The sequence below is a fragment of the Miniopterus natalensis genome, chromosome 19 (genome assembly GCF_054644295.1).
Source record: "Miniopterus natalensis isolate mMinNat1 chromosome 19, mMinNat1.hap1, whole genome shotgun sequence".
In the NCBI taxonomy this organism is placed as follows: Eukaryota; Metazoa; Chordata; class Mammalia; order Chiroptera; family Miniopteridae; genus Miniopterus; species Miniopterus natalensis.
The window spans coordinates 15329108-15469875 of NC_142099.1; the positions used below are offsets into that span (position 1 = coordinate 15329108).

The 140768-nt window shown below is 42.8% G+C and overlaps 1 protein-coding gene across 2 annotated transcripts; it reads left to right on the top strand.

The window, feature by feature from the left end:
• The first annotated feature begins 56969 nt into the window (after window positions 1–56969).
• Window positions 56970–121662, top strand: PRRX1 (paired related homeobox 1). 2 transcript variants are annotated; one of them, XM_016221415.2, is made up of 5 exons: window positions 56972–58302; window positions 106202–106377; window positions 111010–111191; window positions 115076–115147; window positions 120568–120656. In XM_016221415.2, the coding sequence occupies exons 1-4, from the start codon at window positions 58062–58064 to the stop codon at window positions 115128–115130; spliced, it is 654 nt and encodes a 217-aa protein (XP_016076901.1). In that variant the 5' UTR covers window positions 56972–58061; the 3' UTR covers window positions 115131–115147; window positions 120568–120656. The 2 variants fall into 2 exon arrangements, with proteins under 2 accessions (XP_016076900.1, XP_016076901.1); XM_016221414.2 differs by lacking the exon at window positions 115076–115147 and having other exon boundaries at window positions 56970–58302; window positions 120568–121662.
• The last annotated feature ends 19106 nt before the right edge of the window (window positions 121663–140768 follow it).

The following is a 140768-nucleotide window of genomic DNA, read 5'->3' on the forward strand; positions in this document are numbered from 1 at the left end:
TTCTAATGGACCACCAGCAACTTGGGGACAAGAATTGAGTTTCCCTCTGCACAAAGGCAAACACAGTAGGCGAAGGGTCGAATGAATCAATGGGAACAAAGGGGTTGGTTGGGTCAATAATCCCAATCAATGGATACTAGAAGGCGAGAAACACAAGGCATTTGTATGGGAAGTACAGTGTTGAAAAAATATCCAGACACCTTCAATTATATGCGACACTTTTCTTTAGGCAGGGAAAGAGTTAAGCAGTTTTGCACTGCGTTCATGGACTTCTGACATGATATAAAACACTACAATTTTGGCTTTTCCATTTTAGCTGACATAGTTTAAGCTGATGAATATTTTGATTTGTGCCAGTCTCCGGGGCAGTTTTAAATGCTATCCCTGCAGGAGTCAAGAAGTTCGGTCATAATCATAACAATATGCTTGTCAGTCAAAAGCACCGGAAGATTGTTTAGGTGCAAAGAAAGCATTTTCCCCTGAAAGGAAACAGGGCAATTGAAATCACCTACTTTTCAAGGCATTGAAGTCAAAACTGTTACCAGCTTTGTGGTGTGAAAATCCAGGTCTCTTTTGGGCACCCCCTTGGTCAGACTCCACTGTGCCCTCAGGCTATGCAGCGAAAAACAAGTTCCAGTCTGAAGTTCAGAAGAAATGAGACCAAAGGGAAAGCAGGGCGACCAAGGTTGATTTCCCCATCATTATATGCAGGTCACCGTTTCAGCAAGGAATGTATAATGAATTCCCTTCCATCTCTGCAGCCCAAGCACCTTGGGAAAGGTTTGCTGTGCCAGCTAAATCAGAGAATGTGTGCAATTAACACAAGACCTGGGCAGAAGAAAGTGCTTTTATTTTATTTTTTTTTCGCAAACAGACCGAGCAAATAATATTTGATAGAATTGACCTAAAGGTTATACCATAGGAACTGTTTTCATTACAGCAGGCAAAATTTAAAAATTCACATAGCATCGGGTTCATTAGTAAAAGGGGAAAAGCCAGAAACCAGTGTGGGAGAAAGGAGAGAAAAAAAGGAGCAGCCTGGAGAAATGGATTTCAAAATTGGAGGCAGCCCAGAATTATTCAGATCTCTGGATATGTGGGTGTCAGGACCTTCTTATTTCAGTGTTAGTGTGACCTTAACAATTCCAGCTGCTCAACAAATTTGCTCAGAGACTTCATCCCGCCAGAGGAAAATTAAAAAACGAATCTGGTATGCCCCTTCTAATTTTATTACATCAATAGCAGCTCTTGGAAGTGAACTGGTTAAGTAAAAAGTTACTATAATAGAAAAGACACCTTTCACCCCCAAAGAATTCCACAGACCCCATGCTGATATCAAAAGAGCCTCCTCATGGGAAAGTGCAATGTGGAAAGCAGAGGGGAACAAAAATCTGTTGGGCGTCCGCTGGGAGCTTCAGACAAATATGAAGCAATGACTTCATGCAGTAGATACATTTCTCACATTCTTCAACCAGTTTTATTGGCTAAATACTCACGTATCTATCCAGTTGTATGAGCACCAAGCCCGCCCAAAGAAGAATCCGAGTGGGTATTAAAACATATACCCAGGGTGGAAATCTAATCAAATGCCAGCCCTTTTGTCCCGCGGTTTACCTACGCTGGTCATTCTAGAAGTCAACCAAAAACATGGTGATGGTTATTCTTATCCTAGTAAGGAAAAGATAACTTTGAAGAGGTAAAAAAAAAATCTTTAGCAATAACAGAGCAGGAGGACATTCAGCCTCCCACAGTCCCTACCTCCTCAGGCTGCACTACAAAGGCTGGTTTTCCAGGCACAGTGTGCCCAGGCCTCCGGCTCTGGCTCTGGCTCCTGATTCTCTCCCATGAGAATCTTCCTTCTCCTTTAAGCCATTTCTAGTCATCGTCTAGCTGGGCCGTGCACACATGTGCCTTTGCCCCCTTATGCTCCGCTCTCCCCGCTTCTTTGTCTAAACTCTGTATCCTTCAGCCTGGATGCCTCCATGCAACACTCAGGGGCCGCTCCAGCCTTCGCCAGGCCTCCCCTCTGGATTCCTCTCAACTGGCACTTCGCCTAGTGGGCCCCGCCCTCCGATATCTCTCATGATTTCATTAGCCCCCGAGGCTGTGCGGAGAGCAAAGTAGAAAGGCTCTGGAATCAGATAAACTTGTCTGGAGATCCAGGCTCTTTCCCTAAGGAGCTGTGATAATTTAACCTCTCTGTCATTTCATTTTTCTCATGCGGAAACTGGAATTATAGTATCTAGCTTACGGAGTTCTTGGGAACATCAAATAAAGTCATATGTACAAAGTGCCTCGTCCCTTACACTGCCAAGTAAGTCAGAGCCTCATCTCATGTGTTCCCTGCTTTATCCTTGGCACTTAGAAGAGTTCTCAGCACAGAGTAGGTGCTCAGTTAATGCTTTTTAAATGAACTAATGAACATTCAGGACACAATAAACATTAGCTCTTTTCTATTTTTTCTGGAATTTTTGCAGGACATGGTGTATGCATATCTCTCTGGTATATACACTGGGAGGAGCTTTGATGAGTGTTTTCTCACAGATCCTTGGTTTCTCAATGGCATATAAAGATCCATTTATCATGACAGTTAACCCCCTTGTCTCTGAACTTCAATGCTTGTCCCTACTGATGAAAGCAGTAGCAGAGGTGAAATAATAATAATAATCTTAGGAAATAAATGAAGGAACTAGAAGAAGGTATTTGAGAAATATTTATCACTTTTTAATCTTTTCTACTTGTCCAGCATGCTGAGAAATACACCATAAAACTCCAAAATAAAGGACAAACCCTCAATTATAAAGGTATGAAGAAGGAAAGAAGGAAGTAAGAGAAGAAGAGAGGCAGGGAGGGAAGATGAGTATGGAAGGAGGGAGGGAGGGAGGGAGGGAGGGAGGGAGGGAGGAAGGGCAAGTGGAAAGAGGGAGGGGAGAAGATAGAGGGAGAGAGTAATAAGAAAAACAGAAGAACAAAAAAAAGCTGTGAACACATTGCTGTTGCCTCGAGGCTGCGTGTCTTCTGTTTGTTCCCAGGCCTCTCCTGATCATTCTGGCTCAGGCTGGGAACAGCCTCAGAGGAGTACTGAAATCCCAAAGGGATAGTGGTATTTAGAGCCCAGAAATTTCATATCAGATACCATGCCAAGCCACCACACATCAGCCTCTTCTCTATGTGTCTATCAGAAGAAGAAATGAGATCTCAGGTCCTAGAAGATTTCTTCTTGATTTTAACCCAAGGACTTCTTGATAATTTTTTTAAAAATCAACTTGGACTGTGATCTCATACACCAGAGAGACAGTTTGGAGCAGCTAAGGCAGGTTTTCCCCTGGCATGATGAAAACCATGCGCACCATTACGGGTTCCTAATGCTCCAATGAGGTGGGTACAAGCTACTTTGAAGAAAAGGAAGCCATTTCCAACCACATTGCTCCTGATTTATGCCTGAGCCGCAGAAGGTCCAGACAGGTTGGAAAAGATTTGGTAACTAGAGAAGTGACAGGGGGTGAGAAAGTACACTTTGTAAAAGACTGCGAACTTGACTCTCACTTTAAATTCTTGCCTTGGGCAACTTGTGCTTTTCAGAGCTTAAATCATGTTAGTAGTTTAAGTCGGATTGAGGGTGAAAGACTACACAACTCTATGAATTAGGACTGGGTTGTTTTGGTAAAAACATTTTCCAAGTTGGCCAAACATAAATCAGTCCTAACAAGGCACCTGTGATTACAAGCAGGTCCAATGCCCTTTACCATACATCCACCCATTCTTATTTCACTTCTATTCGCGCTTTTTTTTCTCCAACCAGAAAAGCAGAAAGCAATGAGGGCTTTTAGAAACATGCTGCATTCAATCCCAAAAGAGAAGAGTCCAGAATGACATAAGCCCAGAGCACAGGACACAGGTGACTGCATGGGTCTTAACAAGGAGGCCAGGGACAGGCAGAAGCTGATGGTGGGCACGGCAAAGCTTCTCATCAGAGAGCAGGGAATGGAAGTCCTAGGTTCAACTGTGCTGCCCAAGAGCTGGCATCAGCTGTCACCTGGCAGCTGGCATTCCACACCTCCACCCCAGGGACCTCCATGACACCACACATGTGCCTCATCTTTCTCCTTCTCTGACTCTTTGACCTGTAAGCTCTGGTTCAGGAGATTCTAGTTGCCCATCGTTTCAGGTGACTCTTGTGAATCCAAGGAAAATCTTCATAATTGTTTTCTTAGGAAACCTTGAGTTTCGACTTTAGCATATTTCTTTATGGCTGCATTATTCTTTATTGCTCTTATGAACAATGGTCTCACCCTCAAATCAGTGCTATATTTCCATCAGCAAGTGCCCTTCTTTAAATCCCATCAGCAACAGAGCGGTAATACTGAAATAAAGACACCAGGGTTATTTTGTCCCTTTGCAGACCTTATAAGCTAACTGGTCAAATAGCTGTGAAACTTTTTGTTCACCAAACCCAGCCCTCTTGGGAAAAAGCTGTATGTGTGACTGTGTCCAGTCTTATCTATTTTTAAAACTTGATTTAAACCATCCAGTCTTATGTTCTCTGCCACTCATAAACATTTTTATCAGTAAAACCTTCTTACTTTTATTGTTTGCCACTCATCACAAGTGACTCACTTTTTCAGTTGACTTATGCTATTTCATATTCCCTACCAACTCCTGCTCAGGTTAGTTACTGAGCTCTGAGCTCTGATGGAAGACAAGCATTCTGCTTAGGAGCACCACGTGATCGAGGCATTGCTGATTGGTTGAAATTTCTCAGGTTCTCCCGGGTCTCGTTACTGTCAGAAAATAGATTATGGCCTCACCTTCAGGAAGTTCTTTGAGTCTGCATTATGTGTTTTATACAGCGCATCAAAGTTTCCACTTATTTTAGTAAATAAATGACAAAGCCCAATTTGTCAGGCTCTTGAGCCGAAATCCTCCACAAATGACTGTTCATTTGAAATGATCACAATTTAAAACCAAGTTTACACAAACAACGTGTTCAAGTTCTGTGTCTTGCAACATGACAACGTTTTGTTGTTACGTCCACTCTAATAAATATGATTAGCCGCGTTTTAAAATAAAGCAGAGAGGATCAGGAAAATCAAGTAACCCATCTAAGGCCGTATAGCTCTGGTGTAGGGGACTTAGAATTTAAACTCATGTCTGTCTGATACTAATGTCCTATTATGTCCTAAATAGATTGTTACATGAATAATAATAATACTTTATAGCCATATAGAACTTCAGAGTTCTCAAGTACCAATTTCATTGAATATTTCTAACAACCAGTTATGATTGACAAAGCAATTAGCATTGTTTCTTATAGCTGAGGAGATGTAGGATCAGGAAGTTAAGTAATTTATTGAGGACCACACTCTCGTGATTCCTACCACAGTGAGAGTGTTTTTCAAGTACACACCACTGCTGGGCACCACCTTTGACTCCCTCCCCGCTTCTCTCTGTGCAGCGTGTCAGCCCCCAGTGGATACAAAGACGGGGATGATCATATTGATGATGAGGAAGGTAATGCCCTACTACAAACACACACAAAAGCTCATATAATTGCTCCCATCTCGTGGTTATACCCACGGTCTCTTTTTGCCTGATTGACCGGGATACACTCTTCAGGATTAAAGAACAGAAGGAAAGAAATTTTTAGGTCTCAAAATCAAGTGCTTCACATGCTGAGAATGTAGCCCGAGAGTAAAGCCTGTTTGGATTTTTCAGAATAGGAGATGGTTTTAAGAGACTTGACTCACTAGAGTGATTGCCTTTGATAAATTTCATTCTTTGCACATACATTCCTTGAGTATCTACCATATGTCGAGTGCTATGATACTGGAGACACATTAAGGAAAATCAGTAAAATTTTATCTCTGGGTTGAATTTTAAAAGTTATATCGACAGGTGAAGAGGGGACGAGAGAGGGGAAAGGTGGGGAATGAACAGGAATGCACAAGATCCATTTGGTACTTTTGTGTACACATCACAATGTACATACAAATGTGTCACAATCGCTCATCTAGAATAAGCAGCACTCATCGATCTACTGACAATAAAATAGATGCCAAACTTTAAATCTTGTCATGTGATAATTCTGCAATTTTATTATTAGTCATTATTTTATTTTAAATGTTAAATAATAGTCACCTCTACTCAAAGAAAGGCTTAGGAGGAAAAGAAAATCTTAAGATTCCAAAATAGGAATTTGATGAGCGTAGCTGGTATGGACTTTTGAGCTATTTTGACTAGCTTATGGGGAATATGTTCATGACTGCAATGACGTTGTGTTGGTCTCCCTGGTGCACAGACACATGCTATACAACTGGGCAGACCCATCTGTTGCTCCTGGATTTAGAAATTGTGACATAGGAAATCTAAGATGTAAAGGAGGAAGTCATTGGTTCTGCCCTTGGTCTTACCTAATTGTATTGTTTGCTCTTTCCTGTAGATACTTTTCCACCAACTTTAATCATTACAATAATTTCTCAAGCATAATTTGAGAGTATCTGGAAGCTTTCATGATAAACAGAGGGCTTACAATAAGGAGCCCAACCCCTAGAACATATCTTTTCAAGGGTCAACCTCTCTATCTCACTTTGCTCAGTTATCGTCTGAGAAGAATTTAGCTTTGAGTGTATAACTTGAACGCTAGTTGGAAATCTTGATGTTATGGCATTGTATGGTCATTTCTAAGAGAAATGGAGTATCTCATGGATTGATTAACGGGTTTAGGATGTAGGAAAACAAATAAAGTAGAGCCAGTCATGGCACATCCCATTAGTCAGTGGCCTCACAGCGGTCACTCTGCCCTACAGAAACACCGCAAGAGCAGACTAAATAGTTACCGCACTGTGGCTAGCTGGTGTAAAATGCTGTTGGTCGCTGTAACTCAATCACTGCATTATAAAAGTTGGCTTTTGTCCAACTTGTATTTCAGAACCTTTAACCTTCCTTCAACCCTCCCCTTTTCCAAATTTCCAAATAATTCTAATACTTTTAAGAGGGACCTCACAAGTTCTTCTGAACAAGTTCTCTCAAACCCCCGTGTCCCACCTACCATACTCTCCCCCCCTCTATTTCCCTTCAGGGGGTTTCCTCCAAAGATTCTTCATCACAGCCACTGCGGCTGGGCTACTTCTACCCACTGGTCACTCAGGGCCACTCCGTCCCACGTAGTCCTGCGGAATTGCTGCTCTGGGGAGTACCGAGACCTCTCCTCCCTCGCCCTCGCAGAGGAATATTTGGGCCCCTCTGCTCTTGGGGTCTTCCCAGAGGACTGTCCAGCATTCCCAGCTCCTCAGAGGGGCTTGGACTTGGACACCCTTTTCTAGGATTCAGACAGCAGCGCATGAGGGCTGCTGAGAAGACTAGTTTCTCAGGAAACTTCATGCTGCTCTCCTACCTCAGCTCAGGCCTCTCGGGAGACAGGGCCCGGCAGGGGCTGCCCGCTGATGCCCTACTTGGGAGGGCAGGTAGAGGGAGGACGATGGAAGCGGGGGGGGGGGGAGGAAGGAAGAGGGAGCAATACAGCGCCGGCCAGTGCTCCGCAGTGACGGCGAAGACACACAGCTGGGGGCACAGCGGGCAGGTCCAGGCCGCCTTCAGAGCCGATGTTTCAGAGCCGGCCGTGGGGGTGAGGGAGAGCAGGGAGTGCACCTGGCCAGCCCCCGCCTATTTCTCCCTGCCCACTGGCTGAAGTTTGCCTCAGGTGTGGGGCTCCCCGCCCTTCTGGACACCATCATCTTGGTGGCTGCATGGCAGACACCACGGCATGTATAGCATGTGTACCAGGCCTGTGCTGTACTGTCTGATCCAAGTTTGAAAGTGGTGCGAGGAGACAGAAACTCTGGGTGTATGAGAGGCTGAGGGGGAGGACTTGGCATTTGCAGAGCAAGGAGCTGCTCACCCCAGCAGGGGAGCCACCAGGGCAGTGGAATTGGCACAGCACGGCCGGCAAGGGGTGAGGGTCCAGAAAGCAAGAGGCCCCGAGGGCATCTTGAGAGATGCTTAGAATATGTCAGGTCATCCCGAGACCTTCTCCTCACACCTCCATCCCACCCTCTCCACAGTCTTGTGAGCATTCAGCGCTACCCCATCCCCCTAATTCTGTAATTCAGCGCAAGACTTGGTTTATTTGGAGGTTTGTGCTACATAAACACAGTCCGTTACATTTTGACAAAGCGTCAGGTGTGAATCAGTCACGAGGCCATTGGTCATCCTTTTTTAGCCAAACCGAAGGGTTAAAGTGAATAGAGTTTTAATTAACTAATATTTCACAGGGACTTGTTACCTACTTTCTTTAAAGGAGAGAAAAACGAAGGACCTGAAACCTTACATTCTCATCAAGATGGCACAGTGAATGATACTGCTTAACACCAACATCCGAGAAAAACTACTTTCGTGTCTTAGACGCCTCAGACTCTTTTAAAGAAAGGCAAAGCGAATGCCCGAATGTACATAAACTAAAATAAAAACCAACACACCCTGAGGGATGGGATCCTCGTGCTCACAAGTGGAATAAAAAGCGGTTTTCGTTCATTTGAGTCTTTCTCGTTTGTTTCATTGTTACGGTTTTCAGCTCTCTGTGGTTGGGGCTCAAGTGACTTTCTTTTCTATTATAGGTTGCTGGCGGGAGGGTAATGATTCGGTTTCATTTTAATGTTTGGAGAAAATGATCTTCCTGTTCCATAGTCAAAGGTAAAAATATGTCCCAGCTAAAGAGGTTGCCAATGCCAGGGCCAGGTTCCTTTTCAGGAATTTCCTCCCTGAACCTGGCCCTTCAGCTTCAGAAATAACAACTGTTTTTCAGTTTTTCTGAAATCAAAATATTTATCAACAAGATCTGGTTTTATGACATCGCATCTCCTTCTCTGGCCTGCTGTGATGGTGGCATCAGACTGGCTGACGCTGAGCAAGAGAAAAGCCAGAAGGAAAGCGGTCTGGGCAAAAGAAGAGGGAAGGAGACAGTAAGCAATATGCCGAGGTTGCCGGCTTGATCCCCGGTCAGGGCATAGACGAGAATCAACCAGTGAATGCTTAAATGAATGGAACAACAAACCGATGTTTCTCTCTCTCTCTCTCCCCCTTCCTCTCTCTCTTTAAAAAGAAAATAGCGAGCAACCACCCCCAACTATTGCTGTGCGCACCGGAATTTCAAAACAGAACATAAGGCCCAGTATTTAAACAGAGAGGAAATGTGCATCAGACCAAACACCCACACTTAGATCTTTCTTAGAATGTAATTCCTTTTGGCAAAAACCCTTGCCCATTACAGAAACAAACTTGTTCCCAATCTATAAGGATAAAACAACAAGCAATACTAATACCCTCTAATGGGACAACAGTGCTGGGAACTGTGCATACTGTGTTTTTGGCTTGATTTAATCTTTGAAAAGGAATTTGGCAAAATAACTAAACGCTTCTGTCTTCCTCCTCTCTGTCTCGTAATGCATCGTAATGTACTGATGTCAGTGGAGTTTGCAGGGGACTTAGGGAGAGCCCCTCAAGTTCATGGACAAGTCGGGCGCAAAGAGCCTGCCGGGAGGATACCTCCTGTCTCGGTCCCTATTTATTAACAGTGAATGCTGACTAATGCTGGAGCTGGGGACGGTGCTGAGGTGAGATGACGTGCTTGTGGGGTGGGGGAGATTACATCATTTCACTATGTGTGTGTTTTCTCCCAACAAGCATGACATCCTTCAGGGGGAGGAAAGCACAACCCAGATCCCAAATGGAACACGGCAGTTTACAACAGGAAAACATTTTCATCTGTGGACTAACCTCCAGGACCATCTAATATTTGTCAGCTCTTCTTTCTCTTTTGAAACTCTCCTTAGACACGAAGGGTTATCATTTAATACAAGAGCAAAGTTGAAGTTTACATTTTTTAAAAAGCCCATTACCTATCAGGCACTCTGCTAGATGCTTTACAAATATTCTTTCTTTATTCTTCATGATACCTTTGCCTCTCTCTGCCATCCTCTGCTAATTTTAATTTAAATGCCACCCTATTACATGATAAGTTGTTTATTTTCCTTTACAGGAACAATTTCAAGTGTGCCTCCCAGTGCTCTGGGAGTTCTTTGTTCCTTCCATTAGCTTAGTTTACAAATGGGGACCTTGGAAACTGAAAGAAGATTCAGTTGCAGAAGGGAAAACTTTCCCCTTCATGATTCTCATCCAACACCACCCCCATACACGCTTGTGCACGTGAGCATGCACACACACACACACACACACACACACACCCCATATCCTCCATCGAGGGGTTAAAGGACCACAGCCTCCTGTTTCATGGGATGGATTAACATGGCTGGGTTGCTGGGATGGAGAAAAGGCTTTCCAAGCTGTAACACACTGGACGTGTTGAGAGTGCATGGTTATGTAACACCATATTTTTTAATACAACTGACAGTCTGTCTTGAGATTTAAGTGTTTTTTGACAGTTTTTATGCACCTGTTAATTCAAAGCTCTTAACATATGCCAGTTAAAAAAAGCCAGGCACTAAAACATCCAGCTTTAGAGGCTAAATATGGCTCAGCTGCAATCCCAGGCGGGCGGGCAGGAGGCAGCAGGAACAATTCCTTCCTTCAGGATGGAAATCAGCTGTAGCCTCCTCTCTGTGACTGAACAAACAGGTCTAGGTGTTTGGGGAGGGGTGGGGGGGTCGGCACACCGTTAGATTTTTAAGGGAACAGTTATCAGAGCTGACTCAGGCCTTCGACAGGGTTGGTTACTCTGTTGTGTTCGGATGGGGAACTTAGGCTTTGGAAAGACCTTTGTGCTCAGCTTGGGTGTGCAGGGCGGCCTGCGAGCATCCTGAGACCTGAGTCGGCCTCGTTGAGCTCTCCGTCTGTGCTGTGCTCCACACCTCTCTCCCCACACCCAGCAAAACTGAGACAAATGCCTGCATTTCTCCAATGCTAACTCCATGGTTTCCAAGGGATAAGACCACACATTTCCCTGTAACACAAAGAGCAATATTTCTGGTGTAAGTAAAGAAATAATTCCCGTCAGCTTTAAACAAGGATGCTTAAGGGGTGTTCACCGTAGCACTAGCCGCGCGCCAAGGACTCAGCCATCTCTCTGAGGCTACGGCGCACCTTGCACTCAAAGCGCTGAAACGACATAGGGTGGAGGGGAAAGAAGCGTTTGCCTTTCTCATCTCTGAGACTGTACCGGGCAAGGAGTGGATTTACTACATTTTAAGCCTCTGGTATATCCCATCCTTGAGGGTACAGAACAATGCTTTCCAATAGAAATATAACACAAGCTGCAAATGACATATGTGTGTAATTGAAAATTTTCTAGTAGCCACATTTTTAAAAAGAAACAGGTCAAAATAATTTTAATAATGTAGTCATTTAGCTCATATCAAAAATATTATCATTTCAACATGTAATCAATTAACAAAGAATTTTTCTTTTTTTTTTTTTTTTTTTATGAAGCCTTTGAAATCCAGTGTATATTTTGCACGTTGAGCACATCTCAATTTGGACTAGGCACGTATCAAGTTCTTTTTTTTTTTAAATCCTCACCTGAAGATGTTTTCATTGATTTGAAAGAGAGAGAGAGAGAAATATCAATGTGAGAAACATCGATCAGTTGCCTCCCATATGCACCCCGATCAGGGATCGAACTCATAACCTTTTGGTGCATAGGATGACACTCCAACCGAGCCACCTGACCAGGGCCACGTATCAAGTTCTTAATAGTCACATGTAGCAAACAGAGTTCTAAAATTCTGGTCATGAAAATGTTCCAACAAAATAGAAAATAACACTTAGTGGACCTGGAGAAGAGTACTCGGAACTGGAGAATGGCCAGGGGACCCCTAAAGAGTAATAACAGCAGCTTCTCTTCTTTACCCCCCGTTACAACACATTTCTTTTCATGCGGTTGTTTAAATGACCCGCTTGGCTTCACAACGATGATCATCAGGTTCAAAGTAAAGAAACGCAGGAAAACAGAACTCTCCAACAGTGGCATGAGTTACCGAGATGGAAAAGTGAATGCCTGTCATCAGAGTGTTGGGCAGCATTACCTGCAGTGACACTCTGGTGAAATTCTGTCCTGTTTGGTCTAATAGCACAAAGCAGGACACCAGTGGTTACGAGGTTGAGATTTAGAGCCAGACAGAACTGGGTTTGAATTTCATTTCCACCATCTGCGTGGTGGGAAACATTTTTACCATTTTGAGCTTCAATTCCCTCATTTGTAAAAGAGGAATAATTACTTGATAAAATTGTGATGTGGAATACATGAAATAATGTATCTATAGCTCTCATCACATCAGGGTGTAAGATTATGATTATTACAGCAGAAGAAAACTGCTAGTGACTATTTGGTACTGAAGGCCGATTAAGAAGCATATTGAGCACTTGACACATTGTCCTTTAACTCCTACAGCTACACTAACCTGTCAGAGGGAGCAAGGCCATCAGCTACTAAAGAGAGAGGACAGCTAGACTTTGGAATGATTTGCAACAAAATGGTTCACTTCAAAAATTGTTTTGTTTTATTTTTAGGGAGAAGAAACTAACCCCTTTTTTTAATCCCCAACCCACGATATTTTTTCCATTGCTTTTCAGAGACAGTGTGTGTGGGAGGGGAGAAACACCAATGTGAGAGAGACATCAATTGGTTGCCTCCTGCACTCGCTCCAACAAGGGCCAGGGATCGAGCCTGCAACCGAGGTATGTGTCCTTAGCCGGAGTCGAACCCAGGGCCCTTGAGTCCGTGGGCTGATGCTCTAACCACTGAGCAAAACTGGCTAGGGCTAACCTTTTTTTTTTTTTTGAGTGTTGAAGATTTTGTTGTTGTTGTTTGTTTCTTTAACATATGGAGCACTTTCTGCTTCTTAACAATCCCTTGAGATGGTGCTCATTTTACGGTGAGGGGACTGAGGATGAGGGAAGTCAAAGTCACATAGTTAATATGAAGTGTAGTTAATATGTGAGTCCAGACCTGTCTGACTTTAAGGTCATGCTATTTCTACTACATGGGAGTGGCCAGATGATGTCCACTGACCCAAAACTTTCAATCAACAATAGAAATGGATAGATATAGTCTTTCCATCAATACTGAAATACCAACATTCTGCCTCCTTGTTCAACTATGGTTAAAATACATGTCCTCCAGCTGCCACCATCTACCCCAGAAACACGGTGACCACTCTACTAACAGTGGGTCCTCGCTGTTGTCCACATCAGACTTCTCAGCGCACCGCTGAAAGATTCACCCCTGTGAGGAGCTCGCTTCTGATATAAAAACTACTGGAAATGAGGGCACATAAGATAGAACATGAATTTCAGGAGACTTCTCTCAGAGACGCAGGAGCTTGCAGGCTACACAGATGTTCTCAGGGCAGTAATGCTGGCCACTCACACACCTTTCCAGGTGTGCCTATTCCTACCCAACGTGCCTAAGGTTGGTGGTGGGGTGGGAATTGAGAGTGGAGTGGCCAGGGGCAAAGCACAGAAAATAGATGCTCGAATGCTGTTCCTTCGGTCATTCATGATCAGTGCCTTTAGAACAAGTCTGTCATGGCAGCAAATGAAAGTCCCTGGCAGCTGTTCTGAGGGTCTTGCCTCATCAAGCCTAGACTTGCAGAGCGAGGTCCGTACAAGAATGTCCACACTGTTGCCCTGGTTTTCAGAGCGCTCAGAATCTCCAGGGCTCTGATCGAGAGACAGCGAGGAATGATCCAGTTCCAACCGCATTTGCATTTCTTATCCAAAAGGTATTCGATTTAGTTTAAACAAACTTCCGTGTTTCCCTTAGGTTTTCTCCTTCCTGGAGAACTGTTTCTACAAATTATGTGTAATTACCCCTCGTGGTCAAAGGTGAGAGTGAAATTAGCATCGCAGTGGGCCATTTTCTCTCTGGGTGTCCCCCCCTCACCACCTCGCAGAGTTCCACGGATGATTGGAGTGTGTTAAGCTTCCGTTTATAAGCAAGAAAGTGCAGCAGAGGCCACGAGAACAGCATGAAAAATTCCTAATCATAGATGAGCATTTCAGACACTCATTAGTGCACAAGCCATCAGCCCAGGGGCTGCTTAGACCAGTCGAGGTAATGCAGAATGAACACTGGCCAGAGGTGCTCCCTGCCTTCTTCCGAAACAAGCCAGTGGTCCTCTGTCTCCCAGTAAGAGGGTGTTAGAAAACTGGTTGAAAAAAAAACAGGAGGCACAGACATTTGGGTTTTAGCCCTCTGTCTGGTTTGAGACAGTAGGAAATCATCTAGTGGTTCAGCACAAGAAAACCTTTTTAAACTGGGTTGAGCTAGAGGAGGCAGAGTTTGTGCAGGGAGATGAGGGTGGTCTCTCCACTATTGTCAAAGAAGGAAAGGAACTCATCTTTTTCAGTAAGAAGAAATCGCAAAATATTCCCCCAGAAATAAAAATGAAAAACTGCGCGCACACACATTTCTGAGCTGGATGCCAAGTCCTGCTCCGAAGCCATGTGCATTTTTCTCTCGTGCATTCGTCTGCCTGACTCCAAACCATTTTTTTTCCTTTCCTCATTTCTCGTCTTGGTTCGGTCTGTTTTTAGTTAGTTGTTTCTTGGCATAGCTTCCATTGGAGCTGAGAGTGCCTATTCTTTCTTCTCCTTCTCCCCCTTCTGCTCTTTTTCTTTCTTTCAAAACTTTTTTTTTTTTTTAAAGTGTTCTTTCTTCTGGGCTCTGCAGTGACTCTGCAAAAAAATTGCCAAGACCCGAGCAGACGGCAGGCGCGTCTCTGGAGCCCACTCTGCCCACCTCCATTGGGCCTCCACGCAGCCTCCAAAGAGCAGGCTGGGGAGGGTCCCAGAGGCGTGCTCGTGAGACCGTGCTGTTCCCGAGACCCGCTCCCTGCGAGAGCCTGCAGCTCCCCAAACCTGCCCTGGGGAGCGGACTTGCTCATCAACGCTGCCACTTTGTGTGGAGGGCAAAATTCTTTCTTCAGAAGAATCCTCCAAGTGGCTTTTAAGAGCTAGTTTTAGAGCGATCCAGAGAGTAGAGGTTCCTATGCTCCATTCCATGGTATTGGACCACTTTTTAAACTGGTTTTGTCACAATATGGTCCAAGTGGTGGAAAAGTTAAAAAGGGAATCACACTATCCACGTAGCCATCTGTAGATCTGAAAGGAAGATGGTTGTTTTTAATCTAAATTTAAGCCGACCAGTTCCGTGTGGAGTAAGTTTTAAAGAGCATCATGAATACTCAGCATATATAGTGAGACACACTGTCAGGTGCATCTTCAGCCATTCTTTTCATGTGGGGAGCTAGAGTGGGTTTAGCTGGTGTTATTATTTCCACCAATGTGTGATCAGACTTTGGAAAGAACTCTTAACATTACAACATACTCGTAAGTGTGCTGCAGATCAGGGATGTAAAAAAAAAGTAAAGCCAATCCCTTTGACAGATTGAGAGTAGCTCAAACTTGAGTTAGCCCGGTAGTCTAGTGGGACAGCAGAAGTAGAACTCTTTGTTCCTGTTTAGACCCTGTCCAAGTTCATGGACATTCTTCTTCTTTGAAAGACTTTCCTGTGAAGCATGAGGCCCACTCTGTCTTCGGGTAGAACTTGAAATAAGTTTTTTCCTTTCTGTCAGGAGTTTTGTGTGGTATTTTTTTCCCCCAGAGCAACACAGAAACACAGCCATTTGTTGATGACGCACATGGGATTTATGAACAAAATCGAAATCTCCATTGGGTAGAGAAGTTTTAAAAACAGTCATGTTAATTTCAGGAAACAAACTTAAAGGAATTAACACACACAAGTGCCAAGGCTGACATGGGAGAAAATCACCTGAGGTATAAGGTGAGAGATGTGAGTTGCAATGACTTGGCTTGACTACCAGCAAGAAAAAATGGTCAGACCTTCCCCTCTTGAAGTATGCAGCCTGGAGAACGTCATTTCAATCACTTCTGCAGTTGCGCTGCTGAGTACTTTTGAAATATCCTGCATCTACAGGTGACAAGGACCCTCAGCAGAGGGGGAACAGAGCCTGTGGCCTGTCTACATGTTGCCAAACACTTGGGTAAAAACAGAAACCATTAGACCAGAGCCTCAATGATTTTTCAGACACTCAGATCTTTGGCATTATAAAGGGAAACAATTTAGTTTTCATTCTGACAGTTGTCAGTGTGTAGCTACAGTCAGTGGCTAGATATGTGTATGTTTTTCCTACCAAAAAAAGGTAAGAAGTTATATATTTGATAGGTAATTCAAGAGAAGTAAATTATACAGAAGATACACAAAACCAACAGCTAAATCACGGTGCCATGGTCGCTATGTGTCCTTATTGTACACGAACACATAAACACACACACATGCAAACCCATACTCAAGCAAGCACCAATTTTTTTTAATCCAGTTAAGCAACATTTCCTACCTTTAGTTGTTTGATGTGGTATTATCTTTTTTTAAATCCTCGCCTGAGGATATGTTTATTGATTTTAGAAAGAGGAAAGGGGAAGGGGAGAGAGAGACCGGGGTGGGGCGTAGAAAGAAACACCAGTCACCCTGATAGGGGACTGAACCCACAACATAGGTATGTGCCCTGACCAGGAATCAAACCCACAGCCTGTTGGTGTATAGGATGATGCTCCAATCAACAGAGCCACCTGGCCAGGGCTGATGTGATATTATCTTGAGCTTACATGTCTATAAGCCAGACAAGTCCTACGAGAATAAAACTTTGCAGAAGTACATGATTTCTCTTTGTAAATCTGCAAACCATTTTTTCCTATTACTTGAAATATTATCACTGTGGTTTCAGTTATGTGCAGAGTATATTTTAAAGGCACTGCTCAAGTTCTGAAGGCTCTGAACCTGTTTTTTTAGTGATCATATGGTTGCCAAAATACGAGATAATTTATGTGCAAGAAAAAAAAATTCCAACTTTAGTTTCAAAAATAGGCCACATTTTTTTAAACAAAAATGGAAATTTTATCCAACAAACATGAGGTTAATAATCTTAAATTAATGGATACCGAATCAAGATGATGAGAATAAATATTTTGTGTTTTGGTAGCATAATATATTTGCCAACAGACTTTTAATTAGGAGATGGAGAAATGAGAGAATGCATTTAAAGTAAAGACTACTTTACAGTTAACTTATTTAAAATGTATTTTTAATGATTTCTAAAATATTTTCTAAAGTAAATGGAAAGGAAAAAGTTTAAGCTCTGATAAAAGCTTCTTTCAAGAGGCACATAGTATACCGCGGACCTTTTCCCTGAGCCTCGCGTTCTCCAGAAATTCCCTGGCTACAAGGCATATTCATAAACCCCAGGCCAGTAGAGACATACTTGTCACACCCAATCCTGCTATCTTCTTAGTTGTTCATTTTACAGGAATAATTCCCCCTCTTTTATCTCTTCAATTTTTAAATGCAACTGCCTCTAGGTGATATATACATGAAATGCCACTCATATCCAAGATATTAAACGTCATGATTGAGGTCACTTTAAGGTTAGAAAGAGTCAGTGCTTTCAAGATGATCTGCACTTGAATTACCCATGCAAAGATACATGTGCTTAAATAAGGTTGGAGTTGTATAAGGTTATAAGTTGTAAATACAGTGTTTGAGAAAACACTTGAAATGGGCACTGAGACACCATATAATTAAATAAAAATGGAAAGCCTTTGAATATGTCCAGATTAGTGGAAATGGATTCACAGATACAGATTTTGCATTTCCATTTTAATAGCAATAAAGTATTTTGTTTAACTACACTCACTTTTAGACTCCACTTAGACAGCATGGCATCTATAGCATTTTGTGCACATGTTTACCATCTAGCTAAAGACAGATTTTAATGAGGCATGGCTGGAAATCCATAAAGGTCTGCATTTCAACACTGGTTCCATTATAGAAAATATTTTCTTTTCTCTACTTCGTTTCTAAAAATATGAAATGTTTGGGGAGTATGGAGGTTAAGAGGGAAGAATTGCTTTGAATAAGTACATACAGATTCTTTCTTTCTCTCTTTCCTGCAAAGGTGAAATTATACAGAAATTGAGACGTAGGCTGCACTGTCACCCCAGAGGTAATGTGGAGGGGCTGTTCGAGTCCCTATCGCTTAGGGACGTTTAGAACATCTTAACCTATGTGCTGGGTCAGATAACGTTTTGAAGATCACTGTTTGTCTATTTGTCAAAACTTCAAAATTTAGAGCTCTGTAATTTTGAACAAGGAAGTTTACGTGCTTGCAGACCAAATATTACAGGAAACACACACACGCAAAAAAAAAAAAAACACACACAAAAAAAACAAAACAAAAAAAAACCGCAAAAAAAGAAACAGAAGAAAAGGGAGAAAGAAAAGAGGCAGAAGATGAGAAGAGTACGCAAACAGGGACTGATAACTTGGGGGAGAGCAAAGAGGGCAAAGTTAAAGTCAGAATGGAAAGGGTCTGATAAAAGAATCAAACGTAACTTAAAAATCCGGACCCAGAGTAAACATCACAAGTATGCCCTTAACAACCTCCAGTCCTGCAGGCTTTTCTGCTGCCACACGAAAGTGTATTTTTCAAGAAAATTGGTTACAGCAGTTACCGTGCCTTCGAATAGCAGGGTGTAGAAATAAGGCAGTATGTCTGGAGGGACTCTCCACAGAGCTGCATTCTCCACCTTTTCAATCCCTGCCGAGTCTCCCGCGCCCAGCCATATGGAATCCATCTCACTCAAGGACATCGACAAGAAGAGGGGCTTGAGGAAACCAGGGCTGCTGCTGGCTGCTTTAACGGCATGCCCCAGGAAAGTTTTATTTCCAATTGATTGGTTACAAATCAGATAAATATCGCTTCTAATGAAAGCAGCTTTGAACTGCTGGAAATGTTATCTATAGGAGTCTGGGGTTTATCAAAAGTCAAATGCAGCTTTAATCACATCAACATGCTAATTACAGGCAAACAATAAAGCTTTAAGGAACGATTGTGTGGGTTTTATTACTATTGACAGTCACCGAGGTATATTTATTTCGGGAGGTAATTGTCAGAAGACTTTCTCCAGAAAGACTTGTTTGTGTAATTAAGTGCGTGTTATGCAAGCTTATCTGCTGATCGGCTCCTGCTAGTTATGTAGCCCCCCAGTGCCTCAGAGCGCAGATGCAATTAAAAAAGAAAGGCGCAGGAAGATGGCTTTTCAGTAGTTCATTTGGGAGGGGTAAAAAAATAATAAAGACCTAATGTGCTCCGAAAAAAACAAATGTACTAGAGTGAGAAAGTAGAACAGTCACTAAAAAAAATAAATAAAGGAATAAAACTATCAAGTTAAGTAGAAAGAAAACTTTTCCTGATCAATGATGGAAGAATAGGAAAAAATCAGAATGGAGCGTGCACATTTTTATTTTGAGTAGAAGCTGGGGGAGCAGGAATTTTCTCTTTTGTAATCAAACTATTATTCAGTGGGAGAACTCCAACCTAAAAATATGTGCGATGAGATTGAGACAAAATAAAAAATAACAGTAAATGGCTACATAGACCCAGCAACACTGGTTTTAGTATTTTAGAGTGGATTTGTTCCGTAATTCCCCAAACTACCTAATTTAAAATGAAAAGTTTGATAACATCATTCCAAACCTATGCATGCTCTTCCAGCCAAATAAGCAACGAGGGCAAATTTGCCACCCTAAGCAATTTTTTTTTTCAGGCTAGGACACCTGAAACATACATATTTTTAAAATTTCCATCTTATTTTTAATGACAAACTGGCTGCATTGTGACTGAACTAGAGAGAAAAAAAATAAACCTTTCAAACTATAAACTATTCTTGTGCCATAAAGAATCATTCAACTCTAAAAGGGGGGAAAAACCCTAATTTAAAAAATATCATTATTATATCAAAAGGTGTTGGACTGGATTTAATTCTTTCCATTCCCAAATATTGGCCTCTGTTCAGTTTCCATATCATTCAAAGCAATTAAAAATGTGGCAAATCCTTGATCAATTTTTTTACTCTTAAACAGGGTCAGTCCTGAAGTTGTTGTCACATTTTAATGGGTTCAGAGTCAGTTTATGCAAGAGACAATCAAATGTTTGCTTTTAAAAGCCCTATAAAAAGTAAGAGCTTTTAACCTTTTGAATGCATTAATAAAATGCTAATGACATCATGGCCAAGGCCACATTTGGAGGTCCCCCAAAACTCCAAATGACTGTTGTGAAAAGGAAACAAAAATTTAATCGAATGATCTGTTATTTTAATGGCCACTTACAAAACAGGAGATTTATTGAGAAGCATAAAGTTTGTTTGCGTGAGTGAAGGCAAAGCTTTTAAGAATTACCTTCTTCTGGGTCGTCTCCCCCTGCCCCAGTTCCTTGCAACATAATACTACCAAATATTTGTGAATTGTGACTCAAGTCTGCAGTCTTATTTCTAACAGAAAATAAAAGAGAGGCTGGAGGGGGGGTGGTGGCGGAAAGTGGTGCCAATTTGTCTGCCCAAACTCTGATTATTGGATGCAGAATTTTTTTCTTCTTCTTTTGGGGAAGGATTTGGTGGGAATGTTTCTTCCTTCAGGGTGAGATATCTGATATCCATCCCGAGACCAATCATAAGGCCAAAGTTTCATGCAAAACTGCACAAGGGGAAAAAAAATTAAGTCGTTGGGTAAAATTCTCATCAAAACTTGCAGCAGATCTCTAGTTTCCGCTCGGCAATAGTGGCTCCTTTTGCCATTTCTGATTGCGAAACATTGATTTTTTTATTTTTTTCCCCCAAAAGTTACTTCTGATAACTTGAGGCTCTTCGATCGCTAGGCCCCTCCCCCCCTTCTCCCTCTCCCCTGAATCCCCGTTCCTCCTTTCTGTCTCTCCTGTCTGGAAGTGCTATCCAGTGACCCCTGGTGCTGATTAAAGTTCCTCAGGTGACCCCTGAATGCATTTTATTACACTGGCTGGTCATAAAACCTGCTCAAACTGCTGGGTTATCCAAACTCCTGCCTCTTCTGCGGAAAGCCCCGCAGTTAGCCCAGCCTCAGGCGGGGGAAATACAAACAAGCAAACGAAGGAAGGGCAGAGGGCTGGAACACAGCCTTCGTCAGAGCCGGGAGCGCGGGCAGAGGGCAGAGGGGAGGGAGCCACTTAGAAGGAAGAGAGGCTCGCACGGGCTCTGGAGAGAGCCAGCCTGATACTCGCGTAGGTGGGATATGGCGATGTGGAAGCATAAGCATAGAAAAAAGGGGGGAAACCCTTTGTTATTTTGCTCTTTTCCTGAAATGATGCCATGGCCCTGAAATCGGTTGCAAGGCATAACTAACACAGGGGGGCACAGGCATCTCTAAAACTGAGATATCCCTTACATGCATCCCAGGGAAAACATGGATTTGGCTTTTGGAAGCAACACACGGTGGCCGGAAGCCTTTGTAAATTTTGTATTTCTACATCTAGGTAAAAATATATATAATTATCCTTACTTACAAGGCTCAGCAGCAACCGAGTTTAGCTGTTTGTTTTCCTGGCTGCCAGGTGCTGAAGGGAGACAAAATCTGTGATATTCACTATCCCCTGTGAATGGGATTTCTGTGGCGATGCTTAGAGGAGAGGCCAGAGAAGTCAGCATTTGAGAGGAGAATGGTGCTACTGCAAACCCAAAATGTCCAAGTCCTCGGCCTCCCCCGCCACTAAAACTGGATGTATACGTGTGTATCAAATCCAGGGTTAGCACTCGGAAATAAGAACTTTTAAATTCCATTCCCACTCACAAAGTCTGAAAATAAATCAGCAGGGTCAGTTCTGGTCCTTGAGCCAGAGAAGGAGGATGTGACCTGCAAATTCGCCAAGAGATGTCCACCCGCTCAGTTCTGTAAGATGCTACCTGTGGCCTCGTGGGCAAGATGAAGATCTGATTCACAGAGTTAGCCCCTGGCGGCTGTCTGCCAACCGCGGTGCGGATCCACGGCGGCAGGGGGACACACCCTCCCCACCTTGTGCTGGTCGGGTCCCCATTTCAGTGGCGCTGAAGCTGGATCAGATCCATACTCTTTGCTGGGAGCCCTTGGCATTCCTAATCTCCAAATTACAGGCTCCCAAGGAGCGAGACAGTTTTCTCCATACCGCCAGGGTCCAGAGAGTCAGTCATAGTCATACTAGCTAGAATCCTTAATAAGGTAAAGCCGAGGGCCCAAGGGAATCAGTAATGACTATTTAATCAGCATCTGATGACTAAAATGTGAGATGTTACTCTTGGACTCATTTCCTTTGTTTCTGTGTTTTCTTTAAACCCTTGGAAAAACTTGCTGCATTATTCTGCCTTTTTTATTTTCAAACAAAGAAATACAAAAGAACCATGGATGCAACTCTACTGTAGAAGAGAAATGGTCCCTTTTGCCTGTTTTTCCCTTTTCATGTAGTCACTAAGCAGAAGTCCAGCACTCTTTCAAAGGCACTCTTAGTGGAAGTTGGTGACTGTGTCAGTCCCTAGAATGAACTGTTGAGCTGTGCTTCATTTATTTCAGTCTTGACCTAATTTAACTCGCTCAGAGATTCTTTATAGGGGATGATAAATCTGATAACTAGTGACATCCAACAAGCATTTTTTAAATTTTTTATGCACAGCTATTTACTATGGTTAGAGCATGGTTTACAGATGAGGGTGCTCAGAAGAAGCAGTGGAGCACATGAAGCCAGAGAAAGCCCATTACACTGGGAGAGCTGGGATTAGCAATTTACAAACATAAACACTTCACTTCTTACTACAACCATATGAAGTACATACAGTTACCCCCAGTTTGTAGATGAAGAAGTCTGGCTCGCAGCAGTTAGGAAATCGCCCAAGTCCGCACAGCTCAAGCGACAAAGTCAGGAATTTAATCCTGGACAATCTGACCCTTTGCACTGCCTTTGGGTTCCAATTCACTCCTTAACCAACGGAGCTTAATCCACTTTGCCAAGTCCCAAGTAGAGCACATAGAAAGAAAAGATCTCAGGCAATAAACAGATTTACATTCCATTATATATCTTATTTTTCTCAATGTGTTAGGAGCAGGATAGATATTAAGCCACAACTCAAAGTTATTTCCCCCACGAGGACTTCCTGGGTAGACTTCCTAGCTTATCCTTCACTTGATAAACTTATTTCTTACCCCCATCCCCGTTCTTGGTGGAATCAAAACTTCTTTTACATTCTAGGTATTTTAGTTGATTACACATAGTATGTCCTCTTAAAGGAAGTGATACATTTTTCTCTAAATAATGGGGAGTTTAATCACTACTTTTTAAAGGCTTGTTCCATGCCTTTAGACAGAGTATTCAACTAAGTACTTTCCTGTTTTCTCGTGTCAGATGTGCCAACACACCAGAGAGGTTGGGGCTCAAGTTGAAGCAGAGAAACAGAGGGTGGATAGGTCAAATGCCATTGTCAGTACCTTGTATTTCTCTCTGTGATTCATTTTGGGTAGTTTCTAATGCTATGTCTTCAAGTTCATTAATCTTTTCCCCTGCAATGTCTAATCTACCATTAATTGTGTCCAGTGTATTTTTTATTTTTGACATTATAGTTTTCATTTTTTTAGAAGTTCAATCTGGTTCTCTTTTGTATCTTCCAGGTCTCTACTTAACGTAGTCAATCTTTCCTATAGCTTCTTGAGCATATAGAATGCAGTTATAATTGTTTTAATGTTCTTGCTTATTAAGTCTGTCTTCTGTGTCATTTGTAATTTGTCTTTGACTTTTTTGATCACATTGGTTGCATGCTTAAAAATTTTTGATTGGATGCCAGACATTGTGAATTTTACTTGTTGGTAGCTAGGGATTTTTTGTTTGCTTGTTTGTTTTTTTGTATTCCTATAAATATTCTTGAGCTATATTTTGGGACATTGTTATATTATTTAGAAACAGTTTGATCCTTTGGGTCTTGCTTTTAAGTTTTGCTAGACTAGAAGATAGCAGTGTTGAGTCAGGGACTAATTTTTCCTTACCTTGAGACAAAATCCTTCTGAGCACCATAATGGAAGCTCCATGCATTATGAGGTTTTCCATTCTGGCTAGTGGGGTTGTTGCCTCTAATCTTTTCAGGTGGTTTCTTCCTCAGTCTTGGGTATTTCATTACATGCATGTGCTGATCAGTACTTAGCTGAATACTCAAGAAGAGTGCTATGCAGATGTCTAGAATTTTCTCTCTGTGCAGCTCTCTTCTCTCTGGTACTCTGCCTACAAAATCTAGCCATGTTGCAGTCCCCAGGCTCCCAGCTCTGTCTCCTCAACTCCAGGAGACTACCATACTCCTAAATTCCCCCTTCTGTGCCCTGACTGGAAATGTTCTCTGGCCTATAAGCTTGAACAACTGTAGGGCTCATCTTGTTTGTCTCCCATCTCTCAAGGATCCTTCATTGCCTTATGCCTGATGTGAAAAACATTTTTCTATGTTTTTTTCCTCTGATTTCTTAGCTGTTTCCATGGGATGGTAATCCATTTTGATGGGGTATAGATGTCTCCATGTCTTGAACAAAGTCCCACAATGGTCTAAGTCACTAGTTTGTTTGGCAATGTAGTTCCTTGAAATCTTGGTAGACATAACACTGAAAAAGTGTAGTCAGCTTCTCATCTATGTGCTCAGCGCCATGTGCTCGGAACCACACCCTAAATCATTTTAAAGCACAGTGTTCAGATCTGCTTTATATCTTTGCTTTCTTATCTCTACACTTGTCTTTCTTAATCATAGCCACCTGGAGGCTTTCAGGCTTCAAGGTGAGAGATCACAATGTGATCACTTTTGCCAACAAGGTTAGATGGGACATTTACCCTTACATTTTCTTTTGTTGTTGTTACTATCTCATATTTTCCGAGATTGATAAACAGGTTTTCCATCCCTGTATGATCCCAGATTTCTCTTTTTTTATGTAATTAAAAAAATTCTAGTTTCATGTTGGCTATTTTTCTGAGTTTATTACTTCCTTATAATATTTTGATAGAAGCAATCAGCAATAGCCAATATTTACTTCTAACTGTTATCTTTTCTAATCTCTTCTGCTATGCATGTGGTCTGGCCTAATGCCCAAGTTACCACAAGTGGTGGTCTCCTCTCTCTCTCTCTCTCAGCCATTGAATAACAGCAATTTCATTCTTTCTTTCCTCTGATGTCAATTTTATCACTGCACATGAATACAAGGCATATAATTTAGGTTTTTAATTTCAGCAATACCTCATTTCTAAATATTAATCTCTGGATTAGGATAATGTAGCTGCCATAAGAGAAAAATGCCCAAATCTTAAAGGCTTAACAAAATAAGTTTCGTTTTCCTCATGCAACATTTAATGTGGATTGGCAGTCTTCCTTGAACTTGTAGCAATGACATCTGGAACATGTCACTTCCAAGCTTTCCAAGGCAGGGAACAGAGCGATGCAGAAGGCATATTATTTCTTAAGTACCTCATTTTACTCATAATCCATTGGCCAGAACTTGTCACATGGCCCCAACCTAACTGCAGAGATAGTTGGAAAATACTGGGAGACACAAGAAAGAAACTGGGAGAAAAAAGGGAGACACAGTGAGGAACTCTGCTGCAGCACGCAAATAATATAGTGTGGTACTATTCACACTTCCCGGGGAGTCACATCCTTCTGCATACAAATGTTTATCTTCATAGATACCTCTATATTCCATTTTATAAAACAATGATAAGATGCCATATGAACTGTACCTATAAAATCAATGTTTATTCTTTTCATATATCACAAGATTCTATTTGCTTCTATTTTATAAGGATTTTTTTGCATCGTTACCTGTAGGTGAGATGGGCCCTTACTTTTCCTCCTTTGCACTATTTTTTGTTAGATTTTACAATGAAAGGCATGCAGGCTTTGAAATTTTAGTTGGAGGAATTTTCCATCTTTTTCTATACCTGGAATAGTAACACCAACATTGGAATTGCCTATGTTTAAATGGTTAGATAAAATTAGTTATGAGTTCATCTGTGTCTAGTACTGTTTTAATGATAAATCTTTAATCATTTGAATCTCTCCTGTGGTAACTGGTCCATTACTGTTTTCCTGTGCTGTCTTTGGTAATTTTATTTTGCGAGGAAATTATTCCTTTTTCACTTCAAATTTGTTGTTAAAAGTTGTATGAAATACTCTTTTATTGTTCTGTTCATCTTTTATGAATGTTTTAAAAGTCCTGGTAATTATCTATTTTTGTTTTATTTCTTTTTTCCTTTAGCAGTTTTGTGAAAAACTTTAATCATCTTACTATTTTTCTTTCTTTCAAAAATCTATTCAGCTTATGTCATTGCAGATTAGACCTTTATTTGATTCACCTCCTTTTGTGCCTCCTTCTTCCAGAGCTGCCATCATTCCCATGTGGACTCCTACTCTACCCTCGGGGTGTGTGTGTGTGTGTGTGTGTGTGTGTGTGTGTGTGTGTGTGTGTGTGTGTGTGTGTGTGTGTGTGTCTTCCATATTTTTTATGGGGACTGTGAAAAACTGCTCTCTATCCCATTATTTCCACGTAGGAAGAACCCGTGTTGCCATAGCTCCTCACTTTTTAAGAGGAGTCATAAATCCAGAATTTTACGCTATATCTTCCCATTTGAAAACATTGAGGACTTATTAAAAAATGGTTTGTAAATACTGCTCCAGGTTACGACCACTGGAGTAGAGGTACTCTGGGGGATAGATGGCCGCTTCTGACTTCTAAGTTCTGTGTCCTGGAGGGAAACTATCCTGCTTTCTCTTAGGCAAGTTCCTTGGAGCAGAGACATCTACTGAGCTTTGCATTCCCCAGGGTTCCAAGCACAGCACAAAGTATACACAGGACAGTCAATATATATTTACGAATGAAGAGACTCACCCTTGGTGCCACTGTCAGACTAAAGAGTCATTGGCCTGGCTTTTGTGAACACAAACCTTCATGCAGTAAAGGAAGCTGCTAATGTGGTGACTGAAATGTGAAAGAGGGGAGGTGTGGTGTCTTCAGAACAAAATTCCCCAAAATTGCTTGTAGTGAGGTCAGTAGAATGTACCATTATGAGTTTTCTACAAGACCAGAATATTTTGTCACAAAGAGTTAGTTAGATTACTGTTTAATGGGGAAGACAGAAAATTTTGTCCCAACCATGTGGATTTGGAGATTTCATAGTCTAACAGCCACTTCAATGCAAAGCCGAGTCTAACAAGGTAGAGCCTGAGAATGAACTCAGAACGATGGCTTTACTTTTTTTTTTCCATTTGTCATGTTTCTCTAAGAGACTTCTGTAGGGAAAGGAAAACAATGAAATCATTGTCCTGTGTTTTACAGTCATGGAGTCTGAATATTATAATGCCGAAGAAGTGCTTGCAATGAGAACTCAGACATGAGATTTCAAAATTTGAGGGAGGAAGGCCAAAAATCCAGGTTTTGAAATGCAAGCCCACTTAATCCTTGATTGGGCTCTGATGGTCTGTTCACCATAGTGCTGCCTGTGTTAACCTGAGCTCTATTCCTAATTACAACCTGCTTTGAGTGTTCCTGGACGACATCAAGATGTGTAGGATTAATAGTACCAGGCACACTGCGTAACAATTGTGGCAAAATACCATGTTTCCTCAAGGGCATGGAGAGTGTAAGTAGCTTCCTGGGTCAAAATATGAATGTCTAGACTTTCAAAGCTGCTGTTATTATTCTGAAAAAAAAAAGCATCATTCTATTGAGTCAACAGACTATCCTGGAGTTGTCACTGAACCCATCTCATTTTACTCTCTAATTTTAAATTTCTTTGTTATTAAGTCTCTCTCTCAAAGAGTTTGAAACATGAGTTTCAAAACAGACTATTATTAACCTCAAAAAAGATCCACTTCTACATGATAGAAACATAGAAAGGATAACAACACCACACATTTATTTATCATATGTCTACTTTCAAAGAAAGGATTTGAGGTGTGCTATTGAGAGTAAATGAAAGAGATTCGATCAGCCCTGTCTGGGAATTTGAGAAACTAAGTGAACCCAAAGAAGGCCAAACGTGGCAATTTTCTCCGGGACTGTCACATTGCCCTACTTCCAAGGTATGTGACACCCAAAGAGTTCACAGCTGCGCTGTCATCACAAGTTTGCATTTGACACTGGTGATATCATAACCATGGAAAATAATTGTTTAAAAATACCACAGCTTGAGCTTTTAGATTACATAAACTGTCATGATGGAGTGAGCCCCATGGAGTTTGATGGAGACTACTTGCATTCAAGGACACACCATTCTTTACTGTATTACAGAATCAGCTGTGTCAGATACTGAGCAAGGCCTTTCACATCTGTTGTGTCGCTCACCCTCTAAGTAATAACCCCACAGACTAAGTACCATTATCCTTACTCCATACATGGGCAACTGAAGGTCTGAAGAGGTGAGATACCCTTCCCAGGATCACACAGCCCGTCAGAGACGGAGTGAGGAAGCTTACCCACGCTACCTGGTTCTGGAGCTCTTTCCATTGCAACTGAATGTCTGGAATTCAGATGAAGTTCCATTTGGCCGGGATTAAGGACCTGCTCTGTGGCCTCTCTCTCAGGAGTCCAATAAAATAAAGGCTAATGAAAACAGATGATTTGCCCCCAAACACAGCAGAACACCCCACAGTAGTAAGGGACAGGAAGTCACTATTGTAATAAAGATCATGACAGGACTGGAAGCTCTCTCCTCAGCCATTCCCTCTCATCGATGTCATGATATCTGATCTGCCCTGAGTGTTCTTTCCTTATGCACTTTTGTAATTAAAATAAAATAAAATAAAATAAAAAAGATTTCTCTGGAAGACAGGAAAGCTTTATACATGAAATAAATTTGCAGAGGCATTCTGTGACTACTGAAATATGCCTTCTTCTGAGAGGAGAGAGCAGGCAGTTGACACATTTTTGGTGTGTGGAGGATGGTGGGGCTGAAAAGAATGGAACTCTAGAAATGAGAGAACACTCTGGTTCATCTCCTGCACAGGTCAAATCTTAGACACAGTAGTTGGGGGTGGGAGGGTAGGGAGAAAATAAGATTCTGGCATATTTTTCTTTGGGTAATGGAGAAGCTTGCAATGAGTGGGTCGCAATTTGCAGCCAAGTTCTTGATTTGAAGGAAGTCAGTCTGAAGGCAGTCATAATTTTTTATTCTATTCTAGTGGTCACTGATGATTTGTATCATTTTAAAGGTCAAACATTGACATCATGGTCTTTTCTGAATTATTTGATTTTGTAATTTTCATAATCCTGTATGTAAAAGGTACACTTTGAAAACTTAGGAGGAGATTTCTCCCCCTCATCCTGGTGAATTTGACCTTTGCACTATCATTAAGTTTGAAGCCTAAGACCAGTACTAGACAATGAATTGTGCAAAACCATGGGAGGGGGGAGGATACTCATTGATTGTCCTGCTCCACTGAATACTGGAAAGTCTAATGTAACTAAACATAGAATGTACCACAGACCATAAGGGTTGAAAGACAAGAGCCAAATTCCACTCACTGCCCAAAGTTGGCAAAACACAAAGTTCCATTTTGAAACAACTTTTTTCAAGGCGTCTGAAAATGTTCTCTGCTTTTCAGGAAGCCCGGTGGAGCCCTGTCGCAACAAGACGAGCCTGTGGACTTGGCAGTCATCTTGAGCCTGGCTCTAGGCCAGCCAGAGTGATCAATATTGCAGTCTGAGAGCACCGATGGGCCCTTTGTCCCAGCACTGACGCGTCTGGGAGATGTGCCAGAAGATTCCCGTGTGCACATATGTGCGTGCACAGGCACAGGATGATCCAGGAAATCTAATCATACGGGAAGATCAAAAGCACAGTGGGGTGTTCCTGTGACCCTGGCACTGGTCAGCAATACTTCAATGTCCACATCCAAATATGAAGGCAGCTTAAAGAGTCTACAGATGGAAGATAAACAGAAACTTGAAAAAATTCTGCAAATTCAGGCAGCTGATTTTTGTCCTGTTGCCCTTTCGCCTACCATGAGCAGTCCCGGTGCGTTGTCAATCAACCCCCTGCACCACTTTGAAGTATGACTCTGTCCCCGAATCCTGCAGAGTGGATGCCAGCCTGGCCTGGTCTCACCTCTTTCCCCCTCCTGCCCTCCAGCGCACTCACAAGTGTTTGGAATACAGATTGGGGATGGAGGGGAATGTGATCCCGGACCCAGGTCCAGACGGCTACTAGAACGTGTCATGTGTCTGGCACTGAACACAACACATTGCCAATTTAAAACCAGCTAAACGACCACAGTTTTCTTGGGAAAGGAAAAAGAAAGACCATGTGGCTGGCGAGAAAACGATGAAAATATATTTTGTGCGCGCGCACACACACACACACACACACACACACACACAAAGATCATTTGTCTGAAAATCAAGGCCACATTTGGGGTTGAAAAAGATATATTTGGTGGATGGCATTAACAGGGGGACCTAATGAGGTACTCTCACTACTGTTGTCCTTCCAAATAAATTTTAAGGACACACTGAGCCAGGGAGGAAATGAATATTCAATTTAGGGCTTTTTCATACATTTCATATCTGCCTCTCCCATCATGTTTGCGATTTTTACAGTCTTTGTTATGAATAGCTTCTCATCACATTTCTATGAGGGAGATCATCATAATTACAACCTTATGTTATGGGAGAGCAGCAAGAAGTGACTTGGCAAAGGTCATGTGGCAATGCGATGTCCTAGACAGGAAGGGAACTGATATATCTGGAAACCATTGTGAGCTGTGCATTCCAGTGAGCCTGGCAGAAAGTGAGGCTCAGGTTGCCCCAGCCAAAGCTTCGGGCTTATTCAGAAACATGAGTGCTTGCTTGATACGCATGTGATGTCACCAAGAAGAAGAAATTAAACTTTAGTAATAACTCGAGCAAAATCTTATTGGAAGCAATTTCCAAAATGATTGTTACTATTGTGAGTGTTAGGAGGAAGACAGGGTAAGGACGGACTGACTTTAATACTGGGACATTCGATTTGGCATTTAAATTGCTGCAAACTCTACTCTTAGCTAACAACCTACCCTTTGCAAAATCGTTATATGAGCTCAGGCTAGGGTGGGATCTCCACGATACTCTCCAGGGGGCTGCTGCCCTGTGTTCTTGTATATTCTCCCATAGTCTGCATGGCTATGGGATGAACCAACACTTATAGTCAGTATTCTTTCAAAAAGTACCTGTTGCCAGGTAAGTAAATCTCCTTATATAGTTTATTTAAAACAAAGAACCCCTGCACTTTCTGTAGAAACTTTGAAATATTTAAAGTGGAGAAACTGAGAATGTTCTGTAGTTAATACTGAAATCTCGGTGTATGGAAGTAAATATTGAAATCATAAGGTACAGGACCAAACCTTTAATGGATAAAGGAAAAGTCCACTGAAGGAGAGTATGACCCAAACTGGACAAAGACGGAGGCATGTCCCTCAGCCAGGTCCGAGCAAGTGGCTTTCCCCGACTGTCCCACAGAGAGGAATTCAATGTTAATATTCCACGTAGTTTGTGTTCCTAATATTTGAAAACAAATTGATTCTTAAATATTTCAAACAGTACATAGAAAATGGTATACTATCATGTTATATTTTACAAACCTTAGCTTCTAGTCATGTTTGCTTTAGATCTAATTGTTGTGAGAAAGAAGACACAGATACATGTAAAAGTCCTCAATGGAACACCACCCACTACCCCAGAATTCAGTTTCCTCTCCTCTCTCCTCAGCAGAGCCTGAAATTGGTGTGTGTCTTTTGTTGTTGTTTTCATACTTTATTATGTATGGATGTATCAAAAATCATTATGTAGTATCATTTACACATTTTAAAACTTGAGCCAAAAGGTATAATGTTGTTCCCATCCACGTCTACTTGTTTTGACCATTCCACATTGTTTTTGGCGTTTATCCAAACTGGTATACGTATCTGGTTTCATCATTCTAGCCACTAAGTTTGGTCTACTCATGTGGGGGCGGGGCTTTCAATAATAGTTTACATTATTATTTTTTGGTTTTATTGTATACTTTATTTTGCATTTCAATGATTATAGTGAGATTGATGACCTTTTCTGTGATTTTCCTATTTATATCTTTTGTCCATATTTCCACTGGGCTGTTTAACCTTTTGAAATTAATTCGTAGGAGTTCTTAGTATAGTCTAGATAGCAATTCTCTGACAGTTATATTCCTTGCTAGTAACTTTCCTCCACTATGCCTCTTTTCAAAATTATTTATATGCTGGTTGCTGTACTTGATCTCATGCCCCATTTTTAGTCTTCACGACAGACCCATCCACCATACACAGTCAATGACCCAAAAGAAATCTTACAGCGATTTCATTTGCTTTCCTATCAATCCCATTCATGTTCAAGTCCAGATATAACTTGCTTCTGATCCTTGGTTTCATTTCCTTTCTTCAGCCCCAGGTCTCATCTTTTATGTGACATTTTAATTTAAAGGTTTTGATATTCTGTGCTCCTTGAAAATGCTGTTCAGCACTCAACCTCTGTCATCTCCATTTTCCTCTCCTTCTGTAGATTTTCTGGATCTTATATAACTCACATAACATGTTCTCGTGACTGCAGTAGGCTAGATCCGTTTTCCAGTTCTAGCATGGAACTTCCTATCACATGTTAAGTTGTTGTCAATCTGATTTGTTTTCTTCAGACATATGCCAATGTCCTGAATCATCTTGTCCATATATTCCTTTGCTTCTTACTATGTTTCCCCACTCTCTGTCCTACTGCCCCATGTAAGAGTGATGAGGTCAAGGATCTTGTCTTTTCACCACAGTATTGTCAGTATTTTTGGAATGAATGAATGAATCTAGATGTTCTTTGGACGACCTTTGAAACTTGGAAACCTAATTCTAGCACAAGTCTTTCTAAGTGAAGTTCATACCATAATATATAGCTAGTGAATCTTAGTTAATCATTTTGTTATTTCATTCTCACAACACACTTAACACATATGGCAGTTTTTAAAACATGGCTGCAAACTCTTTGGTATTTCTCCCATAAAGAGACTCACCTAAGTTGGGGGGGGAGTTGACTGAGAGGCACCCATGAAAGTCACAGGCCAGGGGCACAGGCTCACTAACAGACAGAGCTGATCACCGGACCATAGAACCCTTCCCCTCTCCCCACCTCACCATCAAATCACTTGGGTTCTGGTATTATAACAGGGAATACAACTGAAAGAACTGCATGCCTCAGATTTTATTTAAGAGTTAATCTCTAAGGGAATCCAAAAACAACAGGGGAGGTAAACACAAGGACACCAGAAGAAATCTTAGCCTCTGACACCTAAGCTACAGCAAACAGTAAACACAGCCTAACTCCTAGTAAGATACACATAAAACCTCACACAAGAGGCCTACTTTTACCCTGTACATCATCTCTAGCTGTCAATAAGAAAAATTATACTAAAAAACAAAAAAGACAGTTTGAAGAGACAGAGCAAGCATCACAGTCAGCGTCAGATATGGCTAGGATGTTGAAATTATTAGACTGAAAATTTAAAACAACTATAATTCATATGCTAAGAGCTCTAAAGCAAAAGGTGAGCAACACACAAGAGCAGATGGATGATACCAGCAGGGAGATGGGAATTCTAAGAAAGAATCAAAAGGAAATGCTAGAAATCAAAAACACTGTGCGAGGAATGAAGAATGCCTTTGATGGGCCCTTCAATAGACTGGACACAACCAAGGAAACTGTCTGTGAGCTTGAAGAAATACGAACTTCTAATAGGGAAATGCAAAGAGAAAAAAGAATGAAAAGGACAACAGAATATCCAAGAACCACCGGACAGATACAAAAGGAGCAACATATGACAATGGGGATACCAGAAGGAAGACAGAAAAAGGAACAGAAGAAATAAACAACGCAATGATGATTGAGAATTTCCTAAAGTTTATGATAGACATCAAACATAAATTCAGAAAGCTCAGAGAACTCCAAGCAGGATAAAAACCAAAAATCTACAGCAATGCATATATCAAACTGTAGAAAATCAAAGACTAGGAGAAAATCATGAAAGAAACCAAAGCGGGGGCGGGGGGGAGGGGGGAGACTTACCTACAGAGGAGCAAAGATAGGAATTACTAAGACTTCAGAAGCCATGTGAACAAGAAGAAAGTCGAGGGAAAGTGGATATTTAATGTGTTGAAAGAAAAGATCTACGAATTTAGAATTCTTTATTCAGTGAAATGATCCTTCAAAAGGTTTGCCCCTTTGGGCTCCTCAGACTTTAGTATGTTTGGAATGAGTGTTTCAGTCAAACAAAGACCTTGCCCATTCCATGTAGCTGTGACTCTTCATGTTGTGTGTCCTCAAATATGAGAGTAGAAATAATGATGCTGGTATGAATCAGGTGTACAGGGCAGAGAAACCCATCAGGTGTGTCTCTTGAAGCAGTCCTATAATGGAGCTAAGACAGCACTCGGACTGTACATATGTACATATGAAAGGCTGCTTATAAATTATTAATATAAAAGTTCAGAGCCCTTATTATACACCCAGAACAAACAAGTACTGTGCACCTGCTTCTGTATCCTTATGTAAGAGAAGGAAGAGCTGGGATTCAGTCTGTTTTGTGGTTTCCTAGGCCTCTATCTGCCCCAAAGAAAACAAATACACACACAGCTGTTATAGCACTTGCTTTCTGCTCCAGAAGAGGGTAAGCATGGAATAGGAATCTTGGGTGCCTGCAGACATGGCCTAATAACTAAAAAGTGACAAACACAGCAGGTCTCTCCTGGTTCCCAGTAAGGAGGCTGTAATTCATTATAAAAGCATTTCTGCACCTGCAGCAATGGCTGTTTTAAGCTCATCTGTGCACCAGAGGCTGTCTTTGCATAACTGTGTGAGGACTATGGGCTGGAAGCAGAAAGCCCAATGATGATCCCTAAACCAAAAGAGCAAGGTGTCCAGTCCCACTGGGGTAGAGCCAGTTTTCTAAGGCTTGGTCCCTTAGGGGTCAAGACTGCCTCCAGTTCAGAAGTGGTGAGCAGAGATTGTCAGTGCAGTTTTTAAAAAACAAAATATAAACCAAGATTTGGGATTTCCAGATAGTACCCAATTTAAATCCTTTCAAAGGGCCATGCAGCTGCAATCCAGTATGGTCCTTGGCTAAGGCTGGCCAGTGAATTTAACTTTTCCTTCAACTGTTATTTCTTGTTATAGTTATTGGTGATATTACTCAAGGATCATGAGATCCATGGGTATTATTTTAACAAATCCTATTGATTACAGAGATATGGATTGTCTTTCAAAATTTCCTCTGGAAAGCTCTTGTCTTTTCTTCCTACTATAAATGAAATAATCCTGTGGTGATTTTTAATAGGAATCATTTGGAATAAAATGAAGTTATCAGTTACAAATGCTATGAAGCAATTAAGAGACACTCATTTATTCATTTATCCAACCAGTTCTGATTGATCGCTGAGGGCAACTATGTGTTGTGCTAACTGCTAGGAGTCTAGAAATGAGCAAGGACCAATCCTTGCCCAGTAGGAGCTTACATTCTAGTAGGGGGACATAGTCATGTGAACTCTTAAACCGATAGAATGTGATAGATCCTATGATAAGAGGGTGAACTATGCTCCAGCAGGGCCCAAAGACAGGAGTGGTCAACTCCACCAATCTTTCTAGAGGAAGCAATGCTTGAGCTGAGTTGTGAAACACGATCAGATAGTCACCAGACTCTCCAGAGAAAGCTCCAGACAGGAAACTGAACATAGGAAGGCAGAGATTGAAATAGCTAGCTACATTCAGAGAGCTGAAGCTGGCTGAATTTGAAATAAGGGTATATTCATATATTCATCTATTAAACAAATTCTTTAGAACAGTGAACAAGAAAGACATGCTCAGTCCATGCTTGCTTGGAGACTACAGTGATGGAGGCAGATTTTGTAAGTACTATGTAAATTCATTTATAAGGTAACTACAAATGCTTATAAAGAGAAAAAGTGAAGGCTAAGACATAAACTAGAGAAAGGGAGATGAGGGGGGACAGAATTATTCTTTAAAGGCCAGGAAGTGCTTTTGTGAGAGGAGACTTTGAAACTGACACCTGAAGAATGAGCATCTTAAGTAAAGTACGTGGGATGACAAGTAGATGACAGAGGTCCCGATATGTGAAGAGGAGGGGGGAGGGAAGGTTCATCCAGTGAATGGACATGCCATCACTATATGGAGGTGTTTATCCTTTCTCTCCTAGGCAATAATGTTTAAAGAGACAAATATGATCATGTTTGCATTTTAGGAAATCCACTTTCTTGGCCAAGTAGAGAGGTATTATCCACAAGGTTGGAAACTGCTGGGCTAAGTCAACAGAGGAGGGGGTTGATGCAAGTGCTATTAAGGAAGGAAAACTGACAGGACCTAAACTCTTATAGCTACAGAATGATTTGTTTTTATTTGCTTTATCTGTCTTTTATTTATTGCTTATAATACAAGAAATGCATGCGATCTGGGGAGACATAAACAACCGCCAAACAAAAAATACAACAATATCACTAAAAAATACAACACTTAATGACTATTCAGTATTTTGTGTGCATTCTTCTAGTCGTTTCTACGCAATTACATAGTTTATAAATATGTTTTGCCTTGTTTTCACAAAGCACCTACACTGCAAATATTTCCCAAACTAGTATATGCCAATGACTTCATTACTTTAATAGCTGCATTGTGTTTAATTATATTAATAATTTATTTCATCACTACCCTATTATTTGTGAGGTTTTTCCACATGTCTGCATTATAAAAAATGTTGTTATGGATATTCTGGTATACAGATCATTGTGCTCCTGTCTGATTATGTTTTAGGGAGATAATTCCTCAAAGCTGAATTATTATGTCAAAGAGTACAATTCTTTCAAGTGCTTTTGATACAATTTGCCAGAATATCCTTTTGAAAACTGAATTCTTCTCGTTCCTTTGTTGTTCTAGCTGAACTCTGAAACAACTCTGGCATATTGCAAAGAAAGAAAATGTAAGTTTCAATGGGACACCATTAAATTTACTGCTTAATTTAGGGTTAATTGACATTTTTAACATATTGAGTATTTTTATCTGGGGACAGGCTATGTTTCTCAACATCAAAGCAAGACTCTAATTTCCTTCAATAGTGCTTTGCAGTTTGCCTTTTTGTAAGCCCTACACAGTTTTTTCATTTTATCCTTAGGTATTTGACATTTTATTACCATTATGAATGGTGTATTTTATTTAAACAGTATATATTCTGACTATATTTGAAATATAGGAAAACTGTGGAACTTTTAATAGTTAATTTGCAACTGGCTACATTATTGAACTCATTAGTTCTAAAGGCTTTTTTTTCCCCTGTTGATTTTCTCAGGCTATTCAGGTGGAAAATCATATCATTTTATAACACTTGATAAATTCGCTTTCTCTTTTCCAATATTTTAAGCCATTACATAGTTTTCTTATTTAACTGTGTTGCTGGCATTTCCTGAGCAGTCTTACACAATCTTTGCGATCATAGGCTTGTTTCACTGTTCCAGCCTTTAATGGGAATTTCTGGAGGGTTACATCATGAGGCATGATATTGTTCAATTATTTTAAGCTATGCATCTTACATGTTAAAAAATCACCCTCTAATCCTATTTTTAAAAGTTTGGTTGAGAATAGATCCTGAATTTTATTAAATGCCTCTTCAGTTTCTCTTCTGATGCTCTTTCTTTCATTATTAATGGTAATGTGTATCCTAATATCAAAGCACTCATTTATTCCTGGAACAAGTCCTATTTTGTCATTGGCAGCTTAGTCTTTTAATACATAGTTTAGGTTATTTAGTTAGCATTTTTGTTAGGAAATTGGTGAGTACTTTGATTTTTATGCGGTCTCTATAAGATTTTGGTATCGGGTTCGTGTTGGCTATGCATATATGTAAGGAAGTTGGAAACATTCCCTCTTTCTCTATGTTCTGGAACAATTCAAACAGCCTAGAATTATATGTTCCCTAAATGTCTGGATGAATGCACCCGTAAAATTACTTAGCGCCAGTGTCTTTTGAAAGGACAGTTTTTTAATAAATTTCTTTGAATTTTTTTGTGAATTTTGATCTAGTAAATATTTCTACCTCTTCTAGGATCAATATAGTTTATCTTTATTTTCCTGAAACATTGTCTATTTATTTTCTAGTCATTAACATAGAATTGTTGGATGTATTCTTTTATAATTATTTTACATTTTTCTATCAATAATTATAACTCCTTTTGACTGTTACCTTTTTTCTTAAATAAAGGTAGTTAGTGTTTTATCTTTGTTTTCTATTCTTCAAAGCCACTAACTCCTGGATTTATTCATTAACTCTTTGTTCTAAATTATTAAGTTTCGCTTTTATTTTTGTAGTTCCTTTCTTCTATATTCCTTAGCTATGTGAGATTTTGTTTTCATAGCTTCTTGTAGGCAATTAATTGTCATTCTTGACAAATGTATTTAAATCTATAGATTCATTTTGGATACAGCTTTGGCTGCATCTTCAGGTTGATATGCATATAAAACATTATACATTATTAACATATATAATCTATAGTAGTGCATATATTATATACCTACATCTATAGATCAGGCACACAGAATGTGTTAAGTGTACCTATTATTATTGCTACTTTATTAAATGTTGTATTTATTATTATATTCTTTGCTTTTTCTTCTTTCATGGTGAAAAACAAAACATTAAGTTGAAGTTATCTTTGCTTTTTTCATTCCATGACAACTTTCTTCTTTCCTTCCATAAGGCAACCACTATTATGAATTTGATGTGACTCAATTGATTCTACACTTTTAAATCTTACAAATCTACAAATTCATAAATAATATGCAGTATTGTTTTACATGTTTTTAAAGCACATAAATACTACCATATTGATGTATACTTCTGCATCTTTTATGCACAATGTATTTTCAAAAGCTATGCTAATGGGCCTCTGGGTTGATTGATATATTTATACATATTGATATGGATGGCTCATTTGTTTTTAACCGCTGTGCGGTATTCTATCATGTGACTAAACCGGAGTTCATTTAATCCTTCCCTTTTAAATATTTCCATCCTCTTCATTGTTCAGTCTTTAGGCTTAATTTACTTTTTTAATTGAGATATAATTGACATAGCAATGTATAACCTTTAGGTATACAACATAATGATTTGATACATGTATATATTGTGAAATGATTAACATAATACATAAGTTAATATCCATCACCACACTTAGTTATAATTTTTTTCTTGTGATAAAAACTTTTTTTAAAAAAAAATGTCTTTATTGATTTCAGAGAAAGGAAGGGAGAGGGGGAGAGAGAGAGATAGAAACATCAATGATTAGAGAGTCATTGATTAGAGAGTCATTGATTAGCTGCCTCCTGCATGCCCCCCACTGGGGAAAACCGTGATCTCCTGGATCGTAAGTCGATGCTCAACATCTGAGCCACGCCAGCCGGGCATGGCAAGAACTTTTAAGATTAACTCTCTGAGCAACTTTCAAATATAAAACATAGTATTGTAAACTATAGTCACCAAGCTGTATATTACATCCCCAGATTTATTTATCTTATTGGTGTAATTTACTTTGTGTGTTTATTGTTGGTATCATATCACTAAATTTTTCCTTTAATTACTGTATGATCAATTCTGACTTTTAATGATGAGTTTAATCTGTTTGTAATGTTGTGAGCTCTGATGTACTTGGGTTTGTGTTTTATATTTACCATGCTCCTCTACATTTTCTTGTATTTTGCTTTCTACTGACATTATTGAATTTTCTTAATTCTTTAATTTTTCCAAGTGGTTTTAAAATTATACATTCTATTTATATTAATTAGTGGTTAACCTCAAATTTGTAACATATAAACTTAATTTAACTTAATTTAGCAAACTCTAAAATTAATCATTATCTATATATCCCCCCACTCCCACCAACAATGCATAAGCCTTAGAATGATTTAACTCCACACTCTTATTTTCCATGCCATTATTCTTTAGATTTTTGGTCAAGCTTGATTTTTAATTACACCAGTTTAGGGATTATTTTTATAGTTACTCATAAAAAGAATCACAAACACCAAAAATGAAGAAACCAACTTTAGAGAAAGTCATTGGATCCAGAAAAGAGAAGAAATTTATCCTTAAAAGTTAATAAAGTGGGGTTCTGGTCAAGATGGTGGCATAGGTAAATGTGGTACTCGAATCCTTCCACAACCACATCAAAATTACAACTAAACTACAGAACAAGCATCATTTAGAACCTCCTGAAATCTAGCTCAATGAAAGCCCTAATGATACCACTGTAATGAACCCAGTTATTAATAACTGGAAAGGAGTAAAGGGAAGGCCAAATATTATGGACATGCCATTTGTGCAGCTTTGCCAGGAAGCTGCAGTTTAGACACATGCCCAATAAAGTCTGGGTGAAATAGGGACGGTACTTGCCTGTCAATCACATTAAAAAGAACCAGTCAGAAATTAAGAATACATTAACTGAAATGAAGAATACATTACAGGGAACCAACGGTGGAGTAGATGAAGCCAAGGGTCAAATCAGAGATTTGGAAGATAAGGAAGCAGGAAACATCCAATCAGAACAGCAAAAAGACAAAAGAATCCAAAAAGATGAAGATAGTATAAGGAGCCTCTGGAACAACTTCAAGCACACCAACATTTGCATCACAGGAATGCCAGAAAGAGAAGTGAGAGATCAAGGAATTAAAAAATCTATGTGAAAAATAATGATGGAAATTTTCTCTAACCTGATGAAGAAAATAGACATATAAGTCTAAGAAGCACAGAGTCCCAAACAAGATGAAACTAAAGAGGCCCACGCCAAGACACATCATAATTAAAATGCCAAAGGTTAAAGACAAGAGAGAATCTTAAAAGCAGTAAGATAAAAGCAACTAGTTATCTGCAAGGGAGCTCCCATAAGACTCAGCTGATTTCTCAACAAAAACTTCACAGGCAAGAAGGGATTGGCAAGCAATATTCAAAGTGATGAAAAACAAGGGCCTACAACCAAGATTACCCTACCCAGAAAAGTTATCATTTAGAATCAAAGGAGAGATAAAGAGGTCCCCAGACAAGAAAAAGCTAAAGGAGTTCATCACCACCAAACCAGTATTACAAGAAATGTTAAAGGGTCTGCTTTAAGGAGAAAAAAAAGATTTAAAATATGAATAATAAAATGGCAATAAATACATATCTACTAACAATTACTTTAAAGGCAAATGGATTAAATGCTCCAATCAAAAGACATATGGAGGCTGAATAGACAACAAAACAAGACCCTTATATATGCTGCCTACAAGAGACTAAATTCAGAGTGAAAGACACACACAGACTGAAAGGGATGGAAAAAGATATTTCATAAAAATGGAAACAAACAAAAAGCTGAGGCAGCAATACTTATACCAGACAAAATAGACTGTAAAACAAAGGTTATATAATGAGACAAAGAAGGACCCAGCAATTCCACTTCTCTGTATTTATCTAAAGAAATCCAAAACACTAAATTGAAAAGACATTATACATCCATATGTTCGATGCAGCATTATTTACAATAGCCAAGATATGGAAGCAACCCGAGTGTCAGCCAATAGGTGAATGGATAAAGAAGTGGTGCATATATACAGTAGAATATGACTCAGCCATAAAGAAGAATGAAATCTTGCCATCTGCAACAACATGGATGGACTTAGGGGGTATTGTGCTGAATGAAATAAGTCAGACAGAGGAAGACAAATGCCATATGATTTCACTTATATGTGGAATCTAAAAAATAAAATAGGAGAGGAAACAAGATGGCGGCATAGGTAACAGCTGCACTCGCTGCCTCCCACAACCACATCAAAATTACAACTAAAGTACAGAACCACCATCACTCAGAGCCTCCTGAAATCTGACTGAACAGAAGCCCTACAACCAGGGAACCGAAGAAGCACCGAGACCAGTAGGAGGGGCGGAGACGTGGGCGGATTGGGGCTGAATCCCGGAAACGCGGCAGCGGGCCCACACCCGGTGCCGCGAGTAAACCGGGGAGGGAATCTCGGCGGCGGAGGTTTCCCGGAGGAGGGAAGAGGGAGGGGTCCCAGCCCCACAGCAGGCCCCCAGCCCAGGGCTCCAGGGCCGGGAAGAGGAGTCCCCACAACTCTGGGCTGTGAAACCAGTGGGGACTGTCCCTGAGGGTCACGGAGGCTGCGGGAGCTCCAGCAGCTCCTCCTAAAGGGCCTCGCACGGACTCACTCGGACGCTCCCTCAGAGCCCAGCGCCGGGCAGCAGCTGGCAAGGACCTGGGACACTCGGGGAGGAACTAACCTGCCTGAGATCCGGGCGACAGCTGGAGGGGCGGCTTCCTCCCAGGCAGAAGAGCTGGCAGAGGCCATGGCTCCTTTGGCGAGTCCTCCCCGCACAGCCGGCAGGCAGGCGCCATGTTTGAATCGCCAGCACCTGACCCGAACCTTTGGCCCCGCCCCGTGATCCCGGAGGCCCCGCCCCTCCCCACCTGCAGCTCATCCAGGCCATTTCCAGGGGCTTTTCTGTGCAAGTGGCCTCTCGAGCCTCATGCTTAGGATGTTCCTAAAATCTCTCAAACAAGCAGCAGCTGCCCCATAGTGCTTGATAAGTGGCCCCAGGCCTGGCACTAGCAGCAGCTGCATTGGCTCATAGCTTGGCCTCTCCTGGGCACCTCCAAACCCAGCACAAGAAGCAGCCAACTACGGTTTGCTGTGTAGCTCATGTTGGGTGGCCCTGGGCAAGGCACTGGCAGAGGCTGACTTTGCACCTCCAGGGAGGCCCCAAAGACAGTGCACCTTGTGGTCAAGCTCGACCACGCTGGATTACAACCCTACCACATCCACGAGTGACACACTCAACGGGCACACTTGGTGAACACCAAAGCTCCACTGAAGTAAATCCTGATCCATAGGTGTGTCTCCAGTATAGCAGCTCTCTGGCCATAGTTGCAGCTGGTCCTCACAGCCGATTGGCCTGGGGGTCAATTCCTCCCAGGGACACCAACAGCAACCAAGGCTCAACTACAACAGGACAGTGCACACGGCCCACACAGGGGAGCACCTAGAAGGCCCAGCTCAGTTGACTGGGGAGGCTGAGCCACTGGACCCTACAGGACACCTACTACACAAAGCCACTCTACAAATTCCAGGAGACACAGCAGCTCTACCTACTACATAGAAACAAACACCTGGAAGCAGCCAAAATGTGGAGGCAAAGAAACATGTCACAAAGGAGAGAACAGAAGAAATCTCCAGAAAAGGAACTAAATGAAATAGATCCAAGCAAGCTAACAGATACAGAGTTCAGAATTTTGTTTATAAGGATGCTCAATCACATTAATAAGAGTTTTACGAAAATAGCTCAGAAAATCGATTACATAATAAAGTACCAATTTGAAATGAAGGCTACATGAACTGAAATGAAGAATAACTTACAGGGAATCAACAGTAGAGGACACTGAGAATCAAATCAGCAATTTGGAACATGAGGAAACAAAAAGCACCCAACCAGAAGAGCAAAAAGAAAAAAGAATCCAGACATATGAAGATATTACAAGGAGCCTCTGGGACAACTTCAAGAGGCCCAGCATTTGTATTATTGGGGTTCCAGAGGAGAGGAAAGAGAGCAAGAAATGGAAAACCTATTTGAAAAAATAATGACAGAAAACTTCCCCTACCTGGGGAAAGAAATAGACTTACAAGTCCGGGAAGCACAGAGAGTCCCAAACAAGAGGAACCCAAAGAGGCCCACAGCAAGACACATCATAATTAAAATGCCAAAGGTTAAAGACAAAGAGAGAATCTTAAAAGCAGCAAGAGAAAAGCAGTTAGTTACCTACAAGGGAGCACCCATGCAGCTGTCAGCTGATTTCTCAACAGAACCTTGCAGGCCAGAAGGGAGTGGCAAGAAATATTCAAAGTGATGAAAAACATGGAACTACACCCAAGATTGCTCTACCCAGCAAAGCTATCATTTAGAATTGAAGGTCAGATAAAGAGCTTCTCAGACAAGGAAAAGCTAAAGGAATTCATCACCACCAAACCAGCACTACAGGAAATGTTGAAGGGTCTTCTTTAAGAAGAAGCTAATGGCCCGGCCCAGTGTGGCTCAGTGATTGAGCGTCAACTTGGAATCCAGGCAGTCGGGGTTTGATTCCCAGTCAGGGCACATGCCCGGGTTGCGGGCTAGATCCCCAGTCGGGGGCGTGCAGGAGGCAGCTGATCAATGACTCTCTCATCATTGATGTTTCTATCTCTCCCTCTCCTTTCCTCTCTCTGAAATCAATAAGGATATGTTTTTTTTAAAAAAAGAAGCTAATGAACAAAAGAATCTGACAAACTAAATAGATCCAGAGACACTGACGAATGCAACAGACGATCATATTTCAGAGGAAAGGGGGGGGGAGGGTGTACAACCTATGGACACAGTCAAAAATGGGGTGAAGGCCTAGGGAGGGAGGTGGAGGGAGTCAATTGGGGGGGGAAATGGGACACCTGTAATACTTTCAACAATAAAGGTAAATTTTTAAAAAAATAAAACAAACAAGTAGAACCACTGAGCCATGCCAGCTGGGCTGGAAGTTATTTTTCATGGGTCTTCTTCAGGATCTCCTTTCTGACTCTAGGGATTTCTTTCCCTTGGTTTTGGATTTGCCTACTCACCCTGCCATGTTTCTCAGAAGTCTATATAATTTTATAAATATTTTGTAATTCTAGTTTTAATTATACTGAGGTTCATACATTTTTACAAACTTAAATTTTTTCCATTAGTTGTACTTTATTTTCATACTTTTTAAAGATAAGTTCTAACTTTATTGTCAGAAAAGACCTGTTTTAGTTCTGCTTTCCTTTGGCTTTCTTTTTGGCTTAACCTATAGTAATAAGTGGCACCTGATTGTGATAACCACAACCAGTCCGACTCCTCTTTATTCAACCAATCACAGAAACCAATAGAATATTCTTTGACTGTCCAAGGCTTATTGGTTTTCTGTTAAATAATGTTACACATTCATTAACAAGTTAATTCATTTCTGCCCTGAGATACGGAGGCAACTAAATTCAAAAGATATAAGATCTTGGATCTTATTTGTGGACTTAGACTCCCCCTGCCCAAGTCTACTCTGAAACTTGAAACCCCTCCCTGATATACTCACATGCTATCCCAGAGGAAAGCCAGCGGGGTGGAAACAAGCTGAAAGATTGAGCATCAACATCCTCAAAAATATGAGTTATCTTTGAAAGACCATTCAGTTCTCAGGAATCTGAGATACCATTAATTATTGAATTTAAGCTTTTCTTTTGGACCTGATGGATGAAGGGCTAGGGGAATATGTCAGTTTTGGAAATCAAAGAAAATACGTTTTTTAATTTGAAAAGTATAGTGTTCACTATAAGCTCTGCACACAAATCACTTTCTAAATATCACTTTGTTTATCTCCCCTCTTAGACAGTGAGCATACTGTGCGCAGACCTTTTTTTTTTAAATCCTCAGGGCTAGTGGGCACTCAACACTTGTTGAGTAAGTGAAAGAATGAGCACCTAATGCTTATTGTTTTAAAAGTAGGCCTTTTGCTGGTTGGTATTTGAGATAACGGACTTGAAAATTAAAATGAAAACAGACATCTTGTTGAGAAGTGAAGCTCCGAGTGAGTAATTAAAATCTGCAAATATAGAAAATCAAGCCTAACAAGGGCGATTGTATTGAATTCTATTCAACTTTTACTCAAATATTATTAAAAGCAATGTAAGCAAATAAGAATGCTGGAATCTTCCCTTTGTGTGCTAACTCACTATTTGTACTTTGTATTTGCTCTTCAATAAAGCTCCTTTTGTTCTCATGAGTAATGGGTTCAAGGATTTTATTAGCCTTCTTGCTGCAGCAGGGTTGCTAAAATTCTTCAACCTGTGTAAGTACAGATTCATTTTTCAACTGAGGCTGTTATCTTCAGAAGGAACATATTTCACCAACACAATCCAAGGGCAGAGTCATGACAAGAAGTCTTCCCTAGGTCTAGAAACAGGGGTCTGGCTCCTGGCAGCTGAGGAACATGTTGATGACAATATGCATTCCAATGTGACTTGGGGAAAGATCTTTCACTACAACAAAAAGCTGGCCCCTTTCCAAAAAAGGGGGGGGTGGAAAGGTAAAGACAAAAATTAATCTAAATAAAAGCATCCTCTGATTTATAGGATATCTGAATATACATTTGATAATTCTTTCTTTTCTATAGTTCTGCCAAGAAAAATGGTATGTCTGGACATACAACTTACCTCTTTGCTCCATCCCCAGGAGAAGGAAGCAAAGACAGGGCCCAAAACATTAATGGTGAATCCTATTCTGGGATACGGACACTTGGTGAGATAAATAAAGGGATCAATGTTCTTTTCTTCCTCATGGTATTTCTAGTTTTTTAAATTTCCCCTATAATGCAGGGTGACTCAAGAAGGTCAAGTGAGGGTGAAGCAGAGGCTAAGGGAAGGGAAGCACATTCTTGGGCTAATTTTATACTAAAGTTTACATTTTTAGTTTCGGACCATTGAATTGGCATTTCTTTTTATTGAATCTTTATTGTTGAGAGTGCTACTGATGCCGCCCCCATTTTTTCCGCATTGCCACGCTCTACTTGGTTCCCGCCCCACCCCAGGCCTTTACCACCTATTGTCTGTGTCCTTGGGCAATGCTTATATGCATATAAGTTCTTTGGCTAATTTCTCCCCCCTCACCCCCCCCCACCCCCCACCCCCATTCCCTCTGAGATTTGTCAGTCTGTTCCATGTTTCCATGCCTCTGGTTCTATTTTATTCATCAGTTTATTTAAATCACTGACACATACCAGCACAATATACCATTTAGCAAAGTAGCAAAGAGCACATGCCTGATGGTCAGAGGGAACCAGATTCCAATCATGGCTGGGTGACCTCCCTGGGGAAACTGCTTAACCTTGGTTTACTTATCTGGGATTACTATGAAGATTAAATGAGATAATGGATATAAAACACTTAGCATGGTGTTTGGCACATTATAAATACTAATCAAGTGATAATAATTGTTACTCTTATTACAGTTCCAAGGTTATGTAACTTTGTGAGATCTTCATTTCTTCTTAAAGCTTCAAGTCATTACCTAGTTTCCTTTCATTTCAACCCGCAGGACTCCTTTGAGCATATGGACCATTCTAGTGGTAACGAACTCCCTCAGCTTTTATTTACCTGGGAATGTCTTAATTTCTCCCTCACTTTTGAAGGAAAATTATGCTGGGTATAGGATTCTTGATAGCAGTTTATTCTTCTTTGAGCCAATGAAATATATCAGCCCACTACTTTCTGTCCTGCAAAGTTTCTCATGAAAAAAATCTACTGATAATCTTATTGAGGATTCCTTGTATGTGATGAGTCTCTTCTCTCTTGCTGCTTTCAAGATTCTCTCTATCTTTGGCTTTTGAAAGTTTGAGTATAATGTTGTAGGTCTCTTTGAGCTCATCCTGGAGTTCTTTGACTGTCATGGACATTTACACTCATGTCTTTTATCAAATTTGGGGAGCTTTCTGACATTATTTCTTCAAATAGTCTCTCTGCCTCTTACCCCTTCTCTTCTTCTGGGACTCTACGGTGCAAAAAGGGTCTGCTTGATATAGTCTGCAGGTCACTTAGGGTGTTTGTTTTTCTTCAGTCTTTTTGGTTTCTGTTCCTCACACTTGATCATTTCCATTGACATATGTTCAAATTTGCTGATTCTTTCTTCTGCCTGCTCAAATCTGCCTTTAAGTCCCCCTAGTGCATTTTTCATTTTGATTATTGTACTTTTCAGCTCCAGAGTTTCTTTTTACCTTTTCTATCTCTTTATTGATATTTCCATCTTGTTCACATATTATTTTCTTGACTTTCTCCACATCTTGAGTTCTTTGGGCACCTTCAAGGCAGTTGTTTTAACACCTTTATCTATTTAATTTTTACTCTGAATAGGCCATACTTGCCTGTTTCTTTGGATGCCTTGGGATTTTCTGTTTAAAACTGGACACTTGAATCTAATAATGTGGTGACTGAAAATCAGATTCTCTCCCCTTCCCAGTTATTGTTTTTGTTGTTTTGATTGTTATAGACTATCTCTAGTCCAAGGATCAGCCTGAGGTATAAACTTAGGATCTTCTCAGGTCTTCTCTGAGCCCACCCCTTTCCCTGGGTATACATGGGCACTTTCTAATTATTTCCGTATATGCAGTTGCTTCTGAATGTCCTAGCCTTTAATGGGTCTCCAAAAAAGGGAAAAAAGATTAAAATGAAGGGAGAGGTAGGGTGCTAGCCATTTAAATCCCACTTCAACTTGAGGGGATAGGCTTGCAGCAATGGGGGAAGTGTAACAACAATTCCCACCTCCCTCTTGTTCTGCACCTCTATGATCAGAAACAACAATCAGCAATTAGAAGCCCAGATCCCTGAGAGTAGAAGGTTAGGGTCCTTTTTCCCCACTCTGGCTCCCAGAGCTGTATGTAGCTGCTCCAGAAACATGTGCACAGCTGTGTGCCATAGGGCTGAGTGTGGAGGATGGGTAGCTGCTACTGTGCTAAGAGCTAAATTGACCAAAATTAACCTCAATTTACTGTCCGAGCCTTTCCCTGGAAGTTACAAGCCTTCAATAGACTTCAGAGTTTTAAATTAATTACATTAGACAGAGTCTGCCAGTGCAATTGTTGTCTAGGTAAGGAGACAGTTTCCTGGTGCTTCCTACTCCTTCGTCTTCCCAGAAGCCTCTCTACTTCCCATTATTTTTTCCCTCCATGCTTCAGTCTAGATATTTTCTTCTGATCTGTTTTCAAGATCACTAATCCTCTCCTGAGCTGTGCCAAATATCCAGTTAAAGTCCATGTCTGCTACCTCCAGTATCTGGGCCACCTGTTTCTGTGGTGTATTGCTTTTCTTGGTCTTATTTCTTAATATGTATGGTTTCTTAAAAATCAAGTGCTGGATATTTTGTATGAAAATGATAGTGACCCTGAGTGTTATATTCCTCTGGAGAGGATTCGACCTCTAGAAGGCAACAGAGAGGCAAATCAGTTCAATTTGATCTGGGACTGACCTCAGTCTTAGTAAGGTTCAGTCTACATCTAATTTGCTTGTATTCTTAGGCTGCAGCTTTCTAGATTTCCTACCAGGGCGCCTGCAGTGTTTCTTGTGGATTCTCCTCCTTGCTATGCCACGAACTTCAGTTCTGGTCTTCCTGGCCCTGTCAGGTTGCCAAAATCTCTGACTGCTTTTTATTCACATTTTGTTATTTGTCTTATCCTTTTACCTTGTATGGCTGAATCAGTAGATACCTTGAGGGGGAAAACTGGTGTGAGGGCTGGTCTCATTAGTCCCCTCCTCCCTTCTCCATGAAATCTCAGTAATCCCAAACTCTAATTTGTCTTCCTAAGAGGCCAGACAAATGCATAAAGCTGGGCCAGAGTCTTTATTTCTTAGCAGGTATTCTCTCCTTTTTAGTCTCTTGCTCTCTGCCAAAATGTGGCAGATAACCCAAGAATAACAGGAATGGAAAAAGTCTGATCTGCCTCAAAGGGTGTCCTTCTCTGGAATACAATTTTTCCAGCTCTGGTTGCCTTGGAAGCTCTCTGATATTTGGGCTGAGGAAATACAATATTTCAGATGTTCTAGTTGCTCTTGGAGGAAGCATTTTGGTCTTCTACAAACTACTGCCTCATAGCCAAATGTGAAAATTCTAAACTAACTTTTATTGAGTATTTTCTATTTACCAGGCACCCTGTTAGATCCTTACCTATGTTACCTTACATTTTTCAGCAGTAGTTTGAGATGCTAAGGCTCGTAGAGTGAGGCTCAGAGGGAGTAAGTAATTTGCTCAAAGGTTTTAAAAAGCAGAACCAAGGAATTTACTTCCAAGGCCTCTGAAGACTCCACTTTTTCCATCATGTTAGGCTCAAAGTGGGACATAATAGACCCTCTGGCAATGGTTAAAGGTTAATGGTAAACTCCTACTTTATGTCATTTGGTCCAAAATAACATAAAATTGGATATCTGAGATCCTGTCTAATCATTTTTAATGGAGAAAGTGAGATGCCCAACAATAATGAAAATTAGATGACTACATCTCGCCCTTCAAATTTTAATGAAGACTTCTGATTTCAAGGAGAAGACGCTCAAAAGAAAAAGTTCAGAAAGTGGAAAAGCTAAAGCAGCGAGTGTGGAAAGGAGGTTATTTTTTAAAAGCATGTATATTGAGAAGAAGTGGCTCTGGTGCTTTATATATGGAGCTGGACATTAGGTTCACGACAAACCAAGGTATGTATCGTACAAAAGAGGTGAACAGGGACTTAACCAAGTGTTGAAGTAATAGACGCATGATCGGCAACGTGTTGAAATAATACATTATTTCTGACTTTTAAAAAAATCAGGTTTCTAAATTCCATTATGTAAATTCATCCTTCTTATCTGTGGTGATGAAAAGCGAGAGAAGAAAGGCAGGAAAGCGTGACAACTGGAGGCAATAATAACTGCAACTGCTCTCCTAGACAGCAGAGCCTGGACTCGAAGTGCCTCACATGCACGTCATCTCAGCATCCTCTTGAGACAAGCAAGAAAAAATTGTCCCTGAAACTTGTTACCACTATTTACTATGGAGCAAAACTATGGATCCAGGTGTGAAACATGATGGAAACAGGAAAAAAGAAGGTCATTTATATACCTAGCCTAACTAGCAAGTGTAACTGAACAACAGGAGATGGATGCAGTGCACTCGGTTGTCCCCCTGTGAACTGGTCCTACAGGAAAAGTGGAGGGCTGGGAGAAGAGAAGAGAGACAGCTGTTTAGGAATTTGCACAAGGACTCGAGAGAGGAGGGCAGGTGGAGAAGGTGTCGTGCTTGGCTCCATTTTTGTGAGAGCAGCAAGACAAGGAAGGTCACCCAAAGTGGCCCACCCACCGGGTTTGCTACAAATAAGCGTTAAAGTCAGCCGAAGCACCTTATGGGCTTCGAACTGGCCAACCTACCCAGGCCCAGAGCATTTTGTGCCTGTTCTTAAAATTCCATCCCACTCTGGGTCGGCTCAGAAACAGAGCTCCAGGACCTAAAAGTTGGGGACCTCGAAGAGTCAGCGAGCCAGCCTGCGACCTCGGCTCAGATACCTTATATAGGGCCAAGGCTCCAGTGAGCACACAGGGTCTCATTCTCAGAGTGCAATACAGAAACCCACCAGGCTTGAGCTCCTCCAGCACAGGAATGAATGGTCAGCAGTAGCCCCCCTGGCAGCTCTGGGTGCTGCTGCTAGCCTAGAACATTCGCAGTTTTAAGCTTCTTAGTGGCATGCATATGTTCATCCCTAAAAGATTTTTCAAAAATAGGTAGATAGCAAGTATTTAGTCTCCTATTCTTCTGCGAAGCCCAGAGGAACCTATAACCTGAGCATAAGGGAAGAGCAGAGGAAGGGAATTAACATCTGTTGACTACTGTCTGTGGGAAGGCATTTTACTTTTGTTTCCTTTCTTATTCTGATCCCTCTGAGTCTGCCTGCTGAGCAAAGCTTGAGTTCCTCGGGACAGAGAGTGTATGGCACCCGCACATACAAATGTCCTCTGAGGGCAACCTGACCACTAGATGTTACATGTCATTACATAATATGCACACACTCTAATACCATAGCTACACACTCACATGGAGTGTTGCCTGCTCATTTACTCCACTGTTCCCGAATCTGCAGTTCCAATTCGACAAGCACTTGTTGACTATTTAGTTTCAGGCTATGCCGACTAGATAAAATAGGCAGACCTTAGTGATTACCTAGATGAGCTGGAGGTAGTGTCAGAGAGGGAGGAAGGCGGAGTAATGCCTGGGTTTCCAACCGGGGGGGAAAGGAAGAGCATGGGGAAAACAGGTGAGTTCAGTTTAGGACGAGCTGAGTTCAAAGTTCCTCAATAAATGTGAGTGTCCAGCAAGAAGACAGCTGTCTCCCCCCTCCCTGCCCCCCCCCACCCAGGCCTTACTGTGTGCTAGGCACTATGTTAAATGACTTGCATGCGTTCTCATTTAACTCACAAATGTACATCCTAGGGGCCATGATTAGCCTTTTTGAAAAGATGAGTCAACTGAGGCTCGTGGAAGTAAGTAACTTGTCCAGTTTGCCCAAGGCAATTTAGAGTTTAGACTCATTGACACAGATGGTGGTTAAACCATGAAAACGAATGAGCTCGGCTCACAACAACCCGTTTATTGGAAAGGAGAGTGGGGATGAAGGCCAGAACTCTGGAGAATATCAATATTTAAGGAGCGAGCTGAGGGAAAGGAGTACTCTCCAAAGAATAAGGAGAAGTGGTAAGAGAAACAGAAGGCCAGAAGAAATTTCGAAAGGAGAATGCTCCATGGTGTCAATTACAGCAGAGGTGTTTTAGCAAAATAAGGTCGGAGAGTGTTCATTGCATTTGCCAAAGTGCAGGTCACCGGCTCGAGGGTGGGTGCAAAATTAGTGCCCAGGGGTTTGAAGAGCAGAAGCCCCAGTGAATGTCACTAGGTCCCAGCTGACTTTGGTGGGCCTCCCAGCCTGTTACAGCAAGAATCCATTACCAGCTCACTACTTGGAAATGTGGTTTTAGTCCTATTTCATTTGATTATTGCAAAATAGCATAATAATTCAATAGGGCTATTAGATGGAGATGGGGTGGGTGGCGAGCAGTCACCCATGCATAGGAGGAACTTTCCTAAAATGCCACTTATGATGACAAGAACCACAAGTGGAAGAGCAAAGGATAGTTTCTTTTCAAGTCTGGCATGAAGTGTCCTCAAAAGCATTAAAATAGGGGAACCCTGCACAATCCATCTTGCATTTCACCCTCTCCTCGTTTTGTTATTAATGAATATATACTAGATTGTCAACCATGAGCAGAAAAGCGTTTCTAACCCACAGCATATTACGTGGACTTGGTAGTGTCTTATTTATGCGTCATGGAATCTATGACCTATCACATGTGATAATCATGTCAGCTTATTAACATGTGAGAGTATAACTCCTGGCTTCAACCTCAGAGGGGAAACTGCTTAGGGTGGGGGGCATTCTGCTAGCCAGATGGGGCAGAGTTCTGCCAGCTTCCAGTGCCAGGGAAACCCTGGACAGTAATCAATACCAATCCACCCAAGGACCACCCAAGGACACGTGGCTGGGAACCAACCCCCCTTCCTACCTTGGTCTGATCTCTTGGCAAGTTTCCCTCCTAGTCCCAGCTTTGTTCCCACTTCCTTTAGGAGAAATCCAAAAACAGGAGTTATTTTAAAGAGGGTAAGGGTTGGGCAGCCACTGGCAGATGCTGGAAGGGTCATAAGGAAGAGGGTTCTGGTTAGTGACACCTCCCAGGGCTTCAAAATTTTCATAAGTACTGACTGATAGATTGAAGTGAAAGCAAATGCCAAGGAAAGATCTACACGCGTTCAGAGATTCTGAGTTAGAAATGCTCTCCTTCCATCTCTTCCCAAAAGGAAATCACATGGGGAAGTCACAAAGTAGTGATTAAGGAACTAACTAATCAGGCCACCGTTCTCCGGGGCTTTCTAAGTTCCCAGGACAGGCACGCAGGGACATAAGCTTGTGCCCCAGCCACAGCTTCTCTCCTGGCATCTTTCTGCCAGATGGTCCTTCTCCAATTCTAGAGGTGCTTGGCCCTTCTGGTTCCTGCAACCTGAGCCAGAGAACTTTGGTCCACCAAATTTCCTCCCCCTTCATCCCTCCAGGAGAGGCAGGCTTGGGGACAGACGCGTGGTGCCCTGAGAAGGAGCCTCTGAGTGCCCCAGCTAGAGCGCTGGCTCAGGGGTTGGGAGAGAGCCTTCTCCTGCGCAGCCATCGGGCAGCAGGAGCCCACAGCTTTTGCTGTTTACTGGCTGAAAGCGCCCCCCACCCGGTCTTGAGTCTCCCTGTTCATAGGGTTATCCTGATGGCTTTAAAACTACAATCCAGAACCTCAACACATTACAAATGTTATGTGAAAACGTAATCAGGGTGTGGATTCAATCCGCTAATAATTGTTAATTGAAAAAGAAAGGAAAGGGTGGAAAACACAAATCGATCCTGTAGGGTCTATGCCTGGAGTTTCTGCTTTCTCGGGAACCTTCCCAGCGGCGTGGGCAGGCGCGCGTGCGCGCGCACGCGCGCGCGCGCACACACACACGCACACACACACACACACACACACACACACACACACACACACACACACACACACACACACACACACACACACACACACACACACACACACCCCCCCCCCCCCCCCCCCATGCCTAGCCAACTCCCTGTGGTGATCTCCCGCGAAGGCTGGAGGACTTCGGGGCTGGGTCCCTGCAGCTGAGGCCTACAGGACACCCTGGGAAGGAGACACCTTCTGGAGGGGTTAAGATCCCTGCAAGCCGTTGGCACTCCTGTGGCCTCCCCAGGATTCTCTCAAAAAGAGCTCGGGGACGGCGAGAGGGGCCCTGCCGTCTGCCTGGAGACCCTGTCCCAATGCGGGCTCTTTCCTTTCCCTGGGCACCCTGGGAGTGTGCCCCCAGGTCCCAGCTTCTGGGCTTGGAGAACACCCTGCCCCTCGTCCCCCACAGTCCTCAAAGGCCACAGCCATTCCTGCAAAGGGGCTCCCAGGCTGGACCAGCCCCACACAGTCGCCGGTATTTGAGCTTTCAGTCCAAGAGAAGTTTAGGGAAAATACTGTGCAAAGAAATTTATAATCACTTGTAGACATGGACATATCTGGTCGACAATGATCAAGCAGCCGTGTCTGGTGTTTCTGTTGAAACCGCTGGCATCCTAGGTGGTACTGATAAGATCGGTTGGTGGTGGTGTTATGTGAGTGACAAGTGGATGGTGCTCAGGCTGCGCCCGATTCCTCCCGAGAACGCGGCGCAATCTAAGCGGCGACGTCCGCTTCTGTTTGCACCCGTGCGTCTCCGACCTGAATTCCCTGGCGCTACCTCTCGGTCACCCACCCGGCTGACGGCCCACCCGGGACAAGGCAACTTGCTCCGAATGGCCATCTCCTCCCAACTGGGAAGGTGGCTGGGTGTCCAGGGGAAGCAGCACACCCCGGGTGTCAGAAGCCCCTGGCCCCTTACCCAGACCTTTATCACAGCGGGCAGTGTTCGGGACGCAAAGAAACGTTACAATGCAACTGTGTGGACGGGGGTGGAGGAGGAGAGAGAGACTGGCTAGGGCCTGCTCGGGTTCAAGCCCCGCAGCGCCCGGCGCGCGGAGGGGAGGGAAGAGCGGCCCTTCGGCCTTCCACCCAGGCTCACCCGGCAGGGCGCCCCGCGAAAACCTCTCCGCGCGATTAAGTCGCGTCTCTTGGAGCCGGTGGCACTGACACGTGGGACGCTCGGCTTAGGCTCGGCGGTGGAAATCCCCGCGGAAGCCCCCTCCTCCCCACGCTCCTACGCGGCTCCGGCCCACCGGGTGCGCGTCCACCTCCCACCAGCATCCCGCTCGCCCGGCCCCGCGGCGGCTGACAGATGTTTACTGCTCGGAGCCCCGACCGCTGGGGAGACACAGCGACGGGCGCGGCGCACCGCTCGGCGCTGGCGGGGCTCTGGGCTCCCGGTCGGGGGTGCGAGCGGGCCGGGGGGGAAGGGCGAGGGGATGGAAAGAGGAGGGGGGAGTGGGTGGACTAATGATGAAAAAGTCTCCTCCATCCCGGCTCCTTAATTAAATGCATGGAAAGAACCGAGGCGAGCACATCTGGTTTCAATCTGCAGCCCTTTGATGGCATCAAATGTTCTTTTCCCAGATCAGGGCTGGAAGTTCTGGGCTAACTATGGCCGTTTGGAGCCCAGAAACCATTTACGCACACTAGGAGCCTTCTTTCTCTCCGGTCGAGCCTCTCGGCTGCAGCAGAAAAAGAAAGAAAAAAAGTCTCGTTGATTACGAGTGAGGGTGTGTGTGTGTGTGTGTGTGTGTGTGTGTGTACGTTTAAAGAACATAAAACGCCACAAATAAGCACTTAATATTTTACTTACTCGTCATATAGTAACTCATTTCTAATGAGACTATTAAAGCTGTTACCAAATTCCAGCAGGACATGAAAAAATCGCTCAGCACCTCCCTGTCCTCTGTCAAGTTAGGGCTCAGCAGACAGACGGCAGAGCATTATCCGACGACTTAGGTGGGGGCCTCTCCCCTCCCCGGCCCCCCTCCCCTCCCCTCCCCTCCCCCAAGGCGCGAGGCACGCGGCTGGACTGCGCCGGGCGCTGGAGCCCCGGCCCTGGAGCGCGCTGCCTGCCCCGCATCTGGGCAGCGCGACCCTCTCGGTTTACCGTCCCCGCCTGGGGGAGCGACCTTGGCCGCACCAAAAAGGTTACGAAATTGGCCAGATTGGGGGAGGGGGGGAGAGCGGGGGAGCAATTATGATAGACTCCTAGAATCCTTTCCTCCAGCTAAATAAATATGTAAATTTCCTACCGCCCGGGCAGGGGGCATCCCTAGCTGCGCCGAGAGACTCGGATGGATTCGGCTCCTTCTAGATCGCCCCCAATCTGCCCTAGTCCGCGGAAGAGGCGTGGGAGAGTCCCATTAGGATCGCTCCTGCTATTTTGTTACATTATTTAATAGGCTGTCTCTGCAGAGCCAAACGCAGCCTTCCTATGCTTTGCTCTCTCCCGCGTGCTCTCTTAGCCGCTACTCCACCCCCACCCCCAAAACTGTCGGAACTGCAGGAAACGTTAAAAAAAATTTTTTTTTTTTTTAAGGCAGAGAGAGAGAAGAAAATTTGATTGAGATAGTGGTGGATTTTCTCCAACAAGTTTCCCTGCAGCTGTTATCAAAACATGCAAATGAGATTTTCCAACAGGATCTTAAATCTGGAGGAGCTAACGCCGAGGCAAAATAATCTGCCTGTTTGAAGTGACTGCGGGTTTCAGTTTGCCGGTTCTCCCTGTGATACTATTGCAGGGGAATGATAATTAGACCTTTACTTGAAAAATCCAAAGGGGCTCTCTGCTTTCTCTTCGCTCACTCCCTCCCTCTCTCCCTCCCTCACCCTCTCTCTCTCTCTCTCTCTCTCTCTCTCTCTCTCTCTCTCTCTCTCTCTCTCTCTCTCTCTCTAGCTCAGATGTTGGCAAAGGGGTTTTTCTTAATCAGACTGCTTTTGGGTCCGAGGGAAAGGAGGAAGGAGATTGTGATGGAGAAAGGGGGTCTGTAAATCGTCAGGCACCGCACAAAGGCTTTGCCACGTAATTACAGGCTCCTATTAAGTCGAGATCTGCCCTCCCAGGGGTCTCCAATTTTCTTGTATTCCGCACAAAGCGTCCTCTGCATGCCAGTTTGTGCCTTTTGAAGTGCCAGAGAGCTTCTTGATCCAACTGAGAAGGAAAAGGCGCTGGGCGGCAAGAAGAGGGGGAGCGAGAAGGGAAAGGGGGGAAACCCACCGCCACCACCCTCCTTCGGACTCTCGAAGCCCTACTTTTTTTTTTGTTCCCCTCCTAACGAAAAGTAAAGTGAGAATCCTGCTCTCCAGTACATCTGCAAGACATCACCCTCTCCTCCTGAAACTTTAGTCACTCCTGAGAATCCACAGGAGTGCCGAGAGGGGGAACACGTTTTCTTGAAGATGTTTTAAAGCTGGAACAAGCCTTCTTCTGTTGGTGCTTGAACTCTTGCCTGGGAATAACTTTTTTAACCTTAAAAAAACCCACTTTGATTCTTGTCTCCCACCCCTTCTCTCTCCCGTGTTTGCCTGGCTCCCCCGCCCTGCTGGCCTCCCCTCGCCTCTCTCCCCCTATTATTTTTAGTGTGTGCGTGTGGACGCTTCTGGAGAGGGAGGTGGAAGGAATTTTTTTTTTTTTTTCCTCCTGACTTGAACGTAGGGTGACTTTTTGACTTTATTTTTTGGTGTGGATTATCTCTTTGGATCGCGCCGGACTTGGCCTCAGGAAAGCAACCGAGGCTGTCAGAGGCTGCGGCGGGAGGACGCTGAGCTCCGCACAAGGGGGTCCCCCCGCCCTCTTTCCACGTTTTTTTGCCTTTCTCTCTCCCTCTCTCCTCTCTCCCCACTCCCCCCGCTCTCTTCCCCACTCGGCTCCTCTCCCCCCTCGCGCCCACAGCGTTTGGTGTTGATTCGAGCGGGAAGAGGGGGGTGGGTGGGATCGGAGGGGGAGACCATGACCTCCAGCTACGGGCACGTTCTGGAGCGGCAGCCGGCGCTGGGCGGCCGCTTGGACAGCCCCGGCAACCTCGACACCCTGCAGGCGAAAAAGAACTTCTCGGTCAGTCACCTGCTAGACCTGGAGGAAGCCGGGGACATGGTGGCGGCGCAGGCGGACGAGAGCGTGGGCGAGGCGGGCCGGAGCCTGCTGGAGTCGCCGGGACTCACCAGCGGCAGCGACACCCCGCAGCAGGACAGTGAGTGAGGGGCGCAGCCCCCCCCCCCCCCGGCTGTGTATCCCGGACCAAGGGCGGGGGTCCGGGCTGGGCGGCTGGAGCCCACCCGGGGCCAGGGGGAGAAAGTAGGGGGCGAGGAGAGGCGGTGGCAGTGGCCGGAGGAAGGGCCGGTCACAGACGGGAAGGGCGATGAGAAGAGGGCTCGGCGGAGGGTGTCGCCAGGGGGGACGCTGGAGGGAGACTCCGAGGCCCTGCTGTCGGGGTCAGGCACTCTGCTGCCGCGGGCCGTCGCTGAGGCCGCCTGGGCTGTCCCTCCGTCCGGGGCGGGCACGGCGGCCAGATCTCCCGGCTCGCAGGCGGCAGGGCTGGGAAGGGGTTTTAGAGGGGCGCAAACTCGAGCAGCCCGCCCTGCTTGGGAAGGCAGCGGGTTAAAGACGCTGCGAGCAGAGCCGCAGGGCTTCTCCGGGCGGCGCGGGCCGGTTCGGGGGCAGAAGGGACAGAGGCGGCGAAGGGCGCAGCGCAGGGGGAACGGGACCTGCACGCCTCTGGTGGCGCAGGGCGCGCGGGCTCCGGAGGCCTGGCGTGCGGCGTGGGCTGCGCTGGAGCGCCCGGCCAGCCTCCTGAGCTGCCCTCTGCCCCCTCCACCTGCAAATGGGTTGGAGACCCTGGCAAAGTCAAAGGCCTCAGTGGGGTGAAACCCAGCTCCTGGCCCGCATGATCCCGCACGAGACGCGCAGGGCAAGCGTGGGGTCCAGTGTCCAGCCCGGTGTCACTTTGGAAGAGCTGTCTCTATTGGCACCAAAACCTCCAGAAAACTCCACGCACGGTGTGGCTTCCTCACCCTTCCCGATTGGTAGCGCACCCTCAGGAACTTTTCCTGGCGTTAACCATGCCTTAACACGGGACTCCAGGTGTATGCCCGCGTCCCTGAGTCTGCACCAGACCTGTCACTCAGCTCATCCCAGGTGACATGGGGCTGGATATTTCCTCCTTGAGGTCTACACGAGCCTAAACTTTACTGGAAGTTTAAAAATGAGGCTGATCTCTTTATGGGTCACTATTTGCCGGCTGCTATTTTGTCTTCAAATTTGGAACTTGTGGAACCAGGCATTCTGTGATTTTCAAAAACATAGCCAATGTCAGATGCTCAGAAAATAGACAAAGTAACCAGACCCAGAAACAGCTAGCGGCAAGGCCTGGGCAAAGTGGTGGTGGGAGCCCCGAGAGGCTAAAGCAGGCCGCAGGAAGCCTGCCCTCGCCCTCTTCCTTGGTCCAGGCCTGGGCTCCCCAATGTGTATTTTAGCCAAAATCAAACTGGGACCTATGTACTTGCAGAGGCAGAGGGCGAAGGGAAGTCTGGCCTGGCCTGTCACTAGGGAAAGATGGCCAACTCTGAGGAATGAACACCCGGTGTCCCCAAGTGTTGGCAAGGGCTAGGCACAGAGGCAGGGGCTTCCTTGTCTCAGGTTTTGGTGCTGGGGGCTGCTCTTGCTGCGTGCACCGGCAGCAGAATTAATTGCCTGTGTAGACACTTTTAGCTCCAAGAAAATGCACTGTGAAATATTCTTTTTAAAGATTCTACTAGGGAAAATTTAAACACACGAAGAGTAGGGAGAATAATATTCCGCATGTCCATGTGCCTATCGCCCAGCTTCACCGATTGAAGAGTAGGGAGAATAATATTCCGCATGTCCATGTGCCTATCGCCCAGCTTCACCGATTCTGCACATTCCGCCGTTTCCCCCCACAGCTAATGATCAATCGCAACAGTTACCACTATTCCTAGCCTTGGAGGCTGGACCCACAACAGAAAACAGAGCCCTGAAGAAACTGCTGCGTAGAAGAGCAGGGTGGGGCTGGAGAGACCAGCCCCAAGAGCTAGGGGAGGGCTGGATGAGCAGGCCTAAGACCTGTGGCCACAGCGAGCTCAGGGCCCAGGCCAGCAGCAGCGCCCCAGTGCAGTGTGCTACAGGGCTGAAGGGATGCCGGTTATTCCCCTGTTTTGGTTCCCAGCAGATGCCACAAGAAGGGAGCTCGGATTCCTGGTGGCCTTCTAGTGGTTACAGAGCAAGGCTGGGCCAAGGAAGCTGGCTGGGAAGCACCCCCACGCCCAGGTGGAGGCAGCCCTCAAGGTGGCAGAAAGTGACCCAGGAACAGCTCCTGAGACCCAGGCCTGGCGCTGCTCAGGCTTCGCTGCTGTGCACATGGCATCTGCCAGGGGCATGAGGACATGCAAAAGGCAGAGGGCTTAATTAGGGACAGTGTGTCGTGAGGGAAAGCGATGAGAACAGCAACCTGCCCACTTGATAACTGAGCACACCTCAGAGTTTCAAGGAGTAACCAGGCTTAGTGGGGAGTGGACCCCAAAAAGAAATGGAAGTTCGGAGGCCAGCCAGGGAGAGGACGTTGAGGAAGGATGGTCGACAGTTACAGAAGGAGGTTGCAGAAAGCAGAGCGATGTGATTGGGACAAAATGACCGTCACCTGGGGCTGGGAAAGTAGCTGAGAAAACATACGCACATCACATGTGACAGGCCTGGTTTCCCAGAGATGGCGAGGGGCCTGTTCTAACGAGTAGTTGTTGCTTTTAGAAATAACGTTCCCTCGTCCCCCTTTCCCATCTCTGGAGAATTGGAGGGTCTGGTAAGTTGGGCAATAGCAAGTGTCCAAGAGGACCCTTGCCCTGGGCTCTCGGGCCTCCATCAGGAGTTGCCCAGGAAATTGTGGTAGGCTACCTGGCAGCCAGCACCGGCTGGGCTCCAGTCCGCTGGAGACGGTGAATCAGAGACGAGAGAAGTCTCTAGGCAGAGGACTAGAGCTGGGCTTTGAGCGCGTGGGCTTTGAGCGCGCCAGGAGCAGAGGCCTCACGGAGTCAGGCGCGCCTTGCAGCCTGCTGGGGGTCTACTCCAGAGTGGGAACCAAAGATAATCTCCGGAGAGATGGGGAACCTCTGAGACACCTTTTACTCTTCCAGCTGTGTGGAAACAGCTCCTTCCAAAATTTTCTTTGGGGCTGAAATTAGTAAAACAGACTCCATTTACACTTGCAATTTCAGATCATTAATACTGCAAATTTTCTAATTACTACCTGGGCCAACCTTGGCAAAGAGGAACTAAGTATCCTGTCCAAAGTGAGGTCTTCCGCTGATCTTCCGCACCCCCACCCCCTGAAAGTCTGTTTCCAGGTTGGTTGAGATTCTCTCCACTTGCCTCTCTGTAAAACGACTTTTCTCCACTACCGATTCTCCCAGCCCGTAAATTTCTCAGACTTCTAGGTTCAAATACCTTAAGGGTTTAAAGAAACGGTTCTTTAACACTGTTAGGAATGCAGTGGCTAGTGGAGGAGTGTGGAGTGTGAAGGGGGGGTGGTGTTAGATCGGGGGCAGTCACGGAAAGGAAAGAGGAACAGGTCATAAAACAGGCAGACCTACTCCTAGGAGGACGGTGCATCCCGCTGTCATTTCTTAATCTGAACTTCTGCAAACTCTTTAAAAGAAAAAAAAAAAAAAAAAAGCCTGCCTTCCACGTTCCCAGCCTCTAAATTAGTGAAACCAGATTGTCCTAATAAGACCTTTTGTTGGAAACACATGTAGTCATAAAAAGGTAGACGGAAAGTCAATTAGACACGCGCGCGCACACGTACACACTCACAGGCCGGCGCTAAGTGTGCGCGGGGCCCAGCTGGGGCCCGGCCGGGGCGGATGCAAATGCAGCACAGAGGCCCGGGAAATTGATTTGTCACAAAGGAGAGGTGTAAACGCGGTGCAGAGGAATCGCCCGCCCAACCCCCACCGCCACCCGCCACACACCCAGGGGGCCCCCCTCCGCCAACTATATTTGTCTCGAGATAAACGCCCAGGGGAGCGGGAACCTTCTCCAGGCGCTCCCCAGTCGGAATTCGCATCAGAGTATCAGTTTCCCTGGAGTCTCCGCGTTTGCGACGCCTACGGCGCCAGATATTTTCTTAGGGGGCACCACCCTGGGGCCCTAGAGCGGGTGTGGCACTCTGAATTTGGGCTTTCATTATCTCGGCTCAAGGGGGAGTCAAGAAAATACATCGTTTTAAGGGTAGCTTGGGAAAAAAATTCTCTTTAGAGGAGGTAGTGAAATCCAGGATGGTGGTGGTGGGGTGTCACTGAGTCCCCAAAGTCCAAAGTCAAGTTCAGAAAAGAGGTGGTGAATCCTGTTTATCTTACATGCAAGGGCAGGGGCTGGATGGCCTCTGTCTCTTAATTAATTTTGGAAAACTGACAGTCTGGTGACTCCCACCGCTTTGGAGCCAAGGACCGCGTGGAGCTTGCAGCGTCGGGAAGGTGGGCCTGTAAAGTCCGAGGCCCCGGGCTGCCAAGACACCCTGCTCCAGATCCCCTGACTCTAAGAGACAGTCACTGTCTCCACGTTCGCTTCTCCGCTGAGGGCCTTCCCAAGCCTCTGGAGCGCCTGTCCCGCAGTTCAGGCGTCGCGAAGCCGGCGCTCTGGCCGAGCGACCTCGGCCTTCCCCCGCGCGCTCAGGTCAGAGCGCAGCGGCGTCGGGCGGGCAGCCGCGGGTCACACGGGTCCCTGCCGTTTCTTCATCTTCCCAGGGCCTCACTTTAGATTTTACAACCCGAGTGGATAAATCATCTCCAAACCAACAACATGTCACGCGCCCACTCCACCCCACCCCGCGTGAAAAATCCCCAACAACTTCAGAAACTTATCTTCCTACCCCACTGGCTCAGATCTGAGTTCTGAACGCCGTTCGCCAGCAGCCGCCTCCGGGATGCTTTTTCACATTTAAATGGCATCAGTAGGTTTTCAACCAGGAGGATCCCTAGACCAATTTGATTCATACTTTAAAAGACATTGTTTCTTTTACAATTCCTCCCCTCCTTCAGCAGGGCACCCCACCAAAGCAGACCCCCAGCTCCCGGAAAACCTTCTCCATCGAAGAGGCGCGCGGGGCCCGAGGGTGCCGCGAGGCTGCCAGTCGGCGTGCGCGCCGCGACCCCCGCCTGCCTATGCTGCCGGCGGAACGGTTCGCACAATACAAACTCCCTTTTACCCTTTCAGAGGGATGGAGTCAGCAGAAGCCTTAGGAGGTACAACTTTTAGAAATCGGGGCAGTCCGTTCGTAGAGGAGATAAGGTTTGCGTTTTGCCTATTTTTTTGAAGGGAGAAGAGTGTTTGGGGAAAGAATCTCCCCGGAAGAAAAAGTGAAACGGGGGCTCAGCATCCTCCAAGGCATTCGTAAATTCAACCAACAGGATCCTCGGAGTATTCCGCCGAGCTAGAGATTAGGCATTTATAGGAACTATTTGATAAGGGGACAACTCCTTGAGGCCTCTTGGTGTCCAAATATTTACCTGTGGCGCACGCCGCCCTTCGTTGCAATCACTGGGCGCTCTCTGCGCTCTCGGTTGCGAATTCCGCGTTTTAATTTGATGCGGGGGCCCAGTACCACTCCCATCGTGTAGGTGTCATTTAGCTACCTTTTCAACAATACTAAAAGGATGCATTTGTCAACAACATTATTATTTATCCTCAAGAATTTGGATTCTTGCAAAATCGAATAGTTCGGAGAGCAAGCTAACAACACTCAATTAAAAACCAAGTCTCAAACAGCAATAGTATCAACAAAGGGCTACGGCGTCCCTTTCTCTACACATGCTGTTTCTTATTAAATCAGTCAATACGGAGACACATCGAGGAGACATCTGAGGAGGGACAGTCATCGGTGTTCAGTGTTCGGGGTCAGCGGTTTGTTTTCCATGTGTAGAAGTTTTTGAGTAAGAAGTCTCCACAGTGGTCTTAATCTTAGTCATTTCTTGGTGTCATTTGTCTAATCTAGTGAGGCAGCCCCGAGGAGGTAGCCTTACAGAGAATTATGGGCTATCGATTTTAAGTTTAAGGCTTAAAAAATCACTACGTTTCACTCGTCCTTGAACCACTTTTCTTGATGAAAAAAATACCTGGGAAGCTGATTACAGGGGTGGTGGCCACTCCATGGGGACAGGAGGGGAACCATGGCACAAAGGGTGGTCAGCGAGGGAAATTTTATATAAGAAAATAAAGAAAACATGTCAGAACAAATCAATCACACACACATGTGACTTCTCAGAAGAGTCTGAGGACACCCGGACCCTGAAGGATTCTGTCATTCCCGAAGTTCTCACGTATAGGACATATAGGAATAGGGGTCTGAGTTATGCCCAGAATGCAGCCCTGGGTACAGGGTGTCCCAGCCCCTTTGCTACACCAAGTAGTGAGGGAGCTGTAATTCCTAAGAACTTTGGGGCTTATCTTTACCATCAGTGATTTCCCCAGACAAAGCTCCAAACGGGAAGTAGATTTGAAAAATGTGTATTCATTTGAATCCCCAAGATCCGAGCTATGAGAAAGGACAAGGACAGGTCCTCTGGTTCCTATTTTGTCTGCTTCCATGGAGTTATTTGCAAGGGATTGGAAATTTTCTTAAGGGCTGGCAGCACCGGGAGACTACACAGAAACTCCCAGGCAGGAATAGAGATCTCTGGGGCCTGAACAGCGGGCCTTTTCGAATCTCACCATTTTGGGGAGTGGGATAGGGGAAGGAAGTAAAATAGGGCAAGGGGAAATTAATTCAGTAATTTAGTGAATTTAACTTTTAAAACAGAGCCCACAGTATCTTAGATTTTAATTATCTCCATGTCGGAAGGGAAAAGATGCAAGCATCCCTAGCCCACCTCTGCCCTTGGCCCTTGGCTTCCCAGTTCCAAGGGCACTGGGGCACGGCTCTCTGTGGGTGGGATGTACCCCGAACCTGGCCAGGCACGCCTCTTCTTGCCTTCTCCTGCCTACAGGGGGCGCATTCCTCCCAGGCCGGGCTGGGATGATCCTGCCTTCAAAAACCCTTGGATTCCCCCAGGAAGGAGAATGAGAGGCATGCTGGAAGACCACACTCTACACAAGTAGCAAAAGATGGGAAATATCAATATTGTGCAGACACTCCAGCATAAATAGACGCTACAGAGACGTGGAGATAGCTGGTAGGCGTTGTGCCTTCCTCTTTGAAATGAGGGTGGTCAGGATTCCAGGGTGAGCTGGAAGGGGCAGGAGGGGAGTGGCAACAGACCACCCTTGTTCAGTGGGTGCTAGGGCTGGTGCCTGGGTTCCATGGGGAAGGAGAGGGCTTGTCGCTGAGGAGGTAGGTAGACATTTCTGCACATGAACTCCCAGTGTTTGAAGAAAGTGGGCAGATTTGAGAAATGGAGAGCTGGCAGTATTAGTGAGATGCTGCCCAACTTCCACTGAAGCTCTCACAGCACCAGGAGTCTCAGATGAGGCAGAACACCAGCCCCCTAGAGATGATCCTTGGGATTAGGGTAACCCTCTTTCCCTCAAAGGAAGAAAAATAGGCTGTGCCAAGTTGGGCACCCAAAGCCACTTGCAAACTCCAAATCTGACTCCTGGCCTCCACTGATCCTCCCTTTTGGGGAAAGAGTTTCAAAAGTCCCAAAGGTCATATGGGGGTAAATTCTTAATCCCTGTCTGTAAATCTTGAAATGTTCTACTTCTCTTCTTCCCACTCCTTGACACTGGAGGTCAGCGAAACAAGGCATCCTTGGGAGCAGCAAAGTGGCCAAATGAAAATTCTGTCTTCTTAGTGTAGGTGGTGGTTACTACAGACCTTCCGAGATAATCTGAGTTTGGTGCTCACTAGAAACAGAAGCGGGAGGCCAGGACGGTAAAGGAAATTGCCTTCCCACAAACATTTGTCTGGGAGTAAAAACATTCACCCCTGTCACTTAATTTCTCATCATTAGTCATGTCATTATATTTTAAAGGACCTCACAGTGCTGGAAGGTGGTATAGTTATAAATAAGCATAAAAACAGACCGGCACTCTCCCAGTACTCTAAATATATATGGGGAGGCCAAATCTTTTCAAAGGGGATTCAGATATACAACTTCAAGGCTAAGGGGCCCAAGTCAATCAAAATTGGAGCCAGGATATGCTAACTTTAATCAGCTTGCTATGGGCAAAGGGAAAGGGCTAGCCAGCACTTCAGATATGCAGAGAGAACCACATTTTCTCAAGTTTCCATTGTATTTACCCACATAAATTCATGCTAGTCTGCAAAGAGCTTGGTAGAACTGGCTTGGGTCTGGCAGGTGGTAGGGGACTCAATGTCCTAGCCTCCTGTTCTTGTCTCCTGTCCCCTTCTTTTTTGCATTCTCTGTGCCCCAAATGGCTGTCCAAGGCCTCTGTGTTGCAGAGAAATTGGTGCCTGGAGGCCGCAGAAGTCCTGTAAATACTGTTTTGCAGAGTCCTCAGGAAAGGAGAAGGCTGTTGAGCTCAATGACATGTCATGTACCAGGTCTTTTCACATACTTTTCCTCTCTGATAATTCATTTTATAATAGCCTAGTTAGCGACTTCTTGGGAATTGAATTGAGGTCTGGGGACCCGGTTGCCGTTCTATTTGTTTTCCAGGTAACTCATAAATATATGAAGTGGAAAGTTCCAAAGGAAATAGGTGTTGAATCAAAACCTTTATACCTGGGCGTTGACACATATCACCATTAATCCACACTGGGAGGGGGCTTTAAATAACTATGTACATTGTGACTTTTCTTTCCATTTTTACCAGTGCTCTTTCCCTAAATCCTGGTCTGAATTACAGCAGTCACATACTGCTGGGACAGCAGCCAACCTTTTGTCTGTGTCAGTACGTGCTCAGCTAGGGACAGAACAAGCTCCTATCTTCAGTGGACCCCCTTTCCAATCTAGCCTGAGTTCTAGGCCCCCTCCCCTTTCCACTTCATACCCTTTGCCTCGGAGATCTCCGCACGGCCGCCCATGTCGATAACCATCTCTATGTTGACGACTCCCAGGTTATAGCTTCAAGGTCCCCTTAGAATTGCAGATTCATATACGCAGCTACCTACCTATGCAACATTTCCATTTGAACATTGTAAAAGTGCTTTGACCTCAAAAACAAGAAAACACGCCACTAAATGAGCTCCCTTTCCCCAACCTGACCCACTTACAGCTTTCCCTGTCTTCCTGCACCACCCCATGTGGGCGTAAAACTCAGAATTTCATCCTTGGCCTCGGCCCTTTTTGCCTCTGTCCAATCCATCCCCCGATCCCAAGTTTATTTTCTGAAATCACTTGAATCCATCTCCTTTCTAAACCTCCACGATATCTCACCTGCACTGCTGTACCAGCCTCCTCACTAGCTGGGTCTCCCTGCATCCATGCGCTCCCTCCTCTGCGTGAAGGTAGTGAACAGAGAGGATATTAGGGCCTCAAAGAGTATTTGCTGAATGAATGAATGAAGAATGCCGGCATGTTCTTTTACAAACACACTTTTAAAAATCCATTGCTCTCCCCTTCTTTAGAACTCACAATTGCTTTTCATTCTTTCCTACAACAAGGCCAAATTATTAGTCCTGTTCTTTTGTTTTTTTTAAATCACCTTTTATTGTCTATGTTTCCATCCCTGCCCCAGTAACCTGCCTGTTCACACACACGTGCGAGATCCAGCTCTTTCCCTATTTGCCCTCGTATGCTCCTGAGGCTCCAGTCTCCTCTCTGCTTCTCTGACTTCTGATCTGAAATGTCCTTGCTCCCTGCCCCTTCTGCAAACTTATCCATGAGACCTGTTCCTAATGCACTCCCTCACCTGCTTCATCCCAGACCAAGCAAATCCCTTTCTCAGTGCTTTCTGTAGAAATATCCCCCATGTCGACAGGTACTGCTCAATTGTTTTCTAAATATCTATGGTTATTCATTTATCTTGAGAATTTCTTAAGATTAGAGACTTTTATTGGGGCAGGGGGATGCATATTTATAGTGTGTATAGCACAGCTGCAGTAAGCAAATAAACAGAATTTTTTGGTATCGTCTGGTTGTGCTGTTTTTGCAATTTCCAGCTGCAAGTAATTTTTTGAATATTAGAGTAATACCAAAGTGCAATACTGCTCATTTTAGGAATTGTATTATTTTACATTTTAAAGTTTAAATATGAAAGTTATGATATCTATATCTCAACTGTGGTAGACACAGTTAATAGTTTGGTGCTAAAATGTTTTCTTTTGAATTTTACTAATTTTTGTATTAACATTCTCAATTCCTGATTTTTCTTTAATCATTGGGGGGAATTTTTAATCCCATTTTCAAAGTTTGTGTTTCCCCCAAACTTATTATTAAGAAAATATTCAAACGTGTAATGACATGTTTTTCTCTGTTCCTGGTAGAATGGTGATCAGGTAGGACAGTGACAGATTCCAGGATGCAGAAGTATGTTTTCACGGAGGAAGGAGCACTTATAAAAATCAAAGGCAATGCATTTATCCAGATACGAAAATCTGTAGTGGCCCAGCCCTTAGGTAACACGATAATTATGGAGAAAATATAATTTGTTATTAGTTGAGGTTAAAACATCTGCTTGATGAATGCAAATATTTTCTTTAGGGAAAAGTATTAACAAGTGGTATGAAATCATGTAGAAAGAAAATTTAAATGATGAATCAGATGTATCATAATAATTCATCTTTCTCCTTCTCATGAGAAAGGGGAAGCAGAGAGGGTAATCAGCATTTTTGAGGATTAAAAACCACACTTGCCCAATCAAAGTTCCTGCCGGTCCCCACACCGCCTGTCTCTAAGGGAAGCAAGAACCACCCAGCGAGCTGTTTGCTTATACCCAGATGTGCCGCTCAGTGCTCTAATCCCCAAGTTCGAGGAAAGACCACGGGGCGAATCCTCAACACATTTTAGAAATAAAACGTAATTTAGTTCATTAATCACGAAAACTGAAATCCGCAGTGCTGCTACACACATTTCAAAGGCTGACTCCCTCTGACAAGAGAAAGACAATAATCTCGCTGCGCCTTTGACTGCCCCGACTGTTCTCAGCGCCTCTCGGGGAAGGAGGTTTTCCCTGGTGTGGTCATTTTAACTCAGAATATATGGAGCGCTATTTACATTTATATCTTCTTTTCTGTTTTCTCCACTCCAACATTCTTCTTTCCCAGGGTGGTGAGAGCATCTGTTGTCTGCAATGTTTCAGGGCTGTTGTTTGTTTTGTTTTGTTTTTTTGGTTTGGAGATTCAGGGCTACCTTGAACAGCCAGGAATTTCCAGCAATGTTTGGGTAGGCCTTAAGTACAATCATTTTAGCTGAATTAATACACTCACTGCTGGTTTCTTTAATTCTTTTCCCTGATTTTTTTTTTTTTTTTGGCATAAATTGATGCATTACTTTGTCTTAAAGGATTAATAATAATAGTATGAATGGCAATGTGAGATTAAATATGAAATTGCTTCACAAACTCTAAGAACACCTACTGACGCTATTATGTTTTAAAAGGCCAATTTTAAGAAGCCGGTAGGGATGGCATGATTATTTTCACTTGGCAGATAAGAATACTGTGGCTTGGAGGATTTTATAGAGCTTACCGTTAGGTGACTTTAGTCTTTCTCTCCTGATCCCACTTTAACTTTTTTTATTGTATCCCACTGTCTTTGCTGTCAGCCTAGTTCTTTTAAATGTTAGAGTCCAGTGAAACAATATGGAGTTGAGAAGAGGGAGACCAGCCTGCTGCTTCACAACACATGGCCGTGCTACACAATCTCTTTTAAAGCCTCTAGCTCGTATCCTTGGTTATAAGTGGGCATGTCACTGCTCTGTCTAGCTTCCTCATGGGAATGGAGGAGACCACAAAGATAGTGCATCCGTAGGAATATCTGAGAAATAAAGGACTGAATTTGTGTACGTTTTTCTACCATAAGGAACCAAATAGAGACTTTTCTAAATTATCACATAAAGATTAAAACCCAAGAATACATTTCAATAAATGTATCCCCAGCCCTCAAAAAGCAAGATTCTTTAGTTTAGATTTAAGGGCCTTAGGAGTTTCAAAGCACTTCACTTTCTATTCAGAGAATTCTGTGTGAATTTATGGTTGTGCAATATACAGTAGACCCCCTTATCCACGGTTTCACTTTTTAGTTTCAGTTCTCCGTGGTCAACTGTGGTCCGAAAATGTTCTCATGCATTTTAAATCGTATGCCATTCTGAGCAGCTGGATGAAATCCCACCAGTCCTGCTCTGTGCCCCTGGGACATGAAACATCCCTTTGTCAAGCTCCATACTGTCAATGTTACTACCTGTTAGTCACCTAGCAGCTGTCCCGGTGATCAGATCCACTGCCTTGGTATCACAGTGCTGGTGTTCAAGTCTCCCTTATTATATTTACTAATAGTCCCAAGCACAAGAATAGTGATGCTGGCCACTTGAATGTGCCAACCAGAGCTTGAAAGTGCTTCCTTTACGTGAAAAGGTACGTAGGTGTAGGGAAAACATAGTTTGTATAGGGTTCGCTACTATCCATGGTTTTAGGCATTCACTGAGGGTCTTGGAACGTATCGCCTGTGGAGAAGGGGGGGGGCTATTATATTTGCTGGTTGACTTTAGACAGATCTGTTGTTTGGAATAATTAGATAATATAAACAAAGACTTCAGTACCCTACTTTCCTTCCCATTGAAGGCACTCAGATAGATGCTTCCCCTTTTCCTGCCCCACTGCCGCCACATCTCTGACAAGGATCACTTAGTCCAGGCTCCGATATATATTCAATGTGGTTTCCCAACCGATGTTTAATGCCACTTAATGTTACTAAAATTGAGAATATTCTCATACTCCAAAAGTCACACTCTTACAGCGTGTCACTCACTGAGTGACAGAGTAGATGTCCATTTTTTCATCTATGATTAGAAACTCATGCCTTGTGATTTTTTTTAGTGACACTCATAAGGCCACACATAAGTGCCCAGCAGAGCCAGGAGTCCGGCCCAGAACTTCCTGGCTATGATCATCTTTCAGGTTCCCCTTCCCCTCTTCAGCATGAAAAGTGATGCACATCTTATAAAACTTTGAGATGGCACCAACCTTTTGTATTTCCACTTGCTTCATCCATAACTATGGACTCGACAGTGACTGAAGACAAATGTCCTCCCCCAATTTAGTCACTGAATTTAGTGGAGGATATATGGCCTGTGCTTAGGACATCAGGTGTCAAGACCTCTTATCCCACACCTGACACAGCCAGCAAGTTTCTAGGAGACCAACCCCGTTCACTTTCCTCCATAGTAGAATGTTTCTAACACTGCGCTGTCTCACCACTCTTCTGGGATTTCTGTGTGGTTTGCTTAATTTTTTGTACATGAATAATACTCACCATGTTAACTGTGATTATACATAAAGTTGCTATTGTTTTGCCAACTTAGATTTCCTAGCCAGTTGAGTAAGATAAACATTCTATCCTCAGTCTGACATGTGACCTGCTTTCATATGTATGGCTTTGAAATCTGATAAACCTGGGAGACATACAGACTGCATTTCTATATTGTGAACCATCTGGGGCTCTATTATAATTTTTTTTTTTTTTGCCAAGCAATTAACAGTTAAATCTCCCTGGCATTCTTTGGTCATCAGTCAGCATGCCTAACACTTGTGGTACATGTGAAGGAAATGGATCACCGTGTTTACTGCAGGACTAGTGTGTTCGTGTCTAGAGAAGCAGTTTACCATGTGTCGTATGTGTCAAGAGAGAGTCAGGTCATCTCTTAAACATGGCCAGTGGATATTAGTCAGAGATTAGAGGCACAGCTTTATTGGGAAGATGAGTTCTGATGTATGGGAAAGTGTATGTTTGCTAAAAATGCTGTGTGTATTTTAAAAGATTCTGGAGGGTCTCTACATTGGGGGTGTTGATTACTCTGGGTGACTCTTTAGAGAGCATGGAGTCCTTCCTGATCTAGGAAAGCTTTCCCTTGGTCATTATTGCCTTCACTTCTTCCTATGTTTCTCCCACACGTGGTTCATTTCTGACAACTGTGAAACGTCATAAAAAGAAATAAGCTGATAAAAAGAAATGACAAACAAACTGACTCTTTCTCTGATGTGCTTATAGTCTGATCTTGTATATCTCAAAGTGGGATGCCTAGTTCCCCTGCATCAGAACGAAGTGTCTTAAAATGCAGATTCCAGGGTCCCACCCATAGTGGGTGATTCAGAATCTCCCAACCCACGTGCATTTAAAATATCCCAGATGATGTTTACATCCTGAACAGTTGGGAAACATCCTCACAGACGGCGTGCTCGCGTCGGAACTGGTACCGAGGGATGCATCTCCTCGTGCCCTCCGCTGTACCTCCTGCGCACCATCGTCAGCCCCCCCAAGCATTCTTCTCTCTTCCACCAGAGGCGTAAGGTTGTGGAGACCAGGGCGGAGAGGCACATGTGTGATTGTAAAAATCCTATGACTAATTTCAGGTAATCATTATCTCAGCCCTTATTCTAGAAGAAACGCACGTGCCAAAGGAGGGGCAGTCGTCACACAGGTATGAATATTTGCAGTTGACCTTTAGTTTTAAGTGAGCCTTCAGATGGAAGTATGCCTCATTTAGGAAATTCAAGTTCAGTATTTGGTTGACTTATCTCCTACGTGGTCTGAGAGAGCCAGGTTTTAATCCCCTCCCGTTCAGACACAGACTGGGGGAGGTTGTATTTGGGATCTCAGCCTAACCTTTCCAAGTTGGCCATGTTTAAAGGCACATTTATGCCGTGAGTGGGGTACTAGGCTTGGCGCATGCTAATGCTGCACCGCAAATATCTCCTTTTAAAGTATGTTCCAGGGTTTTTGTCCTAAATAGGGTTTCTATTAAATAACAGACTTTTTTTTTTTCTTTTTTCTTTTTTTAAATGAAGTATATGCAATTCCTAGATTGCTGTCCAAAGAGTGCATGGGACTGGGCTGGGGCTAGCCTGTTAAATGACAGGCGATGTAACCAATTAGAAAGGAGCTCCATTTAAGAAAGAAGGGCTAGTGTGATTTTGGAAAGCCCAAAGGGAAAGAACAAGAAAGGAAGGCCTTCCCAGAGATGAGAGGGGGCCAAGCCTGTGGGAAAATGCTTTCCCGGAGCCACGTCTGCGGCAGAGACCACTGCCGAGCTACAGGCCTCCAGGTCCTTCTGGGATCCTTCTGCGACATGATCTTTGCTCGGGCGGTTTATGACATCACTGGGACCCCCTTGGTGGAATTACAACTGCATAATTCACAGTTAGCTGTTGTTTATTTTGTATTTAATCATTTGTGGAGCACACTGGCAGCGTACCCAGGGGAGCTTTGTGGTTATGCTCCTGCAAATCTTGTTGTTGCAAAATTGAGTACGTCAGAAGTAGTTCACCAAGTGTCATAACATCCCACGTTCAGGCCTTGCAGATGCTGGCCTTGGTGGGGATGGTCCTAAACTTATCCCAGCCGGCTCACCTTTTCAGTGAGTTTTCCTTTTGGGGGAACAGTTACCAAAGACAGTGGGGCTTCCTAGTTTAAATACAGTCTTGAAGTAAGTAAGCATAATGCTTGCATAGAAAGATCATTCCCCATGTGGTGTCGACTTCTATAGCGTAACTGTGAAGCGTGGTTCTGTTCCTGTTAACCCGGAGGAATGTCTAAAACACATCAGATAACAGCGAAGGTTTCTAGGCTAGCAAAGGGAATCGGGATTGGTCTCCATATTTTTTGTTTGGCCCTGACGCTCAGAGATGACCTTACTTATCTAATGCCCTTGGGTCTTTCAATGGGAAAAGGAGCTAAAGAGAGAAATTAAGATGTATCGAGTACCCATCATGATCAGGTACTGTGCTGGGTAATTTCTACTACCTACGTTGTTTAAATTTTCACAAGAATGCTTAGTGCTGGGTACCCTTTCCCCCCATTTACAAATTGGGCTTTGAGATTCAGAGGAGGCTCAGCAACTTGCCTGAAGCCTCAAAGTTAGTACGGACAAAAGCAGAAGTTGTCTTCAGCGCTCGGTTACCCCCTATTCTGTTATCCTCTCATTTACCCTCTGGTGGCTAGAAAACTGGAAGGAGTGATTGAGTTGAATAGTTTTTCTGTGATGTATATTCCGTGGAGCACAGGACTCCTGTGACTGTAGTGTTGGGATTACAAATGAAAAGAATGCAAATAATCCTTCAGAAAATTATACCTTTGCCAAGAAAAGCCCCGATGGCACTGGGTACTCAGCAACAGCTAAGCAGCAAAATCGAGGTTAATTACAGGGCTCGGTGAACTTGAATGGAAGAGTGAGTTGGAAGTAGTCCTGGAGAAGAAACTAGGTGGGCCAGAAAGCTCTCCTGAAGATAGGCAGTTAATTCTGATCATGGCTCTGGCCTTTGGCATGTCACCCAGGCCCCTACTCAATTGTCCTATGAAACTGGAAAAACAACAATATATTTTCGATAAGCCTGTTAAAGGTTAAATCAGAAAGTCTGATTTGGTTGTTCAGAACAGGAAATTCATTTTTCCAAATGCAACGTTATAAGTGGTGATTAGAGTCCCAGGAAGCCTCCAAAAGACAAGGAAACATATGATATAGGTGAACTCTAGTGACAATGGAAGCAGCCAGAGTGTTGAATCCTAGAAGTGGCTCAATAGGAGGACAGGGATGTCTTTTCCTCTTTATTGGTATAGGACCAGTGCAGAGAAAAATTTAGAACTAGATGAAATTAATCTCTGGGCAACCTTCTTCAACACCCCCCCCCCCCCCCCCCTGCCACTAATGTCTGAATCTGGCACTCCTCCCGTGTATTCTCACGTCCCTTTGTGCCATGGTCATGTTGCACGGTTTCTTAAAGATGCCACTGAGGTTTTGGTGCCTTGAGCATCCTACTCAGCCCTCTTCCTAGAGGTCCCAGTGAGGAAGAAAAATACTTGGAACAATAGCTGAATGGAAAACAGTGTACTACTGAATTGTCATCATCTGGGCAAACCCTCAATAAACCTTAGGCACCCCAAGGCCCCATCTTCTGGGATTTGCTGATAAACACAGTTGGAGACTTTGGTTTGGGTCTGCTGTGATCGCAGGACAGACACCCATTCCAGTCCCTTTCTCTCACTCATTCGTTTATAAGTTTGACAAATATGGATTGAATCCCTGCTGTGTGCCAGTGGCCACTCCGGCTTCCTTGAATTCCACAAACTGCTTCTCATAAACCATACATTCTCCTGGGACAGAGAGGCCGTAAACAAGAAAATATACAAGCAACTAAATAAATAATTCAGTTATAAATAATGATGAGTTCCATAAAGGAGATGAAACAGGTTTATCTGAGCAGAGATATGAATGGAAAAGAAGGATATAAGGGTGAAGAGCCTTTCGGGCAGCAGCATGAACAGCAAGTGCAAAGGCCCTGAGGCAGGAACACAGCTGATATGTCCAAGAAAGAAGGTCAGTGTGACTGGAAGATAGCAAGTGACAGCAGTTTGGGAGATGAGGTCAGAGAGATATAGAGGGGCCAGTGAGGAGCTGGGCTTATATACTCAGTGTGACAGCAGGGGATGGGAGCTGCATTGGTAGATGAAAGAGGCCTTGCCTAGAGGACTGGCTGAGGACACTTACTTTTCTTAGCCTCATCTTTTCTGTGTTTCTGTACCCGGGTTTTCTCTCAAACTCACAGTCTTTCCCTGGCCGGGTCCCTGGAAGCAGCTGCTGAAGGACAGGGAGTTGGGTGGATGGAGCAGGGTGTGAGATGGGAGCAATTTTTTCTTGAGTTTGTTATTTGAAGAGATAGAGCCTGTAATTCAGGTACTGCCTATAATTTGCCCAGAAAGGAAGGGTTCTGTTTTAAGTTCTGCAAAAGCGGCCTCTTTGTAATTTAGCAAAACATCGGAAGGCAGCTTTGCTAACGACTACAATTCAGCTCTGTGAAGACTTGGGTAATGGAAAGGCCTTGAGAAGTGATTTGTGTATTTCCTAGTTCTCAGTACCTCCCCGTATGCGTGTCACAGCCAAAGGTCTTCTCTCCAAACAATGAAACAGTCATCATACCTCATGAGTGGAAATCAGAATATTCTACCTACACCGATCACTGGATTGACAAATATTGTGATCAGCATGTGCCAAACATCCTGGGTAACACTAAGAAGCCTCTGCCACAGGCTCTTGCCAAAAGAACCAATCACCGAACTGGTGAGATGACTCCCAACCCTCACATAGCTCACCACCAGTATAATTTTAACATGTCCAATCCTGATATCATTGACACTCCAAACCTGTCATTCAACGGTACCTCAAGCTACCGGGTGGAACCAGCTCAAAACTGAAACAGCAACCCCAACCCCTCCCATCTTTCATTCTGCAGGCCTGCCTCTAGGACATGCTGTCTCACAGGTGCCTGGTCCTTCCCTGTAGCTCCTTACAGATGGAAATTTCTACGACCCCTTCCAGCCTGTAGGAGGAGTTCCTCACCTGTTAGAAACCACTCGTTGGAAAACTATCAGAAGAAACTTTGAAAATATACCTCCTGCTTTTAAAGATTTCAAACCCCAGATTCTTGAAGCTTGCAGCACCACGAGAGTTAATTCCTTACTAGCTCTTCTTTCTCAGTATTCTAACTATTCCAACATTTTTCATGATATTTCAAGAAATTTGGCAAATGATAAGTTCAAGTCAGCATAAACTTATAATTATGCAATTGATTAAGCAGCTCATGCAGAAAACTTCAGTATTCGACAAGAAAAACTAGACTTCATAGAAAATGAATCTTGGAACGAAACGACAGTCCCCTGACTTCCAGACTCCAACTTGGAGACAATCAGCTTATTAATTTCTTAGCACAGGGGATTTAATCAATATTTCTCCCGGGGCTGAAATATTGGCTTTACCATAGGACTTACTTAAAGTTTTATTAGGCTTACCTGTTTTTCTGAGCTTCTACTAATGTCTTCATTAAGAATCAGAAAAACAGAGCAGAGGAAACAGGGTGAGGATAAACCAGTTTACACCAACTGTGGCTGGAACCACCAGCCAGGCACATGTCCCGATGCAGGGGACACAGAGGTGGGTAAGCACCGTCATGGTCAGCTTGGGCTTGGGAAGTCCTGTCACAGGGTGATTCACGTCTGGCCCAGCCATGGACTTGGGCACAGCTCAGCAGCCCTCCGCAGGCTGACTCCCAGCCAGGGGAGCTGTGAAGGTAATCCACGAGACACTTAGAGGGAAGGTAATTTGGGAATTACAGTGATTTGACCCAGATGAGCAAGTTTTAAAAATATTTGTTTTCATAGGTGGAAACTAAAAGAATTTGGAATTTGGAATCAGAGAACCAGAGATTTCCATTCTGTCTCTGTTTCTGCCTATGTGTGCCACTCTGGGCATCTGTCACCTGTCTATAAAGTGGAATGATATTGCCCTGTTGATCTTTTTTTTTTATATATATGATTTTATTGATTTCAGAGAGAGGAAGGGAGAGGGAGAGATAGAAACATCAATGATGAGAGAGTCATTGATCGGCTGCCTCCTGCTCGCCTCCAACTGTGGATCAAGCCCGCAGCCCGGGCATGTGCCCTGACTGGGAATCGAACTACCATCTCCTGGATCCTAGGTTGATGCTCAGCCTCTGAGCCAAGCCAGCCGGGCTGATCTTTTTGTCAATCATGTGGTCTGCAGGGGGCAGAACATGGAAAAACGATGTGTATGCTTTGAGGTCTGATCAACCCGACTATAAAACTCTGTAAGAGGATAATAAAATAGTAGGAATTTTGGAGGGTGGTGTTTTCATACTGAGCAGGAAGCTCATACACGAGGAAGAGCTTCGGGGAAGAGGCCCCATTTGAACGAGACTTGAACTTCTATTTTTACACATCAAATTAGTGTGAGTTAATAACAATATAAACAGTAAGCAAGCAAATGTCAAATGGACGTGTACCTGCCCAATCCACAAGAGCCCTTCCAAGCAGGACGGGGACGCCTGTGAATTTCCTTGGCCAGAGTTGACTTTGCTTCACTGTTACAAGTTAAAAACATGGACCTCCGCCTCCAGGCTGTCAATCTGGCACCTTTCACCAGCATTAAACTCACTTAAAAATGATTTGAAACAACATGACGTAGTTAAAAAAACAACAGAACTGGTTGATTTTTAGTCAAGGGTACAAAATACAAGTTGCTATTTGTGTTCCAGATATATATATATTTATATATGCACATATATATAAGGTCTGGTGAGTGGAGAATGGCAACTTGGAAAAAATGCTGGCTTGGAAGACCAAGAGGGCGAGGCGGGCAGCTCTGTGTTTTATAGCCAGCTTTTTTTCTTTAAAAGAGCCTGTGGTGGGGGCTGGGGAGCAGAAGGGGAAGAAAGAGAAGTGGGGAAGAGAATTTCTCATTCAAACAATCCCATGGTTTTCAGCAAGGTCAAAAGTCTGAGAGTTCTGTGGTGCCTTGGGGAGAGAACTGAGGAAAATGTAACTTTCCAAGGTCAGCAATTTCTGACACTCATTCAAATTTTAGCCTTAGGGAGGTAGCTGTGTGATGAGAACAGAGGAAGAGGTGGCATGGGTAGATGACATTTAACATCGGGAGGGGACTGCGGCGGCAGCAGCTTGCTCAGTCCACTCCAGGGAGACATGTCCAGAACAGTCACCTCTTAATTGCCTGCACATGGAGCTCCCACTTGGTGGATTTTTTTAAAATCTGCACTTGGCACCTCTAACTTGCACACTGGAGAGTCCCCTCACTTCAGTATCAGAGGGACTCCACTGGAAAGTAAGCCCAGGAAAAGCTCCTTAGAAATGTCTCCTGGGTAAATGGAAACAAAGAAACTGTAGGATATTTCCCAAGCACAGATACAGAAAGGCGGCTTTTTGACTACCTTGTGGTCTGGGGAATGGAGCTCACACTGCCTGAATACCTTATAAATGGTTATGGCTTGCTTCTCTCCATTAGGTAGAATAATCAGGAATTGGTTGGGCCCTTCCCCATCCCCACCCCCAATGCAAGCCATGTACCTTTTCTTACTAACAGTAGCTTCTCAGAGTCACAGAGCATTAAACAAAAAGCATGATTTCTATGATAGGGAGAGCCTTTTTTTATTTTTTAAGGTCACCTTGACCATTTAGAATAGTGTAAGGAGCAGTACCAGCACTAAACAGGCAAATTTGAAATGCCCTATGTGAAAGCTGGTTTTAAGTAATGAGAAAATCTGGGCATCGGACATTTCCAGTCTGTGGAAGTCACTTTCAGTGAGCGAGTCCATTGGAGGCACTGGGTGAAACTCCAGACTTCCCTCCCTCATCTCTCAAAGGAAATTTCTTTGGATGCCTAGGGTTGCCCCACAACTTTGGTGAGTTCTTTGCTTTCTTGAGTCTTCTAAGACAACAGTAGAAGAGCTTTGCTGAAACAGGGGCAGGACCCAGGGACCGAGAGCGTGGACTAGGCATAGCCACCCCTTCTCTCGCTTGCTTGTCCTGCGAAAAGCCTCACCTTCCTTCTCTCTAAAATGAGGGTCACAACACTGCCCATCTAGGGTTATGGTGAGCGTTTGATGAGATAATGTATCCAAGGTGGTTGGCACTGGGCCTGGCATGTAGCAAATACCAAATGGAAGTTATTTTATAATAAGTACTTGATCCTTATTTTACAGTTGACCAGACACTGTGGAGTCCTTTCTCACTCACCCATAAAAACTGTGTGGCTATGCCCTTGAAATATTTGTAAACATCTGGAAGCAATTTAGTCTGAGGACACTTTAGGTAACTAAAGGGACTCAGTTTTAAAATGAATATATAGTCTCAGGAGACTCTGGGGTCAAAGAGCAAGTGACCAAATACTTCTACTCAATCCCGAAAGCTTTGTGGTGAGAGAAAAGGGAAAAGAGAGAAAAAGAGAAAGGGTGGGAGAGAAATAGGTTTTGCTTAAAGCTAAAGAATATTTTGTTTGAGAAGCAACATGTTGCTTACTCTGTGGTTTAGAAGTCAAAGCACCTAGGCTCTACATCCATTTATTTGCAGAATGACCTCTAGATCCATTGTGATAACTCTCTAAAAATGAATTATGATTATAATTATTGGTATTAACTTTATTAACCTAGAGATCATTGGAGATAAAACCTAGAACTCCTACTGACTTTGGGCCCAGAGAACAGTGTAAATTAAGAATTAAAGGAAACAATAATACTCAAAGTACAATGTGGGTCAGAAAAATGTACTGTTACCGGGTACTGGTAGATATCTCTGGAACCGGGATATACTTGTGGCAAAATTAAGGTACTTGATTTTTTTTTTTTCTATTTTTCTTAAAAATTGCTTTTATTTAACCGATCCATTTGAAAAAGAAATTGGGTTTTAAAATTTGATCTTCAAGATAATATGAAGTCAGGTATGTTTCAAGGGTTTCCAGCTTTAGCCCTTTAAAATTAATTTCAGAGTCTTTCTCAGGGTCACCCAGGCTTTGGTAATGTATTTGCTAATAAAATTTTATTTTTTAAAAAAATCTGGTACTCTTATTTATTTAGCCAACTTATTTAAAAAACCTCCTACCATTTTCTGACTATGTCGTTTCGTGAAGGAAAGGACAGTAGAACACCACGATAATAAAATGACTGCAATCTCAAATTAAGCAAATGGGTGCATTTAACTTATGAAAACCTCACTGTGTTGTACTTATTTTCCCCCATTTTATATTGGAACCTGAAAACTCTGACTTTGTTGGTAATCTCTGATTGAGGGGTTTTTTGGCCTCCTATAGCTTCACTGTATAATTGGCTGATTTTATCACTGAAACTATTCTGATGATTTTGTGTTGACTCAAGTTCAAGTAAAATCCACATTACTCTTTAGCTTCGCATGTTTTGGTTCTTAGTTCTGTGACAATAAAATTATCCTCGGTGCACATTTCAAACCAGATGAAGAATAATCTGAGCTAAACAAAGTCATCTGAGAGCTTCCCCCTCCCCCAGGAATTACTGATTTGAAGTTGTACTGAATCCATCAGGAGACTTTTCCCCTAATCCATTGGTACCCAAACCTCAGATTCCTCAACTTCTTAGGGGCAGTAATAGCGAACCTTTACTATTTTCTGTTTTTTCAAAAGCCTAATGAATATTTATTGTCTATAGACAAAGAAACTTTAAGATATTTTTATTGGACTGATATTAATCTAGGGTGATTCTAGAGCTCTTGGAACATAGAACGAATTGATTAAAGAGCATAATGAATGCATGAGTGAATGATGCCATCCCTGGCTATCAGAATTTACCTAATGCAAATGACAAAATATAGTTTATTTGGTAGGAAAGGTTTTAAAAAATGGAATCTATGGAGGAAGGCAGTCCATGGAGCTGTAAAGATTGAGAACATTCATTTTGTTTGTTTTGTTTTTTTATGAAGATGTGAGTGGAAATAAGGCTGTGCTTTGAGGAAAGTTTATACATTTCATCTTTATGTTTGTGACCAGAAGTATATACCAAAAAACTTTCAGTGTATGGTCCCAGGGTCCTGATAATTACTAGCTTAAAAAGGTGAGGGGATTAAGAAGTATAAATTGGCAGTTATAAAATAGTCACGGGGATGTACAGTACAGCATAGGGAATGTAGTGGGTATTGTAATAACTATATATGGTGCCAGGTGGGTACTAGATTTATCGGGGTGATCACTTCGTAAGGCATAGAAATGTGTAATCACTGTGTTGTACACCTGAAACTAATATAATGTATGTCAACTGTAATTGAAAAATTTTAAAAATAAAGAAAAAAATCATCTTCATTTCCTAGGTACTTTTCTTGCTTTTGGACGCCAGGTGGCGATATGGGGCGAGGTGTGGGGAGCTTGGGGCACTGAGGTTGGATTTCGTCCTAGCAAAAGAGGAAGCATGTGGAGAGCTGGAGAACAAAGTGATCAGATTGAATACTGTGTGTGTGTGTGTGTGTGTGTGTGTGTGTGTGTGTGAGAGAGAGAGAGAGAGAGAGAGCGAGAGAGAGAGAGAGAGAGAGAGATCCAAAAAGGGGAAGCTGTGGTTACATTGGCTGAGAAAGAGCAGGTTGGCATTCATCACCTGAGTGAAACACCTTTCTCACCTGATTCCAGAAGATATTTTTCACTTGGAAAATTCAGGAGCTACCAGGAGGTATCTAGCTCCTGCAAGCCATTTTTGCTTAGTATTTCATTATATATAAGATCTCCCTCCTCTCATTCCTTCCATTCATTCAACATTTGCAGAGAACCTAGTGTTCTATGCACTGTAATAAGCATAGAAATATGCTAGAAGCAGACATGTGAATCCTAAGTCAGCAACACGTTATGGGTTCCAGAATGGAGTCATGATCAGGGCAAGATAAAGAAGAGTCACAAAGGATGGAGTTGCCACACCAGTGGGAGCCATGAACTTTGAGCTGAACAGTGAATAGATTGGGGAAGGGGAATTATTCTAATAGTCATTTTTGCCACCAAGAACAATTCAACTGTGTGGTGTGGATGAGAAAGGTGGGTTGGGTCTTAGCTTTGATTTATAGTCATATATCCAAAACAATCAGTAGTTACCATTAGTAGCCTAGTGTTTGAATGTGAAAATTCAAGAGAATATACATTTGGGGAAACCTGACTTCCTCACCACTCCTTATATACAAGAATTTGTGTGATAAGAGTAATTATAATGTAAATTGGACTTTAAATATTCAAATGTTTTTATTGGGTCAAGATTAGATATGGGCTACGTGGATCATGTTCCCAAGAGGTCCTGAAAGTGTGATCCTGGAAAGAGTATGAATAAAATACAATTTTAGAAACTATTTGGAGAGATGGAAATGTAAGAGCCTAGGGGGAGAGTAGAAGCTTGGCTGGATGCAGGCACTGCCATCAGCATCAGAACAAGGGACTACATGAGTTGATCAGAGGTTGTCCATTAGAAAAGGCTTGGTTTCAGGGAGAAGATCCTGATGGTTTTGTTTAGGCAGAGTCTAAAGAAGATAATGTGATGAAAAGGTGCTTGCTTGCCCTGGCCGACATGGCTTAGTTGGTTTGGTGTCATCCTGTGCACCAAAGGGTTGCTGGTTCGATTCATGGTCAGGACACATGCCCGGATGCAGGCAGATCCCCAGTAGGGGGCCTGCAGGGGGCAGCTGATCGATGTTACACTCCCACATTGATGTTTCTCTCCCCCCTCCCCCTTCCTCTCTCTCTAAAAATCAATAAAAGTGTGTGTTTTTTAAAGAAGAAAAGGTGCTTGCTTGATAAAATTTGGGGATGGATGATAGAATTAATTTGGGTGTTCAGGTGACTGGAGAGAGTAGGGTAAGATGTATTTTGTTGGGTACTGTTTTTTAGTACCAATCACAGATCTGGAAAGTCATTGCTAAGAGTATCTTTTGAATGTATAAATGAAATAAAGCAGATGGGTTGGGTGCCAGCCAGAAAGCAAAACTTGGGTTAAAATGTTTATTAGCCAACCTAGGAGTGAATATAAAGTAATGTCTTTTAGAAGCTGCTGATGGATTTAATCAGGCCAAACTCACATAAGTCATGAGAACCAACTAGTTTTTACAGAGTTGCTCCTCAAGTGGATTCTGGCATTATTGAGAAGAAATTAACTTCCTTCCTCCCTTCCTCCCTTCTTCCATCCCTCCTTCCATCTCTCCTTTTCTCCTTTCCTTCTTTTGCATGCATCTGTTTTTACTTCAGGAACATTGAATTATGGTGTTTTCCTCTGTTCCCTTCTTTCCCTTTCCTTTCTCCCCCTTCCTCCTTCCCCCTTCCCCCCTTTTTCCTTCCCTACTTTTGTGTGAGTGACAGTCAGATTTGTCTTGGTTGTAGAATCATGATTTTCTCAAGATACCAACTATTGAGTATTGAAATGGGTGCAAAAGAGAACCTTCATGGAACAAACTAACTCTTTCTCTCCCCTCCCCCCCCACACACATGTACACCTACCGATCTTGCATTTTTCCGTATCTGGGGCTATTGGAATTTTTATATCATCAAAAAAAGGCTTACTTTCTGCAGAAAGCCCTTGACCCCAAGGCACCATGGAAAATTTTAGGAGCTGGCCTAATCCCATATATATTCCAGGCAAATTTTGACAGCCTCATTGCTTTCATCATTAAGCAATCCTGGAACTTTTCCTGAATAGCCAGGCGTATTAACACCGGCATCTTGATTCAGCTCCAACCCAACCTTCAATTTACCTCACTCTGGCAAGTCACTGCATTCTCTTCCCCCTCCTTCTGTGACCTGAGCCGTGCCGGGACACCGCTGTGTGCTGTTAATATTTGTAGCATTCTCAGGAGACAGAAGCTATAGAAAAGCCAAATACCATGGTTTTGTTATTATTACTAATCACAGGGCCTTACCTCAAAGGAATAAAGGTGAGAAGAGATGAATTAGCATTGATAAATGACTTGCAAATTGGAATATGCAGCAGAAAGGTTCTAAATATTACTAAAAAGAGTGGAGACAGCATGCAAATGTGATTAAGGAGGTGGGGTTAGAGGGCACATGCTGGAATATGGGTGCACCTAGGGTCAGTGTGAACGAATTCTGCGATGATGTTATTTCCTGAGCATACTGATCTCAGAGGCCGGATTTCAGGAAACAGGATATTCAGTGCAGCAGAACTGCCTTCCCTATGAAGGGGACCAAGAAAGAGCAACCGTGGACTTGCTTGCTGGGCTGCAATCACCTCTTCCCCTGTCTCCCGCCCCCACTAAACTCCACATTCACCATCATAAACAATTTTGAAATTTTGTGTTGCTAGGTAAACTCTGCTCAGCCAGGCTCTGAAGATGAAAACTTCTAGGAACAAGGAGACTGACACTGCTCCTAGTATGATGTAGGAAGAGCAATGGGGCTGACAGGGCAATTTATTCCTTGCTATTTCCTGGAAATTGAATAAAAATGATGAAGAACTGGGCCCAGCTGGGCGTGGCTCAGCGGTTGAGCTTCAACCTAGGATCCAGGCAATTGGGGTTCGATTCCCGGTCAGGGCACATGCCCCGGTTGCGGGCTCGATCAATGACTCTCTCATCATTGATGTTTCTCTCTCTCTCTCTCTCTCCTTCCCTCTCTCTGAAATCAATAAAGATATATTTTTTTAAAAAAATGATGAGGAACTCAAGTCCTGAATTGAACTAAATGTTGAGTTGAGACAGGGGATCAAGGAAACTCGATTTTCTGAGAAATCCGATTTTACCAGAGGAAGGTAGGAACTAGTAACTAAGCAACGAGTCTACAGAGTATAAAACTCAGGTTGGGTTTTTGCCTACAAAGTCAAATGGTTGGGAGCACTAATTCCATCTTATTTACAAACACTGGCTTGCTAATTTTCATGTATTCTGCCTGTGAGGAGTGGGAACAGGATTGCTCACCACACAGAAATTCCATGAGGCAAACAGTTTTAGTTTTCCAAAGCATGTGCAGTTTTCTCAAAGCACAGTCACTGCCACGAAGGATTTTATTACCAGAGACTTTTGTTTCCAGGTGCAAGCGTGTCCAAAATCCCAGGTGTAAATGTATCCAAATGTCAGCACCGCAAACCTTCTCACTTGTCATTCGGTTTCTCTCTCGTGTTTGCTAAAGTACCTGCCAACACATGAAACACAGTAGAAACGTAGAGTCAATTCTTTAAATGAATTTGGGGGGGGTGGCGGAAACAGTAATGCACACAATCATTGAATTCAGAGTTGAAAGAGAGCTTCTAAGTGATGGCATCAGACCTGTTCTGGGATCTGGAATTCCTCCTCCGGTATTCCTGGCAGACAGAACGCAGGCTTGCTTAAAGATTTTCACAGATAGGCAGTGCACTGTCTCACAGAACAGCTGCTTTCGCAAGGTGGAAATTATCTTTATAAAATGTATACGAAAATTCCATGCATGCATATGCTGATGTGCATGTATACTACACATGCCCATTTAGAAGAGGCCTAGTCCCTGTGTAACTGCATTTTCTTATTCAAAAGCCAGTCCCATGGGCTAAGAAGAGTGAGCATACTTATGGGGAAAATAAGAAAGTTGGAATAGTACTTACGACCCGGGAAACATGCCCACTGTATTTAGCACTGTATTAAGAAAGCATATTTATGCTTTTAGTACCAAGCACATCTTCTTATTGATTCAGGGACTTCTGTTTCACAATGAGAGCTGACTGTAAATAAAACTTTACCCATTTATTTTTCCTTTTCCTGTAGTACTGGAGTCTAATGAGTAACAGCTGTACTTGAAGTGTTTCTATAGATACAAATTAAAGTATGATAGCATCTGAGAATCTTTTGCTGTTAGAATAACAATGACTGTAGGAATTAAGAGGTAGCTAAAGGCGTCAGTTCTTCTAATTTATCATTCAGCCTGTTCATGCAATAAATTGGGAAGCTGGCAGGACCCAACAATCCTGTCACTGGAGGAGTTCCCCGGGCGCTCTGACCTTGCATGTAGTTGTAAGAACTTGCAATGGAAGGGCCTAGTACACCCACCGGGAGGTCTCCGGATGTCTGACTTACCCCATATCTGATATTGGAATGGCTCAGGGTGATAACTGCACCCGATAGACAATTAGAGCTGGAAGGGGCTAAAGAGGGTGTCCTTTGGAACCTCTTGTTTGCAAAATGAGTAAACAAGGGTGATTTGCACAAGATCAGCTCGCTAGTTGCACAACTGTGACTAAGACGTGAGCTCCCATTTAATGCTCATTACCTTCTACCAGCGGCTTTCCCACACCTGCATTGTGGTTGTCACCATTCAAATGAAGATGCTATGTAAGTTCTATGCACCTAAGCATTTAATCAGTTGTGCTCTCCTCCCCTCCCCCCTTTTTATAGCAAAACCTTTATGGAATATATTTGATGCTAGTGTCATCTGTCTGTTCTTATGTCCTTGGGTGGAGAGGTCATTCTCTCATGCTGGAACTATGTGCATGTGTGAGATTCTCAGCCACAGTTGGATAGACAGAGAGGACCTACATCTCATGCCTGCACCTGGTCCCTTATTCAAGGTGCAAGGTGGGCAGGACCAAAGGAGGGAGTGACATGAAATTCCAGGGTCTAGGGCAGTAAGACATGCTCATCTATGGTTTTGGAAAATTCAGTGGGGGTTCCTCCCACACCGCAGAAATGATAGTAAGTGTATCACTAGCCATGACCAGCGGTGTCATGTTAAGACACAAAGGGGCCATCTTGAATCTCAAGTTCGTATCTTACGTAACCTATTTCCTAGTGTTCAGCTCCCAGAGAGGAGTATTGCAATAGTCAGGAAAAGATAACATAAGGTGTAGCTCAGAGTCCAGGAGGGATGTGGTTAAGATTTGTCAAGCTATTAGAAGTCTTTTATAGGGAAAATTACCTCACCCAGTGACTTATGAATCCAGATTTTCCAGTTAAAAAAAGGGCAAAGAACACATTTTGCAATTTGCACTAGAGATTAGTATCTCTTGACTTAAATGCAAATTGCTTTAAAAGCTAGGAAAAACCTATAAAAATTTTAAATGTTCCACACCGGGGGCTTAAACTAAGCGTCTTTGTCAAATAAAATGACTCCTGGAAGATCTGCTCTGAGCGACTTTCTTTGCATCTAAGCACAGCCTCTTTCAGAGGAAGGAAACAGTAAAGTTCTCACAGAGGAGCAAACGTCCGCCACTCAGTAAAAAGCCCTGGGCCTGGCGGCACGAAGGCTTTAATTTAGCTCAGCTCACTCCTCGGTGAGTTCATTTGGAGCACCAATAAAAGGAGATTATTTTTGGACTGAGAATCTGCCTGGCACATTCTTTGAACCTAATAGAGCTAAATAAAGCTGTGCGAGCTCCTGTAATTTCTGGAGGTCACCCACAAGCGATAGCCCTGCGCTTGTTTTTATGAACCTAGCAGACCCAATGTGAAGGAACATCCTTTGATTGGAGAGAGCAGGAGCCTCATATATGAATAGACCCACTTCTTAAGCATGCATTAACCTCTCTCTCTCTCTCTCTCTCTCTCTCTCTCTCTCTCTCTCTCTCTCTCTCTCACACACACACACACACACACACACACACACACACACACACAGGCACAGGCACACCAGTCCAGGAAGCCGCAATCACGAAGGAAAAGCAGAGGCCTAGAAGTAAAATAAGCTGTGACTTGGTTTGTGTCCTGGCACCTAACTTGTTTCCCTTCCAATCACTTAATCTCTCTGAAGCTCGGTTACTTTATTGGAAATGGAAATGACTGCCTCCCTTGGGTTATCATATTGGATGTGAGAAAGTTTACACATCCACAGTCACTTTACACATATAATATTGTAGTCTTGGTTTTTCCTTGCTTGTATCTTTTCTATTTTTTTCTCAGAATAATGTAAGACAAGCTCAAGAGTCTCAAAAAACCGTAAGAGGAAAATAATCCATTATTGCATCACTCAGAGGTGAACGCTCTTAACATTTTGATTTCTTTCCTTCAGGTCTTTCTTTGCTCAATATTGTTTTATATAGTTAAGAACATACCATATGTATAACTTGCATTCATATATATGTGGGCATATATATTCACAAGTGTTCTTTCATATCATTAAAAAATCTTTATAAAACATAACTTTTAATAACACACATTCCCCCATCATCTTTATCGACATTATATTGAGTGTTATCATCATTTGTTGAACACTAGGAACCATGTCTAAGTGGTGTACACAGATTTATGTTATTTTACTTCATTCACATGAGAGATGTTTGTATACTGAGATTAATACAGCCAATTAAACCACAATATTGAAGAGACTAGTAATATTAATTCATAAACCTCTGAGATAAACTTCAACTCTTTAATTAACTGGTATCAAGGTGGTAGTAACATGGATAATGACCTCATACTTCTCTGAAAAATTAAAACTAAGTAAGAATATATATACAGATCCATATATATGTCTTATAACTTACATAAGCATTTGAACATACTTTCTAAATTTTTATTTTAATGTCTGGGAAACAAAGCATGGCTTTTTGTGTTCTTGAGGAAAGCAATCATTTAAAGATGGGTTAATGGCTCCGTGAAATGCAAAAAGGCTTCTTCCAGGACACACAGGCACCATTCAGGGTTTGGGTGGGTGTTATACAATCACAGCGGAGGCCTTTGGCTTATTAAAATCACGATTTTTCTGACCATTTAGCCTCTAAATGAAGCAACTGGGAGAAAGAACACTGTATTATTCTTTAGCTTTCAGAAATCAATCTTGGCATTTCCATTTTTATCAACAGAACACATTCAGAGCAGGATTGGGGCAGCGTAGCCGCTGACTCGATCTGGCCGGTGATTCTTAAGCAACGACTTGCACGACCATGACCCGCGTTCTGCCGAAAGCTGGCTGGCCCACCCGCCTCTGCTGGCCGAGCTGAACGCAGGGAGAGTACTCGAGCTGGAAGAGTCCGTCTGTAGGGGGACAGGGTGGGCGAAGAAGGATGGAGGGGGTCTCTGGAGAAGGGGCTCCAGGCCGTTAACTTTCTAATCCGCCCCTCAGAGGGGCCCGCTGGCCGCCAAGGCTGCTGTTATCCTGTGCGCGGTGTTGACGCTCTGTAATCCTTTGTCAGAGTAATTGACGGTGAAGTCTGCACTTTTGCAGCTAATGATAAATAGGCCTTTTAAAGGTTGTAATTTCTTGTTTAACCGATGCCAGTTGCAAATACTTTGTGCTGAGGAATAATTCCTCTGTGCCAAATAAAATACAGTGGAAGTCTGTGGCGTGTTTTTCAGCTTATTGTTAGTCACAGCCTGCCTGACAGAGCACTTTCTGTGCAGGAGATAAATGCTCAGGCCGTCTGGCTGCCAAGTTTCGTACAGAAAGGACTTTTCTGGTGGAAAAAGCTTTCCTGTTTCTCCAGCAAACATTAATAAGGTTGTGTGTGGGTTTTTTTATGTTGTGCTTTTAATTTTTATTCTTTTACAAAACTCTTTCAGAGAGGTAGATGCTTGGTTTCTGGACATGTGAGGGATTCTTTGAGTTTTTAACTGTGTCTCGTTTCTTTCTCTGTTCCATTGTGGAGCTCTGGTCTGCACGCAGCTTCTCCAGCTACACGGTGAGAAGCGGACTCTCGGCAGTTTGCAGAAAACTGTATGATGAGCAATAGGACTGGGGAAGAGGGTCAGGAGGGGGCCGCCCACTTCAAGACTGAAGGGAAAGCTACAGTGAACGGGGCTGGAAAACGGCCAACAGGACAGAAACAAGGGTTCCTGTGGGCTCCAAAGGGGGCAGGCTGGCTTGGATTTGAATTGGGGTGACTGACTTTAAAAATGAAACAAAGCAACACAGAAAGACGGTGGGAAATACCAGTTTGCCTCAAAGTACAAATGGATGCATTTCTGGGAGTTTTGTATGTATGTAATTATATGTTAAATGTACCAGTGGAGTTAGCAATTTTTAAATATCCTAAGGTCAGTTTTTGGGGTCCTATCTGGTATTATGTTTTTGGAAATTTTCCTTTCTTACGCATCAGGTTGCTTAAAGTGATGCTTCTCAGGAGCCTGGGGAGTTCAGCAGAAAGTCTTTGGTGGGCTGAGTGACTGCAGGTTCCTCACAGAGAGGTGCCTGGACTTTTTGGGTGTTTATTTGGCCCACTTGGAAAGTCCTTCAGAGCTCTCCTATACATAAAAAAAAAAAAATCATACTTCTTTATGTTCTGAATTTGCATTTTGTATTTTTAGTAACTTGGATACACATATACTTCATAGATTGAAAAAAAGATGAGGAAAGTTAAAAACAGGCCCAGACAGAGGAGATAGTGGGAGATGATGGACAGAGATATTAGGGTGGAAGTCTTAAGAATCAGAGCAGCCCCGGCATCCTGACCATGAAAAGTAGCAGGCAGGGCCACATTATTAGCACTGACCTTCCGAGTCTATAAAGCATGGTTTGTCTCATGCCCAGCCAAAACCAAGCTCCATGCAATTACCAGGATGCTATCTGAAAGGCAAAACTGCTCCAGACACCCACTCCCCTGCTGAAAAACTCCATTCCTGACTCCCCTGCGTGAAAAGATGAAGTCCAAGTGCGTGTTGTAAGAGGCCCTTCCCTACCTGGCCCTGCTTTCCTCATGGCTTCGTCTTTCTTTTTTCAAGGCTCCCAAATACTCAGCTGCAGCAGCACAGGAGGGTCAAGATCATGTCACTTACCAGCCCTGCAATGCTGAGACGTCTACTTTTCCAAACCTTTAAAATTAGCACAATGACATGCTCCTTCATGGGGCTGAAGTGAGGAATAAGTGAGGTGAAAATCCCCTATTGGCAACGAGTAATTCTGCTTTCTCTCTCTCTACTCCATCCATTACTAACAGCCTTTTCCTCAAAATGTATGGTTTGTGGTTTTCCCCCCAAAATCCAGCACAATTAGGTATTCCTTTTCTGTGACTCTTTTCTCACGTATTAAAATATAGCTGATCCCTCCTTTGTGCCACTTTTTACAGTGTTTGCCCTGTTATTTGACTTAGCTCATTCTTTTCTGAAGTTACTCGTTTATATACCTGGTTTTCTCACTAAAGAGTGAGTGACTTGGGGAGGTGGAGGCCATCGACCTTTCATACACACCAACCAGTAGGTGTTCAATAAACATATGTTGCATGAATAGAAAGAAAACACAAGACAGGAGATCTGAATTGATTCGTCATTTGAATCCCACAGTCTAAAGTCTCATATAAGCCCTGAGCATGAAGTGACAATTTAATTTGTGGGCATCTGACTCTTCCATCTCTACTCAGGCCAGATGCTTTGCTTGCTTCGTTCAAGAATTACACGTTTGTCGGACTCCCCCTATGGAGTTGGGGGGTGTGTGTGTAAGTGTGTGTGAGTGTAGAGCAGACTCACATTTCTGCTAACAAATGTAATTTCCATCACAAAAGGACTAAAAAGAGAACTACCCAACTTAGTTTCTTAATGGGGCTAACCAGTTCTTTACACTGATGTGGTTGCCTGAGTTCACGTTGGAAGACATCACATTTTGATTTGTTTTCTCGTGTTTTCCATTGGTCTGACCCATGAGCACCCTCTGAAGGATAACACTCAAATTTAAATTTTACTTATTTTGATAGCACTTAAGCAAAGACAATATAATGTGGCTTTTCCATAAATGGCAATAGTAGAGTATTTTAAACAACTCAGGGATTCCTGAAAGCTGAGGCTGTGGCAGCTTAGTGATTGATGACGCTGAGTGTATCAGATGGGTCCTAGATCTACACAATTATCTTGTTCCCATTGACCTTATGCACAATCGGATTTATGCTCCCACCATTCTGGGAGGGTTTTATAACCAGTTGATCAGTAGAATATAAATATCTTGTGGGCTATAAGTTCAAATCTCAATTTTTTGCTAAATTGAATGCTCAGAAGTGTGTCTCCGAACTAACCGTGAAAAATCACGTGAATGCAACCCAATCATATTGAGAAGTTGGTCTACTTATCTATTTCAATTTCTGCTTTAAAATTATACCCAACACACTCCTCCATTTTTTTAATAGTTTTAGGAAGGAAATTTCATAATCTCTACATTTTCTCAGGATCTCTGGTTCTATGAAAAGCAACTAGAGTAAAGCTTTTCAGAACTTGGCCTCTGTAGCCAAATGAACAGGAGTCACGTGTCAGTTGTGTGCCCTTGGACAGGCTGCTCAACCTCTCCCAGCCTCAGTTTCTTCATCTGCATTATGGGGATGATAATAGCATGACCTTTTAGGATAGTGAAATATGAAATAAACACCTAACAGTGGTTTCTGGCAAATAGGAAGTACTCAGAAGTTGTTTTATTAAAAATACTTAAGTACTTAACTTGGGAAATCACGTCAACCTAACATCATGGTTGATGAAAAGTACACAAGAAAGGTACAAAATATTGTCTCTGCCTTCACAGAGTTATGACATTATATGATAATTATATAAGCATATAATATGAATCATATAATAGAATTCTATAACAATTATCTAATAATGTCTTATTTCTATGCATAGCATTTTTAGAAAAATCATTATATCATCTCATAACAATCCTATAAGACATTTAGGACTTTGTTTATTCATTTGTTAGTAAAGAAACTGGAGTTTAAGAAGGATGTGTGAGTTTGCTGACAGTGAGTGATAGAAATGGGACTGTATCAGGGCTCTGTCTCCTACCTACTGTCATCTCTAATACATGCCACTCTCTCCCTCTGGGTAGCTATTGAGACTGAAATACATAGAAAACAAAGACGACAGCATAACCGTGTATAACAATGAGCTAAGTTATAAAAATCAAGCACCTGAGGCAATTAGTTATTTAATTATTAGAATAATTAATGTGATCTAGAGAAGCTGGGGAAAGTAAAATAAAATTTTAATTAAAAATAAAATGTTACTCAACATTGGTTTCCCCTTACACTGAATTAGATAAATGTTGCTTTCCTTAGTTTTGCTAAACTGTATTAAATCATAAAATTGTATTAAGTGCTTTTCTCTTATACCATAAAGACATTTGGAATATAAATGAAATAGCATATGTGAGGTGTTTTATGATCTTTGGAAGAAAGGCACCTTAGAAATGCAACCTCACAACCCTCAGAAGTTATTAACTCAATTGCATTGTCTCTGGCTAATAGAATTCAGTTCCTTCCAACTGCCCTGAGAATAAAGTAGAGGACATAGGTTTCTAGTTCTTTCCCTGAGGTTCAAAAATCTGTAGGCTGTGGTTAACTTTTGGCTTGAACCCACAAAAAACACACTCCAAATATTCATCATGTCCAAAGGTTAAGGAGGGTACATAAGATGTAACTGATTTATAGGCCACTGATCACTGCAGTCATTGTCTAGGACTGGATGCTAACTTGCCTTCTCAGCTGTGCTATATCCTTAAAGGACCTGGAGATGCAAGAGAGACTTTGGAAAGCCAGTGGCATATATCTTCCTGTCTCCTGTCTTGAGCTCCCACAAGGAATGATCTTGGAGAAACTCACCTTCGTGATGTCTTTGTTGAAACAAATGGTAGACAGATTTGCCCCAGCAGATCTGCAGCCTGTGGCTAATAGACTATACACCAGACTTCTCCCAATCCTTGATATTAGACGTTCTCTCTGGCTCTGGGAAATAAATTGTTTTTCTGGATGTTCTCCTTTTGGAAGAGGCATCAACTTGGAATCTAATGAACAGGCCTAGATTCTGTTGTTACTGGATCCTCAGTAACATTATTTTTCCAGCTCTGACAAGAAGCTGCTTTTGTAGAGAGACTCATAAAACTTACCCAGTGGCTTTGCTCTGGACTTTGAAACATATACTGTAATTGTTCCAAAGTCTCATATATTACTTGGGTCCTAGTGGGTTGGTGTCAATGTATGAAGACCATCCTAGTGATTCATCTTTAATGCCCCTGTTCCTTTTTTAAATTTTTTTGCCACTTTCCCTCCTCCATGTCTGCATTACGCTGCAATTTAAGACCCCACTAATATAGTTCTTGGTTGTACCAACCAGCACAACTTCACTTGGAACCTTACACTCTGCTTTGGTTTATTTAAATTTTAAACATCTGAAATATCTATTTAAAATACTTTTTATTTTTTGTTTACAGCTGAGTCCAGCTGGCACCAATATCACATGAGTATTTGTCTGGAAGCTCCTACCTAGAAACTAATATGTCAAAGTGAGTTACCAGATAAAGTTGGCATGAGACTAGGTAATGATGATATGTCTCAGCACTTTTAGTGGGCTATACAGAAAGCCCAAACAAGTGAAATGTTTCCCAATGCCATGGGTTGGTCTTTTCCACTGTGGGCAATCAGATCTGCTTCTAGTTCTCATGTTTATAGCACTGTTACAGTTCAACCCGGGATTCTCTGAGCTGAGTCACATGTACACCCACAGAGACACATATCCACACATCCACATCATCACATATACACAAACGTTTTAGGAGAAATATGTCTCCCATCTTTAAATGTTAGATTATTTTAAAATTCCAGAACTTTGTAAAAGTTTTCATCTTTGCTCCTTCTCCATTGTTTGAAACCTGCTAAATCTGAACGTTTTCTTTAAAAATTACCTCAAAGAAAATAAGCATTCATACCATATTGAAATACCCTGATATCCACAAAGATAATTAGTAATATTATTTAAAGCATTAAGAACACTGCAGATTTAACTACAGAAATGCATATCCATAGTTAATCCATTGTTAAATTCATATATTCTAAATAAGAGATAATTAGTAAATAAATACATTATTTTTTAGTATATCCTTCTGTGAGTGCACAGATTATTCACTGGTCAAGTATTTGAAGAGGAATTTATAATTGAAAATCAGAAAGAGATACTAAAAACATTCTAATACCATGCCCCATTTTACAGCCATAGAAATGGAAACCCAGATTGGCAAAGTTATATTCTTAAAATCACATTACTGGGGGAAGGGGAGAAATCACGTGACTTTTTAGGTCCAGACAGAGTGAGAACCCAGGCTGTTTGACTTCTAATCCACTGGAGTTTGTTTTTCTCCCCACCATTATATAAAGTTTTCTTTATGATAAAATTCTATGAAAAAAACTTTTATAAACACTGGATTGTTGAAAATGTAGGAAAGAGCATAAAATCACTATTATGTAAATCTGATCTGTGGCTTTTGACGAATTAGAGATAGTCTTTGATATAAAAAAAAAGGGTTCTCCCAAGTCAAGATGTTAACCATACTGACATCACTTGGCCACCAAACCTAGTGCCTGTTGGCTTTGAGAAGAGCTAGAAATGGTGCTGAAACTGGAAGTCTCCAGGAAAGAAAATCATAATAATCCTCTAGCCAAGAAGATTTGCCCCAAACTAACAGATCTGTAGTAGAGAAAGCAACTTAATGATGCTATCAAGGGTAGTTTGACTACTACCCCTAGAAAACCTTAGTATGGAAGTAACCACATAGAACAAAGTGAAGGGACCGCAGCAGAGGTCTTCAAAATACATCTGACTAGCTGCAAGGGGGCAGCTTTCCTTCTAGGTAACTTCCTCTTTGGTAAAATAAAAAATTTTTAACTGCAGCTTACCATGTCCCTCACTTTTTCCCAAATCAGTTACCATACACACACTTTCTTTAACCAATTTATGGCAACACTGTGTTTATAAAATCTGATTTCTAAAATCTCTTCTTCTACCTACACACCCAATCAGTAGATGATTTTTATGAGTTCCTGAATTTGTAAAATTGTCTAGACTATTCCTAAGATACTTTGTGCTAAAGGTGCTGACTTGCAGTAGGTTAATAACCATGTCATCAAATACTGTGCCATTTTAATTGGAGTTGCAGAGGCAGAGAAGAAGCGAGGAGAAGGCTGGCAAATGAAAGTCCTATTGATGGTTGGGGAATGGTTGGGAAGTGAAATCAAAGACTAGCTTGTCCCAGTTTGTTCTTCCTCCTGGTTTGACATATTGCCATCAAAGTCCTTTCTTGAAAGTAATTTAAAAGTTGGAAAAAATTTAGAATAGTGGACATCTGAGCAAAGATGCAGGGGAAGAACACCTGTATTGATGTTCAAGGCACGTTAGAAACAGATGCCAAGGAAAAGAATGATTTAGGTGGTGACTAAAAAGCCATTGGTCTTATCTTTGGTTAACTTTTCTAGTTAAATCTTCTTTTTCATCAATAAAACATATTAGGTCTTTCCTCCATCCTGGCTGCTTCCTGTTATGAATTGAGCAGTATGAATTCTTCATGCCAACTTTCAGATGATGGGAGTTGGAAGTGGAGGCCATGACGTGAGTCACAGTGACACACAGATTACTCATAGGTTTCCACTCCAGGCAGACAGAATCACCTACTAACAAGGAGTTCTTCAGGGCTCTTCAGCAACAGGGGACATGATTCAGTGGAATATGGATGGACTTTTGGATGTTTTGCCCAAAAACTGTTTTTCTCATATGACTTTAGTGCATCATCTTCCTTGCTAGTTTACACAGTCACATATCCCTGGAGAGGAAATCACCATATGATTAAGGTTTAGGTGTGGTTGACAGGCAGTAATGTTCCTGTATGTTGGAGAACGAATTAGCCAGCTTTTACCCAAGCTCCTACGGCAATGAAAGGGGATAGAAGACTCAGTGACTAGAAATGACTCACTAGAAGATGATACAACCTAAAGCTAAACCTATATTTTTTGGAACAGAAATAACTGTACTAGGTCATGTCTAAATGGCCAGTAATTCCATATGCGTCATCATTATCAAAGTCAGATGTATTGGGTGCTACTAAGATGAACAGGGTTCTATTGCACATACATTGCTCATCTGGCTTCAAGGTTTACCCTCTCATTGGGGAGGTAATTACTGGTGCAAAGTCATGCACAAGGAAAAGTGCATGAGAGACCTGGGTAACACATGCTTCTGGAACTTACATGCCTTAGAGAGAATGCAGTAGGTCTTTATAACAGGGACACTTGTGTGCTGAGACTTTACAGGAATGCATCCCTGAAAGCATTGCCAGGTTTGGTGGCTGAATGTGAATGACCAGGGTGTGAACAATAGGAATTTTCACCAAGCACAGTTAACACATCCATTTCGTCATTCACAGAAAGGTGCCTGAAGGAGGCTGGGCACTAATGCTAGATGCTGGATACCACCGTTAACAAGTCAGAAAAGGTTCCCGCCCTCATGAAACACATACTCTAATGTGAGACAATATCAATAATTACAGATTCACATGTGTTATAAAGCAGAAGGTTCCACTGCTGGAAGGAGAGTAATGAGGGGGAGGCTGCTTTTGGTCGGTGACCAGAGAAGGTCCTTATGAAGAGCTGACTAGTAAACCAAGACTTGGGGCAGGAGAAGGAGCCATCAATATAAGGAGCGAGTGGACGGGGTGAGGCCTAGGATGTATTGTTTGGCAAAAAGAGACAAGGTCAAAGTAGAATATAAATGAAAGACGAGGAAAATGTGTTTTTGTCACCACCATCGGTAGCACAAGTAGAGAAGAGTGAATGGAGTGACAAGTCACAGTGCAGCTGAAAAATGGACGCTGATCTTCAAGTAAGACAGAGAGGCCCGTGCTGGCCGTGCCATCTGACCACCGACTCTCTTTGGTGCCTCGCTCACTGCGGCTCTGATGGCCACCACATCTACTGGAATATCTCGTCTCTATTGTTACTTTGCTTTTCCAGGGCTCGCTTGTGACTTCATTCTCCAAGTCAGTTATAGAGTCCCTTGCATGTAGGTGGGCTACATGCAAGATTTCTCCACATTTCTAGAGCACCTACTTGCATGGCATGCAGTAGATGCTCAATAAATATTTGTTCAAATGGATGAATGAGGTGTTAGCGAGAGGTGTGAAACTGAGTGTGACCATTGTTAGGGGCACCAATTTGGGGACTAGCCTAATTGATATAGACAGTGTTCTCAGCAAGACTACTGTCACCTAACCCATGGTTACGAGGTCAAGGCTGGTTGAAGAAAGCAAAGAAAGAGCAGTTATTCCCATTTCTGTTTAGTCAATTTAAAGGTTAGAATTACTGTCTCTTAGAAACTTCTCTGGTTTCCTTCCTCTCTAGATTGTGCTTTTTAGATGAACACATCTAAATGTGAACTAATTTAAAATAAACATATTAATTTCAATTTGGAGACTCATCTGTGCAGAATGCTCTGGGCATGAAGGAATAGGTCAGTCACCTAAGCTTTCTCCAGGCATGTGTAGTTCTCCAGAGTATAGTTCTCATCTGATATATTTTCTAGCCAAATGTTTTCTAGAACAAAGACAAAAACAAAACAAAGCAAAACCAAAAACATAGCAACAGAAGGGCATGATTCAGTTGTTTCGTTAAACAAATAATTATTGAAAGTTTTCTGCTAAAAAACAAAAACAATCCTAAAAAACCATGATGCTGGATTTGAAAGAGATCTTAGCACCCTAGCCCAACCTATAATTTTTGCCAGGAAGGCCACTGCGGCCTAACATTGCAGATTTGGTCCATAATCCTTCTCAATGAGAACCTGCGCCTCCTGACTGCCAATCCAAAGTTCTTCCCACATTTGTTCCACAATAGAATTTAAAGCAAAACAATAAGAAAATGTGGATACCCAGTCATTACACTTGTAAAACCATGTATCGTCTCTATCTTAAAGCAAACCATTTTATAGACAGGAAAGTTGAAACCCAGAGATGTTATAGGGCTGTATGTTCCTCAAAAAATGTCCAGCTTTCAACTGCGGCTGAAGCTTTAGCTTTTCTTATTCTTGAAAGAGAATTTCAATTTCCTTTCACTTAACCATTATTTTTAAAATGCCAAGCTTCTTACGTCACATTTCAAAATGGTCACATTTGAGCATATTTCTGTCTTCATATGAGTTTGCTACAGAAGGCTGGAGTAACACCTGAGAGGGGCTTTCATTTCCCCTTCAGCCCTCCTCTTCTACTCCAGTTTCCCTTGGCTCCATCTCCTCTTGTGATGAAAAGCTAATTTCTGTTCCCTGTGGCTTTCTCTGCTATAGGCATCTCGACCTTTTAACTTGAGATGAAGAAGTATAAGGAAGCACAAGTCATGCTTCTGTTCTCAAGCATTCAGATGCCTCATACTTGTCTTCATAGTTGAGTAACAGAGTCCTGTTCTGTCGCCACTGGCCTTCCGAAAGCTGAGCTTACTCACTCATTAAGCACATCTCCTCCGTTGCTATCTGCTTTCAGTTTTATTTTGTTTTCTTTTGTTAAAAATCTGTTTTTTATCAGATTTGTCTTTAGAACATTAAAATTTATTACTTAAAAGTGAATCATTAAAAAAAAAGGACCTAGGGCGGTCGCCTCCCATGAAGACACCAGTTTCTACTGCTGATGTCAAGACTGATGTTATGTCTTGTACAAAATGACAACAGCCTCACTACAAAGGGAAACCGCTACCAGAAGAAGGCAGTGCTGCATGGCTCATCTAGAGCTCTGTATCTTACTCAAATCCCAGGCACTTGCGAGGGGACCACACACCTGGAACACAGCAAGTTTAGAGAGCTTTTAAAACCTCGGTCAGAATGCACTCTTTTCCCAGAACTTTGCCTTCCTGGGTTTCTTTGTATCCCTTTGGAATTTATCAAAGCACTCTGACATTTAGGGAAAAAACCCTCACTGAACAAATATTGAGTAATATGACCCAACTTTTGTGTTTTTACACATGTGGCAACCAAATTAGTCAACCCAAGGCAAATAGGCTGGGAAATCATTGAATTTTCATAGCCTGGTTTTAGCCCTTGGCCTTCTTTCTCTTTCCTGCCTTTTTTAAAAAAAAATATTTCTCATGAGGCTACTTGTTAGAGGCATCAATTGCTTACCTGTTTTCGAGGGCTAGAATCTGCCTGCTTTCTGAATGTTTCTTTTCAAAACCTAAATTGAGAAAGAAAAATTGGCTTGTCAGAAAGCCAGGGATTGACTAGCAGCAGAAAAGTGTCCCAAATGGGGCTTTTTGGACAAACTTCTAGGCATAATTTCCATGTGCAATTTTCCATGTTTCAGTTCTTGATTTTTAAAGCTTTTTTCATTTTTCAAGCTCCCTAGATATCAATTATGCTCTCCATCCAAACTGTCATATCAACATATTTGAATGGTTGTCTTACTTTCTCCCCAGGTATGTTGTGATAGGAATCTTACTGAATAGTTAAATACCAACAGAGTGAACAGGAAGACAAGGAACAAGGGATGTTGACTAGTCCATGTCCAAGGGGAAATTGTAGCACCTCTGACCAAAGGCCTATGATGTGTCAGACTATTTGCCTGCTGTGTTCATCAAACTTTCAAATGACCCTAGGAAGTAGGTAGTCTTACTTTTGTTTTATTGTTTTGAAAACTGAGGCTCAGAGAAGCGAAGTGTCTTACCCAAGACCACACAGCTAGTAAGTTCAGGGTCTGTAGGAAAAGACAGGTCCTTCTGATTTCTAAGCCAGTTAACTTCCCACTTTATTCCACTGTGCTCCCCTCCCCGATTATAGTTTAGTTGGGTCTGATTAAAACATTCTTATTGTTCACTTTTTTTGACCTCCAAAAGTGAATTGAAAAGTGAGTCAATAAGTGATTTATCCAATTGGGAGTAGATTACATGTCTAAAGCCAGAATTTTATGATTATCAAAAAGGGAAGGTAGTCTGTTCAGTAACTGAACTCCTATGACAGTAATCTCAATATAGGAATATTTTATGTCTGATTATTCATCTGTATTTACTGAGCATTGCTAAGAGCTTCGATGAAATACAAACATAAACGTTGTACTCTAAAGTTACGGTCTAAAACAGAGTCACATGGAACAAGCCAGCATGGGGCAAATGATCAGCACAGCCCCAGAAGAAAGTTAGGGCTCTAAGAGAGGACTGCATGCAAGGCTTGCTGTATGTTGTTGGAGGTCCTGGGGTTTCTGATTAGGAGTCCTTTCAGAAGAATGTCTTAAGAGAGTTAAAGAGGAAAAGGCAATATGAATTGTGCTAACACTTTGGCTCAGTGGAACACATTGGTCCTAGAGAGGTGGAAGGAAACGTGAGATGAAGTCAAACACAGTGCCAACCGCAATACGCTATCTCACATTCTTCCATGTTTTCTGTTTTGAGGGAAGGCTGGCTATACTGAGAGAGCTCAACTTTGAGCTGTATCGACATAAAACTGTGTTAGCTTTAGCCAGAGCTACTGACTCATCTTTGTGGTCAAAACCATTCAAAATAGTTAATTTTGCACTTTTTACAGCATTTTATTCTCCCAAGAAAATATGTTCCCCAAATTACACTTAAGGTGTTTTAATGCTATTGTATAAGGTTTAGGACCAATACTTGACTAAAAATAAACCATGGTTAGGCCAAGTTGACAGTAAGAAGGAAAAAAAAGATATGCACATCAAAAAGCATAACGTAACATTCCGAGTCTGGCCCCTATAAGGTGATAATGCACCCTTGGCTGACAATAGGTGCAAAGCTGGGTATTTGTACAGGCAGAGACCTGGCCCCCTTCAACGGATGTGAGGATTCAGTGGTGGACGATGCCAGGTGTGCTGTTGAAAGGTATGGATGTGCTGCTGACCTTGGCTTTGGTCACTGTGATGCGCTAAGCTCCATCTATAGTCAGCCCAGTTAGGCGACCCACGTGCCACTCACCGGGGCCCATATTAAAAGGATGATGTCCTAATTGCAACTGAAACTTAGTGTAACCAAAGAAACGCAAGTGGATGCCGCAGCTCTATCTTGCTGCTTTTCATAGGCCTTGCAATAAAAGCTAAAACGGTTTTTAGTGGCTTTTGCAATTATACCTCCCTTCAATTTTCTTAAGGTTACAGGGCCTGAACCACACAAATCCCATTAAAGTAAGTAGTTGTTGTGCAATGCAGGTCCTTTGAAAACATTCTTCCATACCCATAAAATGATCAGCGGGCTGCTCTTCAGATCCGCTCGCCTGCCATGTTTTCAACCAAAAGGCAGGAGACAAGCTTTGATGTGGCCACTGGTTTCTGCTACTGAAGCTGGCGTTTTATCTTCTTGCATCAGAATTCTCCCCAAATTGACGGGATTTGGGCACACACAACACATTGCTCTTCAGATTTTATTCCTAAAATATGTTTTTGCTGTACCTTGAAATTATACTTGGCATCCCAATTTGGACTGTCTAGGGCTCCTCCCACATGACAGAGAGCAGAAGAGGGTCAGGGTCTTGGGGAGTTAGCTGAAGCCCACGTGTTGAGGGCAAGGCCTTCCTGAGTAGGGATCATGGCTTGCTGCCTGGTCCTCAGTCATGAGGATGGCACTTCCCACTGTCTTCTCCACCGACTCAGGCAGCCCCATGTGGAGTCCAGAGTGAATTTCATGCTGGAGCCAAGGCTGGAGCTAGTGCTCCTCTCATGCGCAGCACATACACTGTCATCTGCTCTTGAGAGTGGAGTGGCATTAGGAGTCCTGGCTCAGCCACACCTTGTATTGTTATTTGGGGCAAGTCACTTTATCCTTCTAGGTCTTTTTCACCTCATCTGTCAAACACCAGGGTTGAATTAGACAATTTCTCTGATTTCATTTCATGCTAGTATTTTATGATTCACTATTGCACCTGGTCATGCTTGCAATTCATTGTCATCTGTAACATACATAATCATCCATAAAATCCATAAACATGTTGGATTTGAAGCATTATGATTCTGGTAAAGATGCACCCATGTCCCCTGTGGTTATTCTGCAGCTGGGCAAATCCTACCCACTTCTGAATTCCAAGGAATGAGCTGCTTCCTGACTGGACATCAGTACTTATGTTCAGTCTAGAATCTGATGAGCTTCTCATAGGTCCTTCCGATGCCCCATTCGTAAACCTCTACAGCATTTAGTTTCCTCTCACGCTGCTGCAGAGACTGTGCTGGGCCCTGTGCTTGTGTGTTCATGCAGGAAGATGGGGACTCACACTTTATGATTCGTGAGCAAAGACAGACGAGCCGAGAGCTGCTGCTCAAGCTGTCCCTGTTGCCCCCTCACTGTCTCTTTCTATTACACTCACACTTTGAAGGACATTGGCCAGACCCAGACTCCCTGGACCCCTGTCATTTGTGTGTCTTTCTCACCTTCGACATGATCTGGACTGGTGTTTTCATTTGTTAAAAACGACAAGAACATTTGCTGGGAAACTTTTGCCTGAATGGTCTCAGGTCATCATAGCTAGTTACTCTCTGTCAGAAACTCTAATTCTCCATTTCCCTGGCTCCCACTCAGGGGAGCTGGTGGTTGATGGTGGACAGTCAGTGGGATTTGAGTGAACAGTGGAAGATGTCAAACAACTACCGAGAGATTCTGTAGCAGGTCATGGAACTAAGAACAAAACATAAAATACTCTTGTTCGCGATCACAGTTTGACAGCCCGGGAAATGGGCTTATACAACAGCACAAAGGGTTGTGACTTTGTGGTTATTCCGGAGAAAGCATTTTCTCTGAGGGAAAAAAACAAATCATGGCATTGGCTTAATAAGGGATTTCCTCTATACGGTTAAAAACAATAGCCTATGGTCTTGTTGGTCTCGGTCTAGGGTAGGTATGGAAGCTAAGGATTTTTTGCAGACTTCTGTCTTAGGGGAACATGAAATGCAGGTTGTGGTGTTGTCGTAAAGGCCCAGATGACCCAGAGAGGCATGAAGTATGAGACAAACAGAACTGTAGACAAAGAAATTTGGGAAAGAGAAGGGGAACACCAGGAATGACTCCAAATATGCAAATAGGAAGAAAAATACAAATGCAATGCAATGAACTGCTCACAGGTGTTTGATCCTAGGTGCTGGCATTCTAGATTCTAGTGTTGACATTGTTGTAAATTAATTTTGCTGATAACTAAACAGTGGTGTAATTGGGGATGTTGGTTAAAATATTCCAGGCCTTGAGAGATCCCAGAAATCATGATCATTAAATTGGCTCCTTTCTCAAGATGCCACCGATCTGACCCTGCTGTTGAGTGTCACAGTGGTGACTTCAAAGCAGATCTCCTAGCTGAGGTATAAGGAAACCAGAGAGGTGGTGGGCCAGACCGACTATGAAGCCAAGAGATGACTATCGGGGCTGCTGAGTGAGAGGAAAGTGGTTGAGATCATACAGGTGGGTTTTTTTCCTGCAGAAACAGTATGCAAAGACAAGAAAAGTTTCCCATTTTCCCTGAAAACAAATTTTCAAGCACTTACTATATCTAGATGCTTTAAGAAATGTACCATCTCTTTTCTAAGCTCTGAGGGCATTGCTCGTGGGGCAGCCTGCAGGAGGAAGAGGTCTCTGACCAGAAAGATTTAAAAGTCTCAGTTGTTAGGCACTGAGAGACCTGGGTAGGGAGCTCCTGGATTTAAGCTACACTCTGAATGCACACCCACATCTACAGCATTCCCTCGATTTGTAATAAGGATAATATCAGAGCTCAGGTAGGCACCATTTTATTGGGACATCATACTGGAGCGAGTGGTCTCCTTGAGTGTGTTGTGTGTTTATAGTCAGAGAGGATCAGGAGACTTTACACATTGGAAAAATAGCCGATAGTGCCTTCCTCTGGCATGTGGAGCACGTAGCCAAGCTCCTCTCTCTATCCTCTCCTACCCCACCCGTTTCTCTTTGGGCTGATCTCTTTGTGGAGAGAGAGCTCTTGGAAGTGGATGTCCAGTTCATCAGGCCAGGCACAGGACCAGGGCCCAGCAGCTCATGTTGTACGTCTCTGCTGCACAGACTCGGGAGGGGCATGGTCCTTGGAGTGACAGCTTGATGGGGTGTTAGCATTGCTGGTTTTCCGCTCAGTTCACCCCACTGGGCTGAGCAGGGGTGGCAAGACAGGAGCACATGAGACTCTGGCTGCTGTAAATGGGATGGATGATCAGCTTGCCGGGGTACTTTTGGAGGAACTCAGAGGACACCAAGGAGGAAACTGGACAGTGAAAACTTGGGGTCATGATTCTCCAAAGGACACTAAGGTCTTCAGGCCCTAGACCTCAATTTGGGGGTAAAACTGTGAGAGCTCTTTCCGTGCTGTTCCCTGTTCTTGAGTTCTCACAGCATGACAGGGCAAGTCCCAGGCCACGGTCAGCTTAGGTCGACGGTGCAGCAAGCACTAGCCCTGCTCTAGGCTGAGGCTGCAGCAATGGCACAGAGCCTTGAGCAAATACAGTTGGGGATTACTGGCTGTTTCCAGGAGTGACTGCACAGTAAAACAGAAACCCCTCTCTCTAATCAGTTTGAAGGTGGCATCTCCTCTATAATTCTGAATTTGTTTAGGTCGCTATGTGGAGGAGAGGGAACCAGGGGAGAGGTGGTCTCCTTGATTATGAAACTATATGAATGAACATAATATTGTCTGAGACAAATAAGGTCGAAAGCCATCTACTCTCTCCTCCCCCAGCTCTAGAGAACATGGGCAGCAGTGAAATTTTCCTTTAGCCTCTTTGACAAAACAGGCTTCACGGAGCATGTGAGAAACGTCCCTCTGACAGCTCAGGTCTGGTCCCAGATTTCAAAGCTGCAACCAAGCATCAGAACCTCCGCGGTTCTTGGCACAGGACCTTAACGAGCACCTATGCCCACACCTGCACAGAGGACGTGGTGTTCGGCTCTAGCACCTTGGTAAAGCTGTTTGAGCAAAGGAAACAAGATCTCACTGTAGATACACAGTGAAGAAGTGTAAAGGGGAACCCCCCCAATGTGACTTTTGCTCCTTATCATCGGTGTCTTCCTTCCAGATGATCAGCTCAACTCAGAGGAAAAGAAAAAGAGAAAGCAGCGGAGGAACCGGACCACCTTCAACAGCAGCCAGCTGCAGGCTCTGGAGCGCGTGTTCGAGCGGACCCACTACCCCGATGCTTTCGTGCGAGAGGACCTCGCCCGCCGGGTGAACCTCACCGAGGCCAGAGTGCAGGTAAGCCCCGCGCTCCCCTCAGAGGCGCGAGGGGGCCGAAGGACGCGGGTGGGGGCGGCAGACGGGGCTGTCCTAACCAATTAGGGTTATAAATGGACGGCATGAGGGCAGCAGCAGTTTCCCGTGTTTCTTTAGGCAGCATAGTATTTTTAAAAATCAAACTGATTGCCTTTAGGTGGGGTGAGGAGGATTATGCTTTTAGGTGGGGGGGGGGACGACAAAGCTTTTAGGTGGGGAGAGGGGGACTATGCCTTTGGGGGGGCAATGCCTTTAGTTGCTACAGGCCTCCCTCCTCCTCATTCCCCACCCTTTCAGATTCATAATATAAACACTACCCAGCTCAGCCCTTGACTCTGCACCCCTGATTCAATTTGAGCTTTAAGGCCGACAAAGACATGGACTCTCTGACCCCAGCTCAGCTTTCCTCCCCAGACTCTGGGAATGTGCAAACCTTCCAGAAACGTGCCATGAATACACAGGATTACAACACTGGGCAGGGGGGTGATCACAGGGAGACCTTGGCTTAGGAGCCTGCGTGAAGAGCATAGTCAAATGGAGGATCCGAGTTTCTGGGGCGTGCAGAAGGGTAAGGGCGTGTGAGACAGGGAAGGAGAGAATAAGTCTCACGTTGCTGCCACGACACATCCACGGCACATCCACGGCACATCCACGGCAAGCGAGAACACCACCCGCGATTAGTAGTGATGATGGTCCTGGAACTCACGGGACTTGAGCCCTTGTAGGCCGCGTACTAAGTTCTTTACCTAAGCAAATCTGTTTAATCCCCACACTAACTTAATGACCTGGCCAGTATTCTTCATCTTACAGGGGAGGAAACTGAGTTACAGAGAGGTGAAAGTATTTTGCCCGTCACACAGACAGGAAGTAGCTGAACCAGGATTTGAACCCAGACATGCAGATCCAAAGTTCATGCTTCTAAGCACAACTTTGAATAAATAAGTCTCCCTACTAAATGCTTTTTTCAAGTAGCACTTTGCTCTCTGCTCAAAGTCACTGTCTTATTATCCTCCATGTGGCCTGTTTTGAGCAGGGGGGTGGGCCAAATCTGTCTTATCTTCCTGCAGAAATTATTGTTCGTACACCTGTGTTCAGTCTGGCTGAAAGGATTTCTTCCTGCAAATAAAAACCCTCTAGCCTGCTGGGCACTTAAGTGACCCTAAGAGCCATAAGCACAGTGCACTGTGAGAAACATCTGTTGAGTTGAGGGAGAGGGTCCCGGAGGCCCTTCAGACTGAAGAGAAAGGGTACAAGAGTTGTCCCTGTGGGAAACAGGGACCTCACCTACAAGTGCTCTCCAGGGGGAAACAATGTTGGAGACAACGGGAAAAGTTACCTGGGCGACGTGGTGGCCCGGAGGATAGGTTAGAGAGAGGCACTGCTCAGGAATCCCTGTCGCTCAGGTGAGAGTGATCATGGGGACAAAACTCAGTGTTTGTGTCTCTCCAGCCTCCCACTCAAAGCAGAACTCTGAGGTTGGCCTTCCACAGCCTCATCCTCCTGCTGCTTACCACAGCTCTGCAAACATGCTCTGTTTTTACTCTCACACACCTTCTCTCCCTCAAACCTCCCTATCTTTTATGCCCAGGGTTTGGCCTGCAATGGTATAACGCATAACTTTAGACCCATAACCCACAGTACCTGAAAGTACCACTTTTACTGTGCTGATCTGAATTTTAAATAAAGAAACCTGGCCAGGGCAATGCTGGAAATGGAAAACAAAGTGAAAGCACCATTTTTGGGGTTGAGAGCCATTTGCCCCATTAAACCCATAATTAAATGCCTTTCTTCTCTGTAGAAACTATTTTCTCTTCCTCCTTTCTCACCCAACTATATTCTAATGGCTTTTGGAGCTGCAAACATTTCCTGTGCCAGCAGGCCAGAATTCTCCCTCCTCGGCTTTATTCTTCCTCCAGGAAGTCTCACCCTTTCCCTCTGAACCACACCCTTCCCGCTCTGGTCTTCTTTATATGTACAGCATGTATCACAACATGACATGTATTATATTGAATTGTATGTGAGCCAACTTCCCCAACTAGACTGTGATGTTTTCTTGGATGGAAGCCATATCTTATCTTAGCACAATTTATCTTTTTCCTCTACTCCCCCCCCCCCCCGCCCCAGACATTTATCAAGCACCTATTATGTTCTTGGAACTGTTTTGGGGTTTCCGGGGATGACTAAGACACTGGCCTCCCTTCAGGATGTCACAGACTGGGGGTAGACAAGACAGATGTGCATATTATACTGTTATGACGTAGTAAGATAATCCCCACACTAAAGAAATGTTCAAGAATTAGTGATTAAGCCCTGGCTAGTGTGGCTCAGTTGGTTGAGAGTTGCCTCATGCACTGAAAGGTTGCTGGTTTGATTCCCAGTCAGGGTACATGCCTGGGTTGCAGGCTCGATCTCCAGTAGGGGGTGTGCAGGATGTAGCCTATTGAAGTATTGCTCTGACATTGATGTTTCTCTCTCTCCCCCTCCTTTCCTCTCTCTCTCTAAAAATCAATAAAAATATTTTTTAAAAGAATTAGTGATTCAAAAAGCAATAAAACAAAACAAAAAAATTAGTGATAGACCAGAGGAAGGAATGATCAAATCTGCCTGGGAAAAAAGGAGAGAGAAGCCACATATATTCAACACTGAAACTGTGCCAACTGTCACAACAACCCTGTGAGCAGGTATCATTATCTTCATTTGATTGGGTGACAAAGGATCAGAGAAATTAAATAAATATCCAAGCACAAATCTTTAACATCTTATAGCCAATGTTTTTATCCAACTCTGTTAGATGTTAAAGTCATGTTCTTTCCATGACATTTCACGAAGGAGGTAATGTTAAAGTCGACCCTTGAAAGACAATGTCTTTTGACACTGGACAAAAGAGAAGAATGTTACAGGCAGAGGGAGCATTGGGTGTGAATAGATGTAGGTGGGAAATAACCAAATATGTAAATAGACCTGAGTCTGGGCTAGGAGTTGGAAAGATAGGGGGTCAGTGCATAAGATCTGTGCAGGGTGTGGCTAGATTGGTGGGCAGAGAGCTCATTCCCTTGTCATAGTCTTTGTTCTATGACAAGATGCTTTGGGTTGATTCTGAGTGATGGGGAACCAGTAGATGGTATACAGCAGGGTGTTAGTACGATTATATGTGCATTTAAATGATAGCTCTATTAGCAATGTGAAGGGCACATTGAAACAAAAGAGCTGGGAGTCTGCAGAGCCAAGAAAGATGTGTCCAGATTCTACTTTTACTGACTTCCACCCAGGCCTTCCATGGGGCACCCATCCCATGGTAGTTTCTGTGAAGGTTGCTCCCTAGAATTATGCAAATATCCCACTCTACACCATAGAATTTTCTTTCTTCCATACCTTGTTGTGCATTTCTGTAACTGCACCTAAAACTCTTGTTTTGTAGTATTTCAAATTTCCATGTCTGCCTTCTTCCAATAGACTGTGAGCTGCTTAAGTCTCATCCCTCTGTCCCCAGCATTAAGCACGGAGTCTGCAACACATAAAGATTTCTTGAATAAGTAAATGAATGAATAAAGTCCCATGGCCATCCAGAGAATTGTAGGATCATGAGTCAGATGTCCTTGAGATAAAAAATTCAGCCCTTTATTATTTGTGTGAGCTTCAACAGATGGCTTCGTATCATTGAACCTGTGTCCTCAACTCTGAAATAGAAATGAAGCCTAATAAATGGAATTGTCATAACTAGAAATTATGTATGCTATGTGCTTACGTATGTTCCTAGCCCTGATAGCACGTAATAAATGATGCTGTCAGCACCACCCATATCCCTCCGACCCTACAATAGAATGTATTCCATTCAACTTCCAACCTTCAGCATCTTCATTGCTGTTTCACATGTTTCTCTCTAGAAGTTCAGGAGGCTCTCCGGCCTGTGTTCAGCATGTCAGAAGCACTGGAATATTGATAACCAATGGCGATGGTGTGCGAATCCTCAGCTCTCTCGCCCTCGGTGGCAGTCTATATCCCTCAGTGGGAGTCCGTGTCCTGTGCTAGTCCCTACTGTGCCGTGGTGCTGAGCACACCCTTCCATGGCTGTTCTGCTCCATCTTTACTCTCCAACCGCTGTTCCCTGCATTTCCCAAATAAACCATTTCCTTCTTAAAGCCTTGTCCCGGGGCCCACTTTGGGGAAGATGAAGAATTTTCTTTACATAGCCAATAAGTATTATGAAAGCAGATGAAATTTTCACATTTTGAAGGAACTTAAAAAATGTCATCATCTCTGTGGCAGACGTCTAATGAGATTTTTCTCCTTTCTCTTGACTGTAATTACAATGAGGATTATAACTCATATTTTGCTATCTTGTGGGTTAGTCACAGATCTCACCTCTGGAGTCTTGGTTAGTGGAAGCTCCTCATGGCCGTGTTATGAGTCTCCACCTTTCAGAGCTCTCTGACATGGCCCACCCGGGGAGCATGATGGCATATTTCTATTGTTTTTGGGAGAAGTCCATGCCTCCCTATACCTTCCCAAGGAAGGCACAGTCTAGTAAAATCCACCAGGACTTCATGGGTGTAACCTCTTCTTCTGTTTCTTCCTCTCCCTCCTCTGCCCTCCTCTCCTCCAACCATCTTCCAGGTGTGGTTTCAGAACCGAAGAGCCAAATTCCGCAGGAACGAGAGAGCCATGCTGGCCAACAAAAATGCTTCCCTCCTCAAATCCTACTCAGGAGACGTGACTGCCGTGGAGCAGCCCATCGTACCTCGTCCTGCTCCAAGACCCACCGATTATTTCTCCTGGGGGACGGCCTCTCCATACAGGTGAATGACTGGCCCATTCCCCCTTGCTCCACTTCTACTTGTTTCTCAGCGCTCGGTCACGTTCAAAGCTGCCTGTGCAGCTGGTTGACATTTGTTACTGGGTTAACCTCTTCAGAGACATTCAACGTGCTGACATCCCCAGATTTTCACAACAGATTACTAGTTGCCCCAGGAGCAGGGTTTGGGGCAGAAGAGAGAGGGGCAGGCCATCAGCAATCTCCTCTTGGACTCAGGAACTCTTGCAAAGGTTTCAAAGATGGGGAAGAATCTAAAAGAAAAGATCACTAAGCTATGCTCAGAGTCCCCCTTGCAACCATTCTGGAACAAAACTTTACTCCATTTCCAAATTTAAGATAGATCCTTTTTTTTTTTTTATGCTCAAATAGGAACTGAATTTTTAAGGCTATAAATGCAGGACCAAGGGCCAACTTCACAGTAAAACTGATTTTGAATTAAAAGAAAAAGGAAGGGAGGAAGGGAGGGAGGGAGGGAGGGAGGGAGGGAGGGAGGGAGGGAGGGAGGGAGGGAGGGAGGGAGGGAGGGAGGGAGGGAGGGAAGGGAAGGGAAAGGAGGGGAAGGGAAGGGAAGGGAAAGGAGGGGAAGGAGGAGAGGGAGGAAGGGAGAGAGGCACAGAGTGAGAAAGAAAGAAAATCCAAAATCATTTTGATCAGTTTCAGGGCCACAGTTCTTTGTAAGTAGGTGGAGATGTCTTAGGATCCCAAATGCCTTCCTATTCTATTGCTAATTCTTATCTACTTATCTGAAGTTCTTCGGAAGTCAGTTTGTGTAGGTTTTTTGAAGTATAAAAGCAATGTATAATTTACCCTAAACTTTTATATTAAAAAGGCGAATATTTTTAAAGAAGTAAATAACAGAGTACTATTTCAATGTCTTGGAGAGGCCTTGAACCTTCATTTCTTATGCTGTTCAGAACTACAGGCCAATGCCAGAGGGAAGCTAAGACGCAAGTGCCTAATGCATTGTCATCGGTATAAGTGCCTTTCTTTGGACCTAAACCTGGGTACTTTTAGAAACCAGATCAAGGTTATCTCTGGCTGATTGCAGTGGAGAAAAAACTATTTACAAATTCATTAATTGTGCTTTGGTTACCTTTTTATTGTTAAAGTTAACTAATGGGTAAAGGAGATGTTTTAAATTAATTATAGAAGATTATTCCCCAGTGGAAGCTGAACTCCAGATGTAAAATGCCACATTTGTGAAGTGCAAATGTTTCAAAAGTTGACCACTCTAATCAAAGGGAAAGACCTCACCTAAATGTTCTTCTTCCAAATCAGTTCCTTGAAAGAAACACCAGAAATGCATTTGGAAATCTCTTTTGAATCCCCCATTGTGAAATTAGCCTGAATTACTTTGCTCTTAGTCCATAGAGAACCCCTGCATAGGAAACTGGAAATTCTTCTTGCTCTCCGACATGGTATGCCTTGCTGATTTCAAAGGATTAGTCATATCGCGGTGTACCATTTAAAATTCAGACTCCTCTCCCATAGAATTTACTAAAGACACATTTTGAAGACCACTGTGAAATCACCTGGTCTTTAATATTTTTAAATATGTAGAAGATGGCTTTGTTTCTCTGATAAATATTGATAGCTCATAGACTTGCTAAATGTCTTAGGAAATGGATGTGGTTCCAAGCTTGATGTTTCAAGGTCTCTGGTTTGAATTTGGTCACAACCAGGGAGTCCTGCTCCCTTTTCTGCCTGGGTCCTACGTAGGAACTTTTCACACCAGCTCTAAACAATCCAGATGGCTGTCAGTGGTCCTTACCAGTGAGAGGCTGAGGGCAGACCCCTGCAGGAGTGGGGATGAAATCCTTCCTGAATTTATATTGGGTTAGATTACCTGGACCTAAGCAGAAGTTCAAACCCCAGGGCCAGCATCAAATATATTATGTATATGGGCATCTAACTGAAATCATTAACAAGCAATTTATGTGTGCCTTTTTGGAAAATGTTCTACTTTAACTTGAAAGATTATGTAGAAATATTAGCTACATTTAAAAAAAGTACTCATAATTCCACCATCCTGACATAACTAGTTTTGTTTACTTTTGCAATTAGAGTTCAGTATTTTATATAGTGTAGACTTAGTGTACATATTATTTTGTATTCTGCTCTTTTCACTTAAAATTATATAACCTACTACTTTTTACTCATTTCACAGTATACTTTTATATCATTTCTCTCTTAGCTACAGAGTTTGTAAAAACTAATTCATTAAAAAATTCATAGACTCTGATTGTTCATGTTCTGTATGAAGAATAAGCTACTCTCCAGATAGAAGTAGAAAAATGATGGTTTAAAGCAGTAATTTAATCAATAATAATGTTTTTTGACCCAATGTTGACTGAAGTGTTTCTGTTTTGAATAATCTCTAGAAGTGGCAAAAGCTATTCTGCTCCTTGGAGATTTTTCTGCTATGTTTAGACCCAAAATACTTTATAATTTCACATTTTGAAGCTTGGTAGGAAATATAAGTCTTGTTAAGGAATGATACAAGAAAAGCAAGTGATGAAAAGCAAAGGAAATTATAGACCTTTTGTGTACAGAAAATTAACTCGCTATATCTGTTGGTACTATTATATCTTTAGTTATCTCCCATGTGACTTTCATTAAAAGGCATTTCTCTTGGTTAATCCTTGGAGCGCTCCGGTGTGGTAGCTCTGTCCTTGCTCTGGTTCCAAAGAAGAGACTGAACACTCACCCAAGTTTAAGCCTCAGCAAGCAGAATTAGACCCAGTGCACATGATCCCTGTTTCCGTCCAACATATTAGGACACATGGCCATATTTTCGTTTAAATTAAGCCCAACATTATATTGAGAATAGTAACAGTATAAGACTGGGAAACTGCAAACACGCCCTTTGATTCAGGGTCTGTCTCAGATCAGTGAAGCACGCCTGCAGAGGCCGCCTTCTGAGGCGTGTGGACATCCCCTGGGGATGACTGATGGGGTCTGGCCATGCAACCCAGGGGTGGTGAGCAGACAGCTTTGTCAGACAGGGCAGTTTGCTGACTTCCACAGCTCTCCCCTGGAGAAAAGAGGAGAAACCAAGAATCAAAGCAACTGTGTGTGTATAGTCAGGATTATGGGACGGGAAATAGCCAACACATTTCTTTCTGGGTGTCTTCCATATCTAGAGTGGTGGCTGTATAATTTATTGTCCAAACTGGGACACTTCTGAGAGTGGAAGGGGAGTGCCATTAATAAGAGCGCTAGAATAACAGGCATTAAACTGGGATTGTCCCTGGCAAACTGGGACATATGGTTCAAGCTATTTTTAGCATGTCGTGACCTCATTCATTCCCTGGAGCATGTTAGAGGTGGTGATGTCAGGGAGGCAACCAGGTTACTCCCTCACACGGACACCGCTGTCCTGGCAGGTGTCTTCCTCACCGAGTGGCAGCCAGCGGAAGAGAGCTTGTTTTTGGCACACACGTCCGCCTACTCTTTAGCTTAGAACTGTTTTCCTTAGGCGAAAATCGCACCAGGACGAGAGCTATTAAGTATCGCTATCTTGTAGTGCTTTGCCTCAGGTAGCACTAATTAACCACGTCCTGGACTTTGGGCTGCTGTTTTAGATAGAATAGTCTAGAAGCCTTTCCCCAGAGATGCCCTTTCCTACAAGAGCTAGAGAATGGCCTGGCTCTGCAGCATCGGTGTGGAGGGCCGTTTCCAGAGGGAGGGCTGGGCCTCAAAGAGAACTGATGACAAGTAAAAGGGAGACCAGCTACCCTTGTCCACAGTTTCCCTCCTCTAACCTTCTCCTCCTCCTCCCCCCCTCATTTGGTCGTGGTCACCGTGCTGCCTGACATCTGCTGAACGCATTTGGCTCATGTCTCCCTTTCACACTTTCAAAAATAGAGCCTCGTCCCTCCCAAGATGTTGTTTACACGAGGGACTTCATAACGGATTCTAACGGAAGACACTGAAAAGGTAACTTGTCAGAGGGGGAAGAGGGTGGCTGCTGGGGGTAGGGTTTAAGTGGGAAGTGTTTCAGAAAGCGGGGCTGACAGTCCTAGAAAGGAAAGCAGGGAGGTCCTTAGGTGGGGAATCCCGCTGGAAACCAACTGGAGCTGCAAGAAAATGGGTCCGTAAAGTTAAGGGAAGTCTGAGAGCCTAGAGCAGGGCTCCTCAAAAATTACTGTGTAGATGGATTGCCAGGGACTGTGTTACAATGCTGACTTGGATTCTGTGGCGCTAATAGGCGTTCATGTGATGCCACACTGTTGACACTTGGGACATAATTGGAATAGTGAGGCTTTAGGTGACCGTAAGGGTGTGGGGCAGAGGTCAGAAGAACTACGTTCTTGTCCTGGCGCTTGCTGCTCCTCAGTTGGATCATCTATCTCTTATGTAACCTTGCATCTAAGATGGAGCTAGTTACAGTTTTCCTATTACCTGTCTCCCCAGGGCGTTTGGAGCCCATAGGTAAGCAAAGTGCATTTCAAAAAGGAAGTCCCAAAATTGTTGAGACAATGGAAGAATGCAAGGTTCCGACATAACATGTCTGTAGAAAGGAAAGTTAAAAATGGCAGAAGGATCCCTGAACATGCAATGCAAACTGTAGGCTTACCAATGAAATAGGGTCCAACTGTGTCCACTTAGAGCTGAATTTTAAAAACCTACTTCTGGATTTTAAAAACAGAAATTAGAAATGATTATTTAAATCACAAAAGATCACTTCCAAAGGATTTATGGGGTCTCTCTCTAAGAGTAAACTTCCCTAGGAAAACTCATATTGAATTTTCTTAGTTGAAGCATGTAGACCTCCGTTGCTCTTTCACTAACAAATGAACAAACCTAAGAGATGGTCTCCAACCTCTACAAGTCACAGACAGAGTCATGCAAACTGCCTTTGGGAAACTCCTGAGCTGGGAAACCCTAGGATCTCAGAAAGCACATGGACGTCTTGGGCTAACCGATCTGTCTTTGGAATGAAATTCTCAACAACTTGTCATCGTTTGTCCAAAAGGGCCAAATAGAAAAACAAAGCTAGAGTTGAAAACTGAGTCAGTTATTATTGTTCCCTGCACTGTTCTCAACTGTTTTGTGACTTGTGGGACTTACACTCTGGGTGCTCAGGAAGCAGATGCCCTCCAGTTTCCCGGCTTTAAAATCATATCATGTATAGAATCTCCCGGACTTCCTTGGCTTTTGGCAGCCATTGTAACACATTTTTCCTCATGACAACCTCTCAGGGTAGGCTGAAGTCATCAAAAATGATCTGTCCCCAGTGAAAACGGAACCCTGCCCCTGATGGTGGTTAGCACGCCGCAGTGTCTGCCTGAGCGCCATCCGTCAGGCATCTCTGAATAAGGAGATGGAAAGTGATCAGGCTCCCGCCCATGTGTCTACTCTGAGAGTCTCAGGGTACACTTGCTGAGTCAACAGATGGGATACGGGCATTTCCTTTTCATCTCTAATTCTTCAGTGCACTTTATTTGGCAATGTAGTGTCTTAGTCATGGACACAAGGAACTTGACATTCTTAAAAACAAAATAGAAATGTTGCTTGATCCAAACTCTATGAACCCCCAGTCCCAGGGTCATGTGGGCATATCATGTTAGAGGAAGTACGTGCTTCTTACTGATAAAGCAAGACCAAGGGGCAGGATCTCTGGGTGTTGGTCAGTAGGCTCTTGGTGTGATCATGTGCTTAATCTATGCAAATCATTTCATTTCCATCTCATCTTTTTGTCCCAGGAAGCTTAATCCTGCATAGGAAGGATGGGGCACTTTACATAGTTCAAGTGGTCCTATAAATTTAGTTGAAAACAGCTTGCTGCCCTCATTGGTGCCTGTCTTGTGAGAAAACATTTCAGGGTTCTCTTTCTTTGCCTAACACAAAGCATTAGAAGTTTTGATGGCATGGGAAACAGGTGGTCGTGAACACTCCGATTGGCAGCCACTCAAGGTTCTCTTGCACCTGTTGTCATTTTTGCAAGCGGGTCCTCTCCATCTTACTTCTAATGACATTTTTAAAGCATGACTAAGCTGTTCTTGGAGCACCCACTCACTAATTCTGTCTTTTCTGGCTTGTAACAAGTCCTGTTTGTGACTGGCATGTCAAAGGACTGCTCCCTGCTTGCCTACATGGCACTTTTAGTTCAAGTTGAGAAACTGAACCTGTGTCCAAGTACTCAGGGAAAACAAACTCATAATCCTTTCATATGTCCACAAAGCCTCACTGTAGTCTCTACTTGTACAGTTTGATAGTCTAAACACTTGTTAAGAGTCAAGAGTCTCTGAATTAAGACTGTCTCTCTTAGTTTACTTGTTATGGCTATACAATGCTGGCATAATTTTAGATCAATTTTTGAAAGTTTCTAACTTTCCTGAATATTTATCAAGTGCAAATGTTATCATTTGCCAAGCTCCTAGGAAACTGCAAAACTCACTCATGAACATCAACCGCTTTTTTATCCTCAGACCCCACTAGCTTGAGGCCTCATTGATACAGCGATGTCCTTATAACAGTCCGCAGTACAATCGCGCAAGATGCTGCTCTCAACCCTGACAGCAGGGCTGCCATTTAAGGGAAACCATCTGAGTGAAAATCCCCCCTCCTGTGCAAGACAGAACCCTAATTGCCACTAACTTGGTTTTGGGATGGAAAGTGGATCAATATTCATCTTATTTGGGATTTGAATACCTGGCCTGCATTCATGAGAGACTCTCAGTATTTCCAAGACATGTTACCATAGTCAGTCTTCAGAGAAGACCGTCATATATTAGTAAACTATACAGAAACTATAGTGAAAATGGTTCTATAACAGATAAAATTGAAATCACAACTATAGCGATTTCAGTTTTATAAGTGCTCTCTCAAGAAGTTTTAGTCTTAAACCATCCAACTTCATTCTCAGTCCTTAACAGATAATACACATAACTCTTAATTCCAGCTTCTCTGCTCTGCATTTAAAATGGTTCCTTGTACCATCTTCAGGGCTTCATTCTGTCACAGAAATCTGATGGATAAAGCCTGATTTGGTTGATTTTGTGATCTGTGATTTAGGTACAATTAATTCCCCAATCCAAGCATCTTTTCTTACCAACTTAGATCTTTGATTTCTTTGAAATTCTAGATTTCAGTGTATCCTTGAACTTCCTTGAATAGAGAATTTATGGATTCACATATATTTCTGGCAGGTTCTTGAATGGAAGCCCACAATTCATATAGGAACTAAATGGATATACACATATGGATTTGAAAAATGAAATTTCTTGGTATACTGGAAAGAAAAAAAAAAACCTATTCAATTTTAATGGGTTGTTCTGATCACTTATCTCACTCCTAGTTGAAACCTACCTTAACTGGGGTCTCTTTTTCTGCCTCTGCCTTTGGTAGACAGTGGTAGAAGTGATAGTCTATTCTATTAGTCTAACCTGCATTCATATTTGTCCAGGTTTTTACTGTTAAAAGATACTTTTGATGGATTTAAGGATATGTAATCACCAGCCCCTGCTTTTGTCATGTCCCTTCTGATTCTGTACATTCTATTAAGATAGCAAAATTAACAGGGAGGAATAGTTCCTAAGAAAAAAAGCATATTGGTGAAATATTTTTAGAAATCATTACTCACGGTAGGATGACAGCAGAGCAAACTGACACTGAGCTGAAATCAGTTTAATCATCCTGTATCTAGATATTTCTCAGTCACTTGTCTATTCATTAAATACATTCTCAAATGCCAAATGTGCGGTAGATAGGATGTTAACTCTACCTGGGGAGACAGAGGTGAACAAGGCAGGTGTGGTGTCTCATCTGTGGAACTTACAGTTGAGGAATTAAAATAAGTGCTAAGAGGGAACATCCAGGGAGCTACAGGAGAACCTAATTTTGTGTAGATGGTTAAAATCATCAATCCAGAAATGAGTAAGAGCAAAGCAGGTGAAAATGAAATACAAGAACATAAGAATCTTTTATAACCCTCTGAATCGTCTTCCTTCTGCTGTAAGACACACACACACACACACACACACACACACACAGCAATGCTATAAAGGCTTTACATTAAGGATGTGTATTTCTGGAAAGACCTAGTGACCTGGGACTAATTATACTTCTTCAACCTAGTTGTCCTGGGTTAATTGCTAGTAACTGAGCTGAAATAGGCTATTGTGGGTCTTGACTATAAGTCTTGACGATGCAGTGTTCCAAATAAGTATTAATGATATAGCCTTTCTATTTTTGTGCAATAGCTTTAGTTTTCTCTCTTTCTGGTCTGTCACTTGATCCCCAGAACCACAAACTCCTGTGTGGCTGACAAAATTGCATTGGAATGTAGGCAGTGGAAGAGTACACGTCATTCCATTTGTAAGTCTATCTCAGTTGAGAGGGATTTTGCTAATCTTAGAAACAACTAGAAACAGTTTCATTTCATTAAAACGAGTTCCCTTTTAACTGTTTATATAAAGTAATGGATAATTTGCATCCAAGTCTAAGAAACCCTTACTTTTTCCTTTAAAAGAAATTCATGGGTGCAAGTAACAAAAAATCACCAATTACAAATTTCTTCCCAGTGGTATTCCTAGGTCTTAATTACAATCTCAGACAATGAAAAACAAAACTTCAGGTTTTTCTCAGCAATGTGGACAGTGAGAAACAGGTTGGGAATCCTGCAACTGAGGTCTTTGCTAGTTTATCTAGGGGATTTAAACATGTCCAAAATGATTGACCCAAGAAAGAGGCAGTGTCCAGAGCTACTGGCGTCCTTTTGAGAAGTTACCAAATCAAGACCAAACGCGATGGGACCCTCTTGATTGGGCAATGCTTGGTACTATCAACTAGGGTATGAAGAACGGCACAGAAGTTATCTTGGTTGTTTAACTGATTCTCCAAGTATGGTATTTAATATGGTATTATTTATTGATCATCTACAATGTGTTAGAATGAAAGCTTCCTAGAGTGAGGAAGGCAAAACTGTTTCTTTTCAAACGCCTCCTTTCCTTCCTCGTTGCTCCCACGTGCCAGGGATGTAGGCAGGAAGAGGGCTTAAACAGTTTCAGCTGGTCAGCTGATCACACACCTGCTATTCAGCACAAGCAGCTCTCTCTCTCTCACCCCAGAAATAAATCGTGACTCACTGAGTCCAACACAGCGAATGCCTCCCTCCCCCGTCCCTTGGTCCACTCTCCACTGCTCTCCCCTGCCCTTCCAAACACTGCCACCCTTTTCCAAGTGCCTTAGACTAATGGAAATTTGGGGCTGTAAGGGACCTCAGAGGTCACCTAGTCCAACCCAGCTGCCCCTGCCAGCCCCCGTCCTGAGAGTCACACCCACCTGGGGCACAGACTTGCAGCTTCATGAAACTAATGCCTGTATTCTCCCTGCTCTCTCCTTTGTCCCTACAGTGCCATGGCTACTTATTCTGCCACATGTGCCAACAATAGCCCTGCACAGGGCATCAACATGGCCAACAGCATTGCCAACCTGAGACTGAAGGCCAAGGAATATAGTTTACAGAGGAACCAAGTGCCAACAGTCAACTGAGGAAAAAAATAATTAAACAGGCCTAAGAAGAAATCAAAAAAACCATAAGACACCTATCCTGTTCTGTCATTTCTTCATCTGCTGGAAAAAAATAATAATAAAAACAAACAAACCATAAAAACAGAACTAAACTATTGGGACCATGGCAGAGAAGAGCAGGAGAGGAGCCAAATGAAAATTAGTTACCAAACGCTCCTCCTCCCTCTGGGACTCCAGCACCACTTGTTTCTGGGTGTGTTCATTTTGTTTTTCCTTCTGTCCATGCTTTGCTTCATATACTCCAAGCTTCTTCAGTTGGGTTCAGCCCACATCCCCCTCCCTGATTGTATGGGTTTTTAAAAAGTCTACGGCAGCCAAAGAAACCATATATATATCTCAAAATAATTGCCTATAGTCTCCTCATTGACGTGTTGAAACCTCAGTGCCTTGCCCCATCCTTCTTCCCAGTTCTCTGTGTAGAAGCTTGAGGAACTTCTGAAAAGCCAAAGTCTTCCTAAAGAATCTGTGCCAGACATGAATTCCTTTCTCCCTGTCTCCATCTCTGTTGGTCATGGGAAGGTTTTTCCATCAGCTATCGGGGGGGAGGGGGCAATCATGTGCAACATCTGGTCATTGGCCTGTCTGATCCAGCGGGATTGGCTGTGTCTGGCTTGTCCTAAGCAATAAGCTCTAGACCTAAGCTCTAGATTTAAGCTCCAAGCTATAGACGACATCACCATCACCCCCATCCTAACAGCCATCTTAACTTAAAGATATTTGTTGTTCTTGAAAGATTTGCTATCATGGACTATTTGGTAGAAGAAATATATTTTCTTCATTTGAATGAGGTAGAGAAATTTCTCTCAGAAAACAAAGACCAAGTTATGAAAGGCATTGTCTATGTCTCGTCGGTGCCTGAAGGGTCATCAGATGCACACATATATATACTGTATATATTTATATATTATATATATATATATATATATATATATATAAAATATCCTTGCAAGCTTGAGTTTGCAGTTTCTCAAACACAACAAAAAGCAAATTTCACACCATCACCACTGTCCTTCTCTCTGCAGTGATGAGACTTTTTATTGGGGATTTTGTTTCCTTTCTTGCGCTCCACAAAATTCTCATTAAGGCCACAGAGCAACTGATAGGGCAGCTGTTGGAGAACAGGTCTCGTTTTCACATTAGGGCTTTAAATAAATGAGAAACAATGTGAGGCTGTAAGAATGTCCTTGAGTTTGGAGCCTGAGCTCTGGTGGAATGCTGATCCGTCCTGATCTATCATGGGAATTACACTTAGAGAGGGGAGGAAAAGCCACTTGGCCATCTGCCCTTTTTCTACTCAACAGGAATCTGAAAGACACATGCTTATTGGAATACTTAAAGGTTTGTCTAAATTTCAAAAAAGGCAATTATGGGCTCTTTTTATTTTTTAATATTTTGAAATAAAGGTTAGTGACTAGGGCTGGGAGCCAGGACTGACCTTTTTTTGTTTGTTTCTCTTTGTTTCCAGCTGTGCTTTTGTAACTTGCCAGGTGGATTTGACCAAACCCCATTACCATGCAGTGCCTCAGTTTACCTTTTTGTAAAATGGGTTTAACAATAGTTACCTACCTCACAGGGGTGTTGTGAGGCCCTATTCATTTGCGCCTTTGTTCTTTCCTGTATTCTCTGTATTTCCAGCACTTTGTAGCCATGAAAGGAAGGGGACTATAAAAGTAGTCAAGGCTAATGGGAGGATACGTATCTGGGAGCCTTGTTTTCTAGCACGAAAATGCTACCTTGCTTTTAATGCTTATAATTTTGCATTTGGAAATGAGAAATGGGTTTATATTTACAGACCCCCTCAGAATTCACATCATTTGACTAAAGAATAATTTAAGGCACACTTTCAACTTACATTTTCATCCTGACCAGCTTGGTTCTAATAATTTTAGTTATCAGTGATTAAAAAGCTTTAGATTGATTTTGGCCAAATATGTCAACTTTCGGTGACAGGCAAGGGATTGGGAGTTTAAGATGCACCTTGAGCACAGATTTGTTATTTGTCTTGGCATACCAGGTTGAACTCACGGTGGTATCTTTTCAGTCAAACAGCCACCAATCTGAAAATGTATTTCCAGTGTTGATTCTTTACTTTTCTCTGTAACAAGAAGGAAGCCCATCTGATGCATTGTGCTCTCATCAACTGATTCCCTGTTCTTTTCACCTACTATTCAAACATTTCTTACCAGATGGTTCACGTAGGCTAGCTGAACAACACACATTACTTGCTTCCCAAAGAGTCCCTGGACTAATTATTTTGTCCCATTAGCTGCTGTGGATTATCAAGTTTCAAAGGAACAGTACATCCAGACAGATTAAAACATTGTTTGTGAAGTCAGTGCAATCCAAGAAATCGGTGAACTTTTGGAGTTTGGGGTTTGGGGAGAAAGGCTAAAAGAGGATTTGGATTACAGTGCGGGGAACAGAAATTATACATGAAAAAATTTGCTAAAAGGGGCGGAATCTTAGAAGAGGCAGCCAAGAGATAGAGGGTCATATGAAAGTCATTTACAGCTTCTATCTTCACATCCATGTTCAGTGATGAACAGAAAAGTCTGAACCCATAACCCGAATGCTAGGTGAAACTGGGCAGTTTTATGCAATGCCTGGGCAAGTGATGTCTGGGAATATCACAGAGGAACCAGGATTGGTCAGCCACGGGCACTGGCATTGTTGGTGAATGTATACCACAAGCATCTATTATCTAAGCAGTTGATTGAGAAGTATACCCATGGTATAAGCACTCAGTGTTGTTCATTTATTACTGACTTGACATAAATAGGAGTTTCATGTGTGATTTGGAGGAGTAGCCTTCTGGCTCCTGAGCCACGTGTTAGTCAATAGAGGGCCTCAGGGCCACAGAGTTCAGAGGCATACCCCAGTTCCTCACTGTCACTAAACTCAGATACAGATGAATACATGAAAACTATCTGTCTGTGTCCCCAGTCCTTCCAAAACAAGATGCCTGATTTGTGGGATATGTGGCAGGTGAAATGGAACCAGAAGAGGTGACTGAATAAAAAAGGGAATGACATTTTAGGTATAAAGATCTCATAAGAAATGTAATATGTAAATTATATCTTGCTTTATGATGTAAAATATACATTGTTTGCGCTAGAATAGAAATGATTCCTTTTCAATAAAAAGAATCAAGGATACCACATGTTGTTTTTTGTTATGTACGGTTGAGACTGCTGGTTCTTTTCTCTTTTAACTTCAGAAACAGATCTGCCAGGATCTAAAATAGCCTTCGGAGAAGAGTGAATGGGTATTATAATTGAATGTTATCATAAATAAATACACTAACACTTTCAACAAATTAATGCCTGACAGTCTATAGAGTTCCTGCAAAATAGCTCAAAATGTTATTCTAGTTATAAAAAGAGAGAATCCTTAAAACAAAGATAGCCAGGTCATCTACAAAATGAAGGCATCTGAAAACTATGTTGTGGAGTCACACATATTTATCTGCTTAGTGTCACTCAGTTCAGCAGAGGTAAAATAAGGCTAGAAAAACTGGACAGCTAGGGAAACTCACACATGTGCACAGGAACACATGACCAGAAGTGCTCACTGTGGAATGGTCTGCAATAACTAAATATTGGAAACAAACAAAATGTCCATCAGCTGAAGAATAAACAAACTGGGATATGTTCATAAAGTGGAGCATGATTCAGAAATTTATAAAATGAATAAATGAAGCATGGCCACACACATGCATTTTGAGGCCTCTCAGCAGCATAACTTTGAAGGGGAAAAACAAAACACAAATTGCAGAAGGATATATCATACTATTATTATAAAATGTGAAAATGTACACTGATATCACATATTGTTTGTAAACATCTATGTAGTGCAAATATTAAAAAGATGCAATAGGAACGAAAACAATTTCAGATTAATAATTTCAGGGGGAAAAATTTTCTGAGTGAGGAGGTACGAGGTAGGGGCTCACTGGGTGCTTCAGATAAATCTGAAATGTTTATTTCTTTAAAAATATAAGAAGCGAAAATATACTAAGCAAAATAAGCCAGTCCAAAAAAAGACAAATATCACATGATCTCACTTATATGTGGAATCTAATAAACAAAATAAACTGATGAACAAAATAGGTCCAGAGACATGGATACATAGGACAGACTGAGGGACCTCAGAGGGAAGGCAGGGAGGGGAGAGTGGGGCAGGAAGAGATTAACCAAAGAATTTACATGCATATATGCATAGCCCGTGGACTCAGACAATAGTTCGGTGAAGGCCTGGGAAGGGGTGGGGGTCGAGTGGAAGGGGGCAAAGAGGGGAAAATGGGGGACACCTATAATACTGTCAACAATAAAAAATAAATTTTTTTGAAAAAGAAGATAAATGATAAAAATATGGGAAGCAAAGATGACAAATATTAAAGTTTGACAATAGCTGGGTAGTAAGCACAGCATGTTCCTGATAGTTATCTCTGTACTTTTCTGTGCTTATTATGTTTCAAAATTTGTTAAATGTGGGGGGGGGGGTGGGGGGAGGGACGGGCATGTATACCTTGCAACCTCAGCAGAGGGCGGTGTGAGGCCAGGGTGGGTGTGTTTGTGTAACCCTAGACTTTACCACAGCCAAGGACGGAGGAAGTATGTTAAATACATTTTTAAGAAGACTAAAAAAAAAAGAGAAAAGACTCCTGCCTATAACCTAACTCACCAAACAAGCTTCTAGACATAGAAGAGGCAATGTTGCTAGAAAACATCTACCACAAATATCTCCCGTGTTTAACTACTGCTCCTGAATTCCTGCCTTCACAGTTTGGGTTTCCAGGAGTCTCCCACTACCTGGGCTGCAGCAGGTAACTAACTGGTACTTTGAAGTTATTACTGGCCATTGTCATTCCCGCCTGGTCCCAAAGGAACAGGAAGGATGTAGCTGGGAAGAATGAGCTGGGGGCAAAAGAAAAGTATGCATGTGGGGAACGGGGGTCCCACTGCAGAGTAGCAAACAACGAGGGCACTCCACTTCAGGGGATAAGGTGATGTAATAAGAAAGCATGGACCCTGTTTCCAGTCCCTGCTTAAACTGTCACTGCAGGGTAATCCTGGGAAGTTGCTTATCCCCTGTGAATCTTTTTTCTTCTTTTGTAAAATGATACCTACACTACAAACCGATGGGGGATTAAGTGAGACAACATACACAAAGCATGAACGAACTACTTGAATCACATCGTGGGTTTCCGTTTTCTTCCATGCTCTCAAAGGACCACTCAGGTGCAGTGGGAAGAGACCTGGGATGTAGGTCAGGAGACCCAGGCTTCTCTGTGCGGCATTGGAGCAGAAGGAACTCAAAGGCAAGGGACATGTGGCAACGAGAGGAGGAAAAATGCAGGATGGAAAAGAAGGAATGTGTAGCAGGTGTGTGACAGCCCTGCTTCCCGGGAGTAGCACACACAAGATGTTTTTCCTGTTTCCTGGCTACTCTTAAACTTGAGGGTTGGTTGTTGTTTTTCCTGTTTTTTTTGTGTGTGTGCTTTTTTTTGGCCTGGATACAAAACTGGCCCTCAGGAGTTTAGAAGCCCTTTTCCCCGAGGGAAATTCTACAGAACAGTGACTGAAGACCCTGTCCTTACCCCACTTACTGAGTTCAGGAACATACCTGGACCAAATGCACGTAAACCCATAGAGGCCGAGGGAGATGCCTGAATGTACTGTACTGAACTGTACCTGATAATAATAATAATACAGCATATTGTATAATACATTGTAGAACAATAAGTTTGATGATCTCAAGCAAATATTCAGATCAGCCTATGCACAGGCCTGCTCTGGTCTATATAAGACTGAACCTGAGCAGCTGGGCTTCCTGAAGGCTGTTATCCTCATACACTCAGACGCTATAAGTCTAACCCATGACTATGCAGGTTCTCAGAGTGTGGAAATGTGTCCTTCTATCTGTCCTGGAAAATGTGTATCCTGATAGCACTAACTTCCTTAAGGATCCTTAGAAAAGTGAACCCAGCTTGAAGCAATATCTGTGGTCTTTTGGTTAGTCCAAGACCCTGCTGAAATTAAGTCCTGTATGACTTTGCTTCCCAGAAAACAACTGAATGGATGCTTTTTAAGGAAGAAAAAAAAGGAGAGAGAAAGAATATGGTCCCAAGAGGATAGGATGTGTTCATTATGCCCTTTAAATTGTCAGGATCAGCAAGCTGGTAGATTACAATATTCTAAAGTACACAGTCATCTTCATTTTTGGAAGCCTTTTAAAAATTAGGAAACTCACTACAGCAGGACTTCTGTACTCTGTTCCATGGTTTTATCCTCACTCAGGTGGGTAGCTGGAAAATTGAAAATGTCTAAGAGGGGTTTTTTAAATAAGTTTCTCATTTCTCAAAAGAGAAAAAGAGAGAGCAAGAGAGGAATCTAAGACGGGTAATAATATAATATCACTGGCTATAATTTTTGACAGAATAACCATAGCCAAAGACTGTCTTTCTTCATTAGCATACTGCAGAACCTTGTGTAGGTCCACTTTGCTCAATATTTTAATCAATTAGTTGTGCAAAGGTAAAAGAAAAAAACTTTATGCTTATCAAAATTTCAAATGACCCAGCCTTGAGACAATAGCTAATGAACTTGATAACGTGCTTACATTTCACATGAATGCAAATCATGGTGTCAAGTAAGGTGTCACCTGACATCACAGAATGACAATTGTAAGGAAACCTAGGGTCTTGCTTTTAAAAATTAAAATTCAAAAGGATAAAAATTAAAATTCAAAAGGATTTCAAACCATGGAATATGAAAACTAGAAAATAATTTAGGTAAAACTACAGAATAATGGTTTTGTTAAAATGTTCTTGCTAAGAGACACAGGCTGGTTGAAGGGCTGCACCTAAAACAGGATGACTCGTATACTTGTACTCTTTCTGGATGGAGGCTCACCAATGTGAGCGACAGAGAAGGGATGTCTACATTTCGTTCCAAATTTGAATTAGATATCTATCTGAGGTTAATTTTTAAATATACTTTTCCCACCATCCCAATGTATTTTCAGTACTTGAGTGGCATGGCACCAATATGAGCAAGATGCCAGCGTCTGGTTAGCTGGCTGTTCTTTGGGTACACTGTAGAGTATGCCAACTCTCAAGTGGGAGTTTCCAAACATTTTATGGCAAAATGAAACTAAGAAACACACACAACACCAATACATTTTGCTCACTGGGCATTCTTATCATACAGATTTCAGAATAAAGCCATTAGTGTTGATGAATTTTCCTAATTATGTTTCAGACCCTGACACACCATTTTGAGAGTGGCTTCATGTTGTTGCTGCCCAGCTTGAGCTCTAAAAATTGTCCAACTGTTAAACCAAACACATCCTGGGGTGCCAAGGAAAATAATCTATTTTCCTATTTCCTGTGCCCCATCAGGGTACAAAACATAAAATAAGCCAAAATTTCTCCACAGTGGGCTTGCAGTCTTAAGGAGGCCATTATTTTCTATGCAGAAAGTCAAATATTTTTTCCAGAACCAATTTTCTTGCTGACCACATTGAGCATTGAGACATCAGAGAGAGCCTTCTTGGGAAAAATTGAATTGAAGAAGGAATTTGGCTTTGGAAAACAGGAAGTGGGTTTCTGTTGCTGTATCCAGCCAAGAGAGAGCAGAGGTCTAGACCACGCCGTCCAAGGTGTGTGAGTAATCTCTAGAGATAGTGACTAGTCCTGCTGATGCTTATCTAAACCAAAGCAAGGTTTACTCATTACTCCTCACTTAAGGACACAGCTAGGATAATACCAATGGACTTTTCTGCATTTTTCTGCCTTTTCAAGGAAGAGGAGATCAAGTTGGGAAAGACCCATTGAACATTTTTAAGAAACCTCTAGTCCAAGCATATTTCATCCATTAGGGTAATGTTTTCCTCAGGCTTGTCCAGGAATAAATCCCAACCTTCTCCCCGTAAGATCCCAAAGACACAGCTGATTTGTTTTCAGTTGGGGCAATGAAATGCTTAAATGGGAAACACATGTCCGTTTGGTGGGGAGAAGACATGCTAGGAAGTGTCTTGTTTGTGAGTGGGGACTCAGCAGTAATCTGACAGCCACAGAAAAGACTAAACAAGCAGCCAGCAATTAACTCCTAAATAATCGTTCCTCCTGGGAAGACAGTGAATTTTAAATCCATATAGAATGCTCATTGCCTAATATCAAGTTTAAAAGGCTCTTTATTTCAAAACGGAGGAAGTGCTGTGAAAACCCTTACATAGTTGTTTCCCCTCTTTGTTGGAACACAAATAATTTGACCTGAATGCTCCACCCAAATGCTCATGACCCCAGATCGCTGCCTGTCCAAGGTCGTGTTTCCACGTGGAAATTTCTTCCCAGCATTCCTTTCACACCTTTATATTCTCTTCTAAATCCTGAATCCCAAGCAAAATAGCTGAGAAATGAGGAAAGTGGGGAGAAAAGTATTATCTCCCGAGAGAATTAAAATGAATAAACAACACAGAGAAGTTGCTGAGTCAAAGGAATCGCAGGAAATGGTGGTGTGGTGTGGGAGTCTAAGGTGGGCATTTTTAGACCAGGACAGGAGCTCATGGGAGAGACCACAGCCTTGTCAGTCCTGCTTGCAGCTATTTCCATGCCGAGTGTGTGCTCGTGGCTCTGTGTGCTGCTAATAGTGAGTCATTCTTGGAAATAAAATAAATAATAGCAAGTTTAATCACATGGAATTATACAAATTCTGCGTGCGAGTAGAGTTTCTAAAAATAACAGATTTTGGAAGCAAAGTAAGTCTTTACATTGATAATATTGACATGTGATTTTTGTGTACTGCTGTAAACCTTATTAGAAGATCTAAAAGTTACATTATTTAAATATTACCCATTATGTCTTCTGATATTTTCCAGTGTTTGAATATTTGCCATAGGCTATAGTTCTTTTTAGTACTACCAGACTTAATATCTATTATTTTTTAATAATAAATTCATAATTGGTAATAAATATATTTATCGAACATTTTTTAGACATCCATAATAATGAGTAAAGAGCATAAAGAATGTTGGGAGTATTTTAAGAATAACATGACTTTGGGAATTCCAAAAATATCCCAGGAATTCTGACTTCTTGTTTCTAAATCCCTACAAGTGATATATGTTGGGAATTTGGAGCACTAGTCTTAGATGAACTTAGGAAGAAACATCCTTTTCGGATGGAGTAATGGGGCCCTGTGTTCAGTGGTCTAGCAAAGAATGGTGCAAATGGTTTGAACTTGAGAATTAGAAGAGCTGAGTATAAACCTTCCCTCAGAGGCTTGCTCTCTAAGCAACCCTGGGCAAGCCACTTGGCAGTATGAATATACTAATACTTTATTGGATTGTTGAAAAGTTCAAATACAATTAGGATTTCACTTTGTACCCTTTTATGCACTTCAGATTTTTTAAAAGGGTATAAATTCAGGCAATTATCTCAAATAATCTTTGCTAAATTTTGCATGCACATCTATAAAATTGGAAAGAGCAAAAACTGGAGTGGTGGGCTTCCTGGAAAATCAGTACGGAGAGCTTTGTGGCTAGTTTCAAGTGTCCCGCTCCTAGTCTTTTCCATCTGCAAAACAAGATCAGGAAAGGGTGTGGCGAACGGCTGATGGGCTTTGAGGTCCTGGAGATGTCTAGTGACTGACTTCTCCAGCCCTAAATTCAGTGGCCTTTCTTTTTCAACACTAAAACACCTTGCCAGCTGAAAGGGCAAACACAAAAAAGGGATCAGCCAGAACAGAAAACCAAAGGTCAGATGTGGCCCAAGAATGCTACTACGGCAAATGCTTCAGGTCATTAGGCCACCTTAACCATCCAGTTTTTCCACTGTTTCCAAACGTCAGTGATTCAAGCACAACTGCAACATCTGCATACCATTCGTACTCTTATTTACTTAATATTTTTCTTTAATTCAGTCCATTTTTTAACTTAGTCCTGTCCCAAACAATAATAAACATGAAATTATTGATTGATGTGCAAATTATATTCCCCCAGAGTACATTTGCATAACTATTACATATATCCTAACACATTGGTACATAACTATGACACTAAACAAATGCCCATCTGCGTACCATCAAAAATCATCTCGCCTCCTACTGGGCCACCCTTTGGGAAAGACTTATAAAGATCATTTCAACCGAGTTTAATAACAAAGCCTAAATGCGTAAAGGGAAACAGACCCGGGCAGTCAGTCACACAGGATCCCACTCTCAGAAGTGCCCCAGGCTTGACTTAATGCTCTACTATCACCTTGATAATTCTTAATAATTTTTTGGACAAGAAGCCCCATGTTTTCATTTTGCACCAGGTGCTGCAAATTATATAGCCAGTCCTGAAGGGATAAAGGAATATAATAGGGTTGGCATCGTAACATGGCTCTGCTCTGACCCTGAAATTTGTTTTTCATCAACAACTTTTTGCAATGAGTTGTTAAGCAGTTATTAGCAAACCACCATCCTAAAACTATGCAAGACATGCATGGAAGACTTCTTTTTAAAGTTATATGTTTCTTTTTTTCTTTTTCTTTTTAAAAATATGTCTTTATTGATTTCAGAGAGAGGAAAGGAGAGGGAGAGAGAGATAGAAACATCAATGATGAGAGAGTCATTGAGCAGCTGCCTCTGACTGGGGATCGAGCCCGCAACCCAGGCATGTGCCCTGACCAGGAATTGAACCCCGATTGCCTGGATCCTAGGTCGACGCTCAACCACTGAGCCACGCCCGGCAGGGCAAAGTTATATGTTTCTTATCTTATAGTAGAGCTTATAGTCAGGTTGGAGAATTAAGATGATATTCATTAATACATTAGATATTCCATAATTAAGAACCAAATTACATGTCATGGACAATAACTATAACAGTAGTTTAGAAAAGAAAGGCATGTCTGAGGGCAGGAGCAGCTGGAGAGAATGTGAAATGAAAAGATTTGAGCCATGTAAAATCTCATGTGTTTAGTTTGGGAAATGTCTATGCTGAGCTTATCTTGTAAAACCCTTCCCACGCTAGTGTCATCATCTCTCCCCAGCCTCTTCATTAACCAGTTTCCCCAAATACAAACCTGTCCCTAAAATTTACAAAACCCAGGTCAAGGGTATCAACAGAGGCTCACATACCATATATTTAGATATTTAAAAGTTATGAAGCAAGATAACAAAGTGTTAAATAATGCATGTCGCACAATCCTAATGTTGATTATACCACCTTTATCACAATCTGCAAGGCTAGGTTCAAATTTAGCTTTCCTGGACTCCTGGGAATTCCACTCTTGCTCATGGTGGGGTGGGGATCGCTGGCTCCCAGCCCAGGTCACAGCCTGCTCCCCTTTCCTCACTATATCCAGCTCCAGCTCACGTGTGAAGGACCTCATACACACTTTGTGGACTCCAGTTCACACATTCAAGCTCATTCACTACTCTCAACTCTGTGTAGGTGAAACTCACATCAGTAGCACGATCTACCTCTGGAAGATGGATATGGGGACCAAGAACTGTGTAGGTTCTCAAGTATATTTGGGGGGCCATTTGGGCAAGGCATTCTGGATCCTAGGAAACCGGACTGTGGTCTGCGAAGGGCAGGAGTGGAGAGAAGGGAAGGGAGAAAGGGGCTCTGGGGGATCATGTCCTTTTGCCCATGGACCTCTTGTTTCATGGAAGGTGTGTAGTTGAAACCGAAGCCTGGCCCTGTAATGCACAGGATCTCAAACAGATATACTCTTCGTTCTACCCCCTCCTAATTTCTCCTTTCCCCTAGAAAGTATTTTTAAGTATCTCTTTGTCTCCACGTACATCACTCTATCTGCCTTTCTCCTTCACCTAGGACACTCACACCTACTTCTGTGCCTCTGTGACAGCCTTTATGACCTTGTATTGGCATCACTATCTTCCTCCATTGGACTGGGAGTGCTCTGTGCACATTTGGTCTCTTGTATCAACAGAGCGATTGGCGACTCATGGCACTCCCTCCTACCAACGTGTTTACTGAGGGAATGAATGCATGAGGTATACTCTTGTGGCCCCTAACATGCCATGCTCTGTAAATGTTTGCTTCTCTTGGAGCATTATTGGTCTCTGAGAGTGGATGTCAGCATCGACATGGCACCATCCCGGTGAAAACTGGAAACACTCACTCATCCAGATGTTCGGCGTCATGTGGATAAAACCCCAGATGACTGACGGAATTTTTCAGTTTTCATTGGAATGATTGGCATGGTGCGTATATGGCCTTGTGTTATCAGCCCTCGGACCCCCACCGCAGTGGGTTCAAAAAGTGACTCTTGCAGACCTGAACACTCAGCAAGCTGTTAATGGGATGCAGCGGTCTTCCTCATGTGCTCCTCACGGGGAAGCTGACAAGTTCGGTGCCAAAGGTGATTTCAGTTCATCAGTCTTCATTGTCATTAGCAACCAGCATTTATTAGGCACTCACATGTGCAAAGCACATTTTCAAATGAAAGACATCATGACAAACATTAGCGGATGAGAGGTTTTTTTAAAGCCGTGGAATCAACTTGCCTGCTGCCTCCAAGCTAGTTTGTTCATAAGAATTCTGCCTAAAGGAAGTTCAAAGCATGTACAACATTTCGATGATTAAAATCTCACTCATTTCATGGAAGTCTGTTTCCCGAATTTCCCACCCCTTGTTATGTCTTTGTCTTTGATCCCAAACTCTATTTATTGAATGTGCATTTGTTCGTTATCTGAAATATTAGTTTTGTTTGTAGTATTTTGCCTCCTAGTTTGGTGTGGCTGAGGCGCACTGACAATCGGAAGCCCGAGTTCCACCTTCCCTCTGTCGCTTGGTGCTTTGAGAAAAGTCATTCAGCTTCTCAGAGGCTCAGTTTCCTGGTTTGTAATTAGCAATACCTTCCTTGCAGAGTTGCTGTGAAGATGCTTGAGGTGCACTTGGAAAACTCCTAGAAAAACCAGAGTACGAGGAGTCATTATTATTTGCCTTAGTGCATGCGTGTGTCAGCTCTCTTCACAAACAAGCTGAGGTGGGATCTGAGCAACTGTCCTCTGGGTGTCAGAGGTAACAGCAAAATACTATGTCGATAAAAGCTTAATAAACAGTAATGATGGTGATGGCGGCAGGTAGGAAACAATGGTGATCATTCAAGCACAGGTGGAAAATTCAAGGCCTGAAAATATTCCAGAGGTTTCCAAGGAGATTCCAGGACTTTTGATGTAAATTCCAAAACTCAGGGTGCTCCTTTTACTGCATGGCCTTCCCCCAGTGGTAGTTCTGCCTTATGGAGTTATCAAGTGAGGCCTGATTTTTCAAACACTGTTATGTGGCTGTCACGAAGGAAGAGCTGGACAGAATTGAGGAAGCAGCTCGACCGTGTGTCCACATGGTGCTACCCAGGCCCAGCCATGGGGAGCCCTGGACAGGACCACAAGCCAAGCACTGCTATCCCAAGGGTGCTGTGATGAAAGGTGACCAGCCAACAAGTATAGAGCTGTCCTCCTTCCTTGAAGCAGTGACATGGGCAAATGTGCCCTGCTGGGTTTGTTTGAACACACACAGTGGGTCAGCCATTTCTCTCGGCTTCCAGAGAAACTTGAGAACAAGGAGATCTGAAAAGGCCCACTTCAGGGGGAAAATATAGGCACCTATACAGAACTGACAGATATGATTCAGAAAAGACACTCCTTAGATTAGAGCCAGTCCCGGGAAAGGCCAGATGGCGAGAAGCAGCAGATGTTTGAATTGAACAACAATACCACACGGTGGCTCCGGAGAGAACTGCATGGAGAGGACAAGGCGTCTAAGCCAGTTCCCCCAGGCAGGCCTTTCTCCAAGGCTCTGAGAATTTCACAAAAGCAGGTGCAGCTAAGAATGAAAATGTGCTGAAGAGCAGAAATAGCTTCTTAAATATTTCAAAGAAATATGTTGAATGGTTATTTTATGGGGCCTTCTCTGATGGTCCCTAGGTAGGTAGCTGCTCCTAGCACTAGGTGTGTATGGTAATTACTCAGCTGTCCTTGCCCAGTAGGTGGTGAATCCATGGAAGACAGGGCTGTCTCCTCCATCTCTGAAAGGCAGGCTAGTTCAGGGGAAAGAGCTCCTGGGAGACACCAGCCTGTCTCAGGGTTAACTGTGTGACCTTAGGAAAAATATGTACAGCAGTTCCCCCTTACTCATGGGGATACATTGCAAGACCCTCACTGGATGCCTGAAACCATAGATAGCATCAAATCATATATATAATGTTTTTTTCCTACACATACATACCTTTTTATTTATATATCAGGCGCAGTAAGTGATTAATGACAATAACAATTATAATAATACACTCTATTAAAAGTTATATGAGTTGAATATGATCTCTCTCTCTCTCTCTCAAAATATCTGGCATTTTCCATTTACTATTTTTCGACCACAGTTGACCATGCATAACTGAAACTTCAGAAAGCAAAACCGTGGATAAAGCTCTTATTAGACTCAGTTTCCTAACTGGGATCAAAACTACTTCAGAGTCATTGACAGGAAGATAAGTTCATTGGTGAACAGTGCCCAATACATAGCAGATACTTAATATTTGTTGAATGTTTACATCTGCTTATATTTTTCATTTCGAAACCTATGGCTGCAGTATTGTTTTTTTCAAAAATTCAACTAAAAAGGAAGCATTAAAATGGCATCCTTCCTTTCTAGACCCTTTGTCCTTTCCTTTTATTTCTTTGCCACTCCTCACTCAAGGGTATTTTTTCCATTGGTTTTTAGAGAGAGTAGGAGGTGGGGGGGGGGAGAGAGAAAGAAACATCGATTGGTTGCTTCCTGCACAGGTCCTGGGGCACCGGGGATCAAACCTGCAACCCAGGTGGTGCCCTTGACCAGGAATCAAACCCGAGACCCCTTGGTGCACAGGCCAGCGCTCTAACCACTGAGCACCACCGGTCAGCTTTTCCACAGCTCTGATGGCCATAAATAAACACAGGCGGGGCAGCGTCAGAATCTGGGAAATAAGTGCATATTCCAGGCATGCTCAGAGACAGGGGATAAACACATATACTACATACATAATTCATGCACACGCATACATAAATGCCCACCTGCTAGACTAGGAGGCAGATCAGAGCCCATGCAAGTGGTTTGAAATTTAAGAAAGAAAGCAGTTTTTAGTTACTTTAGAAAAAATATTCAAATAGCAACACTATCTTATTTATGTATCAATGTAATGTATTTATAAATTAATAATAGCATGCTAATTAAAATAGACCACTGAAATACCAGTGTTGAACACCTTTTAAACTTATTTTTTGTTAATTACCACCCGAACTTAAAAATCTGTTAAAAAAATAGTTTATTATACTGAGCAGTCACGTCCCTTACTCTTGAGTTATAGCAAATTATTCAAGATTTTGCTATGCCTTCTTGCAGTGGCCAGTTTAATTTTGAAAAGCAGCTCTATTTTCTACAGAAAGATGAGAAAGGAGACTAAAAGGGCACTGGATTAGGATAAGATGTCCGGCGATCATGCCGACTGTGCCACGTCAGAGTTATTTTAGAACTTGATGGAACCACCCAGCTCACCTGCTGTGCAGCCTCTCCTCCTCCAAGATTCCAGAACATCGCGTGACCTTCCTGCTCTGTGCCTTCGGTCATGCGTTCTCCTGTCTCCAGGGCTATCCTTCACGTCTCATTGTACTGGAACATTACGCAACTCCATATACCATTTACTCAGTAAGGCCTTTGCCAAGTTTGTCTTTCTTCCTGTAGTGTTTTTCTTGTCTTTATTATTGAATATATGTTCATGTAATTATTATTAATTAAACAATTATTAATTGCTTATTCTCTGTCCCACTAGACTGTAAGCTCTTTTAGGACAGGGATATCTTTTTTACCTTCCTAGAAATGCACAATGAATTCCATCCTCATAAGCACTTGTTATGGGTATTTTTTATGCTCGATAAATATATGTTGACTAAATACATAAATAGAAGAATAATTAAAGGCTCTTTATAGACAAGGCACCATACTGAATGCTGTATTAATATTAAAAAAAATAAGTATATCCTCAAAAAAACTTGATTCGTTTACGTGTTCGTATTTCAAAGGGTTTCCCCGCTTAACTGGAAATTGCTGGCAGAGTAAAAGAAAATAGAGTTTGACATCTCGACTAAGTCCATTGAGGCAGCTGCGGGATAATGGAAAGAGAACTTGAGTGGGATCCGAAGCTCTGGTTTCCAGGACCAGCTCAGATGCTGGCTTTATTACTTCAGCCACCTTGAAACATCTCTGAACATCAAGGTCTTCATCTGCAAAATGAGGTATTTTGATTATGTGATCGTCAAGATCCTTTCCAATGGTAACACTTCATGATTCTAAAACACTATGAAATCATCAGAGTTGCCATCAGACCCGCACACGAGTTTTGCCAAGGAGAGCCACGTGTGAATTTCTGGATGGCTAATAACCCTAACTGGATAATATAACTGTTCGCAAGAGAGAATAACAAATTACAATTGTTTTTTTCCATTGTCTAAGGCCAGAGGATTGGTTCTGCAAATTATGCGCTGTTCTCGGCTCCAAGTCCCAACAAGTTTTATGCCCAGCTGTGGTTTAGAGGGCAGGAATAAACACATATTTTCTGACATTTAAATGGAAAATGTGTGCCCAGCACTGTTTTAGAGGGCATGAGTAAATGCCCATCCTCTTCAATCTAGATGAAAAAATATGACATACTTCAGGTTAAGCTTCCACCAATGTGCAGAGAATCACTCCTGGAACCATGAGAAACAGGAAAAAAATAATAATAACCCTGCACAACTTCAAGCAAATTGGAATTGATATTTGTTGCAGAGCCTGGAGACTTGCCTCTTGGCAGAAGTAGATTTTTCCCAGTTGGTTTCAAAAGTCTAATGATATAACACAACAGCTGGCCTTGTAATTCCTAATAGTCTGCATTTGCCCGATATTTGCGAGTGACCACGACAGCACCCCAGCAGGGATCTCGCCAAGCCTCAGAAGATAGCCTTGCTCTTTTTTAAAATCATACATTGCCTTGTGCATATGTGCACACAATTGAAGAACTTGGGATTGAGGGGGAAGATACACAGAGCAAATAAGAGGAAGGTCCTATTGGCTAAGGGCAAAAACGAATGTCTCAGAATCCAACTTCTTAATCCTTGACAGGGTGTTTGTTGTCCTTTTTTCCATCGCTGCAAAAGTAGTAGTTGGTATAATGGAAAAAACATGGTCTTTGAAGGCAGGTGGCTCTGGGCTTCACTAGTAGCTCCTCAAATTTATTAGCTAAGTGACCTTATAGAAATTACTCTCTGTCTGTATATTCATCTGTAAAATGGGAACACATTTCTGTCACATGAGTTGCAAAAGAGGCGTTTTGATGGGTAAATCACGTAGGTACTTTATGTGTGCTGGGCTCCCAGTGCGATTACCCAGGTTCTGTGCTGTAATAGTGGTAGTGAGGGCTGCCATTTCCAACAACGTAAAGGTCTGGTTTTAAAGCAGAGGACAGAATTTTCAGTCTTACGCACAGAAACACTAAGCAGCATTGTAAATGACTGTCACCTGTAGACAGGGGTTGTTGTCCGTGTGTCTTAGGAAGGAGACTTCACAGGGCTGGCCTCGTGGGGGTGCTTCCTGTACAGCTGCGGAGGGCCCTGGGCTCAGAAAGGGTCCCACGCCTGGTTTAGTGCTCTGCTGTCGACACCTAGAAATTCTTCACAATCTTTTTAACAAAGGGGCCCTGCGTTTGCATTTTTCAGTGGTCCCTGCAAAATATTTAGCCAGTCGTGAGACTTAGGAAGGAAATTCAGTGCTGTGTGCATGCTTGCTCAAATTTATGGAAAAGAGTGTGGGGGCATTTCTCTACCTTATAATGAATAAGTATTAGCATTTGTGCTTTTGGTTTCAAAGGATAAAGTGAATTCTGAGTTGGTTTTTAAGAGACTAAATGGAAGAGGTTCCACATTAACATATGCAAACACAGCAAAGATTGGAAGATAAATCAAAGACTGGCAAGAGCATTCACATGAAAAAGCTCTCAAACCAAAAGCATTTTTCAGCCAGACTGCCTGGGTTCAAATCCCAGCTCCACTTGCTAGCTGTGTGACCTTGGGGAAGTTGCGAAATCTAACTATTCCTCAGATCATTATCTATAACACAGTATAGCAGCAATCTCATTGGGCCTTTGTGAGGATTCAATGCATGATAGGGGTGGCATGACAAATTCCATGGGAAAAGAGCAACTATTAATAAATGGAGCTGGGATAGTTAGAATTCATATAAGAGAAAAATCAAATTATAGCTCTACCTCAAGGCATACACAAGATCAATTCCAACTAGAGTTTAGAACCCAAATGTTGAACAATGTTGTGAAGGGGAAGAAAGAGCAAGGTCCCTAGCTGGAGGAGAACCTTCAGTTGAGGGATTTGTTTCCAGTTTTAGTAGTAGGTGAGACTTGAACATTAGAAAAGCATCCTGCAGAAAGGGAAGTCTAGGAAAGAGAGGAAGTATTTCTAAGATGTGGCATGTGTGGCCAGCGTCAGCAACAGAAGGAGGCTAGTGCTGTGCATTAAATTGTGGGTTCACATCCTGGTACTACCATGGACTAGCTGTGAAACCCTTGTGCAGGTTACTTCCCCTCTAAAGCTTCAGCTTCCACTTCTATCAAGTAAAGATTCTATGAGTGCAGGTCCTTTGTTGCAAGTTATAGAAACTGGTTCTGGCTAACTTGAACTCTTTGGGAGAACATGGGGGCAGCCCATCAACCAAAGGGAAGGCTGTGGAACCGGGCTTGGGAAGGGCAGGAATCAGGGCAGCTCCAAGATGCCATGGATGGTTCTCCTAGCATCCTGGCCCTTCCATGCATGATATTCAGTGTTCAGCCTTTGCCAATGTGCTCAAGATTCAAATTCCAGAAAGTTTATATCCAAATAACCTAATTTAGATTCTCTGATTATCTTCCAGCTGGAGGAACATACAGCATCTTTATCCATGGTTCCATCAAACTGTAAAAGAGTGTTGTCAGGAAAAAATGGAGGGTAGGAGCTACACGAAAGAGACGGTAAATTTACACATACTCCATGCCTTTGGCTATCCAGATATCCACATTTTTAATCCTATACATAAATTTTCAATAATGCCTTGGTCTAACTTATGTAAATATTCCACAATGAAAATACATTCATCTTCTCTCCAAACATGAACGACCCCAAACTTCGTCTACCTCCAACTCCAGGATCTCTGATAATACGGGTTTATTCTCTATCTCTGTTGTCAGCTTACCTCAGGAGTCTGAAGCCTACGGATCAAGCGAAATCGCACAACAATGAACAGCAGCTTCCCATTACAGAGAAGTGCTAATCTTCCTGGGTCTCAGAGACCCCCGTGGGCAGCGGGGGGGCGGAGGGCGGGGGGCGGGGTCCAGGTGCCCATGTAATTCATCCAGCGCCACCCATGACTAGTAACCGAGCCAAGGTCTGAACCTGGGTTTGTCCAACTCCAAAGCCAGGTCTTTCCCTCCCATCAGAGAAGGGTTAGAACAACATGAAGTGAAGGTCCCCTTTGGAGAATTTTAACAGAAAACAAAGCTCTGGGGAATGAAAATGGAGGTCTGAGGAGAATTTTACGCTCTGGAAAGCAGAGAATGAAGGGTTTAGGGTAATAGACACATGAGTATGGGATGAGAAGTGTATTTATTTAATGGAGAGAGGAGGGTGACAAGGGCTTTCCCATTTTTAAAACTATTTCACAGTAATGTAACACTTTATACTTTATAAGGAGCTTAAATGACTTTTTCAACCATCCTTGCACCCTGAGGTAGTTACTTAGATTGTTTCATTAGTAAAGGCTTTGATTGACGTAAGTTAGTAGGTTACTTAGAAGTCTGACTGCTCAACTACTGACTTTTTAAAAATCGCTATACCTATAAAGTAAAAATAGTAGTCAACCAGGGGTAGGGCAAATCAGGGTTTTTTAAAGGGGAACCATTACAAAATTAGAAAGTACAGGAAATATCTGGGAGTGAAAAAAGTCTTTTAAAGCA

Bases quoted from the DNA above. Each gene is read 5' to 3' on its own strand.
- PRRX1 (XM_016221414.2), top strand. From the start codon at position 58,062: ATGACCTCCAGCTACGGGCACGTTCTGGAGCGGCAGCCGGCGCTGGGC. The intron at 58,303-106,201 runs GTGAGTGAGGGG...TCTTCCTTCCAG, and splicing joins CGACACCCCGCAGCAGGACA to ATGATCAGCTCAACTCAGAG. The intron at 106,378-111,009 runs GTAAGCCCCGCG...ACCATCTTCCAG, and splicing joins TCACCGAGGCCAGAGTGCAG to GTGTGGTTTCAGAACCGAAG.